The sequence below is a fragment of the Oncorhynchus clarkii genome, chromosome 18 (assembly GCF_045791955.1).
Source record: "Oncorhynchus clarkii lewisi isolate Uvic-CL-2024 chromosome 18, UVic_Ocla_1.0, whole genome shotgun sequence".
In the NCBI taxonomy this organism is placed as follows: domain Eukaryota; kingdom Metazoa; phylum Chordata; class Actinopteri; order Salmoniformes; family Salmonidae; genus Oncorhynchus; species Oncorhynchus clarkii.
The window spans coordinates 21298227-21430285 of NC_092164.1; the positions used below are offsets into that span (position 1 = coordinate 21298227).

Consider the following 132059-nt stretch of genomic DNA (forward strand, 5'->3'; position numbering starts at 1 on the left):
CATATTGAAATAAGCCTTACATGAATCCCTTTCGCTTTATTATAAATAATTACATCCTGGAACTTGTATTAGCTAAGTAGCCCAGACATCTTTGCTAAGAGCCTTCCTTCAGTTCCTATTATCCAACATCAGCAGGTTTAAAGATGAGCTTTGCCATTTGAAGAGGATAAGACATTATAGGGGTATTGGGGATGAAGGTGTAGTGATATGTTTCTGGGTTTTGTAGGGCTCTAGTATTTTTTTCTGTGTGTGTGTTTGTGCGCCAAGTGCATGCGTACAGTCGCGTACGTGTGTGTGTATGGTGTGTGTACACGTGTGTATGTTGCACCCTGTGCAGGTATCAAGAGAGGATGGCTTCAAGTCATTTCACAGGGCGTCTGTTAAGAACTCTGTTTTCGGGGCCCAGGAATACCATTAACCATGTATGTAACAAAAAAACCTCGCACATGGCTGTAGTTACCTGGCAACATGACAAGGTAACTGGACTTTAGATTTATTTGATTTAGTTGATTTATTTTTTCTGTCCAGCGGCTTGTACCTTGAGTGCATCCCAATTGGCACCCTATTGCCCTAAATAGCGCACCTATCGGTCCTGTTCAAAAGTAGTGCACTAGACAGGGAATAAGGTGCCATTTGAGATGTAATCCATGATTCTTGCAAGGTTGAAAGCGTTTTACTCTGAATAATAAAAGCCTCCAAATAAATATAATTACTGTGAGAGGAGAAGAGAGGAGATTGCTTAGAAAATGAATGGTGGGAACTCTGGCTGCATTACTGTACACACAAATATGTCAGCAGTTGTCTAGAGGCAGTGTACGAACCAATGAAACTCTTTCAAAAGCTTCCTAGGTCATCATGTCATGTATTTCAACTGCAGGTTTCACCCATCTGTTATTGCTATGAATCAAATATGTAATTATCACACAGCTGAATCTACTGAAATGTCCAAACATACACATAATGTTGCCTAATGAATTCAATGAGTTGGTATTCATTAGTAGATTATTTGTAATACTGTATTTAGCTAGATATAGTTAGAGAACATTTCATAATTACTGAGTATGGTTCTCTTTTAATTAAGCTCCTGATGGAATGAATATGGTGGACAGTTAGAAAGGAGGTAGGCAGGCAGGCACACACCACACATTTACCTTGAGTGTACAGCAGAGGGAGTGAGACTCCAGTTTGTTTACTGTTTCAGAGAATTGCATACAGTGTACAGGATGTACCAGCCTGGTCTCATAGACAAGACGTAACATAGTAAAAGTAAATCCGGGACTCTCAACAATGTATGACATGTTACATTTCGTATGGTTACGTAAGACAGATGGTTACGTAAGATAGAAATTAAATTAGGGTGGTTAGTCGGGGTGGATGGCTGGGCGTATAACTTGGACTTATAACAAACCAAAGGTTGTGAGTTTGAATCTCATCACAGACAACTTTAGCTAATTAGCAACTTTTCAGCTACTTAGTACTTTTTAGCTACTTTGCAACTATTTAGCATGTTAGCTAACCCTAACCCTTTAACCTAATTTCTAAACATAAACATAACCCTAACCTTAACCCTAACTCCTAACCCCCAGCCTAGCTAATGTTAGCCAGCTAGCTAACATTAGCCACCCGGCTAAAATTCGTAACATGTTTTGCAAATATGTAACACATTGTACATTTTGAAAATTTAAAACATATAATACAAATTGTAATGCGTAACATATCATACTAAATGGTCATGGACTTCCACAAATTAATAAATACCATATGAAACGTAAAATATCATACTAAATGCCGCATCGCGGATTTACGTACAGAATAATACAAAATGCTCTGAGACCAGGTTGGATATACAGAATGTCTTGCAAGAGCATCAAAATAACTCCTCTTTATTTGTCCGGCCTTGGAAAGCTAGAATACCTTTTAGAATGAATTGGTTTACTTGACTGCCAGTACATTGTGTTCCAGCTTTTGGCTGTGTGTCTTGGTTACCATTACATACATTTGGTAGTCAATACACGTTGTGTCCATATTAGGACAGTGTCAGTGTCTCATTGGGCCTATTCACTTCAGCTGAAACAAAGCTCTCTCCTGGTGGGTACAGAGATCAACTCAAAGACCCGGTGATACCAAGATAGAGCTATTCTCACTCCCCTACACTGTCTGTCACAGCGACTACAACCTCAGAGACACCCATAAATAAACCCACAATGGCTGATAGATGAGGCCAAGGTGCTATCAGGAAAGGGCTAACATTAAATCATCTTAAGGCATGTGCTGCAAGAAATGTCTTCCCCCCCCAATCCCTTTCCTCTACCCCTCTTCTCCCCTGAGCCCAGCTGCTACTCACTCTGTTCCCTGTCTTCTAATGAGTCTACAGGATAGATATTGCTTCTGTCACGGGGAAAACAAATGGAAGCCCGCTACAGTGTTCACTCTGAGCGCTGCTCGGTTCAGGATGAATGTACAGAATGAACGATTTTGGATGGAGCTGGTGGATAAATATGTATGCTTTCATTGAGGAAAGGCCTGGTGATTCAAGGTAAATGTTGAGCGGAATCTCTGAGAAATCTGTACTGCAAACTGTACTGGATACTGAAAACGCATGTATCACTTGCCTAAGAAATGACAGGGTAAGCTGGCATGGATCATTGTTTTCTAGTCTAGAACTTTAAAGAATTGTCAGTTTTCCGTTGTGTCAAGCTCCTCCGTTCACTTTTGATTGGCAGCAACTAAATCACAAACCTCTCCTTTGAATTCTGTCCGTGAACAAGCCAGATGTCTCTTTTAGCAGGTATCCATTAAAAAAGCCACCAAAGACTTCAACAGTGTGACTTTTACAAGTATCATACAGTAGGCACTATCCTATAATTACCTCTCGCAAATAACGCCTTACACTGAGTGAAAACGGATTTAAAGACATTTTCCTGGTACTTTAGATGACTTTTTAGCCAGTAGTTCAGAAAGTTGCACCCACGAGCCAAAAGTGGTCCCAGAAAATTGCGTACTACACCACATATTTGCAGACATGTGCACCACGTCATTGCTCTCTCTCTTTCTCTCTCTCTCTCTCTCTCTCTCTCTCTCTCTCGCTCTCTCTCTCTCTCTCTCTCTCTCTCTCTCTCTCTCTCTCTCTCTCTCTCTCGCTCTCTCTCTCTCTCTCTCTCTCTCTCTCTCTCTCTCTCTCTCTCTCGCTCTCTCTCTCTCTCTCTCTCTCTCTGCTGTGTGTGCATGATATGCCTCTTGCTGGCTGTCACTCACATGGCGAGGGGCTTAAGCTCAATTGTTGAACTAATTACGAGGGGGCTGACCCACGTGGGGGGAAATGTAGGGCAGCACAGCTTTCAGAAATACAGTGGCTTTCAAACTAGGGATTTGGTGGTAAGACAATAATTCTGCTCATAGATTATGCATGTATGAACTACACATTGACACATCCAGCCCAAAGCGGGAGATTTCAAAAATACTTCGTAGTCTCTAAAGTTCAGGCGCATGTCTTTAATCCTATATCCTTACTGGACAGCACAATGGATTAATCATTAACATGAGTTGAGAGAAGGCAGTATATCAAGGATAGTGATGGTTGGTTATATGGCAACCTTGGTTGAGACAAATGCAGAAACAGGAGGTAAAGCAGAAACCACAGTAATTTAAAGTTGCAATATTGAACTTTTTGGGTAACCTGACCAAATTCACATAGAAATGTGAATCTGTCATAGATCTGTCATTCTCATTGAAAGAAAGTCTAAGAAGCACTATATGTGTGCTATTTCTATGCTCCCTGTTCTGTATTTGTGTCTTTTACATTCAGTTTTGTACACTAGCTTCCATCAGCTGAAAATACAATATTTTTGGTTATGGAAAACAAAAAAATTAAAACATATACTTACTTCTCAAACGGAAATTAGGGGAACTATTATAATTTTTTCAACCAGGAAATGGTGGAGCAATTTCTGCATAGCGCAGCTTTAACTAATAAAACACTGAAGCATCCTCTTCCCATTGAAATTAAGACAGCCAAACCATATTGTATAATTCAGTAAAGGTCCACTCTTTGGCTGTTTTTTTAGTGTGGAATGGATTCTTGAATAAGCCAGCATTGTATTCCTAAAGAGTAAGTCCTTATTTTGATTATACAGTACATTTAGACCCAGGGACACATCCCTCTACCTTTAATCAGTCAAGTTGTGGCCATGCCTCCCACGTCACCCAGTATCCAAACACACAACCTCCACAATCTTGTCTTCTCCTCTCTCTGCCACAAAAATCATTTATTGAGTGGGTATCACTTGAAAACATTGGGCAACACTCTCCTTCTCCAAATCCCCCCCCCCCCCCCCCCATGACAAAGACAAGCCTATAATGTTGGTATCAAACTTAAATAGTCTATCACTTCTACTAACAATGTTCACTGGTTTCCGTTGCTTTGGTATCACATGGGACTACCCTTTTAAGTTAGATCAGTAAGCTATACTCCATTGGGTAGCTTCAGGCTTCGTTACGGCCCCTCTTCAAGATGATCTTATATAAGAGGATGTTATTTTGCAACAGAAGGCGCACCGTTAAGGTAGCATCTTTTGAAGTTTAAAGTCAACCTTAAAAGTTGTTCCAGTTATATTCAAGTATACTGATACGATGCATGAACTAGGACATAACTTCTGACATACTAGATAATATACATTATACAGTAAGAGGAAACATCCAGCAGCTTGTCTGTATGTCAAAGAGAACCAGACCTGGGTTCAAATACTTTTGAAAATGATTTCTTGATTGAGTTTACCTGGTGTAATGGAACCAATAGAATAGTTGCAAAAGTGCTGACGTTGCCCATCTGGCACTCCAGGCAGACTAAAACGAGCACTGCAAATATTTGAAAAAAAAACTCAAATAGTATTTGAACCCAGGTCTGAATAGAAGACAACACAGGAAAGATGAGTAAGTAGGCTAATACCCAGCTGAAGTGTGTCATTGAGTTCTTAAAACAGAAAGGCATCATCAAACACACACTGAAGAGAGGGATGTATTCCCCCAGTCACCGAGACAGTCCTTTGATGCAGAACCATCCCTCCTCCCTCTCACTCACTATGCTGTTGATGAATGAGCAGAAAGTGTGTCAGGAGGCCTGGAAAAAAAGATAAAGAGAAGAACATCAGATAGAATTTATTCAGAGGGGTTCTCTGTAGAACTAAATCTCAATTTCAGTGGCTGGAATTATACATTAGCATGAATGTTTTCCTGTGGATTTTGGGACTATGAGCAGGACTTGTGGGGTCAGTAATCTGGAACTATGGACCAAAGTTACCCCGACCATTTTAGATCGCATCCTTCTCCCAATTGTGACAATGATTCAGTCATAACGTAACAATGGTGATTCAGTCATTACCATAACACTGAAAGAGTGGCTTGGCCCATAATGGATTTAGTGCAGGGACTGACAAATTCAGAACGGCATGGTATAATATCTGCATTGGCATCCCACAAACAGAAACACCCCCAAATCAAATGAAATGGGAGAAACAAAGAAGACATACAGGAAGGATTATTTGAAGAAAAGCCTATCACAATAAAGCCAATGAGATGTATTAGGCTCTTCGGGGGACTCAGACACGTACCAAAACATACAACAGCCATATGAATGCACTCTTACCAATTTGGTTTAATTGGTGCAGCATGTTCAATGCCATCTCTTTGAAGTAGAAAAACACATGAGATGTGTCTCTGGTGTATTCTGTTTGTTTGACAATCAGGTGTTAGTGCAAGAGTCGTGCAGGTGGTTTGAATGTTAAATGCCTTACACAATTAATTTCTGATCCATTGGGGTCATGTCTACTATAAACATAAGAGTGTAGGTAGGATTTGGAATGGTGGTCTCTTTTTCAAGGAGAATATGGCGAAGGGCAAACTTTGGGGTAGATTCTGTAGATACAGAAGTAGATATTTTTCTCCCGCAACGTGGGGTTTACTGACCTCTAGAGTGGTTTTTGTGACTTTCCGGGGCCAAACATTTCAGCCATCTATCACAATATGTCTGTCATCCCTCCTAAGACCCCCTTGTGCCTATAAAAATGTACAAACTGGAAGGTCCCTTGATGAACGGAAACTGTAATGTTGCTATTAGTTGTGACATGTCCTGACAAGAACTAGGACTGCTATTTCATACACCACAAAACATATTGACCATATGGAGGTCGAAACCAGTGACATACACGAGCCGTCACATACGACATCGGAAATATAGGAAACCCTAAACTGTAACACCTCACGATAGAACAATTCAGTTCAGAGGCAACCCTGCATCAAATAACTGCACAGATGAAGCGTAGACATTCTAATTTGTATTCTAATTCATGGCAAATGTATGTAATCTCAAATTCAAAGTGTTTTCTGACACCAATGAATGGGTCTATGTGATAATGCAAGGACTTTGCGAACACAGCTTCCTCTCATACTCTCAACGCAAATATGGTCTAACTCCCTTGGTGACAAGCCATGTACTGTCTTGCCAGATGAGGACTTCTCTCAGGCCAACAACATGTTTTTAGCTTTTCAAGCTTTATTGGAGAGGGATCCCTGTGGTTCAAACCATCTTTGCTGTTATCTGGTGCCCTGCAAGCTACTGGCTTTTTGCTTTCACAAAGATCTGTGTTTGATGCACTTGGATATTGTCACATTGATTGATGTAGGGCCAGGTAAACTTTGGTGAGAGGCTGTGAATTAGATAACAGAATGCAGCATAAGGCAGGTTTTTGTCAATCTAGCAGATCACTGGATTAGAACAGGGTGTTCTGGTCAAGAGGAAAGGCTTTGAATGGTCAGGAAAAGTAAGCTGACTCTACACAAACATAGGAGCATTCTGGGAGGCGTTTCAACATCTTGCAAGGGATACTGTTACTGAGAACTGCACCATTTCCTCAAGCCCCAAAGACATGTTCGTAATTGAGTTCAGTTCATTTGGCAGGCTTTGGAAACAGCAACCCAGCTGGTAATGGAATTTGGGTTGGCTCTTCTCGTGTTGGTGGGGTTATTTGCAAGGTATTGAGGTGGTATCACAAGGTCAAAGAGAGGTGAAGTCCAAGAAAAATATCTGCAATTAAAATGTTAAAAGGCAACTCAGATTGGCAGAAATGATTAGTGTTCTCATGAGTGGCAACACCATTTTATTTTAGCATGGAAGTTGGAGAGAAGAGAAGGGAGGAGAGGAGAGTGTGCCGTATGGGGAGAATGTGGAAATTAAACAGAGTAGCCGTATCCCAGACTAAATGTGGGTGACTCAAAGAAAGTACACCTTATTTCAAAAATACAGGAATATCATCCAGGGTTGGATGTGTTGATAATTATTTCATGAAACAAGCTGTGTGGGGAAATTACCATACCTCTGTCTGCTCAAAGTGCTGAGTCCTGTTATTCTTAGATGATACTAATAATGGTATGTTACACAATGCAACTTTGGGATTGAGATCCATGGATCCCATTATGAAGTTTTAAGTAAGAAAGTATACAAATCTATCATCAGCAACCTTATTGAAGAGTGGGGGTGCCTGGGGATTGAACTGCCTACCGCAGCAGTTTCCCATGTAATTATTCATATACACTATTGTTTTCTACCTGAGAGAACTGATAGGCTGCGAATAAATTCATTTCCACCGTCTATATGTAGTCGCCAGATCCTCACGGTACCTTAGGGTGGATAAATATTGCATACTGTATATGATTAACTCTTGAAACCACTGCATATGAGGTATTACAGTGCCTTGCGAAAGTATTCGGCCCACTTGAACTCTGCGACCTTTTGCCACATTTCAGGCTTCAAACATAAAGATATAAAACTGTTTTTTTTTGTGAAGAATCAACAACAAGTGGGACACAATCATGAAGTGGAACGACATTTATTGGATATTTCAAACTTTTTTAACAAATCAAAAACTGAAAAATTGGGCAAGCAAAATTATTCAGCCCCTTTACTTTCAGTGCAGCAAACTCTCTCCAGAAGTTCAGTGAGGATCTCTGAATGATCCAATGTTGACCTAAATGACTAATGATGATAAATACAATCCACCTGTGTGTAATCAAGTCTCTATATAAATGCACCTGCACTGTGATAGTCTCAGAGGTCCGTTAAAAGCGCAGAGAGCATCATGAAGAACAAGGAACACACCAGGCAGGTCCGAGATACTGTTGTAAAGAAGTTTAAAGCCGGATTTGGATACAAAAAGATTTCCCAAGCTTTAAACATCCCAAGGAGCACTGTGCAAGCGATAATATACCAAACATGTGATTTCAAGGTTTTACTGCTAACCTACAAAGCATTACATGGGCTTGCTCCTACCTATCTCTCTGATTTGGTCCTGCCGTACATACCTACACGTACGCTACGGTCACAAGACGCAGGCCTCCTAATTGTCCCTAGAATTTTTAAGCAAACAGCTGGAGGCAGGGCTTTCTCCTATAGAGCTCCATTTTTATGGAACGGTCTGCCTACCCATGTCAGAGACGCAAACTCGGTCTCAACCTTTAAGTCTCTACTGAAGACTCATCTCTTCAGTGGGTCATATGATTGAGTGTAGTCTGGCCCAGGAGTGGGAGGGTGAACGGAAAGGCTCTGGAGCAACGAACCGCCCTTGCTGTCTCTGCCTGGCCGGTTCCCCTCTTTCCACTGGGATTCTCTGCCTCTAACCCTATTACAGGGGCTGAGTCACTGGCTTTACTGGGGCTCTCTCATGCCGTCCCTGGAGGGGGTGCGTCACCTGAGTGGGTTGAGTCACTGATGTGGTCATCCTGTCTGGGTTGGCGCCCCCCCCCCCCTTGGGTTGTGCCGTGGCGGAGGTCTTTGTGGGCTATACTCAGCCTTGTCTCAGGATGGTAAGTTGGTGGTTTAAGATATCCCTCTAGTGTTGTGGGGGCTGTGCTTTGGCAAAGTGGGTGGGGTTATATCCTTCCTGTTTGGCCCTGTCCGGGGGTGTCCTCGGATGGGGCCACAGTGTCTCCTGACCCCTCCTGTCTCAGCCTCCAGTATTTATGCTGCAGTAGTTTATGTGTCGGGGGGCTAGGGTCAGTTTGTTATATCTGGAGTACTTCTCCTGTCCTATTCGGTGTCCTGTGTGAATCTAAGTGTGCGTTCTCTAATTCTCTCCTTCTCTCTTTCTCTCTCTCGGAGGACCTGAGCCCTAGGACCATGCCCCAGGACTACCTGACATGATGACTCCTTGCTGTCCCCAGTCCACCTGGCTGTGCTGCTGCTCCAGTTTCAACTGACCTGAGCCATAGGACCATGCCCCAGGAATACCTGACATGATGACTCCTTGCTGTCCCCAGTCCACCTGACTGTGCTGCTGCTCCAGTTTCAACTATTCTGCCTTATTATAATTCGACCATGCTGGTCATTTATGAACATTTGAACATCTTGACCATGTTTTGTTATAATCTCCACCCGGCACAGCCAGAAGAGGACTGGCCACCCCACATAGCCTGGTTCCTCTCTAGGTTTCTTCCTAGGTTTTGGCCTTTCTAGGGAGTTTTTCCTAGCCACCGTGCTTCTACACCTGCATTGCTTGCTGTTTGGGGTTTTAGGCTGGGTTTCTGTACAGCACTTTGAGATATCAGCTGATGTATGAAGGGCTATATAAATAAATTTTATTTGATTTGATTTGATGTGGAAGAAGGTGCTCTGGTCAGATGAAACCAAAATTGAACTTTTTGGCAACAATGCAAAACGTTATGTTTGGCGTAAAAGCAACACAGCTGAACACACCATCCCCACTGTCAAACATGGTGGTGGCAGCATCATGGTTTGGGCCTGCTTTTCTTCAGCAGGGACAGGGAAGATGGTTAAAATTGATGGGAAGATGGATGGAGCCAAATACAGGACCATTCTGGAAGAAAACCTGATGGAGTCTGCAAAAGACCTGAGACTGGGACGGAGATTTGTCTTCCAACAAGACAATGATCCAAAACATAAAGCAAAATCTACAATGGAATGGTTCAAAAATAAACATATCCAGGTGTTAGAATGGCCAAGTCAAAGTCCAGACCTGAATCCAATCGAGAATCTGTGGAAAGAACTGAAAACTGCTGTTCACAAATGCTCTCCATCCAACCTCACTGAGCTCGAGCTGTTTTGCAAGGAGGAATGGGAAAAAATGTCAGTCTCTCGATGTGCAAAACTGATAGAGACATACCCCAAGCGACTTACAGCTGTAATCGCAGCAAAAGGTGGCGCTACAAAGTATTAACTTAAGTGGGCTGAATAATTTTGCACGCCCAATTTTTCAGTTTTTGATTTGTTAAAAAAGTTTGAAATATCCAATAAATGTCGTTCCACTTCATGATTGTGTCCCACTTGTTGTTGATTCTTCACAAAAAATACAGTTTTATATCTTTATGTTTGAAGCCTGAAATGTGGAAAAAGGTCGCAAAGTTCAAGGGGGCCGAATACTTTCGCAAGGCACTGTACATCGAATGTGTCGTCGAAAATGGAATGAGACGGAATTCACAACACAAGCGGTTCACAAAATGTTTCGTGTTAGGCTATAAAAATGGATTTTATCAAACAAAAGACCATTCATTGTGTAATAATGAGCATTGGGATTGCAAACAGAGGAAGATCGTCAAAGGTAAACAATTTATTTTATTGCAGTTTGTGATTTTGTTACGCCTGTGCTGGTTGAAATAGTTGGTTTTTATGGTGCTCTATCCTCAGATAATCACATCGTATTCTTTCGCAGTAAATCCTTTTTTAAATCTGACAACGCAGTTGGATTAGCAAGATTCTAGGCTTTCGAAACATGTGAGACACTTGTATTTTCATGAATGTTTAATATGACTATTTATGTAGCGATCACCGTATGTTGTCGAATGTCATCCCACTAACAGGTTCGATGCGCAAAGGTTAATCAAGCTAGATGGCTGGATGGTGGAGAGGCAGAGTGTGAAGCATTTTTTGGACATGTACTACAGTATGAATACCCAATTTGTAGGAGGCACAGACCTACAGTCCATGATTGCCGTCGAAGATCATAATTGTACATAGCAAATTAAACTGGGACAGTGTTAAATGTAACACTTTCAGTGTACACATGAATCCCACTAATCCAGTGTTAAATGTAACACTTTCAGTGTACACATGAATCCCACTAATCCAGTGTTAAATGAACCCTTTTGAGTATTGAAAAAGCAACACTACATTGAGAGTTAATATGTACACTGTGAGATTTAAAATGCAATTCTATTCAGTGTACATGGCTATGAACAAATATTTTGTGTATTTAAAGTTGCCAATGGCACATCAGAACATCCAACATCCAACACACACAAATTCATTGATAAATACGATTTTAATCACAATCCAGGAATACTGGTAATCATTTGTTAATCTTCACCGGACATATAAATCAAACTATTGGGATTTTTCTAGATTCAATCATTCAACAGAAATGCATTAGGAACAAGAAATGTTGTCTCTGACGTCTGTCCATTGTTCATCCTGTTGCTATAGCGTCTAACAGGTGTGCTACAGAAATCATTGATTTGAATGGATGCAAAAACCAGATATTACTGTCACACAATTGATATTATTTCATGAATAGAGCAACATTATAACCTAAATAAATAAGGGAGAAAAACAAACACAGATATCTATAGCTAAATACATTTATGGCAGAACAGAACATGTTGACATTCCATAATGGGCCAGACAACATTAGAAGCCAGCAACGATGAGTGCACTTAATGCATGAAACAGTGTCAGATTGAATGTGCCAATGTGACTGACCGGGATTCAAACCCAGGTCTCTTGCATACCACAAGACCGTGTTAGCCCTCTGAGCTAAAGACTAGGCATTAGCTCTGAAGGGCTAACTCAAGTCTATGCATCTCGGGAAAGATTACTCATCTTACACCAAGACCAAGATATTTTATTCATCTTTCACCAAGACCAAGATATTTTATTCATCTTGCACCAAGACCAAGAGAAATGACTCATCTTACACCAAGACCAAGAGATATTACCTATCTTACGCCAAGAACAAGGGATATTAGTCATCTTACACCAAGACCCAGCCAACACTGCCTCATCTACACAGTAGAAAAGGGACGGGAAACCACAGGGTCTGTAACTGTTTAAAGGCCAGCGTGTGTAACCACACACACTCTGCCATTATATCACTCAAACCCAAAACACACAACAAGCTTAATGATCAAGTAGCAAAGTGTATTTACATACCAGAGATACATGTCACTACTATAAGCAATTGGCTGCAAGTTGGTAATGGTAAAATACATGGGCGCACGATTTGTTCTTTATGCGTATATAAATGTGTTATATATTTGAAGACTGTCGTTGTGAATCCCAGCCATTGACCCCAGGATATGGTTGGTTGCTCTGTAACCAACCAGAGACTGGCAGTTTATCACAATCTCTTGAACTGTACTTGTAACCTGAGACACAGGTCTAAGATGATAGGGTTAAGGTTCTTTTTTTTTTTTTATCGCCACTACTCATGCGATATAACATGCATAGAGAAACAAGAGACAGTGCCATCTAGGCATGTTCTCTCGCCCAGAGCAGCATGATATGGACAACGGCAATGTTTCACCAAATGTTAGCTACTTCCATGCCGTTGATTACATTTCCTCATGGGATGTGTTCGATGTTTGGTTACAATCTAATGACTATGGCTCGTTGTCCTTGCCCTGTAGAACAGAATTCATGCATCAGTTGTATACTGAGAGACTAATACATCATATGTGCTTCTTTGATAGCTATGCAGAATAGATTATAGAAATATAGAAATGGATGACGATGATATGCCACTATCAGTGGTCGCAATGACCTTGATTTACAATGCGTTTTGTTGTATTATTTATATTGGCTGTGCATTTGATAGCTAGTCTCTCATGGCATTCATTGCTTATAAAAAAAAATATATATGATCAACCCCATATGTTAATTCAATAGATGTTCAAGCATTTAAAGAGGACAGAAATGTCATCGGTATTTCACATTGTCTTATAAAACAGACAACTAATTAGACAACTCCAAATAAAAATGTGCACACTTACATCACATCTGTTATATACATTATATTTACAGTTGGAGGTCATTTCAGCAGTAAAGATCAGTCAAATGGTCAAAACCAAACAAACCCTCAACCCTGCCACTTCCGTTGGGAATGCTGTGAACAGAGGGAATCTATGGTCTACAATGCTAGCGCGCAAGAGAGGGAGTTAACATACTGTAGTTATAGTCAACGTTACACCTTACAAAAATATCAGAATATTTCACAAAGACATGTGATACAGTATATAGCACAAGGCCATTGGCAGGAGAGTTCAACAGCTATCAAAGGTGGAGCTGATTCAAAGGAATGCAGTCAATTTACTGAGTGAAATCCTGTCATGCATTCACAATATCAGGTAGAAAAGATGTGAACCGGGACAGATTCATTGAGTGCAGTGGTGGGTATGTTTAGATTACCAATCAATATTCCAATTTCAAGACTGCTTGACAGGATTTTGAAAACTTAATGGACGCCAATTAGCAAAATCCAGAACCTGAGATATTATAACCCTCAACCCTAGACATTAATTTGCACCTGTGTTAAAATATTATAGTTCAGTATGTAATAATAATAATAATAATAGTAATAATAATGATAATAATAGCAATACTACTACTATTACTACTACTAATAATAACACTGTACATTGACATACAGAAACAGGACCACTTCACTGTAAAATATGCAAATACTGTATGTGCACTTAAATGATATTATCTGACCAAGACAAAAAATATATACGTGATAAAGATGGCAAGCATCACAAAACATGAGTATATATTTTTTGCATTGATCCGCATTCATAGCAAATAATATGTAAATAATGATAAAGTATACACTACAATTCATTGTGTATATGCATAATACATGACATAACATTTCTATTTTATTTGAGTTTGTTAAAATAAAAAAAATGCTAAGGTTACCTTTTCTTTCTTGCAGATTGCACAAATTGAAATGGGTATAAAGAACATTATCAAACTGCAGAGAGGGCAAAAAGACTGGGAAGTCCTACAGTATGGGTATTTATCTACATAGTTCTGTACAAAATTTGAAGAATTAGCAATCCCACCGCAATCCACAATTTGAGTACGACTGCAAATATAAAAACTTGAACAAAGGGGTCAAGTGTTACATAGAGGCAGTCCTTTGTTTTTCGATAGCAAAACATTTCCTATCACGTAAAAAAAAGACAAAATGATGACGAAGGAGAACAAAAAAAAATGACAACACCATCTAACCCTAAAATCAGTCAATCAGTTGACATAATACATCCAGTAGATTAGATTAAAGAGGGAGAAAACGGAGGGGAAGATAATCCGCGACCACCTGTCGATGGCGTTTACGTCCGTCAGGTCAGGGATTTTGATTTTGAGCTGCGACGAGCGCCGCCGCAGTTTGTGCCTCTTGAGCTGGGCGTGCCTGTCGAGGCTGTGGCGAGGACCCGAGGCCCGGCTCGCCTTCCTGCACTGGACGCCGGTACCTGTGCTGGTGTTGTCAAATCCCATGACGGAGGAGTTCCTGCTGTCCGCCAGGCTGGTGGTGACCTCATTTCCTGCCACCTCATTGTGGATCTCCAGGGTGGTCAGCAGGATATTACCGTGGGACTCCGCCTGGAGATAGAAGTAGATGATTGATGTATGATCTGGAGCTACAACAACATGATGGTCCTGCTCTGGACAGGTTCAAGGGTGAGATGAGAACCGGAACTATGTTCATTATAGACCCATTTAGACCTGTGGTTCTCAATCCTGGTCCTGGGGACCCAAAGGGGTACACATTTTTGTTTTTGCCCTAGCACTACACACCTGATTCAAATCATCAAAGCCTTTTGATGAGTTGATCATTTGAATCAGGTGTGTATTGCTAGGGCAAAACTAATCATGTGCACCCCTTTGGGTTCCCAGGACCAGGATTGAGAACAACTGATTTAGACCAATGACATACATTGGAGAATCGAGATATGAGACTATGTAGGAATGAGGTCACTTTGAATGAACGTTTGAATGGACAACACAGCACAATATCTGTTTTCTAGCAACACTACGGAACATAGGGCTTGCAGGTTGCGTTGGACATGCAAATGTCAAACCAGAAGTTGAAAAAAGGACAATGGCAACTTGGGTAACAAGTGAAACGTACAGACTCATTAAATTCTCATGCGGACATGAAAAAAAACAAAAATGTAATGTCAGTCAATTGTGACAAACAAGTCAGACAGATAGTGAAAAAATGTGTGTCCGCTGGTCAAGACTCACCGACTGTGAGACACGGAGCGTTTTTGCTCTATTAGGCTGCTTAGTCAGCTTAAGAGATGACGTTTTACCTCCTTCCTGAGGAGACTAACCACAAGAAACACAACACCATATTTATAGAGTTTCTGATCTGCCGTCGTAAGAGTGTGCGGACTGAAAAGATAACGCCCGACAACTTCTCAACCTGAAACCCAAGAAACTTGGAAGAACTTTGAAGAAGTTAGAGCGTCTCGACAGAGATCTTCATGACGACTTACCCGATTGGTGTCATATTTGGCCGCCCTCTCGTTGTTGGCCCTCTCGGCTTTCTCTGCCAGCTTCTTCTGCATCTGTGGCCCACGGCCGAAGAAGATGTAGTTGACGAAGGCGTACTCCAGCAGGGCCAGGAAGACCATGACGAAGCAGCCCATCAGGTACATGTCAATGGCCTTGACGTAGGGGATCTTGGGGAGCGTCTCTCTCAGATGGGTGTTGATGGTGGTCATGGTGAGCACAGTGGTGATCCCTGGATTACAATTGACAGTTTAAGGCAGGGTTCCCCAACTGGCCCCCACAAGTTTTCTGATAATGTTTTTACATTTTCATTGTTGGACATAAAGACTGTAAAAAAAAGTCAGGAAATCAGCTCCAAGTAGTTTTAATTAAATCAATCTGTTCCCAAGTATCCCCATGCTTAATGGAGAGACACGTGATCATATACAAATTTAAGCAAGGTTTGAAATAATTATGTTTTAGTCAAACATTATGTCTGTTTGAGATTCTTGTGGTCAATTTGCAGTCTACTAATTATTTGTATTTATATGTTCCAACCAAACCACTTCCCAGAACAGAGGGGAATATTATTTGATATAATTTTAGCCTCAGATTGCCTCGTTGTAGCCTGGTGCTCCAGTCTGTTTGTTTGTGCTTTTGCCAATTAACGCCTCCTCCAAAACATGCATGGCGTGACAATGGTAGAAGAGTTGGCTACAGTATATAACGAATGGGACTTGGTCGTCTTGTTGTGCTCTGAGCCAAAATCAGAGATAATAACCTCCCCGAATAGAAATTCAAAAGTTAGTCCTCTACTAGCCCCTCGGACACCACCAACCTCAAATAACTCGTTGAATAATTGTGTACATTCAGCCTCCAGCTGTGAGTGACATTTTAACCGTGGAAGGAGTTGAATTGAATGTCTCATGTTAAATATACTACACATTCTGTCCTAAAGAAAGGCCCCTAAATGGAAACAATGCATTCTTTGCACATGCTTTATCTGTTGTCCGTGCAGAAACACATATGTAGGAAAACTGACCTCAAATAAAATAGTAACATGTATTTTCTTTGACAAGAAATATAAACCATGTGTATCAGTAGCTAGTACTGTCATAAAGCAACACTGGAGGTAGTTAGAGTGTAGGATCAATCTGGCCCTTTCCTTGATTTATTGGAACATTAAAGGAGACAGTTAAGTATTACCGGTTTGCTGTGACAGTGTGTGTGTGTGTGTGTGTTTCTCTCTCTCTGAGGAACAGCAGCATTCTCCCCTTTTGCTTTTACTCATTGCAACGATCTCTGTGGTTTTGCTGAACGGCAGCCATGTTCTTTATCGGTGTTCCCTCTGTGGTTCTATTACTCTCTGTCCTTCACTGCACCCACCGACCTGACAATTTAATCACAGGGCCATGTGCCCGTGGGCCTCCCTTCTTTTTCATCAGGAGACCGGACTCTCTGGGGATAAATATATTTTTATGGAGCTTCTCTATATCTCTCTCTCTCTCTCTCTCTCTAGCCACTTTCAAAGGAAAAATGTCAGGCATTGTGCATTTAAATAGTACTTCCCAAAAGGTGTGTAGGTATTATGCATTTAAATAGTACTTCACAAAAGGTGTGTAGGTATTATGCATTTAAATAGTACTTCCCAAAAGGTGTGTAGGTATTATGCATTTAAATAGTACCTCCCAAAAGGTGTGTAGGTATTATGCATTTAAATAGTACCTCCCAAAAGGTGTGTAGGTATTATGCATTCAAATAGTACCTCCCAAAAGGTGTGTAGGTACTATGCATTTAATTAGTACTTCCCAAAAGGTGTGTAGGTATTATGCATTTAAATAGTACCTCCCAAAAGGTGTGTAGGTATTATGCATTTAAATAGTACCTCCCAAAAGGTGTGTAGGTATTATGCATTTAAATAGTCTGGCCCAGGAGTGGGAAGGTGAACGGAAAGGCTCTGGAGCAGCCCTTGCTGTCTCTGCCTGGCCGGTTCCCCTCTTTCCACTGGGATTCTCTGCCTCTAACCCTATTACAGGGGCTGAGTCACTGGCTTTACTGGGACTCTTTCATACCGTCCCTGGGAGGGGTGCGTCACTTGAGTGGGTTGAGTCACTGATGTGATCTTCCTGTCTGGGTTGGCGCCCCCCCAACCCAGACAGGCTATACTCGGCCTTGTCTCAGGATGGTCAATTGGTGGTTGAAGATATCCCTCTAGTGGTGTGGGGGCTGTGCTTTGGCAAAGTGGGTGGGGTCATATCCTTCCTGTTTGGCCCTGTCCGGGGGTGTCCTCGGATGGGGCCACAGTGTCTCCTGACCCCTTTTGTCTCAGCCTCCAGTATTTATGCTGCAGTAGTTTATGTGTCGGGGGGCTAGGGTCAGTTTGTTATATCTGGAGTACTTCTCCTGTCCTATTCGGTGTCCTGTGTGAATTTAAGTGTGCTCTCTCTAATTCTCCCTTTCTCTCTTTCTTTCTTTCTTTCTCTCTCTCTCTCGGAGGACTTGAGCCCTAGGACCATGCCTCAGGACTACCTGACATGATGACTCCTTGCTGTCCCCAGTCCACCTGGCCGTGCTGCTGCTCCAGTTTCAACTGTTCTGCCTTATTATTATTGGATCATGCTGGTCATTTATGAACATTTGAACATCTTGGCCATGTTCTGTAATAATCTCCACCCGGCACAGCCAGAAGAGGACTGGCCACCCCACATAGCCTGGTTCCTCTCTAGGTTTCTTCCTAGGTTTTGGCCTTTCTAGGGAGTTTTTCCTAGCCACCGTGCTTCTACACCTGCATTGCTTGCTGTTTGGGGGATTTAGGCTGGGTTTCCGTACAGCACTTTGAGATATCAGTTGATGTACGAAGGGCTATATAAATACATTTGATTTGAAATAGTACCTCCCAAAAATGAGAAAGTAGTAAGTACTCCACATCTGCTAACATACTGGTCTGCTACTGAACAATGAACTATTTGCATTAGTCTACTGGTAATTACTGTGGTATAGAGCCTATACTGTGCTATAGAGCCTACAGTATGTGATCCTGCATGGCTCAGTTGGTAGAGCATAGCGCTTGCACCGCCAGCGTTGTGGGTTAAATTCCCAAGGCCACCCATATGTAAAATGTATGCACGCATGACTGTAAGTCACTTTGGTGCTAAGGACTGACCATAGATGATACCAAAATGATAGTTGCAGCCATGTTTTTAGGCTATACAGTGTATGTTTACCATTCCATTGTTTACAAACTATGGCATAAAACAAGCTAATACATTGGTTTCTGATGGGTTATGACAGTTAAAACTAAGCTCATGAGGCATTTATAAGAATCAATGGGTATATATACATGTATATATATCACTCATTTAAAAGTTCAAAAAATGATCCACCAATCCCAGACTGCTCCTTTAATGTCTATCTAATTGTATGTTTCAGACAGACTCCCTACTCTATTTCTGCTGCATAATCATCAGGAAGGAGCCACTAAAGCATCGTGCAAATGACTTCAGATCCTGTAGCACTCTGCTTGCTAACGGCATTATCGATACATTATCCCTTATCGTCTGTTCTCTGAAATTGGGGGGTTACGAGGTTATCAAGAAATTAGATTTGGTCCACACTTAAGTGTCTCTAAGGTGTCAGAAGATACTCTAGTCTAAAAGTGAGGAAGTATGATCGCAGAGCCTTAGCAACTCTGGAGGACATTTAACCAGAGGAATACAGTACTTTAAACAGCGCCAGTACATGGAACAGCTCTGGTACTCTGAACAAACTTCCAGAGTGTTACATCGCTGAACACTGCATGTACAGGTCCAGGTTATTGTACCCTGCTTTCCCTGCACCTTGCATCCTGTACACCACTGAACGCATGCAGAAGGTGAGCTACACTGAACACACTGTAGGTCCTGTGTGGCTCAGCTGGTACAGCACCATGCTTGCACCATGCTTGCAACGCTCGGGGTTGTGGGTTCAATTCAATGAAAATGTATGCACTCATTACTTTAAAATTGCTCAGGATAAGAGAGGCTGCTAAAATGTACATACTGAACAGGGAGTTTTATTTATTTTGCTCAGAGTTATTGATTAAAGGTACTCCACGAGAGAGTGAAGAAAATGTGCTGGAACAAGATTAGGGCCAAGTGGGTCGTCTGGATTTGGAATTCACTGTAACACGGCTCCCTGATCAATTTTACCTTCAAACAATTCAATTGTTTTCCCACTGCATTGATATCTTGATTGCTGCTCTTACCGGCATGCAGCCGCCACAAAGCACCCTTCTGGGTGGCAAAGGAAATCCCATAACGATATATCACTGAGGGAGTTAATGTTTTTCTCTGGTGGACTCCTTATTAGCAAGCCACCGGATATTGCATGCCTTTGCAAAGACCTCCCAATTCTCTGCTTTATGTTCATGAGAGAGTGCAGGAGAATCTGTCCATTCAGTAATACAGAGTAGACCATCAAAATAGAATTAGAGTATAATTATCTCATGGACTAGACTGTATGTGTGTGTGTGTATGTGCGTTCTTCGGTTGTCCCCTTTTTGGTTCCAGGTAGAACCCTTTTGGGTTCATGTAGAACCATCTGTGGAAAGGGTTCTACATGGAATGCAAAAGGGTTCTATCTGGAACCAAAAAGGGTTATTCAAAGGGTTATCCTGTGGGGACAGCCGAATAACTCTTTTTAGTTCTAGATAGCCCCTTTTTTTCTAAGACTGTATAACTAGTGGGATGTTGGGATCAGTCACAATAATAGGGAAACGGTATTCAGATACTTGTTAATATTGTACAATGTGTAACATATGGTGCTTGTACACCTACCTAATGCCACTCTTGCAGCCGAGGCATCGTAATTGATCCAGAAGGAGACCCAGGACAAGATGGTGATCAGGATGGAGGGCATGTAGGTCTGCAGGATAAAGTAGCCAATGTTCCTCTTTAGCTTGAAGCTCAAAGACAGTCTTGGGTAGGCACCTATGAAAACAGGATGTTGAGAGGTTGAACAGAATGAACGACTTCTTGGTTCGAGGAGCATTATGGAACACCTCGTGTTTTTGTTTTTATGGCAATGGCAGCATGTGTTGGATTTATCACCATGGAAACAAGCATCCTTGAACCATACTTCACAACAATTTGACACACGTTGGCGATGAATGCGAGGCAAATAATAAAATATTTCAATACTAACTGTGATGAAAGAAAATGTTGCACTTTCAATCGGCATATATTATTTTATAATTTATGCATGTATAAAAGTCTAGGAGATTGATATGTTAGGCATTTGGTAATGTATGTATTTCTTCTCTGAACTGGCTCATGAAAAACACACTTTATGATTCATCACATATCTGTCGTCATAAATGACCATTTGAGTTGAATGTATAGTGCACATTCCTCTCTGTATAGCATTAAACCAGTGATGCATGACTCTGGTCCTCAAGGGTCTGCTGGTTTTTGTCCATGCCTTGCCTTGTTAATCAGAGACAAATTAACATCTGGGTATCCAAGTGTGTGGACTCCTCAGCCAATCAATGACACTTATTGATCCATTAAGAGCCAAGGACAAACGAGTACCAGAAGCAATGCAGAACTCAAGGGTGTCAGTTGTACACCTCTAAGCGAAAGGAGGAAGTCCTTCCACTGCTACTACGACAAGTTGACCTAAAAAATATCCTCCAGACCACACATTACCGTGGCTATTTATGTAAGCATGGGATTTAAATCACGCTGACATAGATCATAAAACTCTCATTGATTTGCAAAATTCCTAAACAAACTAATCAAAACTCTCGGATCAGAAACTATCTGGATCCATGGATTGCTGTCCATGTACTCTATACGTGAGACGAGGCACATTCGTGGGGGTGCCACAGGGTTCAATTCTTGGACCGACTCTCTTCTCTGTATACATCAATGATGTCGCTCTTGCTGCTGGTGAGTCTCTGATCCACCTCTACGCAGACGACACCATTCTGTATACTTCTGGCCCTTCTTTGGACATTGTGTTTAACAACCCTCCAGGCAAGCTTCAATGCCATTCAACTCTCCCTCCGTGGCCTCCAATTGCTCTTAAATACAAGTAAAACTAAATGCATGCTCTTCAACCGATCGCTGCCTGCACCTGCCCGCCTGTCCAACATCACTACTCTGGATGGCTCTGACTTAGAATATGTGGACAACTACAAATACCTAGGTGTCCGGTTAGACTGTAAACTCTCCTTCCAGACCCACCTCAAACATCTCCAATCCAAAGTTAAATCTAGAATTTTGCTTCCTATTTCGCAAACAAAGCATCCTTCACCAAAGCTGCCAAACATACCCTTGTAAAACTGACCATCCTACCAATCCTCGACTTCGGCGATGTCATTTACAAAATAGCCTCCAATACCCTACTCAACAAATTGGATGCAGTCTATCACAGTGCCATCCGTTTTGTCACCAAAGCCCCATATACTACCCACCATTGCGACCTGTACGCTCTCGTTGGCTGGCCCTCGCTTCATACTCGTCGCCAAACCCACTGCCTCCATGTCATCTACAAGACCCTGCTAGGAAAAGTCCCCCCTTATCTCAGCTCGCTGGTCACCATAGCATCACCCACCTGTAGCACGCGCTCCAGCAGGTTTATCTCTCTGGTCACCCCCAAAACCAATTCTTTCTTTGGCCGCCTCTCCTTCCAGTTCTCTGCTGCCAATGACTGGAACGAACTACAAAAATCTCTGAAACTGGAAACACTTATCTCCCTCACTAGCTTTAAGCACCAGCTGTCAGAGCAGCTCACAGATTACTGCACCTGTACATAGCCCACCTATAATTTAGCCCAAACAACTACCTCTTTCCCTACTGTTTTTATTTTATTTATTTATTTTGCTCCTTTGCACCCCATTATTTGTATTTCTACTTTGCACATTCTTCCACCGCAAATCTACCATTACAGTGTTTTACTTGCTATATTGTATTTACTTTGCCACCATGGCCTTTTTTTGCCTTTACCTCCCTTATCTCACCTCATTTGCTCACATTGTATATAGACTTATTTTTCTACTGTATTATTGACTGTATGTTTGTTTTACTCCATGTGTAACTCTGTGTTGTTGTATGTGTCGAGCTGCTTTGCTTTATCTTGGCCAGGTCGCAATTGTAAATAAGAACTTGTTCTCAACTTGCCTACCTGGTTAAAAAAAAGGGGAAATAAAAAAAATTGTCATGGAAGGGAACTGTCCCTTTAAGAATGGTAACATTATGCGAGAGATAGTGGGAGGCGAAAGTAGGTGTTGAAAGACGAATGGTGATACAGAGGATGTAGGTGTGCAACTAAGCGTTCACACTCGCTGTGTCTGGACGTTTGTCAGCGAGTGGGAGAGTACACCGTATGTTATGAGGAGGAGGAAGAGGGGGATGAGGAGGAGGAGAGGACAGAATAGAGGAGGATGTGATGGTGATATGGTAACCATGACAACACCCATGACGGCCACGACGTGAAAACTCTCATAATGTAAGGGTGTGATGTCCAACAACGTTCTGACAACGTTCACCAGTTCAACAGAGATCCCCTTTATCCACTGCTAAAGTGAGAGAGGGAAAAGCATGTGGAAACAACTCATCTGAAACAACCAATCTGAGTTGACCTTTGTATTTCATTTATTTACATTTTCGCACTTTCTCTATTCACACTCACGCACCCTGACACTCCAACACACAAACACTCAATTCATAATTTGCTCACACATTTACAATGACTCTACACACCCACACACCCACTCACATACACGCTGAAACTACTCCTGTTTATAATATTTGCCTTACCCCTATACATATCTACCTCTACTACTCCAGTATCACTGCACATTGTAAATATGGTACTGGAACTGACTGACCCTGTATAAAATATGCTTACTTACTTTCTTGTGTTTTTCTTATTTTTTATTTCCTGTGTTGGGTTCAAGATAGGCATTTCACATTTCACAAATAGGAATGATGATGGTGTCTAGGAATCGTTGACAGACATGTTCTCCACTTGGTTCTGGAGCTGTACATGACATTACACCTTGAAACTTGAAATCATTATGGCGATGTTTCCTTGTGAGCTTGGAGGGGAATAATTGATGCTCTGGGCCTTATTTTTCACATGAATTTCTGATGCCCTGTTTCCCAGGCTGCTTCTCCATGGCTTCTCTCTTTTAAAGAGCTGAAGAAAACAGCTGGGTAATTGCCATCCTACCATCCTTCACTGCTCCTGTGTGAGTCTGTGTGAGTGAAGCAAGCAACAGCAGCACATGGAGGAAAGTTGGTCTTTAGCCAGGCTCGGGGAGGGAGACAGGCCTTTGAAGTATGATGCAGGGGTACTCAGAGGAGCCAGGGAGAGGGGAGACAGAGGACCAGACTGGGGAGCCAGGGAGAGGGGAGACAGGGGGCCACACTGAGGAGCCAGGGAGAAGGGAGACAGGGGGCCACACTGTGGAGCCAGGGAGAGGGGAAAGAGTATAGAGGGGGCCAGACTGGACACTAAACTTTAATGGCTGCCATCAGGGACTCAAATAAAAAGGTAGGGATGGTGTGGAGTTCTCGCATACAAGCAAGTGCATATACATACAAACTCTCACAACCTGACATGCATGTGCCCGCATACACGAACATGCACGCACCCACGCACCAAATTATGTCAAGGATACCGATAACATTGAATCCGAACTGGAAGATACAGCCACTAGAGAACTGAAGTAGCAGTGAAGAGTTTCATAGTGGAGCACTGGTTGGGTAAAAAGCAAAATGGAAAATAACATGGTAAGGATGTGTATAAACATTTTACCTGTGGAAAAGACAACATTTCTGGACACCAGCTTGTAGTCCACTATGGAGAACTGTGGCAGCTCAATGCGTGTCACCCCCGTCACCGCATTGTCTCCTCCCTTCCAGTAGAACTCAATGTCATCTGTCGTGTATCCATCTGAACCACAGAAAGAAAGACAGGGTTAAAATGAACCTACTGGAGTTGGATACCATGTGAAGAAACTAAGTCACAGATCATTAAATCTCCACTCACTCAATTGAACTGCTAAAAAGGCCCAGTGCCATCAAAGACATGATTTTCCTGTGTTTTATATACACTGAGTATACAAAACAATAAGAACACCTGCTCTTTCCATGACATCACCTGGCGAATCCATGTGAAAGCTATGCTCCATTGTTAAAGTTACTTGTTAAATCCACTTCAATCATTGTAGACAAAGGGGAGGAGACAGGTTAAAGAAGGATTTAAACCTTGAGACAAATGAGACATGGATTGTGTATATGTGCCATTCAGAGGTTGAATGGGCAAGACAAAAAATGTAAGTGCCTTTGAACGGGGTATGCAAGTAGGTGCCAGGCACACCTTTTTTGTGTCAAGAACTGCAAAGCTGCTGTGTTTTTCACGCTCGACAGTTTCCAATGTGTATCAAGAATGGTCCACCACCCTAAGGACATCCAGCCAACTTGACACAACTGTAAATATGGGCCAGTGTGGATGCTGGATACTTTCAACACCTTGTAGAGTCCTTGCCCCAACGATTGAGGCTGTTATGATGGGGGGGGGGAGTGTAGGAGTTATTAGTGTAGGAGTTATTTGAAAAGACCGCCTGAAATTTCAGCCTGTTTTGGTGGGATGGAGTTTTGGCCTGCCTGGTGACATCACCATGTGGTAAATTAATATCATAGACAATTAAGAAAGAGAGTTCCAAACATCTCTGCCAATAACAGTTATCCGTTTTCCCCTCCCCACTCCGACCACGCCCAGGGAGTCAATTTTTGTTTCTTGTTTCAAATGTTTATTGAAAATAATCCAGTAAGGTGATTGTTACCCAGAAATGATTTGATATTGAGATAAAAACGGCTGCATTGGACCTTTAACACATCACAGTAATCTCCATTGTGATTGGATATCTTGTACTAAACTCAACAAAAAAAGAAACGTCCTCTCACTGTCAACTGCTTTTATTGTCAGCAAACTTAACATGTGTAAATATTTGTATGAACATATGATTCAACAACTGAGACATAAACTGAACAAGTTCCACAGACATGTGACAAACAGAAATGGAATAATGTGTCTCTGAACAAAGGGGGGGAGGGGTCAAAATCAAAAGTAACAGTCTGTATCTGGTGTGGCCACCAGCTGCAGTAAGTACTGCAGTGCATCTCCTCCTCATGCACCAAATTTGCCAGTTCTTACTGTGAGATATTACCTCACTCTTCCACCAAGGCACTTGAAAGTTCCCAGACATTTCTCGGGCCCTCACAGCCCTCACCCTCCGATCCAACAGGTCCCAGACATGCTCAATGGGATTGAGATCAGGGCTCTTCGCTGGCCATGGCAGAACACTGACATTCCTGTCTTGCAGAAAATCAAGCACAGAATGAGCAGTATGACTGGTGGCATTGTCATGCTGGAGGGTTATGTCAGGATGAGCCTGCAGGAAAGGTACCACATGAGGGAGGAGGATGTCTTCCCTGTAACGCACAGCGTTGAGATTGCCTGCAATGACAACAAGCTCAGTCCGATGATGCTGTGACACATCGCCCCAGACACTGACGGACCATCCACCTCCAAATCGATCCTGCTCCAGAGTACAGGCCTCGGTGTAACGCTCATTCCTTCGACGATAAACGCGAATCCGACCATCGCCCCTGGTGAGACAAAACCGCGACTCGTCAGTGAAGAGCACTTTTGCCAGTCCTGTCTGGTCCAGTGACGGTGGGTTTGTGCCCATAGGCGACGTTGTTGCCGGTGATGTCTGTTGAGGACCTGCCTTACAACAGGACTACAAGCCCTCAGTCCAGCCTCTCTCAGCCTATTGCGAACAGTCTGAGCACTGATAGAGGGATTGGGCCTTCCTGGTGTAACTCGGGCACTTGTTGTTGCCATCCTGTACCTGTCCCGTAGGTGTGGTGTTCGGAATGATCCTGTGCAGGTGTTGTTACATGTGGTCTGCCACTGTGAGGACGATCAGCTGTCCATCCTGTCTCCCTGTAGCGCTGTCTTAGGCATCTCACAGAACAGACATTACAATTTATTGCCCTGGCCCCATCTGCAGTCCTCATGCCTCCTTGCAACATGCCTAAGTCACGTTCACGCAGATGAGCAAGGACCCTGGGCATCTTTCTTTTGGTGGTTTTCAGAGTCAGTAGAAAGGCCTCTTCAGTGTCCTAAGTTTTCATAACTGTTTCCTATCGTCTGTAAGCTTTTAGTGTCTTAACGACCATTCCACAGGTGCAAGTTCATTAACTGTTTATGGTTCATTGAACAAGCATGGGAAACAGTGTTTAAACCCTTCACAATGAAGATCTGTGAAGTTATTTGAATTTTTACAAATTATCTTTGAAAGACAGGGTCCTGAAAAAGGGCCGTTTCTTTTTTTGCTGAGTTTATAAATAGTATTTATACTGAAATAGTCAAATGTTATTGTCACGACTTCCGCCGAAGTTGGTCCCTCTCCTTGTTCGGGCGGCGTTCGGCGGTCGAAGTCACCGACCTTCTAGCCATCGCTGATCCTCTTTTCATTTTCCTTTGGTTTTGTCTTGTCTTCCATCACACCTGGTTCCAATCCCATCAATTACATGTTGTGTATTTAACCCTTCGTTCCCCCTCATGTCCTTGTCGGTGATTGTTTGTTGTAAGTGCTTGTGCACGGCTGTCCTGGTGTGCGTCGGGTAATGTCCCCATTATTTGATTGTTCTGTTTTCCGGTGGGTTTTTTGTTGTTAAACTGGGCCGTTTGGAAACACAGTTTTTGCTCTCCTGCGTCTGACTTCTCTGCTGCCAGTACGCACCCCTTACAGTTATACTGAAATCTTACACTGGATTTAATTTTTTATACTGAAATATTGAAATACTGAAATGTAATGCTGAAATTGTAATTTCAGAGGTTGATGGTATTGGGGTCACTCACAGCTCTCGATCTCCAGAGTGCAGTTCTGCTCGTCCAGAGGGTACCTCCTCAGGTCCATCATACAGGCTGCCGTCGTTGTGATCCTGAGGTCAACAAACACACACACACACACAAGGGCGAAGAGGATCACATTAACTTAAGCTTTACCGGAGCCCACACACACATTCTCCATCCATACTGTCTGCTGTGGATCCACCTTAACGTCTCACCTGTGCATGAAACCATTTAATTACAGTATAATGTTATTCACCATGACGTTATGATCTCCTGAACAACCACAGTCAAGTCCACAGAGAGAAAGGCTATCTCTCTGGTCCCACTTGTAAGCAAGAAGAGCTGAAACTGAATACATACCAGTATAGACTATAATTGTTGAAGAGAAACTACAACTGTGCCTCGATCTTTACTCAGTGTTTCAGTTGGTATTAGGTTCAGCCCGGTAGACCAGATTACCTTAAGATATGACGACATTCAGAACCAGAACTCATCATTACTGTACACTCACGTCTCGGTTACTTTAGTGGACAGGTAATGTAACATCGGAACATTCCATATAGTCATGTCTGGAGATCCTACTCTGGCATTCCATTCCATACATTATCACTTACAGTTGGACCGTGGGTTTCAGGGTGAGTGATTGATTGAGTTGGGATAATAACAAGTGGACTGTGGTCCCGTATGGCTCAGTTGTTAGAGCAGGGTGTTGCAGCGCCAGGATAATAGGTTCGTTCCCCGGGCCACCCATAAGGAAAATGTACGCACGCATGACTGTAAGTCGCGTTGGATAAAAGCGTCTGCTAAATGGTATAGATATGAACACTAGGGGCTTTGTCCTTTTGGTCAGGTCATGAGGTTGAATATTTTCGGTACAACAGCGATTGATCTTCCTCACGTGCCCGAATCAGAATCGAACCATGTTTGCACAAGTTGCTGAATTCCTGGACTCCGTTAGTGAAGCTGTGACCACTAGACAGTTTAAGCTCCACAATCTAAAACATATACGTCATATATGTCTTTATGGATAAGAATGCCAGGTCACATAGCTATACTGTCATATCAGAAATGCATTACATCCAGACGAGTGTGTTCGTCAGAAGCTATTAGCTATTAGACAAGATGGATGATTCCACCTGCGCACCTGCAACCGTATGCGCACACACACACACACAAACACACACACAAAGTACAACCACGCACGTGCGCGCACACACACACACACACACACAACCGTGTGCGCACACACACACACGCACACACAAACACACACACTTATCCACACAAGCACACGCACCCACCCACACACAACTAATAACACAACTCTATATGAGCTGTACACAGGGTCAAGCTCATGCACCCACATACACACACACACACACACACGTGTTCTTTAGAGGGGGTACATGAAACAGATTTACAGTATGTTAAAAGAACAGAGTCGACGCATTGTATTAAATCCAATTGATATAAAACAACTACGTATAATTCAAAACTAGCCCACTGCGAGTGATTAAAATGCAAAAATCATTGAATTTCCATGCTGGATGGCTCAATTTGGAAGAAAACCATGCATTATACATATTCATTATCCTGATGAACAAGTCAGGACTTGTCAAACAACAAAGACCAATGGCTATGGATATTGAAACAGGGAATCATGACAAAGCAACAGCTGAGCTTGCGTCATCATCTATACATTTTCTTTTTTTCTTCATGTTTTCTTCTCACCAAATATTTGGAAAAATACACATTTCAACAAAGCATGACAATGTACACGCTACTGCACCAATATGTCGAGGGAAAAGCTAAACTGAGCCTATGGGAAGGGATTATATTTACTCGCCAAAAACATAGCAGCTGGTGGCCTAGAGGTGGTCCAGTGGTCTGAGCCACTGCCTCCGGAACACAAAGATCACTACAGCATGGTTAAAAATCTGGTCCACTGCTATTTTTGGACTCTCCGCTATTATTCCTCTCTGTCTATGCTATCCAATAAACAGACCAAAAAGAGAGGAGTGGGAATGCCCCACTTCTTTAAAAACACATAAAAAAAAACCTATCAGCTCATACATACCACACAGCATTTATTACTATAAAATAATCAAATAAACGATTGTGATATCCCTTCAAATGAATCAGTCTTGGATGCATTCATCTAGAACCCATTGATTCCACTGCTTTGGAACCCACCTCAGGCCGTAGAGCACTGTTCCATCCGGGTGGAGGCGGATCATGCGGTTCTTGACCGTCACACCGTGGACGAAGGACTTCTTGTCATTCAGGAAGTAGGTGTCAGGGACCCAGAGTGAATCTGCCACCCGGTTATCCAGGGTGAGGTTCAGTGGGATCCCTAAGTACGCCAGCCTCTTGTCCCTCCAGTACTGCTGGAAGTACATGGTTAAAGTGTAGTCCTAGAAGGAGATGAACATATGGTGATGTTAGTATACTGTAGTATATTCACTTCCTTATTTTTGATTGACATGTGTGTGTGTGTGTGTGTGTGTGTGTGTGTGTGTTTCTTGAGGCTGCACCCCATAGTTCTGAGAATGATTGTGGATAGGCCTATTTTGGGAGGAGAGATGAGGAGTTTACAGTTACAAGCTGTCGGAATGGTGACGGGTTAGGTTGCAACATGGTGGCACACAGTACTCTACTCTGACCCATCCCCATGCCAACCAAACTGGTGTTCCAAATTCTCTCCACCCACTCCGCCTCAATTACCGACCCTCTGTGTCAAAATGGCCGCCGCAGTAGAAGGCTTCCCACCAGGCAGCAGGAGGTGTGGCATGGCTGTGTGTGGCATGGCTGTGTGTGGCATGGCCATGTGATTCAGCCACAGTTCTAATGGTGATTACACAACAGCCATACTGTAGGCAGGGCCAGGCTGTACCAGGAGTCTGTCCAAGTGGCTCCGCCACACACTCCAAAATACCCGACAGCAATGTGTTTCTCTCTCTACGCCAGCAGCACTGTTATGAGTGGAGCCAACCACATGGTCTCTGACTAAAGCCAATTACATTGTGTGGTATTGGGTCCAATATTTCAGTGCACAGCCTACTCAGTCCTTGCATCTCGCTATGGAGGGGAGCCAGAGGCAGGACGTCATGCCAATTGAAACTGAGGGGGCACGTACTCCCTCCATTTGATCAGTTTTTAGGATAAAGAGATACAAAATGTACACTAAGTGTATGACTCTCTACACCTCCAACCAGCTGTTCAATGATGTCCCCGGAGATTATTTCAGGTATTTCAAGATGGGAGTGTTCCAGGGGTGAGAAGTGTGAACCAGTCAGGGATGTAGTTTTAGATAAGTCTTTACATGAAAGAGCATGAATGATTTAAATAACCACTGTAGCCGGGTCCTGCGTTCAAAGCCGCAGCTGCCTTGGAATTCTTATAAATCTTGCACGGGGACAATCACAGAGCATTTCAAAAAAAGGAGTAGTTGCTCACCTTGAATCAGACAGTTTATCACACTGATGCTGTCATGCTACAGTGGCAATTGTGGTGATCTCCTTGAAGGAGGAATCTGCAGTTTCAGTTCCGTTCAAAGTATCAACCTGGAAGGACTGAGGGGAAGGCTCTTTGCATGTTTACTGCACACTGTTTAGCTGTGTGTGTGTGTGTGTGTGTGTGTGTGTGTGTGCGTGTGTGCTTGTGAATAGGCTTTAATCTATTTTCATTCAATAACGCACCCTGTAAGGACTTATCAGTCATGGTTGTCCATATTACTGCGATTTTACTGATACTACATTCTCCAAGAAAGCTTTTTTTTTGTCATTCTGCAATTCATTTAGTGACCTAATGTTACTGATGACACTGGATGCGTCCCAAATGGCACCCTATTCCTCACATAGTGGGCCCTGGTCAAAAGTAGTGCACTGTATAGGGAATAGGGTGCCATTTGGGACACAGGCCCTGGTGGGAGGTGAACCTGCTCTTGTTTGGTGGCGTCGTTTATTCAGCCTACAGTGTGTGATGATCCCCTGCATACTGACCGACGCAGTAGCCTACTATTCTCATTTGTCATTGCATCTGCTCCCTGTCTCCAACAGACGCTCCTCATTATCAAACTAGCTTATCATGATCATGCTTTCACACAAAACCACTCTTTATGGAACCGGCTCCATCCCACCAACAACGTCCGTAATTCTATGGTCACACGCCTTGACGTAAATCTGTGTACTTTTAGTGCATTTACAAATGGGCTCCTTATGACATTGTGCATCCGTAGAAAGTTGAATGTGTGCGTAGACCCCAAGGTCATTAGCCAATACAATACCAACTGATATTGTGAGAAGCTATGTGAGGCTTATTTGCATGCGGTCCCCACATGCCGTCATGTACTGTACGCACAAACACAACCTCTGTACGGTCCTCAGCTATATATTATCATACAGATTGACGCAAATCAAAGGAGATATTTATAGCGCAGTGGCAATAGTCAGCTGGCAGTTTGTGACGGACTGATCGCAAACATTCTCTACGTTAACTACAGTATGTCGCTCATAGCTCATCTGAGGTCTCTTAGCTAAAACACCTCTGGATAGTGTGAGAAATAATAGCCACCTTGATAACCATAGTAACCATCAATGACAGCATACTAAGGCAAACAGCGATAACCTACACGAACAGTGATCCTCAAAATTGCAAGTGCAGTTATAAAAACAAATCAATGCAGCTAATTCGGGTTATACATGATCATCAATTATCAACCAAAACTCAGTAAAGAATCATTTGACGCAGTCGGTCATTTTCAAAGCAAATTCCACAGCCCCCCCCCCCCGCCCAGAGATTTCTTATTGGAAGCCCATTTTCCACTGCGGGAAATCACCCTCTCTCCCCACTTCTGTGGTGAACCTCAACAGCATGTTCAAAATAGCATGCATGGCCTCTGTTCTACTCTACATACGCTATGAGAGGGGAGACCCAGAGCCGTATATGGAGATGTAATGGATACTAATGGCTTCTAAACACACAGAGCTTTGGCTGCGATAACAATGGATCTCTCTGTACGTGCATTAGTGGGGTTTGATAGATAAATCAGGAATAAAATGGTGATAAAAGGCTTGATACAGGATTTACAAGTGATTCACAAGGGGCAGGAGGCAACCAAGAATTACACAGAAGACTGAAGGGATAAATAACTGCCTGTGTACACAGACACAAGCAACATGATAGGATTCTGGGCCAAAGCATTGCACCGGAAATGTGGGCACTTATCTTCAGCTTTTGCCATGCCCAAAAGAAAGCACTCGCACACACCCAAACACCCAAACACCCAAACACACACACACACACACACGCGCGCTCTATAGACTTTGTAGAGGGATCATGCTACTGCAGAGAGCTGGCTTCATGGATCGATAGAATCATGTCCGATAGCAATCATAAATGATAAAGTGGGGGTCAGCGTTGAAGCATAACCCCATTACTCCCCTTTTAACTCAACTACAGCACTCTGGGAAATACGGTCTTAACTTCAGGAGACCAATTGCCTCACAACCCCTAGCAGACCTGCCAATATTCATAGGGGTTATAATGGTGCACTTTGACATCTGGTTACACATAGTCCCTGATGGAACGTTAAAATGAACCTATATGTAAATTCCAGGGTCAGTATGGTCTATGGGCTGTAAATAGGGCAGGATTTCTTCAGATAGACACAGTGAAAAGCAAACAGTTATGACAGGAACAGTTGGAGAGAGGAAAAATCTCCACTTCACATGCCAGATTTTCTGCACCCACACACCCACACACACTCTGCAGAGGGACTTGTACTGACGGCTGGTTACTCGGGCTATCTCAGAGTGAATTCAAATCGTTATCTATTTCTGCAGTCCCTTGTGGGTTCGTATCTCCTCCATACAACACACAATAAGCGTGCCATACAACAACAACTTGACTGAAGCTACCCGACAACATTTCTTCTCCAGTTGCCTATGATTCAACTAACCTGAAATGGACAGTAATTTAAGTAAAAATCTATTGTTCAATTAACTGGGGAAATATAACAAAGGAAGTGCACAGTGGCCATTCAGATCGTTCATCAATTTTCTTTGGTCAATACTGTTTTTCAAGTTATAACATCACCTGGGTGCAGTCAACACACAGTCATATAGTTAGTGCTAGTAATTACCCCAGTTCCCATGGTAACTGATGGCTACGGCTATGACAGTCTCTCCCCTGCCTCTTCCATGCAGTGTTAAGAGTAGAGAGAAAACATCCCTTCGGAAGACAAACTGCAAATGTAGCCATCACTGAGGTTCTCACAGAGAGAGAGAGAACAGCTTATTAACCCAAGATCACTGACTATACACAAAGCAGTATTTACCTACACATGTAGGACCAGCCAGTGTTTTAGAGCTAATTCTGCCATTTCAAAGATATAGAGTCCCCACGGGACTACATATTATCTTCAAAGACATTCTTCTATCAAAGGGAAAAGAGGAGCATCTCATTTACACATTTCCTACAGGCTACTTCCATTGTCGCGGCGCAAAAGTGCCTCCTGTTCCAAGGTAAACAACTGTCCCTGGTTTCAGGAAGTTCAAAGCACATTAATGGTTTACTTGGTCGGGCTACAGTGCTTACTAGAACGACCGGAATCACTGCAAGACCAGGGTCCGTATGGGTCGAGTATCACAAAAGGAGGAGTGCTGATCTAGGTTTGGGTCCTCCGTGTCAACGTAACCTCATTTGTTATGATCTAAAGGGCAAAACAGATCCTCGATCAGCGTCCTGAGACGCTTGAACATCCTCCCGGGTGACGATTACATCATCCAAAACTTGTTGTCTTAATTGAACATCATCCAGAACATTCATTATGTAATCAGTGAATTCATTAGTTCATCTTTTTCTTCTATTTGTCTCTCTGTATTTTCCTTTTTGCGTCTTGTTCTTGAGAATGTCACGTGTATGAAAAACCAGAGGCATGGACTGTTCTCCGGGCTCCTGTGCTAAATTTAAATTTATTAGAGGTATTACTCCATTACACTGCAGTCCATTGATTATTTATTGCCATTACCATTTGTATGCATCTATTTATCCTGCTACCAGTCACTATTACACTATTACATTGTCAGAGGAAAAACCAAGCCATGAGGTTGAAGGAATTGTCCTTAAAGCTCAGAGACAGGATTGTGTTAAGGCACAGATCTGGGGAAGGGTACCCCAACATTTTTGCAGCATTGAAGGTCCCCAAGAACATGGTGGCCTCAATCATTCTTAAATGGAAGAAGTTTGGAACCACCAAGACTCTTCCTAGAGCTGGCCACCCGGCCGAACTGAGCAATCGCGGGAGAAGGGCCTTTGTCAGGGAGATGACCAACAACCCGATGGTCACTGACAGAGCTCTAGAGTTCCTCTGTGGAGATGCGACAACCTTCCAGAAGGACAACCATCTCTGCAGCACTCCACCAATCAAGCCTTTATGGTAAAGTGGCCAGACTGAAGCCACTCCTCAGTAAAAGGGACATGACAGCAAGCTTGGAGTTTTCCAAAAAGGTACCTAAAGACTCTCAGAACATGAGAAACACGATTCTCTGGTCTGATGAAACCAAGATGGAACTCTTTGGCCTGAATGCCAAGCGTCACGTCTGGAGGAAACCTGGAGCCATCCCTACAGTGAAGCATGGTGGTGGCAGCATTATGCTGTGGGGATGTTTTTCAGCGGCAGGTAGTGGGAGACTAGTGAGGATCGAGGCAAAGATGAACGGAGCAAAGTACAGAGAGATCCTTGATGAAAACCTGCTCCAGAGCGCTCAGGACCTCAGACTGGAGCAAAGGTTCAACTTCCAACAGGACAATCCTAAGCACACAACCAAGACAATGCAGGAGTGACGTTGGGACAAGTCTCTGAATGTCCTTGAGTGGCCCAGCTAGAGCCTGGACTTGAACACGATCGAACATGTCTGGAGAGACCTGAAAACAGCTGTGCTGCAACGCTCCCCATCGAACCTTACAGAGCTTGAGATGATCTGCAGAGAAGAATAGAAGAAACTCCCCATCTTTCCCAAAACATGTTTTTGCTTTGTCCTTCTGGGGTATTGTGTCTAGATTGATGAGGGGGGAAAACAATTTAATAAATTGTAGAATAAGGCTGTAACATAGCAAAATTTGGAAGTCAAGGGGTCTGAATACTTACATGTATATCCTAATACACTTTTTATGTATAAACCCACCTCAACCACTCCAGTACCTCTGCACATTTAATAAAGTACTGGATCTGACCTGTATATACAGTACTTGCATTCTATTATTTATTTAACTTACATCGTAGTTATTTTTTAAATATGTTTTTGTTATCTATATTATTATTATTATTATTATTATTATTATTATTATTAACACTGCATTCTCAAGATAAGAATTTCACTGTACTGTTTCACACTTGTTGTATCCTGTGCACATTGCGAATTAACGTTGAAACTTGAATTGTGTTGGGGCTGTCCTAAAGTGGCTTCTCACCTGAAGTGCCTGTCCCAGGTAGGGGAGCAGCCCAGAGATCATTATTTCTGATAGAGACGCGAACAGCTGCTGTGCACATGCTGCGCCACTTTCCAGTATACACACTGCACAGGCACAGTTGTAAGAAGTTGAGCCCAGGCATGTGTATTCACAAACAAGCCACAGATGCATGGGGTGGTAAAGGTGTGTCGGGGTGGGGGGTGTAGAGGTATGTGTGTGTGTGTGTGTGTGTGCGCACGTTCATGAGAGAGAGAGCTTGAGAGAGAGAGAGAGAGAGAGAGAGAGAGAGAGAGAGAGAGAGCTTGCGAGAGTAAGAGAGAGATAGCGAGCGAAAGAGAGAGAGATACAGAGAGAGAGAAAGAGAGCTTGAGAGAGTAAGAGAGAGAGATAGCGAGAGAAAGAGAAAGAGAGTGAGAACTTGAGAGACAAAGAGAGAGAGAGAGAGAGTGTGTGAGGGAGAGCTGGGGAGAGAAAAAATAAACTTATTTGAAACCCTTATTCAAGGTTTCAAAGACCTCTCTGATGAGAACAAACTACTGGCCCTGTAGGGGGAGGACACAGAGAGCTGTGTGTTGGCAGCTCACTACATTGCTGCCTGCCATAAGATGAGGTACATTGTCTGTCAGACCAACCATCCTTGCTCATGTCCTCTATGCCATTGTTATTGGTTATTTTGACCCTTGATTATCGTTGTTACTGTTGTCCCGTTGACAATAGATTATTACTTTTTTAATTATGTTAATATTGTAAATCTCCAAGGTAAGCTTTGGCAATATGTACATTGTTAAGTCAGGTCAATAAAGCAAATTGAATTGAACTGAGAGAGAGGGAGAGAATGCCCATGTCTATACTCCTCTTTGAAGTGCTGGAGTTGCTGAACATACTGTACTTTTCACTTTACCTTTCACTTTTCAATAACTCATTGTAGGACATTATTGCATGATTTTGAATGAAAATGTACGCATTACGTGAATCCCAGGAGAAACATATTCAAGTACTATATGAAAGTGAGCAAAGCAAAAAGCACAATTGTGTGAGTCCCAATGTTTACAGTAATCGGGTCGCGAGTTCACTCACCATGTTGACTTCGGATACCATGTCTATGCTCGCCACATCTATACTCATGCCAACTGCAACAGGGGCCCCTGTAATGCAAATGCAATGGTATCATTTACAATGACAGTGAATTCAAAAAATGGCTGCAATATGAGCCCAAGATGAGCGAATCGGCATAGTAAACATGGACACGCTGCAACATGGTTGCCCCACTTTTGAAAACGTACCTCCAAAGTCTGGTCGAAGACGAATATCATATCCCTTTAGTAGTTTGTCCACCGTCTCTTTCACAAACGACATGTTCCCTGGTTCATTCACGCTGAAACAACAACAAAAGGATAGCGTTTACTACAAAATTGCACGTTCGTTTTTCCGTCACACTTTTACTAGAGAAATCACTCACCTTTGTGCGCAACAAACGACAGCTACAATCACTGGTGCTGAAAGAACACTAAACAATTTTCCACTCAGAAAAGCCCACATTCCTTACTGTTTTGGTGAAAAACGTGCAACGCAAAAACGGTACAATGTGTTTACAAATCAGAATATTCCATTGGCAAGTTCTCGTGGAGGAAGTCGTTGGCTTTTCAGACCGTTCAGATCTGTTCGGTTTGACATCACTCGTATTTTGGATTTCTCTCCTCTCTCTCTATGCAACGGGGAGACATGAAGGAACTATACTCCTAACTGAAATGTATATTGGCTACTGGCAAAGACTCCACCGGTGGAGGCGGTAAAGGTACTTTCTTGGATTGGAGCCAACCCCGCTCACTCCAGATATTCATCTAATTGACCGTAAACCTGAATATGTTCTAATCCCAATAAGATTTCACATAATGTGCCAAATAGATGTAGGCCTAGACTGAATTGCTATACCTGATGCAATAAGAGGTCTATCTCCCTTCCTCCAAGTCCTATTCAATAATCAAAATCGACCACTCGAGCCCGTGGGGACTGTCAGTCTACCTGACTGACGTACTTACCTGGTATCATAGATTGCAAACAACTTCTTGTTTCCATCGACTGCATTCCTGAGGGGGAAAAACAAGAGGAAATATGACTCAGTAGAACACTTTCATTTTCACCTGCACAGTAACACATGGTGACTATGATTTATATATACGCTGATAACTCACACCTAGCAACATACAACGCAGTGTAAAGACTGTAATTGAGTCAATTTAGTTTTAGGCACACACTTGGCATACTCTCTTTCCCAAACACTGGAAGTGCTTTATATGATAAGCAGTGCACTTTAGGAATAAGTATTTTAACAGGCTCAAGTTTGTTTCAGCACCGTGGACAGCACCACCCGATGGAATTAATGTAGGGTCAGAACGCGCTATGTGAAACGGAGCTGTACAGTTCAAACGTGGGGCTGAAACACCTTAGCACCACTTAAATAACTCACATATACCTGGCAATTTACAAGACAGTGCGACATGTGTCTACTTGGTGCAAATAATTCACGTATTATAGATCTGTCAAACTGAACTGTCAACTATTGATTGTAATGTAAAAAGGTGTAGAAATTGAATACCGTGCTACAGGAGAGTGAAATATGATTAGTCAGTATAATGTTCTGTCAAAAAATATGGAGTTAGAGTACCCTCTTATGGCAATTGGTATAACGACTTTGTTTGATGTTGGCTAACTGTAAAAAAAAAAAAAAAAAAAACGTGTTTTTTCAGTAAGATTGTGTAATCACACCTTTTGATAGACATTGATTTATTGCGGTCCTTCTTTTCATATTTGAGTGCGGTTATTCTCGATTTCCTCTGATCATTACCGTAATAATTCTCATTGATGGACCTTAGGCTGGTGAGTCATCGTGGCATAATAGGTCGGGGTCGAAATCAAAGGCAGTACTCTGGAGGCAGCGGTACCATGTGCATTAGAACCATAATAAGCGGTACTTCTCTTTTCAACAAAGCTGACGCATTTCCCACTGAATGAGAGAAAAGGCTAGGTAAACAGAGGGGACCAAAATTGGACATGTAGGTGAATAGGTATACTATTTTATTGGGTCCTTGGGATATAGCCTTATTTTTTTCTCTTCAGGATGGATCAACCCACTGCCCCTCATTGATTAAATTGATTTCGACTAGACAGCTAATTAGCTTGCGGGAGAGGATGGCGTTTTATTAACTAACTACAGCAATATGCATAGGCTAGTGTAGCCTACAGTGGCAAGTAAGATAACAGGGGAAAGTTAAGTGACGCTTGGAGTTCCTGGAGGATCGTTTTCACTGTCGCACCTATGATAACGCACCGGTTAGCAAATCGTTGCAGTGTGTGCATGTGAGCAGCAACTGGAGGTGAGTGTGTTTTCTGACTAAGATGGGGCGCCGGGCCGCTAGTCCGCTCTGAGTGGACAAATACCTTGACACTAAGGGTATGTAACACGAAAAACGTTGTTGTCACAACCGAAGATGAGGACTCGGCATTAAAACCTCTCATCTCCAAAAGGCGCGAAGGAGGTGGCGGCACAAGACGCAAACATCCGCTTGATATGAGTAGGAAGTCAGTCAAGCAAATCAGGAGAGAACAATAATCAAAATCAAATCAAAATCAAAGGAGAGAACAATACACGATCGAGACTGACTGCGGTGGCAACTATAAACGGAGTATATCTATATCCCTCTGAAGGAGCAGCAGCATACCCTTGACTTTCATTGCTGCGGGTTTTGTATCGCTTTTCTAACCTGGATTTAGATCAAGATGATGGCTCTCTCTACGGGTAATTGATTTTCAACCCTCTTTTATGCATGAGGATGGCATCAGAAGCACCCCCACTCTCCTTCCCTCTTTTGTTAGGGGGGTATGAGTGGGGGGGGGGGGGGGGGGTCTGGGGAAAGGGAACAGTGAGGGTACATCATTAGCCTACATTGAAAACCTATTGCACTGCCTGCGAATTCATACGCAGTGAGGATCACCAATACAATGCAACTGCGAACACGAACAGTTGCCGCAAAGTGGGGAGATGTTATAATACTGCTGCAACAAGGTGTTTAGCATTGGGCAAAATGAATGCACACAAGGACGTGGGCCAGGAATGTAGAAAGACATGATTGGTATATTCACAGTTTCAAACAGTTATTGTATCAAGGTTAGCCTACTGATTACTCTTGTAGGTCCATTATAGGGCTGCTAGTTGAAAGTGTGCGTGGTCAGGTGTGCGTATTGGGGGAGGGTGGGGTACAGTACAACACCAAAGTACTTATCATTATGGTACTATAGTAATACTAGTACTGTAGTAATAATACTCTGGTAGGAGTATAGTGTAGAAGGTGAAGGAGAAGTAGAAGTATGATGACAATACATACTACTGAAAGTACTGATTGTGGATTATATGTTGTTATTCCAGACAAAGAGGACAAAATGCCCAGCTTTTCTACAATGAAACACGTGTGGATCTCTGTCTTGCTGGTGTGTATTACATGTCACGTGGGGTAAGTGAAACATCTACCATCCAATCTGACTATACACTGCATTACATCCTCATTTGAACAGTAGAGATACTGTACATGTCCAACGATGATGTGCTTTATTTACATCGACACTAGCCTCGTCAAGCAGTCTCCATGTTACAGTATGTGGAACTAACCAGCCTGATTGATGTTGTGTCTTTCCCAGTCGTGGCCAGACCACAGCAGAGGCATTGAAAGAGGCAGAGGCTAATGACAACATCACCATCTTCACCCGGATACTGGACGGACTGCTGGACGGCTACGACAACAGACTCAGACCAGGACTTGGAGGTAATGTATACCGACTTACAGACCACTCTGATCCAAACTCACATCACTAGAGGTTACAGTACAAAGCAATACAACACAATACAGTATTATATCCGTATTCATTTTCTTGGGGCAAATGTCATTCAGTAATACTCTTATTTGACATTATATTTCCTCAGAGTACACTCAAGCCAGGTGCAGCAAGACCATTGTAGCATGCTGATGTAAGAGATTTATAGAACCGAAATACAGTGTGAAATGTGGATGTTTCTGTTTCAACTTACAGTTTGTCTTGGTTTGAATTTATACTGAATGTATTTAGGTTCTTTTGCAACTTGAAGGGATTGGATGGGGGAAAGAGAAATACTAAGAGAGTGTGCCTGTGTGTGCACTGATTTAATGCAATTATATTACTGTAGCCTAAATGCTATGCAGGTTATGCCGCAGCAAATTAACCTGTCACAAGAAAAAAAGTTACCAGCTGATGAGACGATAAATGCATAGTGCGCTCCATACTGAGATGCGCTGTGTGACCCCACGTGGGACCAACTATATGTTTTGGAAACACCCCCTTACTTGCAGGGAGAGGGCTCTGGGGCGTTTTCTTTTTGGTTGGGGGCACCCTGGAGGCCACCCCCCTCTTCCCCAGAAAGCATATGAACACATCATACGCCATGGCAAAATGATTAGCAAATTAGCTTTAAAACTGCAACATTTTCTCTCAGTCTCATGGCAAAATGTTTAGAATAGCATGAGATAAGCTATTAAACTTGATCGGACCTTGCAGGGGGGAGGGGGGGTCGCAAAACTGCAGTATGCCAATGCTTAGCCTCATACATAATTTGTGATCCAGAATAGCATTTTCCCCCTCTATAAAATCACACTTGCTAGACTTCTTGGATTCAGTGAGAAAAATAAAGAGACTGTTCTAATATACAGAATTGCATTGACTGGAATATATTCCAAGAGCAAAGCAATCACAGTAATAGATCAATCCTAAGTGAGAAGGAACTGCACTGCCAACACGCCATATATCACACAGCCCCCCTCATGACCACCACCTCCATCTGCAAAAAGTAACCTTGAGATCCAGACCTCTATTCAGACGAGAGAGAGAGGGAGTCAAAGAGTGTTTTACCGGAAGATAGAAATATCTTGCATCTCTTAGAGGAAAGAAAATGCTCTACCTCCGATTTGGTCTTACAGTGATTTTTAAAATCCTTTCCCCCCTCGTTCTAAATATTTTTTCATAATGTCGCTAATGTAACACGGATACATCCAACATAGATTTGCCAACTGGGGTTGGAGAACAGAGCTGCACTCACTTCCTCAGAATGGTTTCTGTCATTGAAGGCTGTGAAGATTTCAAATGGAAATCTCGATGATGATTACTCATAAATTGAATTTGTCCCTGTCCCTTGTCTCTTCATGTTCACGGTCATATTCCAAATCCCATTCTATCCACAGAAAAGGTCACGGAGATCAAAACCAATATATTTGTCACAAGCTTTGGCCCAGTTTCAGATACTGAAATGGTGAGTCAATTTACAGCCCATTTCATTATGCACCATTTCAATGACGTCCAGTAACGTAATTCTTTGCGATCGGAGTAACACCACACCCTCATGTAAATGTTAAAATACACAGCAATGATCCTAGGCGCATATAGTGACATGTATTCATATTTTTTTGTTAAGTAATAAATCAATATATTATAAATAAATACATCATGGGCCAGATTCCAGGATGCAGATTAAGCACAGTCCTGGACTGAAATGTTATTTCAATGGAGAATCTCCTTTTAGTATTTATTTTTGTTGTCCAGGACTAGTTTTACAGTTTCATATTTTAATTTGACCAGGAAAAGAATCCTGCAGCAACAGGAAATGTGAATTATTACATGGATTACAATTAATGGACATTTTTGTGGGCGTTGATAAACTTTTTGTTAGGGGAAAATCAAGTCTGACATTTTTAAGGTGAAAATTGCTAACTTTAAACCTTATTATCCTCATAGTTTATACAGATTGTCAATTCAAGATTTTTTTTTGCAAAAAGTATTATTATATTATTGATCGATTGACTATGACTTTGTGTAACAGAACTCTTCTTGCGTTGTGTACAATCAGTCATCGACACGGAACTCCAACATGTAGCACTAGTCATGGAGATTTATTCTGATAGGAACAGCACAAAATTGCACGTCATGCAATGCACGGCTCACCATCCAACTCTGCACTCACGCACGCTGGTTTGGTGCTTGTTCACTGGGACGATTCTAACTGGAACATCCCCCCTCGTAAGCAAAGCTACGCAAACCAGCCAATAAGATGCCATGTTGAGTAGGTGAAGGCAAGACAAAACTCAAACCCATTGGCTTAACAATAAAGTGGCAAGGGGAATCACCAATATAACCCTGTTACACTTGCAAATCACCCATTCTGTAGAACCTATGAGAATAGAAAGGTTCAGAACTTTTGTGAAAAAGCACAGTTAAAATTATATGGCAAATAGAAATCAAACTGGATGGAAATAGACGGGAAGGGTTGAGGGTAGTGGAAGGATAGGAGTAAAAACAAACAAAAGATTGTAAAATATATTGTGTCTGTAAAATGTACAGTGCCTTCGGAAAGTATTCAGACCCCTAGACTTTTTCCACATTTTGTTACGTTACAGCCTTATTCTTAAATGTATTTAATTATTTCCCCCCCTCCTCAATCTACAATACAATACAACGACAAAGCAAAAACAGGTTTTCCACATTTTTTACTAATTTATAATAATAAAAAAACTACTGAAATGTCACTTTTACATCGGGTTCAAGTCCGGACTCTGGCTGGGCCACTCAAGGACATTCAGAGACTTGTCCCGAAGCCATTCCTGCATTGTCTTGGCTGTGTGCTTAGGGTCGTTGTCCTGTTGAAAGGTGAACCTTCAACCCAGTTTGAGGTCCTAAGCACTCTGGAGCAGTTTTTCATCAAGGATTTCTCTGTACTTTGCTCTGTTCATCTTTGCCTCGATCCTGACTAATCTCCCAGTGCTGCCACTACCATGCTTCACCGTAGGGATGGTTCCAGGTTTCCTCCAGACGTGATACTTGGCATTCAGGCCAAAGAGTTCAATCTTGGTTTCATCAGACCAGAGAATCTCGTTTCTCATGGTCTGAGAGTCTTTAGGTACCTTTTGGCAAACTCCAAGTGCGCTGTCATGTGTCCCTTTTACTGATGAGTGGCTTCCGTCTGGTCACTCTTCCACAAAGGTCTGACTGGTGGAGTGCTTTAAAGATGGTTGTCCTTCTGGAAGGTTCTCCTTTCTCCACAGAGGAACTCTAGACCTTTGTCAGAGTGACCATTGTGTTCTTGGTCACCTCCCTCGACCTATTGCTCAGTTTGGCCGGGCGGCCAGCTCTAGAAAGATTCTTGGTGGTTCCAAACTTCTTCCATTTAAGAATGATGGAGGCCACTGTGTTCTTGGGGACCTTCAATGCTGCAGAATTATTTTGGAACCCTTCCCCAGATCTGTGCCTCGACACAATCCTGTCTCGGATCTCTACGGACAATTCCTTCAACCTCATGGCTTGGTTTTTTTCTCTGACATGCACTGTCAACTGTGGGACTTTATATAGACAGTTGTGTGCCTTTCCAAATCATGTCCAATCAATTGAGTTTACCACAGGTGGACCCCAATCAAGTTGTAGAAACATCTCAAGGGTGATCAATGGAAACAGGATGCACCTGAGCTCAATTTTGAGTCTCATAGCATAGTGTCTGAATACTTATGTAAATACTTTTTTTTTTATATTTGTTTTTGCAAAAATGTCTAAAAAACTGTTTTTGCTTTGTCATTATGGGGTATTGTGTGTAGATTGGGAAGGATAATAATTTTTTAATCTGTTTAAAAGAAAAGAGTCTTTAACGTAACAAAATGTGGAAAAAGCCAATACTTTCCGAAGGCAGCATGTATAAGCTGGAAGTAGAAGCTTAAGTGTTGTTGTTCGTTAGTTTACTCCAATTAGGGGAGGGGTGGTAGGGTTCGTCAGAAATACTAAATCTAATGAAATAAAATAATACAAAATGAAATACTTTAAAACCTTTTTAAACCTTAGGTACACTACACATTGCATTTCCTCCTGCACAGGAACATTCTCTGAGTCAGAGGGATCAAATTAAAATAGCAGATCTGCATGTGTCCACGGGCTTTGACTCGGAGTGTTATCACCATATATCAACACCATGCCTTTCTCCACCTTAGGAGTACACCATCGATGTGTTTTTCCGACAAAGCTGGAAAGACGAGCGCCTGTGTTTCAAAGGACCCATGGAGATGCTGCCTCTGAACAACCTCCTGGCCAGTAACATCTGGACCCCAGACACATTCTTCCTCAATGGGAAAAAGTCTATCGCCCACAACATGACCACGCCCAACAAGCTACTGAGACTGAAGGATGACGGAACACTGCTCTACACCATGAGGTACCAACCACGGGCCTGTTCAGTACTATTTCAGATAGAAATGTATCACATATGAACAGATAGGAAGTGCCTGTAATGTAGTGTGGGGAATTGTGTCAGGTCTATTCAAATCAAATCACATTTTATTGGTCACATACACATGGTTAGCAGATGTTGATGCGAGTGTAACGAAATGCTTGTGCTTCTAGTTCCCGACAATGCAGTAATATCTAACAAGTAATCGAACAAATTCACAACAACTACCTTATACACACAAATGTAAAGGGATGAATGAGAACATGTACATATAAATACATGGATGAGCGATGGCCGTGCGGCATAGGCAAGATGCAGTAGATGGTATAGAATGCAGTATATATACAGTGGGGCAAAAAAGTATTTAGTCAGCCACCAATTGTGCAAGTTCTCCCACTTAAAAATATGAGAGAGGTCTGTAATTTTCATCATAGGTACACTTTAACTATGACAGACAAAATGAGAAAAAAAATCCAGAAAATCACATTGTAGGATTTTTAATGAATTTATTTGCAAATTATGGTGGAAAATAAGTATTTGGTCACCTACAAACAAGCAAGATTTCTGGCTCTCACAGACCTGTAACTTTTTCTTTAAGTGGCTCCTCTGTCCTCCACTCGTTACCTGTATTAATGGCACCTGTTTGAACTTGTTATCAGTATAAAAGACACCTGTCCACAACCTCAAACAGTCACACTCCAAACTCCACTATGGCCAAGACCAAATAGCTGTCAAAGGACACCAGAAACAAAATTGTAGACCTGCACCAGGCTGGGAAGACTGCATCTGCAATAGGTAAGCAGCTTGGTTTGAAGAAATCAACTGTGGGAGCAATTATTAGGAAATGGAAGACATACAAGACCACTGATAATCTCCCTCGATCTGGGGCTCTACGCAAGCTCTCACCCGTGGGGTCAAAATGATCACAAGAACGGTGAGCAAAAATCCCAGAACCACACGAGGGGACCTAGTGAATGACCTGCAGAGAGCTGGGACCAAAGTAACAAAGCCTACCATCAGCAAGGGCATTGAAAATGAAATGTGGCTGGGTATTTCAGCATGACAATGATCCCAAACACACCGCCCGGGCAACGAAGGAGTGGCTTCGTAAGAAGCATTTCAAGGTCCTGGAGTGGCCTAGCCAGTCTCCAGATCTCAACACCATAGAAAATCTTTGGAGGGAGTTGAAAGTCTGTGTGGCCCAGCAACAGCCCCAAAACATCACTGCTCTAGAGGAGATCTGCATGGAGGAATGGGCCAAAATACCAGCAACAGTGTGTGAAAACCTTCCAGAAAACTTTTGACCTCTGTCATTGCCAACAAAGGGTATATAACAAAGTATTGAGATAAACTTTTGTGATTGACCAAATACTTATTTTCCACCATCATTTGCAAATAAATTCATTAAAAATCCTACAATGTGATTTTCTGGATTTTCTTTTCTCATTTTGTCTGTCATAGTTGAAGTGTACCTATGATGAACATTACAGGCCTCTCTCATCTTTTTAAGTGGGAGAACTTGCACAATTGGTGGTTGACTAAATACTTTTTTGCCCCACTGTATATGAGATGAGTAATGTAGGATATGTATGCATTATTAAAGTGGCGTTATTTAAAGTGATTAGTGATACCTTTATTAAATCCATTTATTAAATGTATTAAAGTGGACAGAGATTTGAGTCTGTATGTTAGCAGCAGCCACTCTATGTTAGTGATGGCTGTTTAACAGTCTGATGGCCTTGAGATGTTTTTCAGTCTCTCGGTCCCAGCTTTGTTGCACTTGTACTGACCTCGCCTTCTGAATGATAGTAGGGTGAACAGGCAGTGGCTCGGATGGTGGTTGTCCTTGATGATCTTTTTGGCCTTCCTGTGACATCGGGTACTGTAGGTGTCCTGGAGGGCAGGTAGTTTGCCCCCGGTGATGCTTTGTGCAGACCGCACTACCCTCTGGAGAGCCTTACGTTTGTGGGCGGAGCAGTTGCCGTACCACGTGGTGATACAGCCTGACAGGATGCTCTCGATTGTGCATCTGTAAATGTTTTTGAGTGTTTTAGGTGACAAGCCAAATTTCTTCAGCCTCCTGAGGTTGAATATGCACTGTTGCGCCTTCTTCACCACGCTGTCTATGTGGGTGGACCATTTCAGTTTGTCCGTGATGTGTACACCGAAGAACTTAAAACTTTCCACCTTCTCCACTACTGTTCCGTCAAAGTGGAGATGCTGTTTCCTGAAGTCCACAATCATCTCCTTTGTTTTGTTGACGGAGTGAGAAGTTTTTTTCCTGACACCACACTCCGAGGGCCCTCACCTCCTCCCTGTAGGCCGTCTCATCATTGCTTACCACTGTAGTGACGTCTGCAAACTTGATGATTGAGTTGGAGGCATGCATGGCCACGCAGTCATGGGTGAACAGGGAGGACACGAGAGGGCTGAGAACGCACCCTTGTGGGGCCCCAGCGTTGAGTATCAGCACACACCACCTGGAGGCGGCCCGTCAGAAAGTATAGAAACCAGTTGCACAGGGCGGGGTCGAGACCCAGGGTCTCAAGCTTAATGACAAGTTTGGAGGGTACTATGGTGTTAAATGCTGAGCTGTAGTCAATGAACAGCATTCTTACATAGGTATTTATCTTGTCCAGATGGGATAGGGCAGTGTGATGGCGATTGCGTAGTCTGTGGACATATTGGGGCGGTAAGCAAATTGGAGTGGGTCTAGGGCACATATGTCAGAGTCAAGGCCCGCGGGCCACATCCGGCCCGCAAGAAGGTTTTTTACGGCCCCTGGGATGATCTTGATTTATTATTAGAACCGGCCCGCAGCAAGCCGGCAGCCCGCAGATCTTTTACACGCACCAATACTACATTTCCCACAATGCAAAGGTGACGCACCGAGCAGTAGGCTGCTTCATTTCAATATTTATTGGCACAGCAGTCGTCAGCATCACAGTAAAATTAACTTTCAGATACCCATCAAAAATGGCAAAACGGAAGGTGGATACTGAGAACCGGGGGTTTCAAACAAGGTGGGAGTCGGAGTATATGTTCACGAAGGTAGCTGGAAAACCTGTGTGTCTTCTGTGTGGAGAAAGTGTGGCGGTACTGAAAGAGTATAATCTGAGACGACATTATGAAACGAAACACGCGGACAAAAACAAGAATATGGACATGGAACAAAGGCTACAAAAGGCAGAGGAATTAAAACGAGGCCTCAAATCTCGACAGGCTCTGTTCAAAAAAGCCAAATCACAAGGCCAGGCTGCTGTCAAGGCCAGTTTTATTTTGGCAGAAGAGATCGCTAAATCAGCCCGGCCATTTACGGAGGGGGATTTCATCAAAAACTGCATGATTAAAGTTTGTGACGAAGTTTGCCCAGAAAAAAGGCAACTCTTTTTAAATGTGAGTCTGAGCAGAAACACCATTGCCGAGAGAGTAGACCAGTTGTCCATCAATCTAAAAGAGCAGCTTGTGAAAAAGGGAAAAGATTTTATTGCATATTCCTTGGCTGTGGATGAGAGCACCGACATTTCTGACATTGCCCAGTTGTCAATTTTCATCCGCGGAGTGGACTCCAACCTAAGCGTGACAGAGGAGTTTTTGGCTTTACGTCCTATGCATGGCACAACTACGGGGCATGATTTGTATGAAGAGGTGTCAAGATGTGTAAATGAGATGGAGCTGCCTTGGGAAAAACTCGTGGGTTTGACAACCGACGGAGCACCTGCGATGTGTGGACACAGGAGCGGACTGGTGGCGAAGATACGGGAAAAGATGCAAGAGGAAAACGCGACAGGTGAGCTGACAGCTTATCATTGTATCATACACCAGGAAGCGTTGTGCGGTAAAGCCTTGAAAATGGAGCATGTAATGAGCATCATCACGCGCACAGTTAACTTTATCAGAGCCAAAGGTTTGAATCACCGCCAGTTCAAGGCATTTCTGACGGAGTTAGAAACGGAGCATGGTGATTTGCCTTATCACACAGAGGTGCGATGGCTAAGCCAGGGAAAGGTGCTTCAAAGATGTTTCGAGCTTCGTGAGGAGATTTGTCTGTTCTTGGACAGCAAAGGGAAAGACACAACACAACTCCGAGACGAAATGTTTCTGTGTGAAATGGCTTTTCTGTGTGACATTACGAGTCATCTGAATGCAATAAACTTGCAGCTGCAGGGTCGGGATCGTGTCATCTCTGATATGTACAGTACAGTGAAGGCATTTAAAACCAAACTGACTCTGTGGGAGACGCAGATGCGGAAAGAAAATTTGAGCCACTTTCCCAGCTGCCAGACCATGAAAGAGAAGCTCTCTACCAGTGCGTTCCCGAGCACACAGTTGGCTGATAAAATAGGTATGCTTGCCGCTGACTTTCGACGCCGATTTGCTGACTTTGAAGCACAAAAAAGCAGGTTGGAACTGCTCGGTAACCCATTTGCTGTTGACGTGGAAAGCTCACCACCAAACCTCCAAATGGAGTTGATTGACCTCCAATGCAATGATGCACTGAGGGCAAAATATGCGGCAGTGGGTGCTGCGGAGTTCGCCCGTTTCCTCCCCGGCACAATGCCCCAGCTGCGCATCCAGGCTGCTCAAACGTTGTCTATGTTTGGCAGCACATACCTGTGTGAACAACTGTTTTCTTTGATGAACCTGAACAAAACATCACACAGAAGTCGACTTACTGCTGAACACCTCCACTCAATTCTGAGGATTTCTTCAGCTCAGAGCCTTACCCCGAACATTGATGAACTTGTGGAAAAGATGGGACACCACCAAGTATCACCCTCAACCTCAAACAAGTGAACATTACTGTGCAATCACATATTTAGAGTTTTTACTCAGTTCAAGTTTAAAAGTTAAAATGTAATATTTGTTTTCACTGCATGTTACTTCTCCTTAAACAAAGTGTTGTTTTTGATTAATAGATTTTTGCACTTTATTTTTTTGTATTTCAATCCAATTATATTTTAAAAATATTTCAGTTGAGTGGATGATAGAAAATTGCTATTATTGTTTTTTCTTTGAAGTAAATTTAGCCCACTTTTGCTAAAATAGAAAATATAGTCTACTGATGGTGCCTTGAATACCGGTTTCTTTCATTTAATGTTCATGTTATGGGGATATTTATATAAAGGAAATTTGTCTTTTGTGTCTGTTGAAAATTAAAGATTACTGACAGAGCCATAAGAAAATATTGCTTTATTTATCTGATCATATTGTAATATATTTGTTAGGTTTTCAGTAGGTTCAATTAGGTTCACTAGACTATATGCGTCATTTAAAAATTTTTCAATGAACATTCGAACAGTCCGGCCCTCGTCTTGTAGCTGATTTTTTTATTTGGCCCTCCGTCCATTTGACTTTGACACCCCTGGTCTAGGGTATCGGGTAGGGTGGAGGTGATATGATCTTTGACTAGTCTCTCAAAGCCGTTCATGATGACAGAATTGAGTGCTATGGGGCTATAGTCATTTAGTTCAGTTACCTTAGCTTTTTTGGGAACAGGAACAATGGTGGCCATCTTGAAGTATGTGGGCACAGGAGACTGGGATAGGGATTGATTGAATATGTCCGTAAACACACCAGCCACCTGGCCTGCACATGCTCTGAGGATGCGGCTAGGGATGCCGTCTAGGCCGGCAGCCTTGCGAAGGTTAACGCGTTTAAATGTTTTACTCACATTGGCCACGGTGAAGGAGAGCCCACAGGCTTCGGTTGTGGGCCGTGTCAGTGACACTGTATTGTCCTCAAAGCGAGCAAAGAAGTTGTTTAGTTTGTCTGGGAGCAAGACATCGATGTCTGCGACGGGGCTGGTTTTCTTTTTGTAATCCGTGATTGACTGTAGACCCTGCCATATACGTCTCGTGTTTGAGCCGTTGAATTGTGACTCTACTTTATCTCTGTACTGACGCTTTGCTTGTTTGATTGCCTTGAGAAGGGAATAGCTACACTCTTTGTATTCGGTCATGTTTCCAGTCGCCTTGCCATGATTAACAGCGGTGGTTCGCGCTTTCAGTTTTGCGCGAATGCTGCCATCAATCTACTGTTTCTGGTTAGGGAGGTTTTAATAGTAACAGTGGGTACAACATCACCGATGCACTTGCTAATAAACTTGCTCACCGAGTCAGCGTATAGGTCAATGCTGTTGTCTGAAGCTACCCGGAACATATCCCAGTCCACGTGATCGAAGCAGTCTTGAAGCACTCGTGCGTCAAACTAAGTAACATAATTTTTATTTTTTATTTTTTTATTTCACCTTTATTTAACCAGGTAGGCTAGTTGAGAACAAGTTCTCATTTGCAACTGCGACCTGGCCAGATATCCCCTTTAAGCTAGGTATATGTTTCTTTGAATGGGCTGCGTTTTTCAGACCATGTGACATCCCGAAAAATTGGTCTTCTCACGAGCGTCTGAACGATTTGGGCTACAAACTAATATGACCCCGCTATGGAAAGGAGATATTCTCACAAATACGATGGTGTTCTCCATTTTGGATTTACGATCTCCGCAAGTGTCACTCGTCTGAAGGTAACTGGTAAAAAAATAAATGAATGGAAGTATGGAGTTAGTTTTGTGCCAACAAAAAAAGGTGGTTAAATGCGTGTCCACAAAACAAAAGTATTTCCTTACTGTAGCTTTCTTATATCTCTTAGATAAAGTGTGTCAAAATCTTATTCCCCCTTTTATTTTTGGACTGTCTGTTTGGCCATTTATGATTGTGTTATTCAATGTGTTTCTATAGGCTATAGTAGTAAAGACCAAATAAAATGTTGGAGGGGAATACCTACAGGGGTCCTACAATTCCAAATCAAATAGCTAAATGATCCATGGTATGACCATCTTAAAATAATTCCATATGTTAGCTGAACCTCCCCCACCACACCCAAAGGCTTAGACTTATAGAGGATAATTTCTGAGCTTTGTGTCTGAAAAGCTAATGTTACCCTCACTGAAATACACCCAGCCACGATTCACAAATGGCCCTGAACTGGTTTGGTTATTGTTGTTGTCTGTGTGTAGGAGGTAACAAAAGCCTCTGCACAGCTATTCTACTCAGCCCAGCTCTTGGTAACGTAGGCTCAGACAATTTTCTGTTCTTTTGTTCTTTGTGATGCTGTATTTTGTGTGTTATCGGACACTGACCAATATGTGGCAGGTTAGATTAAATATTCACCATTGGATTCATAATAGACAGGAACCGAAAGTGATGACAACCAATAGCAATCATACGAATAGATCAGGACTTCCTGGTATCATTTTAGGAGGTATCAGTTAGTCCAGATCAATAACACCCACTAAAATCATCTTAATGCCAGATAAATAGATGCAAGAGGAATAGATGAACCATATTAACCCCTTATGGCCATGTGACCGGGCACTATTTGGCACGATCAGGCATCGCCGTCGCTGGAATCAAAGTCTGATGAGTGAAAGAAGAAGAAGAAGAAGAAGCAGATACCAGGCCCATCATTTTAAAAAGGTAATAGATTTCCCAACGACTCAGGAAATGAAACATCAGGACGTTTCTGCTTTTAATCGCTCCGGTTTTACTACTGTCTCCTAATGTATTTCCATTACCAGGAAAGAGATTAACGCGCTACCTAGATTTATTGCATGGTCCAGCCTTTCAGAATCCACCGACATCAGGGGAGGGCTCCTTCTCTCCAGTGGAGATAATGACTAAATGTGATTGCATTCTCACCCCCCCGATTCCCGAAACATTAGCCCGAGAGCAACAGAGTTTTCAGAAACCTTCAGAAGAGGTTGAAGCAAGTGAGCATCATGCAGTATTCTTATATCCAGAGCAAACTGTGCCTCTGATGCAGGAAATATGCATATTAAGAAACTAGTGCAGTCTTTTTGCCATGTTCATTCCTTTGAGGTGCACTGGTGACATCAACACGTAACAAGTAAATGTTATAATGTTAATCACACAAGAAATGCAGGTGCATAACTGTAAATGCAAAACAAAATGACTAATGGGGATGATTTAGAATAGATGGCACCGGTTACATGTAGGGGGCATTTGAGGGGGCATTTGTAGCACTAATTTTGAAAGGGAAAAAGGCAGCTCTCTATGCATGGACCTACATTAGGATATAGCTAATCAAACCTGTATACCAATATGCTTTCCTTGTGAGACAGAAAATCAGGTTCTTCAATTTCCAGTCCTGCAGTTTCTCTTGTAACCACATGATGGCAGCCTTCCCTGTTCACAATACAGACCAATGAGAATTAGAGTTGGTCCTCCTATGATCCAATAAGATCTTAAAACATGTCAGCTGTCTTTGACGCAACATACGCAAAGTAATAACATTGAATAAGGATGCAGTGAAGTGAACACAACCGGAGTCCATATGGTCCTCAAGGACGAGAGGTGTCCTCATTTCATTGTCATATCAACGTGTTTACATGTGTCACTATATGTGGTTACTTTGTGGACATGTTCTCTGTGAATACACTCTTGACGGACAGTACATGGGGGATTTGAAGTGAATGACAGCTGGGAATTCACAAATAATACAACCACCACAAGATGGCAGTATATTCAAATGTAATGCCATGTGATTGGCTCAGGGTGAATTCTTGGTGATTCTGTCTAGAAATACTACAAGGGAAAAAAACGTCCTGTGATGTAATCGTACAGGCATTGTGCTATCTATGCAACTAACATTAGCACTGGAGATGAAGATGTTGATGATGACGGCGGATTTGAAATGTGAAATAACAGGATTATTATATGTAGTATATCTGTAGGGGATTTGGGTTTATTGTCTTGATCTTTTGTGTCTCTCTCTAGGTTAACCATATCGGCGGAGTGTCCCATGCAGTTGGAGGACTTCCCAATGGATGCTCATGCTTGCCCTTTGAAGTTTGGAAGCTGTGAGTAAAATTCCATGTGTTGATATTTAGTGTATTACTCTTTGCCACACGAATAATACAACGGCACAGATCCCATACGTATAAACATTACTAGGCCCAGACTTCTTATGATCTGAGTATGAGTCAATGACAGCACTATTTATCAAACCTCCAACTCAGTAAACTACCAAATCAATTCCTCTAAAGTGACAATTGAGCTTGCACAGTATTCTGTAGGATGGTACCTATGGAACAAGGAAAGAACACAGAATCCAGCCACAACGACGGCGCTGCAATAAGGAATGACCTGAATCCTGAAACCGGAGGAGCTAAACCTGGTTCAGTTAAACTAGGTGGAGGGCCAAAAGGTCTATATCCTTTAATCAAATTGCTTGTCCTTAATGACCTTTCGTAACCTGGTCCTTAATTACCTCTGGTAACCAGGCCCTTAATTACCTTTGCTAACTTGGCACGTGGCCTGTGGCCTCAGCACCTGGGCTATCCTACTGTACCACCTCGCCAGGGCTCCCAGGGTTGTATTATCACTTACCAATTAGACCTAAAAGCAGACTATGGTCAGGCAGGGCCATCCCCTATACTTTTTGGGGGCCCTCTGCGAGATTTGGTTGGGGGGCCCCCATGCCTCGCTGGCAAAACATTTTGGTGGCCCCCCTCTTGACGGCAGAGAGAAAAAGTTAGAGTTAAAGTACAATTCCACACATTTTGCCATGGGGCATAGAATTTCTTTTGCAATTTTAAAGCACATTTTCTGCAATTCTACACATTTTGCTGTGGGGCGGAGAGAACATTTAGCAATTGTATAACTAATTATATGCAGTTCTACACATTTTGCTATGGGGCAGAGAGAAATTTTAGCAATTGTATAACTAATTATATGCAATTCTACACATTTGCTATGGGGCAGAGAGAACATTTAGCAATTGTATAACTAATTATATGCAGTTCTACACATTTTGCTATGGGGCAGAGAGAAATCTTAGCAATTGTATAACTAATTATATGCAATTCTACACATTTGCTATGGGGCAGAGAGAACATTTAGCAATTGTATAACTAATTATATGCAATTCTACACATTTTGCCATGGGGCGGAGAGAAAAAGTGGCAGTTTTACAGATAATTTCCTGTAATTCTACACATTTTGCCATGGGGTGGAGCAAATTAATTAGCAGTTTTAAAGATAATTTACAGAAATTTGACACATTTTGCAATGACTTATGCCATGTTAATATAATATTTGAGTGAGAGTGACTAACAAAGTCAATGGCCCTTCGTGCCTGGTCGGTAATTCAGCCATGATTACTACATTTACATTTGAGTCATTTAGCAGACGCTCTTATCCAGAGTGACTTTTAGCCGCAATTATGGTTCCTTGCTCAAGGGCACATCGACAGATTTCTCTCCTCGTCGGCTCAGGGATTCAAACCACAACTGTCCGGTCACTGGTCCAACACTCTTAACCTCTAGGCTACCTGCCGCCACCACAACAAGTTTAAATAGCTGGCTAGACTTATTTACCTTTTTTTTAATGCTGACATGGGCTAATTGAGAGACTGGCAGTGACTGGCATAACAAGAAAAATAAAAAATGCTTATGCACAACCAAGTTTCGAAATGGCGCCCCATGTATTCTGCTATTCTAATGGGTGTTTCCTGCCTGCCTGCCTGGTTTAAGTGCTGGCCTGAAATAGCTCAGCTGTACTTTGACCTTTCAGAAGCGGACAGCGCAGATGGATAGTCCCAGGGAAGCTAATAGGAATGCCCTGGGCAGGGTCACGCCATGCCACACTATAGTAAACCCTGGGCTTTGTCACACCATCGGCCGTATATAGCCAGATTAACTAGCTGATTGAACTGCCCCTACAGATGTAGGATCTTAAGTTGATCACTCTTTTGTTGCTGAGATATTTTTCTGCTCAGCAGGAAATGGAAACTTGTAGTGTATTTGAGTTTTAAAAAGCCTTCTAAAAGTTTAGAATTTCACTTTGAAATTACAGACTAGGTTTGTCCTAACAAAAAAAGGCCAGACACTCAGAAAACATTTGCATTTGAGTCATTTACATACAGAGCATACCGATACAGCCACTACAGTATAGCCAGTTGTCTGAGCACTGTGACCACAGGCTCTATTTCTCATTCCAACACCCACACATCCCACTTCACCACCAGATAAAACTGCTTTCCTGTGCAGCCGAGCTCACAGGGGATATGAAGGACGATGGAAAGTGCATCTTGCCTTTACTCTCTTGGCCCACAGTTGACCTTTTTTTCAAGCAGCACAGAAAAACTAAGTCTTATCAAATAATGTTCATGATAAGTAGGACGGATGTGGTAGGGTGTGGGGAGGAGGGAGTGTGTGTATGTTTGTACAGATGTAGGATTGTAATTTGATCACCCTGTTACAGGAGAACTGTTGCAGGATATTTAAAAGGTGTCTATTTGAGAGTTAAAAATGCTTATGAAGTTTGTCAATTCCAATTTGACATTTTTTGACTTGATTGCCCTAATGAAAAATGTATCAACCTCCACAAAAAAATCCATTAATTATAATCCACTTAATAATGTATATTTCCTGTTACTGCAGGATTATTTTCCTGCTATAGCAAACTGGAACAAATTAAGATCCTACGTTTGTATAGGTCTGTGGAGTAGCACGGAAAATGTCTGACCTGACCATGCTGCTGCTGCTAAGACGAAATGCGGGGGTCAATGCAACGTCATATTTGAGACGTGGGATCTCCTTCTTATGCTTTTTTGACTTACTACTGTATATTGCATTGATAGCAGGCACTCTTTTTAAGATGAACTCATAACTAGTGTGCTGTACTACAAGGAACAATAAAATATTGAAATCACCAGCAAATAAACATCACAGGTCAAAAATGTGCCCTTTTGACACTATTCCCCATCTAAATTCATAAAATGGTTAAATTGATGTTAAAACTATATTGTGATGCGTACATAATCTACAAGAGTGCTGTAATAAACAGTCATTGAAGTCTGTGGAATGATGACACTCATGACTCTCTCAGTCTTCAACCGATTAGAGCTGTGGTGAACTGAAGTGCTTTTAGGAGCTGGGTTCTCTATTGTCGTCCATGCATTACTAACACAAGGTTATCTGTATGAAGTGGAGAGATGGAGAGTACAGAGGGCCCATGCGTCCCAAATGGCACCCTATTCCCTATTTTCTGCACTACTTTTGACCCGGGTCAAAAGTAGTGCACTAAATAGGGAATAGGGTGCCATTTGGGACCTGCGCACAGCCTCTTTTGATAAACGAAGCTGATTTTAAAATGGGTTGTATACTACAGGCAAGGCTCAATCAGTGCATAGCTGTATACCCGGTGTAGCTCTTTTCTATTCCCATGGTCAAGTAGGGGTTTTAGACGCTGTAAAACCATCCTATTACTATTAGGTACTAGCACAGTCTCCTCACAGGTACAGTAGATGGCTCAGGTTTTCAGATTAAGATGTATTGGTGCGTGGACAGTATGTAAGCAAAGATTATATCAAATCTGTCCATCGTTTCATTTGTTCATTTGTTTGTTCTTTCGTTTATTCATTTGTTTCATTCATTCATGTATCGCAACTCCTAATGTTCATGTTATGTAATAGATGGGTGTGTACCGTGCAATCTTAAAGTCAGGAAGAGGTTGCCGTAAAGTTGGCATATGTGACAGTCCCCGTCTGCCAAATTCTTTAGCTCTACTACTAAATCATGGTATTCCCCGCATCATTATCCTTAAGGCTTCTAAACCCACCCAACTTTACATTTTGGCCCTGGCTTTCGGCTAAAGCCATCCAAGAAGTCTGACTGTAAATAGCAATCCACTAGGCATGGCCAGTAGTACCAGTACTACAGCAAAGTGCTATGACATGCTATTGAGCTTGGTTGCTTAGTTACTGCACTTTACATTGATCCATCACTTTCTTTTTCTTTGTTCTTCCCACCCAACACACACACACACACACACACACACACACACACACACACACACACACACACACACACACACACACACACACACACACACACACAGTCCTAACATGACAAATGCCTTTAATTTTCCTCCTACAGCTAGGGAGAAACGCTCGTTTAGTCCCTAGAAACATTCACAGTGGACCTCATTTGTATTATTTTCTTTAATCCAGAAAGACACTTTGTCATCCGGGGGATTAAACTACAGTCATTCTTTTCATCCATAATTAGAAAAATAAAATAAAAGATAGATTTTTTTTATTTTTACATGGAACATGGAAATGAAGTAGACTGGTGCAGTGTATAGCCTTGAAGTACCTGACTCGCCCTCACATTTTCTTTCTCTCTCTCCGTGTTCTCTCTCTCTCTCTCTGTTTCCTTTTCTTTCTTCCAGGCTCCTGCGGCTCATCCCTTTCTTAACCTGGTTCTCTAGGCCTTTGTGTTTTTCTATTTTTATATACAGACCATCTACAAAAGCTGAGGAATCTATAGAGATGTAGGATATTCATTTGATCAACCTGTTGCAGGAGGTTGACGTTTGTCATTTCCTACTTTGAAATTCATTTTAGACGGGATTTTAACTTGTGAAAAATGTCAGTCAATTTCAATCCAATTAACAATTCAAATGTCCTGTTGCTGTAGGATTATTTTCCTGCTATAGTAAATGAAGATCCTATATCTGTACCTCCACTCATTCCCCATGGTCCTGACTGGCCCATTAGTCCTCACGATCCACCTTCCTCTGCATCTCCCTGCCTGCTTATAGAGACCTAGGCCTCACATTGATAGCAGACAGGAAAGGTGCTGTTTCTGAGGTTTCTCGCCGAATGCTGGCCCTCTATTCTTAGGACAGGTGTGGTTTCACGTCAATATCCACACAGTGTTTCAACAGTGACAGTGTTCAGGAGAGGAACAGCTTGCTAGTTGTTTGAGTTTAAATTAGGCTAACACCTCTGATAAAGCGTAAATCCTTCATCTGCACTTGATTGAATTCTTTTGTTGGACTGCAGGTACTGTCCTAGCCAGCGCTGTCCCGACAGTAGGTTACTGACTACCCTAAAGGTTGCAATTATACTTTACATACAATATAAACGCAACAATTTCAAAGATTTTACTGAGTTACAGTTCAAATCATGAAATCAGTCAAATGCAATAACTTCATTAGGCCCTAATCTGTGCATTACCATGCTGAAACATGAGCTGATGGCAGCGAATGAATGGCATGACAATTGGCCTCAATTGGCCTTCACTGGATCTCTGTGCATTCAAATTTCCATCAATATAATGCAATTGTGTTCATTGTCCTTAGCTTATGCCTGCCCATACCATAACCCTATCGCCACCTTGGGGCACTCTGTTCCCAACATTGACATCAGCAAATTGCTCACTCACATGACGCCATACACAGGGTCTGCGTTTGTGAGGCCGATTGAACGTACTTCCAAATTCCCAAAACGACGTTGGAGGCGGCTTATGGTAGAGAAATTAACATTCAATTATATGACACCAGCTCTGGTGGACATTCCTGCAGTCAGCATGCCAAATGCACGCTCCCTCAAAACATGAGACATATGTGGCTGTCACACGGATCTGTTTCACCTGTCTTGTGCTTGTCTCCACCCCCCCACCAGGTATTTCCCATTTGTTCCCATTATCCCCTGTGTATTTATACCGGTGGTTCTGTTTGTCTGTTGCCAGTTCGTCTTGTCTCGTCAAGCCTACCAGCGGGTTTTTCTAGTCCCTGTTTTCTAGTCCTCCCGGTACCAACCTTTTCTGCCTGCCCTGACCCTGAGCCCGCCTGCCATACCATTCTGCCTGCCCTGACCTCGAGCCTGCCTGCCATCCTGTACCCATCTGACTCTGACCTAGTTTACGAACTTCTGCCTGTCCTCGACCTGCCTCTTGCCTGCCCCTTGTCTATTAATAAATATCAGAGACTCGAACCATCTGCCTCCTGTGTCTGCATTTGGGTCTCGTCCTGTGTCGTTATAGAATGAACTGGCCATGACTGACCCAGCAGAGTCGGACTAGCTCCTCAACACTGTCTCCCTGCATGGAGCCACCATTGGGAGAAATTAGGAGCTACTCCAGAAGCTTATGGAAGTACATACTTTGGCAGAATGCCATGACCAGGGTTTCAAATCATTACTGGAGCAATTCCGTGGACTATCTATCAGGCATCATGCCACAACGGAGACCTCCCGGACGCTCAGTAATCCCCCTACCAGTGGTGATTTTGTCCAGCCTACCCCGGCGATGGGCGCCTACAGGAACACAGGAGGGAGAGGAGGTCTGTTCTCGGCCACACTCGCTCGTCCATGGCTGCTTTCTCGCCTCGAAGAAATCAAATCAAATCAAATCAAATTTTATTTGTCACATACACATGGTTAGCAGATGTTAATGCGAGTGTAGCGAAATGCTTGTGCTTCTAGTTCCGACAATGCAGTAATAACCAACAAGTAATCTAACTAACAATTCCAAAACTACTGTCTTGTACACAGTGTGAGGGGATAAAGAATATGTACATAAGGATATATGAATGAGTGATGGTACAGAGCAGCATAGGCAGATACAGTAGATGGTATCGAGTACAGTATATACATATGAGATGAGTATGTAAACAAAGTGGCATAGTTAAAGTGGCTAGTGATACATGTATTACATAAGGATACAGTCGATGATATAGAGTACAGTATATACGTATGCATATGAGATGAATAATGTAGGGTAAGTAACATTATATAAGGTAGCATTGTTTAAAGTGGCTAGTGATATATTTACATCATTTCCCATCAATTCCCATTATTAAAGTGGCTGGAGTTGAGTCAGTGTCAGTGTGTTGGCAGCAGCCACTCAATGTTAGTGGTGGCTGTTTAACAGTCTGATAGCCTTGAGATAGAAGCTGTTTTTCAGTCTCTCGGTCCCAGCTTTGATGCACCTGTACTGACCTCGCCTTCTGGATGATAGCGGGGTGAACAGGCAGTGGCTCGGGTGGTTGATGTCCTTGATGATCTTTATGGCCTTCCTGTGACATCGGGTGGTGTAGGTGTCCTGGAGGGCAGGTAGTTTGCCCCCGGTGATGCGTTGTGCAGACCTCACTACCCTCTGGAGAGCCTTACGGTTGAGGGCGGAGCAGTTGCCGTACCAGGCGGTGATACAGCCCGCCAGGATGCTCTCGATTGTGCATCTGTAGAAGTTTGTGAGTGCTTTTGGTGACAAGCCGAATTTCTTCAGCCTCCTGAGGTTGAAGAGGCGCTGCTGCGCCTTCTTCACAATGCTGTCTGTGTGAGTGGACCAATTCAGTTTGTCTGTGATGTGTATGCCGAGGAACTTAAAACTTGCTACCCTCTCCACTACTGTTCCATCGATGTGGATAGGGGGGTGTTCCCTCTGCTGTTTCCTGAAGTCCACAATCATCTCCTTAGTTTTGTTGACGTTGAGTGTGAGGTTATTTTCCTGACACCACACTCCGAGGGCCCTCACCTCCTCCCTGTAGGCCGTCTCGTCGTTGTTGGTAATCAAGCCTACCACTGTTGTGTCGTCCGCAAACTTGATGATTGAGTTGGAGGCGTGCGTGGCCACGCACGAACCCCGGAAGTCCCCGACGCCTGCATTCCCGAGAGGATCCGAAGTCACCTGAGCCCCCTCGGGAAACATCGGGGACGGGCGAATCGTTTACTCCAGAGCCTATGCAACTGGGCAGGGCTAGATTGTCGCCTAAGGAACAATTACGTAGGCTGAGCTCCAACTGTTGTCTGTATTGTGGTTCTACAGGGCATTACATATCCACCTGTCCAGTAAAAGACCAGGCTCATCAGTAGGTACGCTGGTGAGTATGCTGGTGGGCCATACTGGGAGTCTTCTAACTCCTATTACTTGTACACCTTTCCATGTTATCCTGCTGTGGAGTGATTGGTCTAAATCTCTCCAGGTGATCATTGACTCTGGGACTGACGAGAACTTCATGGACGCTACTCTAGTATCTGAGCTGGGTATCTCCATACAAATCCTCTCCATTCCCATGGACGTCAGAGCACTGGACGGACGCTCCATTGGCAGGGTCACTCACAGTACGGTTCCCACTAACATGCGAGTGTCGGGCAATCACAGTGAGTCCATACAGCTTCTACATATTGAATCTCCCCATGTTCCTGTCGTTTTGGGATTTTCACGGCTCCAAAGGCACAACCCCCTGATTGACTGAACCACTGGATCTATCCTGGGTTGGAGCCTGTTTTGCCGCTCACATTGCCTTAAAGTGGCGCAGCCTGCCCCAGGACGTCCTCCTGCGGGCTCTGGAAAAGCATTGGATATCTCTGCCATTCCCGTGGAGTACCAGGACCTCCTGGAGGTTTTCAGCAAGGCTCGCACCAACTCCTTTCCTTCGCATCGCCCCTATGATTGCGCCATTGACTTTCTCCCGGGCACCACACCGCCTCGTGGGCGGCTGTATTCCCTCTCTGGCCCTGAGACCAAGGCCATGGAGGAGTGCACTAAGTACACTCTGCCTGCTTGGAGCATTTGACCTTCTGCCTCCCCTGCTGGCACAGGTTTCTTCTTTGTGGAAAAGAAGGACAAGACCCTCCGCCCATGTATCAACTACCAGGGCCTCAATGATATCACTTTGAAGAATCGTTACCCTCTACAACTCCTCTCCTCGGCTTTCAAACCTCTCCAGGGGGCAACCTTCTTTTCTAAGTTGGACCTTCGGAACGGCTACCACCTAGTTCGGAAAAGGGAAGGAGACGAGTGGAAGACCGCTTTCAACCCAGCTAACGGACACTATGAGTACCTGGTCATGCCGTTTGGACTCACCAACGCCCCTGCAGTTTTCCAGGCCCTGGTCAACGATGTGCTCTGTGACATGCTGAATCGGTTTGTGTTTATCTACCTCAATGACATCCTTGTTTGTTCCCGTTCTGCTCAAGAGCATGTCCGACAAGTCGTCCAGCGCCTCTTAAGTTGTTTGTGAAAACTGAAAAGCGTGAATTCCATTCACCCCACTATCTCTTTTCTGGGATACGTCATCGCTGAAGGGAACGTTCAGATGGATCCTGACAAGGTGAGAGTAGTGGTGGATTGGCCCCAACACACATTTAGAGTGCAGCCTCAACGTTTTCCCGGATTCACTCATTTCTGGGATTTCCCATCTCTAAAATCCTTAGTCCCACTGTTCTGTTGCTTCCCTTCGTATACATCCCACGGTTCATGTGTCTAAGATTTGTCTCACAGCCCTTTGTCTCCTGTTTCCAGGCCCCACTCCCCCTCCCCGTCTCCGTCTCATCGATGGCCATCCGGCATACATGGTGAGACGCCTGGTGAGTGTTCGACCTCGGGGCAGGAGTTTCCAGTACCTGGTTGACTGGGAGGGTTATGACCTGAAGGAGAGGTGCTGGGTCCCTACTAAGGACATCCTGGACCCGGCCCTCATCGTTGACTTTCACAGCCGGCATCCCGGTCAACCAGGTATGCGCCCAGGTAGGACGCCAGGTGGCGCCCCTAAAGGGGGTTACTGTCACATCCTGATCGGTTTCACCTGTCTTGTGCTTGTCTCCACCCCCCCCACCAGGTGTCTCCAATTTGTTCCCATTATCCCCTGTGTATTTATACCGGTGGTTCTGTCTGTTGCCAGTTCGTCTTGTCTCGTCAAGCCTACCAGCAGGTTTTTCTAGTTCCTGTTTTCTAGTCCTCCCGGTTCCGACCTTTTCTGCCTGCCCTGACCCTGAGCCCGCCTGCCATACCATTCTGCCTGCCCTGACCTCGAGCCTGCCTGCCATCCTGTACCCACCTGACTCTGACCTGGTTTACGAACTTCTGCCTGTCTTCGACCTGCCTCTTGCCTGCCCCTTGTCTATTAATAAATATCAGCAACTCGAACCAACTTCCTCCTTTGTCTGCATTTGGGTCTCGTCCTGTGTCGTTATAGTGGCATTGTGTTGTGCAACAAAACGGCAAATTTTAGAGTGCCCATTTATTTTCCCGAGCTCAAAGTGCACTTGTGTAATGATCGTGCTGTTTAATCGGCTTCTTGAAATGCCACACCTGTCAGGTGGATGGATTATCTTGGCAAAGGAGAAATGCTCACTAACAGGGATGTAAACAAATTTGTGAGAAAAAAAATGAGAGAAATAAGCTTTTTGTGTGTTTGGAAAAATTCTGGGTTCTTTCATTTCAGCACATGAAATATGGGACCTACACTTGACATGTTGCATTTATATTTTTGTTTAGTGTAGAATGTACATAGTAAATGTCTGATGATTGGAAATTTGATAGTAACAATGCTTTTGTTAATTCATTTCAAAAATAAAATTAGATACGTTTGTACTTCAAATGATAACTCTCTGTCATGAGTAGTGTAAAAAAAAAAGGGTTTCTGGCTGTAACAGATCGCCAAACTCTTCATCTTCATATTTTGGTTTATAGTTCATATTTGACATGCACCTACCTGATTACAATAAACTATAGCTGACCTGACCTGACCTTTGTATTACTGATCGAACCAGACTGTTCTATTGATACAGCCTATTAAGAGATCCTAATGGTTGGCAGGCCTTTGTGTTCTCTCTTGAGTCAGTGTTTCAGGAGAGGAGCCAATGCAACTCCTTGTGGATGTCATGAGTCTTTAGGGCTTAGCCCCAGCTTTAGCGTGAGCTCCACACTGGACCCTCCTGTAATCCTCTAGGTAAGAGGGATGATGTCCTAAAGGTGGAAAATCAACACAGAGAGCTGACACGAGAAATCGTTCCCTTTTAGATTAATTGGGAAATAATTTGATTACAGATCACCAATTTAAGCGAAAAAACGAGTAGGCTACAATCTGAAGCTGGTGTTGGTGTGTTTGTGTGTGTCTGCCTGCCTGCCTGTCTGTCTGTCTGCCTATCCGTCTGCCCATTTGACTGCGTATGCATCCTTGTCTTTCTGTATGTCACGATGCCTGATGACCCTCTGCTGTGGCAGAGGCGTAATTTGGACCAGACCTTGGGGGTCAGCGTTAGCCGACACCCTCAGCTTCAATCAGCCACTGTGGGTGGCTATGTGATTAACAAGCTGTGTTGCTTTGCAAACATGTGCTCAACCACAGCTCAATCTAAGCCTGAAGCCCCAGAGGGGCAAAGCTGGCAGAGTCCCTTACTCTGGTCTATACTGTACAGCTCCTGGGGTATTGTCCTACTATGGTAAAGGAAAAGAGATTGGGTATAGCCGTGTTGTCTCTTAAGCTCTGTTCTTAGAGAGAAAACCATTCACCACATAATCCACAAACGCAATGGGTGCCTAGCTGTACTTAACACAGCAGGATCAGAAGCAACTTTTTGGCACTGAGACTTTGCATTTGCTCAATAAATCAACTAGGACACCAAACCACGATGTAGTTTCACTTAGAGTAGGATATGAGGAACCTTGTGCCCTGGACATAAGTAACAAACTGTTCCGTTCCTTTTCCATCATGCATTTCATGCGTACACGACGTCGGCCTCCGATATGTGTTGCCAGAAGAACGTTTAGTCCTAGTAATAGCTTCATCCTAGTTTCGCTTGACTCAACATCTGAGCTTCAACTATGACTTTGGTCTGAGACTTGGTAGTTCCTGATATGTGCCCTGGCCTGTATAATATCTCATTAGCGCCCTCACGGTGTCCCGTTTCTCTCTTTCAGATGCCTATCCAGTCTCTGAGGTGGTGTACCTCTGGCAAACCGGTGCTGCCAAGTCTGTAGTGGTGGCAGAAGACGGATCCCGTCTCAACCAGTACCACCTGATCGGCCAGACCGCAGGCTCTGAGGACATCTACACTAGTCGAGGTGAGGTATATTCTCTATTTCCCAGCTTTTCTTCCAATATCCACACTAGCATACCCTAGAATTAAGCAATGTATTACGGTATGCATTCTAATTGGTATGCACATATGGATGTTGAAATGGAATGTAGCCTGAGACATTTTGATTTAGAATTGTACCCTTTAGGTATCAAATAATATATAGAAAATGTTTGATAAAATATTGTATTTTGACCTACTACTATAGCCCATAGAAACGCATTGAATAGCGCATTCATAAATGACTAAAAGGACAGTGCAAACATGAAGGTTTTGAAGTGTCTGTCCTATATCTAGGAGACATAAGAAAGCTCAGGAAATAATTGGGTTTTTATGGACATATATTGAACAACCCTTATATTTGTTGGCACAACTACCTCCATACTTCCATTCATTGTATGGGTTACCTTCAGACGAGTCCTGTGACACTTGTTGGGGTAGTAGGGCAAAACAGAGAGTCTCATCTTTCCATAGAGGGGTCATCTTAGTTGGTAGGCCAAACCCTTCAGACGCTACAGACGTTTTCGTGAGAAGACCGGAAAAAGAGGGTTCTCTCACGGTCTGACAAACACAGATGTAGCTCGGCCACCTTCCACCGCAGGTGCGGAAGGCTGTCATAGGCGGACACCATGGATTAAGACACAGCCCATGTAAATATCTCTATCTTAAGCTGACCGATTTTCATGGGGATTCTGTTATTATGTTACTTAGATTGAAGCACGGGTGGGTCAGTAGACTCTTGAATATTACATTGGGGAAATGAATATTTTGGGTGAAGGTATCCTATCCCTTTGAAATGTCATTCTCCAAACTCCACTGTACTTCGCTGTAGGCTAGCGGGGGGGGGGGGGGGGGGGGGGGGGGGGGGGGGGGGGTATTTTTGGTGAAGGAGCAAGAGCAGAAAGGGAAGGAGCCAGCTGTCACTTAGGCTACACATGGACTCACTTATTCCTGTCCTGAGCTCCCTGGGAGTCACGGGTTAATCCCGTGTTGACTGTCCCATCAGGCTTTTGCATAAGAGGACGACATCACAGCGCCCGCAGGGATTGGACATCCCAGGCTCCCGGGCAAAGACACGTGGGACTGAAAGGCTTAATTCCCTTTATGTAAAGCAGAACTGTAGTACACTTCGGCTGCTGTCTGCAGAATGGCTGTTAAAAGTGTGGATTTCCCTGGTGTGGTGGGTAGAATGGCAGAAACCATCCAGCACTGTGAGAGTCATCATCACAGCCGTTTAACTCCTTGGCCATGAAAGGAAAGGAGAGGCAGGACAGTCCCTCCATGGCAATCTCCCTTGATCATGGATAAGAACTAAAACCCTCCCTGCCTGTTAAGTAGACAGCGGGATCCTATAAGCTTCCCTGCAGGGCCACTGATAAGTGTAAACTATAGTCCATTTGTGGACTGACCCCGAACTTCAGTAGGCCCGCGAGCTAAAAGTGTGTTTCTGTGGATCTCCTTTCCTCCACCTGCTCCTCTCTGCTTGCCAGCAAGTGACAAATGGGAGCTGCGGAGGTCAGGCGGTGGCTGTAGGCCGTCTGTCTGGCCCAAGGCCAAGTCAGTAGAGTTCACTGTCCCCGATGGGAATCCAGTGGGTCAGTTCTGTTGCGGTTCTTGAATTAGCATGTGCCTAATCTTAGCTCTATGGCTAAATCAAGACGAGATTAGCAACAGCTCGGTTTAGGGACATGACATCCTATACCCCCTCACAGTACATTTACAGCAAACCACACTGAAAATAAATACCGTACACCCCTAAAATGAAATAGTACACTGTATGGTAAAAGAGGGAAATATAGTTTGTCCTGCAAAATGGAGTCCTTTAGTTGGGTTTAGAACCGTGTGCTTTTATGCAATGTCTCCTTTGGACAGATCCCAAAACCCAGCCTATTCCAGTTTCCTTTGTTTATATTTGCATATTTACATGTAAATGACATTTACTTAAGTATTTCAAGAACTTTCTGGGACCACCGTTGCCTTAGTACTCACCAGTTGACCAACATGGCTGCGTTATTGTCTGCAATGAATGGAAGTTCCCCATAAACGCTCCAGAATCCTTGCAGTAAAATCCACCAAAGGTACATGTTCATTCCTCTATGAGTCTCATCGGGCTCCATGCATCAACAGCAAACAGTCCGGATGGAGGATCGGATCCCCGGTTGGTCGGTCGGTCGCTCGGGGCGGAGAGAGGCTGGGAGTCATGGGTGTCTCCCCGGTGGGCCGAGAAGACGCCGGCTAGCTGGGGCTTCTGGGGCTGGAGACATGATGGTCCCTGCGTTGGCCCTACGTCCGTTTGGCTCACAGAATCACAAACTTCCCATGGGGCACCAGGTCAGCCCCCCTCCATCACACCCCTGGGAGAATTGTTATTAACTCTGAGCTTAGGTCTGTAGATATCTGTCCGTCGGTCGCTGGAGATTTGGTAGCGTCGCGTCCTTGTCGAGTGTGTGAGGCCAGAGCACAGCAGAGCAGAGCCGAGCTGAGTGAGTGGGCAGGACTGAGCTAGCGTTTTCCCTGATGGCAGGATGCAGATTGTGACAGGGGATTAGTGAGATACAAAAATCCGATTTTGCCTGGAGAACGCAGCAGTCATCAGTGGATTTTCTATAGTTTATCAGGCGCCGGCTGTGGGAAGCTAGAAAGGATTTTTTTAAAGCTTCAAATGCAATCTTCAGTTGGTTAACAGGATATGTTTGTTTTTTCCCTCTCCACTTTTTTACCACAACACATTTACCTCACACAGCAACTGTCACATTATTGAGTGTAACATACATATTTTAGCGAAGCCATTTTATATAATATTTTATTCATCTGATTAATTGTTTTCTTAGATAATTATATTTGTTGGCGATTGTTGCCATGGGCCATGTGTCATTGTCATGTGTTTTTTTTATATAACTTTTTTAAAATATATATTTATATTTTATATAACTTTTTTTTTTTACAAAAATGCATATTATTCTAAAGTTCGATAAAATTATGAAATATATAATACAATTAGACAAAAATGCAGGATGACTTTGCGATCCACTCTCTCTTTCCACTGTATATCTCTATCATTGTTGCCACTGCAATTATTCATTTATCTTTGTCCCACTGTCCTCTAAAACCAACAGGACAGTACACAGTCATGATGTGTCACTTCTACCTGAAGAGGAAGATTGGTTACTTTGTCATTCAGACCTACATGCCCTGCTTCATGACCGTGATCCTGTCCCAGGTGTCCTTCTGGCTCAACCGTGAATCTGTACCAGCCAGGACCGTCTTTGGTTAGTATAACCGCACCACAACCACTTGAATCAACTCTAACTAAAAGTGTACTTTCAACTCAAAATGGACAGTATGTTGCCCCGTCACCCAACACATACAATTATCACAATTTTCATGAATGAATGTTAGATTGTTTACATTTAAACCTTTAGTTAGCCAGATAAGTCATTGAGAACACATTGTCTTTCACAATAACGACCTGGTTAAACGACAATTATCTATATCATCCATGATCATGCCAATTTGAAATAGATTTTCAGGCAATTATAGACATTACAGGTGATTACCACCTTTTCTCTTGTCCCCAAAAAAAATAAACTGAATGTCTACAGTAGGGTTCCCCAACTGGCAGGGTGATTTTATTTGGCCCCCCAAGTTCTGAGCAAAAATAAATAAATCATTTTTTTTATACTTGTTTTATTTATTGTTGGACATAGAAGACTGTAAAAACACCAGCAAATCAGCTCTAAGTGAATTTAATTTTGACAATCTATTCCAAAATATTCCCACCCATAATAGAGAGATACGCTAAATGACAAAATAAAGTATGTGGACACCTGTTCATTGAACATCTCATTCCAAAATCATGGGCATTAATATGGAGTTGGTCCCTCTTTTGCTTCTATAACAGCCTCCACTTTTCTGGGAACATTGCTATAGGGACTTGATTCCATTCAGCCACCTGAGCATCATTGAGGCCGGGCACTGATGTTGGCCGATTAGGCCTGGCTCGCAGTCGGCGTTCCAATTCATCCCAAAGGTGTTCGATGGGGATGAGGTCAGGGCACTGTGTAGGCCACTCAATTTCTTCCACACCAATCTCGACAAATCATTTCTGTATGGACCTCGCTTTATGCACAGGGGCATTGAAACAGGACTGTTGCCACAAAGTTGGAAGCACAGAAACATCTATAATGTCATTGTATGCTGCAGCGTTAAGATTTCCCTTCACTGTAACTAAGGGGCTTAGCCCGAACCATGGAAAACAGCCCTAGACCATTATTCTTCATCCACCAAACTTTACAGTTGGCACTATTCATTCGGGCAGATAACGTTATCCGACAAACCTAGATTCGTCCGTCGGATTGCCAGATGTTGAATGCTTGATTCATCACTCCAGAGAACGCGTTTCCACTGCTCCAGAGTTGGCGTGAAGCTTTACACCAGTCCAACTGACGCTTGGCATTGCGCATGGTGATCTGAGGCTTGTGTGCGGCTGCTCGGCCATGGAAACCCATGTCATGAAGCTCCCGATGAACAGTTCTTGTGCTGACGTTGTTTCGAGAAGCAATTTGGAACTCGGTAGTGAGTGTTGCAACCTAGGACGCGCTACGTGCTTCGGTGGTCCCGTTCTGTGAGCTTGTGCGGCCTACTGTACCACTTCGCGGCTGAGCTGTTGTATGACGGTGCCACATTGAAAGTCACTGAGCTCTTCAGTGAGGCCATTCTATTGCCAATGTTTGTCTATGGAGATTGCATGGCTTTGCGCAAGATTTTATACTCCTGTCAGCAATGGGTGTGGCTGAAATAGCCAAATCCACTCATTTGAAGGGGTGTCCACATATAGTGTATATAGTGTATACTGTATGTTATCGAATACAAATGTAAGCAAGGTTTGAAATTATTGTTTTAATGAAGTATTATACTTGTTTGGTCTTCTTGTGATCAATTTGCAGTCTACAAATGATTTGTAATTATGTTCCGGCCCCCTGACCATCCGCTCAATAACAAATCGGCCCGTGGCTGAATCTAGTTGATGATCCCAAAATGTCTACAGCTACCACACGTCACTACAGATTATGTTAACGACTCTATTCCCATATACTAAAGAATATATTACAACCTGTTGCTCACTCATCATACAGGGGTAGTGTTCATAAGGCAGAGAATGGAATAAAATGGACTGAAACAGGGAGGGAATACTTGGCCTTGTCCAAGTAGAAACTATTATTTTATTTTTTCTGTTGCAAAACATTTAAAACCCTTTTCCAATGTGTGCCCTAATGAACATCACGTATCTGTTTTTCTACCAGGTGTCACTACAGTGCTGACTATGACTACTCTCAGTATCAGCGCTCGCAACTCGCTGCCTAAGGTGGCCTACGCCACAGCCATGGATTGGTTCATCGCTGTGTGCTATGCGTTCGTCTTCTCCGCGCTTATCGAGTTTGCCACCGTCAACTATTTCACCAAGAGGAGCTGGGCGTGGGATGGCAAGAAGGCCATGGAGGCTCAGCACCCAAAGGTGAGTCCAGGTATCCCACTCTCCTTTAAGAAAACTGTCTATGAAACACTATTGAAAAGTGATAGAGAGCTATGGTCGTGTTTTTGGGATGACGTAATGGAAACATTGATGCTGTACATGCATAATAATTACTGACCGTTTAGTCCCGGTTTGTGAGGGTCGACATGAAACACAGACTATTTGTATCCATCCAACACAAATAGTACCGTATTAAATATTAAATGATACATTTTAAATGTTTTATCTCAACAGAAAAGGGACCCTATGGTGCTTTCTAAGAAGCCCAACAATGTCTGTACAGCAGGAGTGAACTACACCCCCAACATCACTAAGGATATCTCTATCTCCACCATCTCCAACAGCACCTCCATACAACTAAGATCGTCTGAAACAGAAGTCCTGGACCCCAAGAAAACCTACAACAGCGTGAGCAAAATCGACAAAATGTCCCGGATAGTTTTCCCTGTCCTATTTGGAACCTTTAACCTAGTGTACTGGGCTACTTACCTCAACAGAGAACCGGTCATCAAAGGAGTCAACATATTGGCTCCAACATAGTGTCTTTGTCAAACACACCACCCTACCTTCAACCATATTGGCCTACAAGCTGCTGAAGAAAATGCTACTGTCTCACAAAGGATGGGAGATGTCATGGGTTCTGTCTTTCTCATACTGTCATTTGCATGAAGCTTTTAGAGAGATACTCTACCCATGTTTGCCTTGATATTCCCTCTTTATACCTACTGTACATTGCTTTAATTCAACAATGACATTTTGAAAGTGAAAATCAATGACATTTTGAAAGTGAAACCCGACAAGGACATTTTGAAATGCTGCAGTGTGGACATTTGCCCTGGCCTCAAATGAATTGAAAACTGTCATGGCATTTATGTTGTTGTTTATAACCCGGTCATCTTGAAGAATAAGAGACTGAGAAACACAAGCTGTGTTAGTAATATGAAGTAAGATATTGGAGGCTAGGAAAGTGAGGCTAGGAAAGTAAGGAAAGTGGTGAGTAATGATTTTCAGTGTCATTTCCAGTCAATTTGTAAAGTTTGTATAATACTGCAGACAAATCTCTCTTATCTCTATTGGATACATATGTTGTTATACTTTTGTCATTTTTGCCCATCTCACATGTACTGTTTGTACAATTTAAAATGTTACTATTTCTTACCTCTATCTATATAATGTACAGATTAATAATTTTTTGGACAAACGTGGGTCTAACTGTGGAGACAGAGGCCAAATAAGCTAGCAAGATACGCTGTGATGTAATTGATGATACAGTCTAATCAACCTAGGTGAAAGTGCACAGTGGGAACATTCTAAGCATTACCATGTTATAAATTGGTTGGTTGATAAGGTCTGACTTTTTCAATTGCAATGAAAGCGTTTTCACTAAGCTAGAGGGAGTGGATGCCTACTTAGAAGTTTTGAGCTGACCCTTTGTCGTGAAAGGTTGAACTCGTATACTGTAACAGGATCCGTTTTCAGGGTCGTGTTCCTTAGCAATCAAATGGGGAAAAAAACAGACTGAAACATGGATGCACTTCCTGGATTTGTTCAATAAGAAACACTTATTTCATTTACCGTTTCAAAACATTTTGGCACAGTTTGCCCTACTGAACACAGCCCTTCTACACTGCTGTCCTATCCTCATTGTGTCATGACCAGATTGGCCCCAGTCCCTGAAGTCTGCTAGGGTTGAATTAGCCTGGGATAATGAGCTTGTACCTGTTAAACACTCTATCTGATATGGCCCCTGGAGAGAGAACGAACCACATGGGACTGACCACCCACCCTCACCCCAGGCCCAGAGCGCTTTGTTCAGGGTACGGAAAGGAGAGCATGTGGGTAGGGCTCCGGGGCATGGTGCCTCTGTGGTAACACCTACTTTCTTGTTACAGACTCAAGAGATCGAGATATGGTATCTTTTTTTTTTTTTAAAGAGAAAGAAAGAAGAATAATGGATGAAACACGAAATAATACGTTTGTGCTTCAAGGCCACCGTACTGGAAAGAGAAAAAGAATCCCCACTTCAGTAAAAGATGGAGATACAGCCTATATGAAACAAGCTGTTCCTGAGAATCACATAAACTCGTCGACACAGCGTGTACAGAGAGAAAATAGATGGATAATTATGGATATGATGATGGATAATATTAGTGACGGATGGATAATTTAAATGTCACTGACGTTACAGTTCTCATTAAAGTATCATGTTGTAGATAACGCAATAACTGAACATGCATTATTATTAATGATTTTATATTCAAATCTCCTAGGCAACAAAGACATCCTTCATGTATATAGAGACAGTGACTAAAATACCTCTTTATTTGTATGTCTCTATGTGACATCTTGTGTTAAAGGAATAATCCACCAAAAAAACTTGTATGTAATCTTTTTCATTAGTCCACATTTGATACAGTCCCAAAATTGTTTTGCATGTCAGCAATCATGTTTTCAAGATAAAGGACTTTCACAAAGTAAATTGCCACATCATTAAATGATGTCATTCCATTGCAAATCAAACCTATTTAATTTAATGTCAGATATAATATATTAATTAGTTATGTGTACTATTCTCCTTGTACTCGTGTCAATGTGTACATACTTTGAGGCTGCAGCAAACATTTCTTTTTTTAAGCACTTGACAATGAAGCATCCCTCTGAAAAGAAATCCACCAATCAGACTTAAAGTACATCTTAATGGAACAAATGGAACATGACCCCATGGAGGTGTCATGTATGAGCTATCCCTTGTCACTAATAGCAACTAGCAAAGGATAGGAGAGGAGGGGACTGCGCTGATGACTCGATGGATTATAGAAATACTGGCCCATGAGGTTCTGTTGTGTAGGGAGAGAGAGGACTGATTCCATCCCATCAGTCACTGTGGCAGCCACATCTGCCATACATCTGTTTGTCAAGGATTTAGTTCCGCTTAAGTTGCTTTTCCATTCAGGAGCCCTGTGTGCTTCCCTCCAATTTAAGCCCTAACTGATGACAAATGGTGGTGCTCCTATGCAGTGGACAGCTGGGGTGCGTGTTAGCAGGCAGGGAGAAATGTACAATTGCAATGCTACGCTGAGACAAAGACACATGATAGCTCATCGCTATGAGGTTGTAGCTTAGCATAGTGCATACACTACCACCCATGTGTGTGTCTGATGCATCAATGGATTATGTGACTAAAAAGTGTCAATAAATGTATGTACATTATTTGATTAAATTAGTACACTGAAATCACGTTTTACCCTATTATTATATTCTGTTTTCAGGGGGGAGAAATTATCAAACAGAATGGATGGTTTTCAGTCACAGTAGCCTATACCCTCTGTGTATGCATGTTGCATGTCGATAGGCTATACAGTAGCCTATATCCTCTGTGTATGCCTGTTGCATGTAGATAGGTTATACAGTAGCCTATATCCTCTGTGTATGCATGTTGCATGTAGATAGGTTATACAGTAGCCTATATCCTCTGTGTATGCCTGTTGCATGTAGATAGGTTATACAGTAGCCTATATCCTCTGTGTATGCATGTTGCATGTAGATAGGTTATACAGTAGCCTATATCCTCTGTGTGTGCATGTTGCATGTAGATAGGTTATACAGTAGCCTATATCCTCTGTGTATGCCTGTTGCATGTAGATAGGTTATACAGTAGCCTATATCCTCTATGTATGCCTGTTGCATGTAGATAGGTTATACAGTAGCCTATATCCTCTGTGTATGCATGTTGCATGTAGATAGGTTATACAGTAGCCTATATCCTCTGTGTATGCCTGTTGCATGTAGATAGGTTATACAGTAGCCTATATCCTCTGTGTATGCATGTTGCATGTAGATAGGCTATACAGTAGCCTATATCCTCTGTGTATGCATGTTGCATGTAGATAGGCTATACAGTGGCCTATATCCTCTGTGTATGCATGTTGCATGTAGATAGGCTATACAGTGGCCTATATCAGGCAACTTGTATTACACAGTAAAGCCAAATAATCCATCGATTTGAATCAAACCTGGGAGAAAGCAGGGGTACTGGTTGGAGGATTTGGATGAATACATCCTAATTCAGATGTATTTATATGTCATGAACATCTTTCAAAATTCATGAGCTTGACATAATGGAAGAGATGGATGCTTGCTTTACCTTTATTTAACTAGGCAAGTCAGTTAAGAACAAAACCTTATTTTCAATGACAGCCTAGGAACAGTGAGTTATCTGCCTTGTTCAGGGGCAGAATGACAGATTTTTACCTTGTCAGCTCGGGGATTCGATCTTGGAGCCTTATCAGTTACTAGTCTAACGCTCTAACCACTAGGCTACCTGCTGCCACATTTCCAATTGGTGTGGGATTATAATGTGCATCCAGGGAACAATAAACCTCTCTCTCCCACTTCTGTGGCTGCTTCCTGCTCCACACTGGTTCCTGCTCCACACTGGAAGATGCTATTTCCTACTAGGGCAGATTATATTTTGGGACTGAGACATCAAAAGGTAAATCCTCTGTACAGTATTATTCCACTGGCATACAGACCAGCCTGGTCTCATAGACTAGATTTAAGATAGTAATTGTAAATCCTGAACTCTCAAATTAGTACGATATGTTGCGTTTGGTATAAAAACATGGTTACTTAAGGCAAAACCAAAAGTATGATGGTTGGTCGGGGGGGTTGAGTAGGTGTATAACGAGAATGTCTAGCAACCCAAAGGTTGTGAGTTTGAATCTCATTACGGACAATTTTAGCTGATTAGCAACTTTTCAACTACTTACTACTTTTTATCTACTTTGCAGCTACTTAGCATGTTAGCTAACCCTTACCCTTACCATACCCATTTTGGCTAATCCTTCCCCTAGCCCTAACCCTAATATTAACCCTTTAACCTAATCCCTAAATTTAAACCTAACCCCTAGCCTAGCTAACGTTAGCCAGCTAACTAACTAGCTACCTAGCAAGAATTCATAACATATTGTACGTTTTACAAATTTGTAAATTCGTAACATAAAATAAGAATTGTAATTTGTAACATAACATACGAAATGGGTGGTGGACATTCACTAATTAATACATACCGTACAAAACGTAAAATATTATACTAAAAATAGTATTTGAGATTTACGTACAGAATATTGTGAAATGCTCTGAGACCAGGTTGGACAGACATAGTAGCCCTAAATTGCAGTACCGCCGCCAGCCGCTGGGAGGTGGTCTGGCTTCTCAGTGCAAACTTCCTCACGTTTTGTTGATTATCTTTACAGGTTTAATCGAAAGCAGGCTACTTAAACGAACGCAACCAACACGAATGTGGCCAATAGCATTATGTGTCAGGGTTTAGCCTGCAATAGTTAATCTGTACATTTTTCGTGTATCCCAAAAACAGGGAGAGCACGACTTTGGTTGGGAAAGCAATGTAGGGAACCAGCCTTTTCTCAGAAAGGGAGCAACTTTGAGAGGATATGGTGCCATTTTCCAGTGGCTTTCTGCTTGAAATGTATCAAGTGATTATTTATCTTAAAGTTAAAGCGTGTTATAGCAATATAGCAATATGTGATCTAAGGAGCTACAATTTGTAATGAAAAACATTTGAAAGTGAATAGGCTAGTCAAAGTTAAGATTTTGCTTGCATACTTTAATGTTTTTTATGGCTTTTTACGAGTCTCGATCTGTAGGTAGACGCCCTACTGTATCGTGTGAACGATAACGTCATCATGTCGGTGCATAAACTGGTTACTGTAATTGAATGGAACGGAAGGAGGTGGGGTGCTGCTGTTTAAGACGTTGATCATTGACGTTGCAAAGAAGGACCGGAGCGGCTCAAACAATCTCGGCGACTTCCGAACGCGGATGAATTCAACCTAATCCATGGTCGATCATCAGGAGATTTGATGGATTTCCTATAGGAAACTATACACTGGGTGAATAGTTCCAGTTTATATATACCGCTCCTTCTCCTCCCTGGCTCCCTCTACTCACCGCTCTAACAACGCAGAAGTCTCCACCGTCTTCATCATAAGTCATTTTCATGAACAATGACAACCAAGTTGCTGGTGTCTTTCTTACTTCTGTCAGTCCAACGGGTGCGGTAAGTCTCGTGACTGTTATGATAATAGGTGTTGTTTTTACATAGTCGAAATGTGAATTGTAGTCAAATGAATTAAATCAATTAGAGCCTATTATGTGCTGTGTATGTCACGCGCGTCTTTGATACGCAACAACACCGACGCGCTTGCAGAGTATTAATTGAACTTCAGAATCATTGTTTGGCCAAATAGCTATTTATACTCTCCATTTGCATTATTAACTGTCGAACGTGTTTGCATATGAATAGTCTATTCTATCAAAAAATAAATAGGTAGTTAAATTCTGTAGGTAGCCTAGTTGAATTACTGTATGTAAAACCGGGAACGTCCGTAATAATTGGTTTTGTGTTGAGATGTGTTTGATTTTGGATTATATTTTTTTCTGTTAAATAAATTACTTCTTGTACGATTTCAGTTGAAAGTTTGGTTTCATCTGCACTTGTTATGCACTGAATTCAAAAATCTAGGCCTGTAAGACTAAGACTGATCGACTTTTAATGCATGAAATATAATCTAATGTCTGTGATATTGAGATTATTTTAAAATTAATAAAACTAACTTATTTTTTATATGATATTTAGTTCCGACCCAGACCCAAGGGACTACGATGGGGACTATGAGGACACTACTGTCAGTCAGATGCTGGCTCCCAAAAACCACCAGGCAGAGGCCACGCTCATATTAAATAACTTACTTAAGGACTACGACAAGACACTACGCCCTGATATTGGAGGTGAGTTACATTTCTGTATTTTTACTGCGGATATTACAAAAACTTTCAATGGCGTGTCTAAATTGCTTTGGTGATACGCGCACCTTCAATGGCTACGTCGGAAGCGCGCTGTCCATGGTGTTGAACTGGCCTCCTCGGGCGCGGTGCTCGCTCACTGGTGGTTTTGTGCGTGTTTGTTCCACCAACGCGCTCAGAGCTTCACCTGACAACCTTATCAACCAAGCAGGAGGAGGAAATCATTCCAGATAAACAGATACACATTTGGGCAGCCTATTTGTTTACCGGTCCATGGTAACAATGAGTGGGGCACTGTATTGTATAGTAGGCTTAGGTTAGTTTCCGTGAAACAACCATCTCCCCATCTGTCCCTTGTTGATTACAAATGGAATCTAGATGAAAGGAAGTTGTCAGAAACTCAATGCTGGTCATAAAATATTAACATTTGCACTTGACACAACCATCTCATGCAGCCAAAGACAGATTTTGGATATGTATGTTAATTATCTGGTAGGGAACTGAGTTCTTCCCACAAGACTGTCTTCATACAGTAGACACATACAGTTTATTTTAGCTCCCTGAGTCTGACAACTAAATGATAGAACATTACTGAACTATACTGTACAAAAATATAAACGCAACAATTTAATTGATTTTACTGAGTTACAGTTCATATGAGGAAATCAGTCAATTTAATGAAATTAATTAGGCCCTAATCTATGGATTTCACATGACTGGGAAGACAGATATGCATCTGTTGGTCAGACAATGGGCCTCAGGATCTCGTCACGGTATGTTTGTGCATTCAAATTGCCATCGCTAAAATACAATTATGTTCCCTTTATGCCTGCCCATACCATAACCCCACCGCCACCATGGGGCCCTCTGTTCACAACGTTGACATCAGCAAACTGCTCGCCCACACGCCATACACACGGTCTGCAGTTATGAGCCTGGTTGGACTTACTGTCAAATTCTCTAAAATGATGTAGGAGACCGTTTATGGTAGAGTCTATGGTAGAGAAATGAACATTCAATTCTCTGGCAACAGCTCTGGTGGACATTCCTGCAGTAAACATGCCAATTGCATGCTACCTCAACTGCACATTTTAGAGTGGCCTTTTAATGTCCCCAGCACAAGGTGCACCTGTGTAATGCTCATGCTTTTTAATTAGCTTCTTGATACGCCACACCTGTCAGGTGGATGGATTATCTTGGCAAAGGAGCAATGCTCACTAGCAGGGATGTAAACACATTTGTGTACAACATTTTTGAGAAATAAGCTTGTTGTGCGTATGGTAAAAAAAAAAAAAAAAAGCATGATATTCACTGTATTAGGTTGCACATCAAAACGTATTGAATCATACCTGATTGGATGCATTAAATGATGTGTTGGATGAAGCAACATATCACTTGATTACCTCAGCAGTCTATTTATAACACTTCTTAATAAATCACTATGAATGACTTCATTAGATGATTGCTCATGATTTGGGTCCGACCAAATCATGGGCTGGTGCCACCAACTGTAAAAGGTAGTGGCACCAGTTACACCATGGCATAATGCTAGTAATTAGTAATTGATACTTAGGGTATGTGTTGATTCAGGGGAACACACATGACAGGCTCTAATTTGCAATATATCCTAAGTCATTAGCTTGGATTTTATAACGTATAAAGCTTAAAGGAATAATCCGCTTAAAATTATATTTTGGTATTTATTTTATTAGTCCACTGTTGATACAGTCCCATAATGTTTTGCATGTCAGCAATCTCGTTTTCAAGATATAGAACTTTCAAAAAGCTAATTGTAATTTTCCACCATCATCATCATCATGATGATGTGGCAAGTGGCAATTTGCTTTGAGTTGGTAGTCCGCTCAGTGATGTGGGCTTGTGTGGATAAAATACCAGGACCAAATTTTTGTCCCATCCCGCCCCTTTTGCATGCAGGGGTTTTACAGTCATGTCTGAAGGTCAGATGTAATGTATTACAAATAGGGTCAAATGTACTCTTTATTCTAATTGTATTATGTATTATTGTCTCTTATTCACGTGGCCATGTAAACCACAGATTTACTGTAGACATATGCTCCTTTTGAATGCTGTACAATGCCATAATATGCATTGTATATTCATAAACATGTATGAATATATTACATGCCTGTTATACAAGCCGTATACTACAATGCTTTGCGCCTTGGGACATTGTATTGCCTGAGTTCTGAGCTCCAACATCACCTCACAGATTATGGATATTGATGCATCTCTCGGTTCAGCTCACATGAGGGAAGTGGCTGCTTTTGTGTCCTTATTATGTCAGCTTCCTTTTGGGTTGTCAGGGGATCCTAGACAAAGTGGGTCAGAATATTATTCCTCAGCATGCCAAGATGATGCGCCACCCAGTTTGGGAATCACACCACGGTACATCAGCATCAAACTCAGGAAGTACCAGTACCTCACGTGGCACTCCTCCGGTGCAGGCACGGGCACAGTGGAGGATTCAGAGGGATTCATTCACGGAGAACAGAGTTGAACCTTGGCTGCTTCTCTAGATGTCTATGGGGCTAGGCTGGATGTGTTGGGCTATGTTTGATGACTGTCAGGGCATGTCCACTTGAAAGATGTAAGTCACAGGTTTATTTCCAGGTTGAAGGGTGTGAGAGTGTGAGTAACACTTGATGTTGCTAATTGTCTGAGTGGCATGGCCACCCACTGCCAGCTGTTGTAGCACATGGGAAAGTGTCACGTTCGTCAGACATGTACCTACACCAGTCTGTGTTTGTATGTGTGTGAACTTGTTTTCCTATTTGTCCGGAACAGAATGTCCTGAAAAGACAGGAACTCAAAAACAATTCTGAAAAGTCATGACATTTTGCATGTCCTGAAAAGTTATAATGCTATTTTAGGTTTAAGGGTTTGGTTTGGGTTTGGGGTTAAGGTTAGGGTTAGGTTTAGGGTTTGGGGTTAAGGTTAGGGTTAGGTTTACAGTTAGGTTAAGAGTTAGGATTATGATTTTTAATGGGAATACATATTTACTTCCCAAAAAGTTCTGACAAGTAACTAAAACATGGCTTTATATGTGTGTGTGTGTGTGTGTTTGAGCATGGCATGTGAGGTGTGTGTGAGTGTGTTTGAGCACAGCATGTGAAGGTGTGTGTGAGTGTGTTTGCATAGAGTGGGTGGTTGGGTAAGAGGAGATCCTCACTCCAGTCTATCTTTTTGAAGTGTGAATTAACAACCCCGGCATTAGTCAGGCTGCTGTTGGAAATGATTGAAGAGGGACTTTGATTTCTGACAAAAACGCAGGTGCATCACTGTTAAATATAAATTGCCCTCAGACACGAATGGATTTAGAATGAATGCAGCTGCTCTTCTCTGAACATCCCTGTTCCTGGCGGCCGATTTGTTCAACGGAAATGCTTATCCCCTCCCAAAAGATGCATTTTAAACATTAGTTCTACATTTTCATCCATGACAATAACTCTGGAGGGGGTAGCATTGCTATAGTCCAGCACAATGCAAAGCTTGACCCCCACATTGAGTTTGAACCATTTTCAAAATCACACCATCCAGATTCACAATGAAGGCAATCCAAGGTCGACACTCATTTTTCCTTCTGAACGTTGGATGGCACTTATTCAGGGAGATGAACCTTGCTCACCCAGACACACTGCCAGACTGGCTATACAGCACACCTACTACCCATTTCCACTGGGTCAGATGTGACTGCACAGCCTCCACATTTGCCCTCAGCAAATGTCTTTAGACAGTCTCTTTAGGAATGGAGATTCCAGTGCTAAAGCTGCGTTGGCTGGATCACAATCCGATGGAATCGGTTTTAGATATTTCGGGCAAGGTTGGCCGCAGAAAGTGGTGCAGCTTTACCTGGATTGTATGGACGGTATTGCCATTGATTTTCTTGTGCTGTTTGCAGGGCCATCTGGCGTTAATATCCTTGACGATAGCTACGTATTCTTCCAGAGCCGTTATCCCCTGTTTTAAGTGATGTCATCAGAGACACAGCACCCAGTTTTCTATCTAAATGATTTTTGAACCGAGGGTCACAGAATTGGTCTGGACATTTCATCCACTCGGGTTTAGTAGATGGACAAGGGTCAGAGAGTGGTAAACTTGTAGAATCTTAAAGGCTTCGCTTGACTGCACTGGATAGTCTCAGTCCTCTCGCAAAATCCAGTTTTCTATTGAATTGATTTCAGAACAGGGGCCCACAAAATTGGGTCTAGTCATTGGATCTACTTCAGGTGTAGTATATGGATAATGGTCGTAGATTTAGTAGACTTTAGAATACTATAGGCTTAGCTACATTGGGAAAACTCAGTCCTCTCAAGCTTCTCCAGAGTGACACATTGACGCAACCTTCCAGCAGACAGGGAATGCCTGATACCCCTTTCTCTATTTTAAGCCCCCTGAAATGTCATTAGATTAGATCATCCACCAGAGAGGAGAGCCGAGATTCCCAGACAGACTCAATTAAATGGAACCCACATCTGATCAGGGGAGCACTCATCTCTGACTCCTCATTTAGTTCCACCACGGCCATCCCCACTTCCTGAATCTAGCAGGTGCCCAGAGAATCATGCAATACTTTGATTGGCTTGATACGGGCACTGCTGAGGTGCAAGGGTGTGAGTGGAGGTTATCCTTATGGATGTTCAACTTCTTAAGAGTGTCTTCCACCCTCCCATTGTTAAGGATTACTAGGGTGTTTAAGGGGGGAATACAAATGATTATTTCCACAGTTGAAATGCAAAGGGCTTTGTAACCAGCTCAGTGTAATCCCCAGACTTTGTCAGAATCTACTGTGAAATATACAGTATAATACAAATGGAAGCCGTCTGACGATTTTAATACACGACTAATCTTTATTTGGATTTTTTTTTAATGAAAGAGGGGATGTAATATGGAACTGAATATGCTTCAGGGTGGGTGGGTGGTGGTGGTGGTGGTGTGTGTGTGTGTGTTTACTTTTTACATTCCTCACCTGCCCTTTTAGAATGTGTAAGACGAAACATCTTTTAATACAGTACTTTCAAAGTGCTTGACATTTCCCGGATTGACCTGCCTTCATGTCTTCAAGTAATGATGGACTGTCGTTTGTCTTTGCTTATTTGAGCTGTTCTTGACTTTGTCTTTTACCAAATAGGGCTGTCTTCTGCATACCTCCCTACCGTGTCACAACACAACTGATTGGCTCAAATGCATTAATAAGAAGGAAATCAATTCCACAAATTAACTTTTAACAAGGCACACCTGTTAATTGAAATGCATTCCAGGTGACTACCTCATGAAGCTGGTTGAGAGAATCCTAAGCGTGTGCAAAGCTGTCATCAAGGCAAAGGGTGGCTACTTTGAAAAATATAAAATCTATTTAGATTTTTGGCTACTACATGAATTCCATATGTGTTATTTCATAGTTTTGATGTTTTCACTATTATTTTACAATGTAGAAAATAGTAAAAAAAAAAAAGAAAAACCATTGAATGAGTAGCTGTATCCAAACTTTTGACTGGTACTGTATATCAACCAACTTGTCCAACTTCTGGACCGTACAAGATTGATGCTATAAATTACCCACAGACACATCGAGGAAACTCCTCACTGGTCATATCAAGCAACTGAGCATCCATCTTAGATTCCCCTCCATCAGAAATTAACAGAGATCACTTGACCTAATGTCACCTGTTTCCCATCAGGTAAAGTTCAGCCAACTCTTCCGGCTCTACAGTGATCAGGTTAGCAGGAGCCACAATGTTTCAGGCAGGACCTGAAACAGAACCAGACATCCTAATGAAGATAGGATCGCCAGAGGTGCACAATACATGTTCAAAGCCTCTCTCATATAATGAGCTCTAGCCGTATGCCCCCTCCTATTCTGCTGAACTTAATACTGTTAGTGTGGGTCTCACAGGTCTCAACTCCAGTAAAGCAGGGCCTGGTGGATTGATAGGCTATTAACCCATTCCCTGTGCTATCATTAAAGGGACACTCGGCAATTTAGCCGGGGCATTCACAAACATTGGAACCCAGCAACAGATTAATTTGCTGTTGTTTTGTTCCGAAGCAGCCCCCATATCCTCATGCCATTTGGTGAGTAATTGGTGAGATTAGATCATGGTGTCCCCGGTCTATCTATGTCTACTTTTCAAGAAAATGGCCTAATAAGTCTTGTTAGGGACCCTAACAAGACATGGGGAAGCAGATGAAAATCAATTCAATGGTTAGAGGCAACAGGAAATTATGTGGACTTGGGTCCCTAATTCAATCAATTGCAGATAAAGGAGGAAACACATTGCAGGTTCACTCAAAATGTTTGTCAGAGGCTGCGTTTTGACAGGCAGCCAAAACAGACCAATCAGATCAGCTCTGAAAAAGAACTGATGTAAAAAGATCTGATGTGATTAGCCAAAATACCAATTAGTGGAAAAACAATGAGAATCGACCTGTCTGTGTAAATGCAGCCAGAAGGTGTTAATTGTGACAAAACCAACACACCACATATCAGGTCTTAGAGATCCTGTATGGATTCTGTGTGTATTTCTCTGCAAATTAACTACAAAAACTACACCTGCCCTTACTGTGTTTACATTATGTATATACACACATCATTTATTTTCCACTATGTATGATTGATTGGGTCTCATTAACATTTTCAAATGTACTTTTTGAAATTGTACAGCAATACTGTCACCAATACATGCTTTGTGGTTGTCAACTACAGCTCTCTCTGGCTGGTCTCTCTTTTGATAAGGACAAGTAGAGGATATTAGTTTCAGGTTGCAGCGGAGGCCAGGGACACAGCCACCTGAAATGTCTCACTTCCTATTTTAATATAGTCTGTCCCCAAACTCCCAGAACACACTAGGTCCTGTCTGTCTGCCACCTCGCTTTTAATGACCTCTGTCTGTCTGGCAGAGTGAAGTAGAAGACAGTTAGACAGAGTGCAGTAAGGCTTGATTCAACCCCGCCGCATCCCATGTTCCCTGTTCCCTTTGTAGTGCACTACTTTTAACCAGAGCCCTATTTAAGAGCCCTATTTAAGGAATAGGGTGTCATTTGGGATGCAGACACTGTTAACACGACTCCTAAGACGGATGACAGATATCACCCGGCGCCCATTGAACTCGTCTGAAGATGTTTGTGTTTGGATTGTTGTTGTGAAAGATGAAATTAGCTTGTCACGATTCTGGCTGACAGGAGGTAGAGGGGAAGAGAGCGACTGGAGGCTGACGAGAGTGGCTTTACTGAGGGTATTGTGCTCATTTACTGGGCTAGAGACGCAGACCCTGGACATCTGCTTTGCTAGCACACGTGACCACCCTCCCAAATGATCTCACCAGTCGGCACCACCGAACAGTTAATGATTCAGCAGCGCAAGTGGCGACACTTCAGGCTGAGGAGTACGTTTCACCCATCCCCATGTGCTACAAAGACACTGGAGAGCCTGTCACATAGCTTCTTACCATCTCAAAATAGGAGTGCCTGACCTAGGATCAGGATCCCACTGTCCATGTAATCATATTCAATGTAATCTAAGTCAAAACTGATCCTCAATCAGCACTCCTACCCTGAAACATGCCAGCTCAGAAAAGATCAGACCAGACAACAGCGATGCAAAAGGCCACAGAAAACATTTTGTTTTCTGTGAGGGGAATAAACTAGGTAAGGGGAATAATGTAATGTAATGTAAGGGGAATAAACTAGGAGAATAAACTAGGAGAATTGAGCGGTCGTGGTGAATGAGACCGGCGGGGCTGACGAGGGCAAGTGTATTTCTCATCATATTGACAGGTTAACTGTGTGTAAAAGATGCTCCTCCATTAAAACCCTCATGGGGGCATTTTACTCTGCAGATGGGGAGTTGTAATCATGCTTGCTTGATAAGGAAGGGGAGGCAGGGAGGGCGAAGTGTGTGTGTGGGTGGGGGTGGGGGGGTGGGGGGGGCTGGCCTTGGTGCAAATAAATCTCTGATAACAGTAACAGTAAGTGGACAAACTCTAGTCAAAGCAGCGTAGAACAAACATATGTGGAAACTCTACAGAGGATTCGTGTGGGCAGTGCATTCACCTTCCCATATGTCATGATTATATTGCTTTTGACAGTAAAACTACTGTACTACAACTTTGAATAACATTCCAATAGCGCCATTTTTCTTCAATTAAAGCAGGGTTTCCCAAACTCGGTCCTGGGGCCCCTCCTGGGGACACATTTAGTTTTTTCCCCCCCTAGCACTACACAATTAATTCAAAGCTTGATGATGAATTGGTTGTTTGAATCAGCTGTGTAGTGCTAGGGGGAAAAAATTAAATGTGCACCCAGAGGTACCCAGGCCTGAATTTGGGTAACCCTGAATTAAAGTACTTTACCAATGACTTCAAAAAGTTGCTGCCATAAATGTACAGTGCCTTGCGAAAGTATTCGGCCCCCTTGAACTTTGCGACCTTTTGCCACATTTCAGGCTTCAAACATAAAGATATAAAACTGTATTTTTTAGATAGATTAGATTTTGCTTTATGTTTTGGATCATTGTCTTGTTGGAAGACAAATCTCCGTCCCAGTCTCAGGTCTTTTGCAGACTCCATCAGGTTTTCTTCCAGAATGGTCCTGTATTTGGCTCCATCCATCTTCCCATCAATTTTAACCATCTTCCCTGTCCCTGCTGAAGAAAAGCAGGCCCAAACCATGATGCTGCCACCACCATGTTTGACAGTGGGGATGGTGTGTTCACGGTGATGAGCTGTGTTGCTTTTACGCCAAACATAACGTTTTGCATTGTTGCCAAAAAGTTCAATTTTGGTTTCATCTGACCAGAGCACCTTCTTCCACATGTTTGGTGTGTCTCCCAGGTGGCTTGTGGCAAACTTTAAATGACACTTTTTATGGATATCTTTAAGAAATGGCTTTCTTTGTGCCACTCTTCCATAAAGGCCAGATTTGTGCAATATACGATTGATTGTTGTCCTATGGACGGAGTCTCCCACCTCAACTGTAGATCTCTGCAGTTCATCCAGAGTGATCATGGGCCTCTTGGCTGCATCTCTGATCCGTCTTCTCCTTGAATGAGCAGAAAGTTTAGAGGGACGGCCAGGTCTTGGTAGATTTGCAGTGGTCTGATACTCCTTCCATTTCAATATTATCGCTTGCACAGTGCTCCTTGGGATGTTTAAAGCTTGGGAAATCTTTTTGTATCCAAATCCGGCTTTAAACTTCTTCACAACAGTATCTCGGACCTGCCTGGTGTGTTCCTTGTTCTTCATGATGCTTTCTGCGCTTTTAACGGACCTCTGAGACTATCACAGTGCAGGTGCATTTATACGGAGACTTGATTACACACAGGTGGATTGTATTTATCATCATTAGTCATTTAGGTCAACATTGGATCATTCAGAGATCCTCACTGAACTTCTGGAGAGAGTTTGCTGCACTGAAAGTAAAGGGGCTGAATAATTTTGCACGCCCAATTTTTCAGTTTTTGATTTGTTAAAAAAGTTTGAAATATCCAATAAATGTCGTTCCACTTCATGATTGTGTCCCACTTGTTGTTGATTCTTCACAAAAAAATACAGTTTTATATCTTTATGTTTGAAGCCTGAAATGTGGCAAAAGGTCGCAAAGTTCAAGGGGGCCGAATACTTTCGCAAGGCACTGTACATTGTGTTATTTGATGATAGTGGCTAAAGTGGAACTTAATAATGTCCTGTCAAATCAAATTGTATTTGTCACATGCGCCGAATACAACAGGTATAGTAGACCTTACAGTGAAATGTTTACGTACATGCACCTTAACCAACAATGCAGTTAAGAAGAAATAAGTGTTAAGAAAGTATTAACTAAATAAACTGAAGTAAACAATAATCAAATAACAATACACATTTTTTTTTTTTTAAGACAAGATGTACTCTGCTATTTTCTTGCGTCTGAATTCTACAAAACTGTCAAATATCTATTCGTCCATTACACCCTGTTGCAATTAAATACGTCTTTGTGCGGATCTTTCTGTCATAGTCTGATGTGAGTGTACTGCACCACCTCAACAGTTAATTGCCGGAGTTGCCAAAGCCTATGAAAGAGGCTAATGTGCAATGACAGAGGTGCACTTAGCCACACAAGCGTGAACTGCTAATTACAGCAACGCCTTGTAAGATTAGTTACAGAGAACAGGCTTTAAATTGTGAAATGTAGGGTTGGAATCGTGTATGGCATGTTATCCAATAGATTTGAGCCGTGTGGAAAACCAGTTTCCTACATCTCCAGTGAAAGGTGACTGCCTGGAATGAAACTGGTGAACCGGTGAACCACTTCATGTATAGGCATCACTTAAAGTGATAGTTCACCCCCAAAATCAATATGTGTCAGGTGTTTTCCTCCCTCAGACACGGTTGAAAGTCGACCAGAGTCAACAACAGATATGTAGGCATGTCCTTTTAAATACTTTTGACATGGCACCCTAGGTTTGGCAGTGTTACTACACTTTGTTGTGGTTAAAATGTGCTTTTACCGTGATTTTTCTTTCTGTCTTTTACAGTTAAACCAACGCTTATCGACGTTGACATATACGTCAATAGCATCGGACCTGTATCATCAATAGACATGGTAAGTGAATCTCTCTCTCTCTCTCTATCTATCTATCATCATCATCATCATCATCATCATCATCATAATTTGATTACTTTGCTTTTCTGTGCTGCTTGAATAAAGGTCAACTGTGGGCCAAGAGAGTTAAGGCAAGATACGTTCCATCATCTTTCATATCCCCAGTGAGCTGGGCTGCACAGACAGGAAAGCAGTTGTATCTGGTGGTGAAGTGGGATGTGTGGGTGTTGGAATGAGAAATAGAGCCTGTGGTCACAGTGCTCAGACAACTTGTTATACCGTAGTCACTGTATCGGTATGTAAATGGCTCAAATGTAAATGGCTCAAATGTACATGACTAAACTTTAAATGTTTTCTCAGAGTCGGGCCTTGCATTGTAATACTTAGTAGTGAGAGCATAATGAATATTGAATACATTTGATGGTGTAATACAACTCTGGCTTCCACTGTAGTAAGAACAACCCATAGTGTGTTATTCATGATATACATCGGGGTGCTTAAGCCTTGTTGCTTATTTACTTAAATCAATCTTATATGTGATATCCCTATGTTTTGTAATCAACTTCATGCTGGTCTTGGGTAGTATAGTGTGCTGTCACCTACTAGTGAGTCACCAGACCATCACATAACTGAATGATGTTCACCCCACCTTGGATTTTTACCTGACTTATTTCAGGCACACCGTGATTGGTGAGTCACACAGATCTCCACCACGATGTAAACTTTGGCCAGACTACGATAGCCTATAGGAGCATCCCACGGCCTCCCTTAGCCCCGCCCCTGTAACTGTTTGTCCTGGCAACATTACAAAAGCCAGGAAGAAAAGAAAAACAACAGATTTCTTCAGCTCGGCTTGGCTGCAAACCCCCGTCACACTTCAGTGCACCCGCAGCATCACCCTGTGAACTGTGGAGTGACCTCCCATGCCTTGAATGTCCATTTAACACATTTAGATCATCAGAACTCTGTTTCTGGAAGACAAAGTAGCAGGTCAAGTTGATGGGTTGTATGGAACAGGGCATCCATATTGATCATCTACTATAATTGTTACTTGTTCATATACAGTAGGGTTAGTAGTCAATGGACTCACCCAGGTATGATGTTCTATGGACATAGTTAGGGATCTAAGAGAATGATAATATACATGTAATAATTTGGAACTTTGTGTGATACCCAATAATAGAGTTGAAGTCGGAAGTTTACATACACTTAGGTTGGAGTCATTAAAACTCGTTTTTCAACCACTCCACAAATGTCTTGCTAACAAACTATAGTTTTGGCAAGTCGGTTAGGACATCTACTTTGTGCATGACACAAGTCATTTTTCCAACAATTGTTTACAGACAGATTATTTCACTTATAATTCACTGTATCAGGTGCCTTTAAACACCTTGGAAAATTCCAGAAAATGATGTCATGGCTTTAGAAGCTTCTGATAGGCTAATTGACATCATTTGAGTCAATTGGAGATGCACCTGTGGATGTATTTCAAGGCCTACCTTCAAACTCAGTGCCTCTTTGCTTGACATCATAGGAAAATCAAATGAAATCAGCCAAGACCTCAGAAAAATAATTGTAGACCTCCACAAGTCTGGCTCATCTTTGGGAGCAATTTCCAAGCGCCTGAAGGTACCACGTTCATCTGTACAAACAATAGTACGGAAGTATAAACACCATGGGACCACGCAGCCGTCCTACCGCTCAGTCTCCTAGAGATGAACATACTTTTGTGCGAAATGTGCAAATCAATACCAGAACAACAGCAAAGGACCTTGTGAAGATGCTGGAGGAAACAGTTACAAAAGTATCTATATCCACAGTAAAAATGAGTCCTATATCGACATAACCTGAAAGGCCGCTCAGCAAGGAAGAAGCCACTGCTCCAAAACCGCCATAAAAAAGCCAGACTACGGTTTGCAACTGCACATGGGGACAAAGATTGTACTTTTTGGAGAAATGTCCTCTGGTCTGATGAAACAAAAATAGAACTGTTTGGCCTAGAGGTCGACCGATTAATCGGAATGGCTGATTTCAAGTTTTCATAACAATTGGAAATAGGTATTTTTGGACACCGATTTTGCATATTTTTTATTTTTACACCTTTATTTAATCTTTATTTAACTAGGCAAGTCAGTTAAGAACACATTCTTATTTTCAATGACTTCCTAGGAACAGTGGGTTAACTGCCTTGTTCAGGTGCAGAACAACAGATTTTTACCTTGTCAGCTCTGGGATTCAATCTTGCAACTTTACGGTTAACTAGTCCAACGCTCTAAAAATCAAAACACAGAAGTATATATTTTTAAACCTGCATATTTAGCTAAAAGAAATCCAGGTTAGCAGGCAATATTAACCATGTGAAATTGTGTCACTTCTCTTGCGTTCAATGCACAGAGTCAGGGTATATGCAACCGTTTGGGCAGCCTGGCTCATTGCGAACTAATTTGCCAGAATTTTACGTAATTATGACATAACATTGACAGGTTGTACAATGTCACAAGAATATTTAGACTTAGGGATGCCACCTGTTAGATGAAATACCTAACGGTTCCGTATTTCACTGAAATAATAAACGTTTTGTTTTCAAAATGATAGTTTCTGAATTCGACCATATTAATGACCAAAGGCTCGTATTTCTGTGTGTTATTATGTTATAATTAAGTCTATGATTTGATATTTGATAGAGCAGTCCAACTGAACGATGATAGGCAGCAGCAGGCTCGTAAGCATTCATTCAAACAGCGCTTTCATGCGTTTTGCCAGCAGCTCTTCACAAGCACAGTGCTGTTTATGACTTCAAGCCTATCAACTCCCGAGATTAGGCTGGTGTAACTGATGCGAAATGGCTAGCTAGTTAGCGGGGTGCGCGCTAATAGCGTATCAAACGTCACTCGCTCTGAGTCTTGGAGTAGTTGTTCCCCTTGCTCTGCAAGGGCCGCGGCTTTTGTGGAGCGATGTGTAACGCTGCTTTGAGTGTGGCTGTTGTCGATGTGTTCCTGGTTCGAGCCCAGGTAGGGGCGAGGAGAGGGACGGATGCTATACTGTTACACTGGCAATACTAAAGTGCCTATAAGAACATCCAATAGTCAAAGGTATATGAAATGCAAATGGTATAGAGAAATAGTCCTATAAATACTATTTTAACTACAACCTAAAACCTCTTACCTTGGAATATTGAAGTATGAGCTTTTTTTGGTCCTCCAATAATCAGTATCGGTATCGGCGTTGAAAAATCATAATCGGTCGACCTCTAGTTTGGCCATAATGACTATCGTTATGTTTGGAGGAAAAAGGGGGAGGCTTGTAAGCCGAAGAACAATATCCCAACCGTGAAGCACGGGGGTGGCAGCATCATGTTGTGGCAGTGCTTTGCTGCAGGAGGGACTGGTGCACATCACAAAATAGATGGCATCATGAGTTAAGAAAATTATGTGGATATATTGAAGCAACATCTCAAGACACCAGTCAGGAAGTTAAAGCTTGGTTGCAAATGGGTCTTCCAAATGGACAATGACCCCAAGCATACTTCCAAAGTTGTGGCAAAATAGCTTAAGGACAACAAAGTCAAGGTATTGGAGTGGCCATCACAAAGCCCTGACCTCAATCCCATAGAACATTTGTGGGCACAACTGAAAATGCATGTGGGAGCGTTTGACCCAAGTTAAACAATTTAAAGGCAATGCTACCAAATACTAATTGAGTGTATGTAAACTTCTGACCCTCTGGGAATGAGATGAAAGAAATAAAAGCCTAAATAAATCATTCTCTATACTATTATTCTGACATTTCCCATTCTTAAAATAAAGTGGTGATCCCTAACTGACCTAAGACAGGGAATTTTTTCCTGGGATTAAATGTCAGAAATTGTGGAAAAACTGAGGTTAAATATATTTGGCTAAGGTGTATGTAAACTTCTGACCTTTGATTTCCGACAGCTGTATGTGTTGGGTTTATATAGTCAATGAAGGCTACTCACTCAGACATGATATTCTATGTTCCTGGCATGTATTCTATTGTAATGGTTTCTGTTTAAGCCATATATACAGTATAAGCCTAGTATGTAGTCACCCAGACCTGATGTTCCATCGGCATTGTTAGTGATCTAAAGAGAAGGAGAGTTTTTTTTGCCATCGGGGAATGGTTAGGGTTTATTTACACCGACGGGAATGAGTCCTCGGATGGTTCAACGTCCCTGAAGAAGATATTCATCTAGGACAGAGTGCGATGGGAGCATGTCTGATTAAGTACCATTATCTCAGAGCGCAGTGGTCATAGTTGCTGGTGCTATGCAGAAAAGATAGCGCGTCAAATTAGTTGACCAAAAGAGGACACTATGCCACAGTAATCTCGGCCTACAGTCCATCAGTCCATGTGGTGCCATTGAAAAAATGATGGATATATGATGTTATTTGGTGCATTTTCGCTGTGTGAAAACAGATTGTGTTAATATGAGGAATCAATATTCTTCCACAGGGCATGGTTATTTGTTATGTTCCACAGGATTAGTGCCAATAAAGACAGAAATAAGATCTTCAGAAGCTGTCTGATTTGTTTTCTCTCCTCAGAATGAAAATAGATTGATTGAGTCTGCCAAAATGTCTAGCCCAGATAACAACGGGTTACATAATGTTAACTAGTGAGGAGCCACCCAACAGAGAGGAAGAGAGATGTTTGACGATGCCATGTTTAAAAATGGAGTGCATCTAAGATGTGACACCAGGTCTCAGGGGAACAACAGTGGATCAGTGGGTAGTGTTTACTCGACCAACAGAGAACTCGTTCTATTAAGCAGTGTGTCTCACCTTCAGTTTCTGATAGATCTCTAAAGGATTGCATCATGACATCTGACATCTGTCTCAATATCCATATGATACCACTTATATTGACATTTTAGTAATTTAGCCAACGCTCTTATCCAGAGTGATTTACAGTAGCATGGGGGTTAAGTGCCTTGCTCAAGGGCATAGACAGAGTTTTCACCTAATCGGCTTCGGGATTCAAATCAGCGATCTTTCAATGACTGGCCCAATGGTTTTAACAAGTAATATTCATAATTTGGTGTGTATTCTATGCAGTGTGCTAGTAGTTACATTAGACTTTGTCTACCCTCCTCCAGATTCCAATAGATCGTTAATGGATTATATGGCGACTATAGGATTTATATGAAGGCTACAGGCCCAGATCGTATCTCTCCTTTCTAATAATTGGTGTCATCGTACCTCCGTCATCATAGAGCAATGAGCATAGGAAATATTTTGCGTGTTGGATTCCATTAGCTTTGGGTATCCAATATCCATACACATGCAACTTGACAGATGTCAACTAGGATTTACAGTCACAATTACTGTAACAAAACACAGGAACGCAATGGGTCCCTTGGACTAATCCAATACTGCAGTACATATCAGAAAATAAAAATGTGAGACATTTCAACATTTATTTTCATTGGCTTGTTTTCAACAATTGTTTTCACAGATTCTCCAAGTATCCACACATTCTGAGTTTCTGGATTGTAAGATTTCAGCCACAATGACACCTGTTTTAATGACACTGGTTTCCCGATGTACTCGTTGAATTATTGACACATTTTGTTTGAAGGGACATCTTCACAATTCTCTGCGAAAGGAAATGCTATTTTTAGGCTATATCTGGGAGGCTCACTCTGTGTCCAAGGCAACGGGGCTACCCGTAGCAGAAGCCACAGCCAGCCACACACAACATGCAAAAGTTCAAAGCTCTCTACAAGCAAGCTGCCCATTGTTGGCCAACCTTTTTTACACTGACCTTTTGGTCCCTTCTCACTGTAAAGCCTTTCTATAATAAATAAATAAATAATGCAACAAAAGAAGTTTGGCTTGACAATGACAGCAATGGAGTAGGCAAGGTCAAACAGATCTGGGACCAGGCTAAATAAACAATGTAGAATAGAAATATGTGTGGAAGCAAGTGTAATGAATCATACACAAGTCTGTGAGTACTTCTAATGGGTTGATATTGTGGATTTGCAGATCGTGGCATTGTACTGTAATGCTGTCAGTCCTTGGAGCATCTTTTTCCCCTCACTTGACCTTTCATAATGTGGCATTTGATATGCTCATTTTAGTGCCTGCTGTTGGACTCTAAATTCACGAGGGGCGCTTAGTGTTTGCCTGGAAGTTGCGCTGTGGGAGTAATTCTTAGCCTTGTAACGACGGACAGAGAGGCCAAGGCACGTTCGTAAGTTACCTCTTTTTAACATGTTTCATTTAAACTCGCGTTCATCGCGGTAAGACTGTTGCGTTGCCTTTTTTCTCGTCTTGTAGCATCAGTCATTAAAAGCGTGGGTGTGAGCTTTCGTAACGATTTCCATAATAGTTAATGACACAGAACGAGGAAAGAAGATGTGTTTTTTTCCATCCCTACATTGATAAGCTGTTTGAGCACAGCGTGTCTTTTATAACCAAATATGAATCGCCAGAGTGATGATTTGAACAGTAGTAATCATATCCCATTCATATCCCGCTGTTTATGGTCCTCATCTGAGGTAGATAATAAGGCTTTTTCTAAAATCTTTACATTTAGTGTAGAGATGGAATAGACTCCAGGGTAGACTTAATTTGGAAAACGGTAGTCCCCTACAGTCGTGTTAAGACCTTAATTAGAGACCTAGGCTACTCATATGCCTGGATTGATTAGCTCTTCCCTAATGTGTGGATTTTAGTACTGGGATCCTAGGGACTTCCAACTCTGACATCACCACTTTGATGTTGACATTTAAAATGGTTAAAGGTAAGGGTTAAAGTTAGTGTAGGGACGTCCCAAGGATTCCGGATAGCACTAACCCTTGTAAAAGAGACTTGGATCTCAGTGCGACTTCGCTGTGTACACAAAGGTTAAATAAATAAAACATACCCTGAATTCCTGTCTGATGACATAGTAGTCTACTGTACACACCCTCATGATGTAAGGAAGCCAGGTCTAACAATAGGAATCAAGTCATTTGTGTGTTAACTATTTTTTTCAAGACTATGAAATGTCATTGCAGTCTTAAGGTTGCAATGAATTTACTGAAGTGAAACTAATTGTGATGCTTCTGAGGGAAATATCTATTCATATTTATACAGTTTATTGACCTTCATCTTACATTTAAAGGGTATTACAGGACTACACAGAGGCTGTTAGAGGGGGAGAGAGCGGAATAAATGCATACTTGGTATTTTTTTTACTTTTTAGATTTCCTTAGCGATTAATCACTGATTTCATATCACATTCATCTTCATAACTTAGCTAGTGAGAAACTCATGGGTGAAATAACATAGTTAAAATGTTAGATCAGCATTATTAATTCAAATCTAGTCATCAGTAGGTAAATGATCTATCTTATCGGTGATACTAGTTTGTCTGATCAAGCCCGTTTCACTTCATTTCTCATACATTAATGTATGCCTTTTAACAGATGCTGTTATCCAAAGCAACTTGCAAGTCATGCGTGCCTACATTTTTCTTAGGGTTGCCCCAGCGGGAATCAAACACATAAACCTGTGCTATGCTCTACCAACTGAGCCGAACAGGACCTTATATATTACAGTGGCTATTGCCTGGGAGGCTTGAGGAATAGACTCTTTAGACTGACGTGTTGTGTGATTGACTGTTCTTTTACTCCTTAAGGTCATGGTAACAGCTACAGTCGTGCTGCTCCCATCACACTCTAATTAGTGCTGTATTAAAGTCAGGTCCCATGTGCCTGTAAAAGTTTCCAAAAGGTCACCCGTCAGAATCAAGATGCGGTTTCTGGGGGACGTCAACATAAGGGATTAGGAAAAGAGAAATGCTTCTATTTTTTAGCACTTTTAAATGTTAAGGCAATTTATAATTTATGCTTGTCTTATCATATAATCATTTATGGTATGTTTTGTCTAAGAGAACAAAGGTCTTGTCTCGTCCTGTCTCTATGTTCGGGTAGACCATCGACACAGCCGATCTGCAGCTTCTCTCAATTTAAAAAAAATATGAACATCTTAAAGTTAAATATATAGCATGACTGTGGATTGTAGATTATCCCCCCCCCCCCCCAGAGTTGGAACCAACATGTATCATAAAAGATGTAATAATATATGAAATATGTATAATATATGTAGGTTAAAGGTCAGTTTCTTCTGTTTTGTTACAGGAATACGAAATTGACATCATTTTTGCACAGACGTGGATCGACAGCCGTCTGCAATACAACAGCACTATGAAGATCCTGACTCTCAACAGCAACATGGTGGGAATGATCTGGGTCCCCGACACCATCTTCAGAAACTCCAAGAACGCAGACTCTCATTGGATTACGATGCCCAATCAGCTTCTGCGTATCTGGAACGATGGGAAGATATTATACACGCTGAGGTAAAATAAGTGGCTTTTCTTTATCGGATGTCACAGACATTGTTGTTTTGAACAGCCAACTATCGTCCCATCTTTGTTCTGAATTTACAGCTTAGCAAACATTGGGTTTTCCCTTTCAAGGAAAGAAAAATAGACAATATAAATGAAAATAGTGTCATTACTACCCATCTTTGTACTGAAGATCACATCTAGAATATTCTAACTTCCTCAGAACTCAGGTAGAGTTCAACACAGTGTAAGAAGGTGGCACAAACACACTGACATCTGTGCCACATACTGATGCTACACCAATAACCCCAAATAAAAATCTGTCTACTCTACGATAAGAATAACATTGTTTTGGATCTTTCATCACTGCTCTGCTAAGTGGGTTAGCACACTTGGTACATTCGCTTTGCACACTCTAGTACACTGTCTTCGGGAGATCATGCTTTTTAGGGCGTAAATGTCATCCTTTCAGTCCTTTTTTTTGCTAAGTTTTCAACCGTGGATTCACCTCTGCTGAGAAAAAGAGAGACATCACCTGCTGTTTGCATAACTGACTGAGGTATTCCCTTGGCAACAGGCAAAGCACAGGACAAAGGAAAATAATGTGTGGGCAGGTTAATTATTGTCAGGACTGACCTGGCTGGCTCCCCAAGGCGGAATCATACAAGATCCGACATTATCAGCCATTCTCAGTGAGCTTTATCGGTTAGTGTATTATCTTTGAGCATTATTGTTTAGCATTATACAGTAAATGGGCATTATCACTGAACATTATTGTTGAGCATTATCACTGAGCATTGTTAGTTAACATCATATAATGCCCATAATGTTTATACACACACCATCATATACATACATATTTATATTCCGGACTCCGACATTGCTCAATCTAATATTTCTCTATTTCTTAATTCCTTTCTTTCAATTTATTTTTATTTTTAGATATGTGTATTGTTTTGTATTGTTAGGTATTACTACACTGTTGGAGTTAGGAACATAAGCATTTTGCTTCACCCACAACATCTGCCAAATATGTGTACGTGACCAAGAAAATGTGATTTGATTTATCGGTGATGCCCATTGTTGAGCATTATAATTGAGCATTGTCAGTGAGCAACATCAGTTTGCATTACCAATGAGCATTTTCAGTCAGCATTCAGTTGGCATTATTCATCAGCGTTATCATTGAGCAGATCTATAAATCTTCTCGAGTGGCATCCTGGTCTGATTAAAACAATGGAGTGAATCTAAGCTCCCATTAATTCCTCTTCACTGTGACCTTCAGTCAAGCCAACGTAAACAAGAGTGACATTTTATCAGGGAGACAGAGGAAGAGGACGAGGAGAAGAAGAGAAAGAAAAGAGGAGACGAATAGGGGGAAATTCAGTCCGATGACCTACATAACTTTGGGACGAGAGCATTTCTAAATGCGTTCATTTTTCTTAACTAGTCTGTCGGAGTTTGTTACTCAAGGAAAATACCAATTTGCAAGGCTCACCAGACTCGGTGGCGACCAGCCGGCCGGCCGACCCTCAATCTCCAGCTCCCTGGCACTGGCAGTCATGTCAGGATAATAGGTGGCCCATTAGGTCTCTCACAGGCATGCAACAAGGTGCCAGTTTGTTAACCCCGCAATCGCTCATTCTTTTCACACCAACAGAAAAATGGAAACAGCATTATGGCTCTCTGTCTCTGTCTCTTTCGCAGCATGTGCAGTATGTGAGAACAACACCAAGAGCCAGCCTTCCCTTATTTCACACCCTATGCTGTCTTCATCAATAAATGACACGTTCGCATCACCAGTGGTGTATGTGTTCAGCGCAGTGGTGGTGGTTGTTGTTGTTGTTGTTGTAGTAGCACTGCTCTCTCAGAGCAGAGGTGAACTATATGTGAGAAACGATGGCAATGCTCACTCACGGCCTCTCTCTGACTCGTGCTGTAGGTTGACCATCAATGCAGAGTGCCAGCTGCAGCTCCACAACTTCCCTATGGATGAGCACTCCTGTCCCCTGGTCTTCTCTAGCTGTGAGTATTGTACGGCCAGGCAATCATGTCACCCATTCATATGTCATATATTTTGTATAAACATATAAAAAATATATATATTTAGTATATGAACAATACATCAGGACGCATCATATTTCATGTAGATGTATGAAAAATACATGAGAAGAAGTAATATTTCATATGGATTGAATAATTGACGCCGCCACATACAATTGAAGAAAATAATCCAGGGTAACACAATAAAGCTTGAAAGATGACTTCTGTTGCGATCCTTTTGAAGAGGGAAGGGGGGCGTACGGGTGCAGCAAGGTTAGGTAGCAATGGTAGTGGCAACAAACAATGACGGACAAAATTGTTGTTTCATACATTGAGCAAATTAGTACAGTTCCATTTCCTACTAAACATCTTCGGACAGGTATATCTCCCTTGTCTCACATACTCCTAATATATACAGAACAATCAATGTCTTATGCACAAGACAATCACAGTATGATACACAATAGACACCAAAAGCCAGACCATAATATCCCGGGCATTTTCTTCTCACCCACGTACTGTAGTTTTACAACTCACTTTTATATAAACGATGGAGGTACCTGAAATGAACGCCATTGGTCACTACAAGGTCCATTGTACTAGATCCAAATGATACCGTGTGTATTCTGTCACAGTATGAGGTCGATGCACATACAACTGTTTTGAGTTGGAGGCTTGTTGGGCAGATTCTCTGAAAGCCTGAAAGAGAAGGATTGTCTGCAGCTTTTCATGAGAATGCGTGAGTCACCAATGTGAAAGCTTGATGCAAAGCTACTCTGTACCTCTATACCGTTCTTTAAAGCCACATTGAAAAACCAGGCTTTCTGGCCAGTCCATTAACAACACGACAACAGCACGTCACCTGCAATAAAATGGGACAAAATTCAGTTCAGGCAGAATGGCAAGTGAACGTAGAGCATTATTGTTAAGTGAAATAAGAACACTGAATTTCTACCCTTATTAAGGATTGGTGGGAACAGGATGTGAAAGCCATGCATGCTGGACCTAATGGATTTCCAGCTGTTTCCCAGATAAAGACCTTGATCCTACTTCTATTCAGTCTACAATAAATCCCCCCCCCCCCCCGTGTACGTATGCCCCCCTCCATTTCCCGACCCTTCCAATGCAACACAATTGCTTCTCCATCTACAGCCTATGTACATCCATACAGTAAGTCATCCTCAAAAATGTTGCCTTCAGAAAATAGTCCTTTCATATTATTATGGTTTGAATGTTTTTTGTTGTTGGAAGTAAACATCTTGGTCTGATTGCCCAGACACAAATTGAGCGTAGTCTTGGTTTAAAAAGCATGCTCAATAGAGAATAGGCTTAATCTCCGTCCTGGAAACAGGGGGTCTGAAGAGTTAACTTAAGCAAAACGGGAAAACTCAATCCAGTCCTCCACACCACCCACCCACTGGCTTGACAGAGCCAACAGACACATCCTCGCTGTTTGATATTTTCACTTACCCCAGGGAAAAGAACATTGGACATGTGGCGTGCTGTGTTCCCATGGCGATAATGACTGCAGGTAGCCTAGCGGTTAGAGCGTTGGGCCAGCAATCGAAAGTTGCTGGTTTGAATACCCGTGCCGACAAAGTGTACGATCTGCCGATGTGTCCTTGAGCAAAGCACATAATTTGTTCTAAGGGCACTGTACTGCTATGCCTGACCCTGTAAAACAACACATTTCACTCATAGGAGTTTGGTGGCATCTTAATTGGGGAGGACAGGCTCGTGGTAATGGCTGGAGCCGGAATGAGTGGAATGATATCAAAACACATGGTTTCTATGTATTTGATGCCATTCCATTCATGCTGTTCCAGCCATTTTATGAGCAGTCCTCCCCTCAGTAGCCTCCACTGATTTCACTGCACCTTTTATTAGTTCATCACTGTGGACTTTCTCACCTTTCAGATCTTTAAACGGATAGTTACGAAATTACATATTTGTTTCCTTACCCTGTAAGCAGCCTAGAAATGACAGCAATCCATGCTTTGGTTTACCTTTCCTGGCACTGTTTCCAAATGTTCATGTTTTAACATTTGTGGCACAAATCCCATTCAAGTCACGAGACCGATTATTACACATTTTTGTACATCGTCCAAATCATCCCAAAGTATCTTAAATGTATTGTGAAGCTCAACAAAGTCACTTATAGATGATTTGAACATGAGTCGCGGAAAATGCTAATATCAGTCCCATGACTTGAAAGGGATTTGCGCCACAAATGCTAAAACGTTAGCATTTGGAAACAGTGCCAGGGAAACTAAACCAAAGCATGGATTGATATCATACCTTGTCCATAGCATGGATCATACCTTGTCCCATATACTGCTTACAGGGTAAGGAAACCAATGTAATTTTGTAATTTGGGAGGAAGCGCATCGTTCCTCAATCTAACGTGAAAAAGAGAATTCCAGATAAGAGATGAGTCATTGCTGTCCATTGAAGTGTTTATATACGACCAAACCTAGAGCTCAGTGGATATACGCTGCTATACAAGGATTCATAGACATATGGCCCTTTTACATTCTCTTTGCTTTGACCCAAGCTATTATCTGTGCAGAGGAGGAGAGAGGAGTTTGGCTGGGCTGTCTACCATGGCTCGTTTCTATGTAACCTACAGTACAGAGTGGGATATGACAATAACTGACAATAACAGACATTTACCAGTGAAGAGTCAGTCCTACAGTCCTACCTACAGTCCTACTGACTGTACTCCTACCATCTTAATGGAGATGGGAGAGTATGTGGTTTCAGTTGTGTATTGGGAAAAGTTCATGTGGGCACGTTAAGTCGCCTAGACGCTCCCATATATGGCGTGCCCGCCCCATAGGTGTAAAAGTTCAGTCACCTGCCAACATGGCGTTCATGTTTATTGCCTGCACCATGGAGTAAATAGCCTAAACTTGCCTTTCCGCCTCCTCGTTATTGGATCCGAACTAGAATGTTTGAAGAGGATTCAAGAGTAAACAAAATGGGCTCCCGAGTGGTGCAGCGGTCTAAGGCACTGCATGTCAGTGCTAGAGGCGTCACTACAGACTCTGGTTTGATTCCAGGCTGTATCACAACCGGCCGTGATTGGGAGTCTCATAGGGGGGTGCACAATTGGCCCAGCGTCGTCCGGGTTAGAGTTTGGCCGGGGTAGGCCGTCATTGTAAATAATAATTTGTTTTTAACTGACTTGCCTAGCTGAATAAAGGATAAATAAAATTGGATTTTCCTTTTCTGACATGATCATGGCTTTTTATGGGAAGATTAAGGAGTTTGTTGAGGAAAAGCATAGCTCTTGGGAGGAGTGTGTTGAAAGGCTGGAAGGTTTTTTTGTTGCTAATGACATTGAAAATGACTAAAATAATTGCACTGTGCTGCTCTGTGTGTGCGGAGCAGTGACGTATTCTACACTGAACAAAAATGCATCATATATACAAAAGTATATATTTGAGCCACACCCGTTGCTGACCGGTGCATAAAATCGAGCACACAGCCATGCAATCTCCATAGAAAAACATTGGCAATAGAATGGCCTTACTGAAGAGCTCAGTGACTTTCAACATGGCAATGTCAGTTCGTCAAATTTCTGCCCTGCTAGAGCTGCCCCGGTCAACTGTAAGAGCTGTTATTGTGAAGTGGAATAGTCTAGGATCAACAATGGCTCAGCCGCAAAAGAGTAGGCCACACAAGCTCCCAGAACGGGACTGGCGAGTGCTGAAGCACGTAGTGCATAAAAATCTTCAGTTGCAACACTCACTACTGAGTTCCAAACTGCCTCTGGAAGCAACCTCAGCACCAGAACTGTTTGTCAGGAGCTTCATGAAATGGGTTTCCATGTCCGAGCAGCTGCACACAAGCCCAAGATCAACATGCACAATGCCAAGCGACGGCTGGAGTGGTGTAAAGCTCGTCGCCATTGGACTCTGTAGTGATTAATCACACTTCACCATCTGGCATTCCGACAGATGAATCTGGGTTTGGTAGATGCCAAGAGAACAGTTTAGGGAAGGCCCTTTCCTGTTTCAGAATGACAATGCCCCCATGCACAAAGTGAGGTCCATACAGAAATGGTTTGTCGAAATCGTTGTGGAAGAACTTGACTGGCCTGCACAGAGCACTGACCTCAACCCCATTGAACACCTTTGGGACCAATTCGAACGCCGACTGTGATCCAGGCCTAATCGCCCAACATCAGTGTTCGACTTCACTAATGCTCTTGTGGCTGAATTGAGGCAATTCCCCTCAGCAATATTCCAACATCTTGTGGAAAGCCTTTCCAGAAGAGTGTTGACGAGCAGGTGTCCACATACTTTTGGTCATGTACTGTATAAACTCAGCATTGGTTTCATGTTTCATGAGCTGAAATAAAAGATCTCAGAAATGTTCCATATGCACAAACAACTCATTTCTCCCAAACAAATGTTCACACATTTCTTTATATCCCTGTTAGTGAGCATTTCCCCTTTGCCATGCCAATCCATCCACCTGACATTTGTGGCATATCAAGAATCTGATTAAACAACATTATTACAAAGGTGCACCTTGTACTGGAGACAATATAAGGCCACTCTAAAATGTGCAGTTTTGTCACACAACACAATGCCACAGATGTCATGTTTTGAGGGAGTGTGCAATTGGCATGCTGACTGCAGGAATGTCCACCAGAGCTGTTGCCAGAGAATGTAATGTTCATTTCTCTACCATAAGCCACCTCCAACATCGTTTCGGCAGTACGTCCAACCGGCCTCACAACCGCAGATCACGTGTAACCACGTTGTTGTGGGAGCGAGCAGTTTGCTGATGTCAACGTTGTGAACAGAGTGCCCCATGGTGGCAGTGGGGTTATAGTATGGGAAGTACAACAAACTGAATTGCATTTTATCGATGGCAATTTGAATGCACAAAGGTACTGTGAAGAGATCCTGAGGCCCATTGCCGTACCATTCATCCACCACCATCACCTCTTGTTTCAGCATGAAGATGCACGGCCCCATGTTGCAATGATATGTACACAATTCCTGGAAGCTGAACATGTCCCAGTTCTTCCATGGCCTGCATACTCTTCAGACATTTCACTCATTGAGCATGTTTGGGATGCTCTGGATTGAACTGTACGACAGCGTGTTCCAGTTCCTGCCAATATCCAGCAACTTCGCACAGACATTGAATAGGTGTGGGACACCATTCCACAGGACACAATCAACAGCCTGATCAGTTCTATGCGAAGGCGATGTGTTGCGCTGCATGAGGCTAGTGGTAGTCACACCAGATACTGACTGGTTTTCTGACCCACGCCCCTACATGTTTTTTAAAGTATCTGTATCTGTATTCCCAGTCATGGGAAATCCATGATTAGGGCCTAATGAATTTATTTAATTTGACAAATTCCCTTATTTGAACTGTAACTCAGTAAAATCTTTGAAATTGTTGCATGTTGCGTTTATATTTTTGTTTAGTGTACATTAGGTTCTCTACTCGCTCCGGCCCTGCCCACTGCTAAGAGTTATGAAAACAGTGTCATGTTTGAAGCGGCCTTTCAGCCCAGATCCGTCAGATATTGTGCAGAGATTCTATTTTTCATAATTGTAAACAAAATGCAAATCAGAATATCTCCAGTTTCACTGCTGGTCTGCGCAGGCTTTCGGTGCACCATAATTGGGAGCTTTATCTTGGCCAGGTCGCAATTGTAAATGAGAACTTGTTCTCAACTTGCCTACCTGGTTAAATAAAGGTGAAATAAAAATAAATAAATACATTTTGGAGATCAGCTGGAGCCGATGCTGCTTGACAGAATTGTTAGATGAGTCTATTTGCTGAGCCCAATCTGATATTTAGAGTGGCCTAGGTAAAAGCCTTGGCAGCTGAGACTGCTGCAAATCATGCCTGCCTGCTTCACCATGAAAGACCAGGGGCCTCATTTATGAACGTTTATAAACGTTGCGTAGGCGCAAAAGAAGGTGTACGCCATTTTCTAAGCAAACGTTGAGATTTATAAAAAAAAAAAACTTGACATGAGAATGTGCGGTCCTCCACGGACATTTTGACCCATGCGTGCGCACATAACTTGGAGAAACTGCGACCCCGATGGCAGAAATTGATACCATTGTGTAAAATAAATCAAAAATATTACACCTCATGTATTATATATGAAGAGTTCCCTGGAGTGCACAAAAAAAAAAAAACATGATTTAGGATAATAAATACAAACGGAGATATCTGTTTTTGCAAAAGAACCCCTCAAATATGTTGTACAGTTTAATCGGGAATCATATTTCATTGGATCTGTAATTATTAAACAATAGTTGCATGTTGTGACATTTGTTTTCATAAATAAATGTGCACAGTTTGTGTACAGTTTCATATTTCATATATGTTCGTTGCGCAGAACTGTCAATGTGATTTTGGCCCAGTCATTGTCAGTTACAACCAGGGTATTTACCACACCTGAAGGTGTTACGCAATTGGGTATCTTTGACAATCAAATGGGTGGGTATAAAAAGGCATGCAATTACAATGCATAATGACGCACAATGGCTGCTGTTGGAAGATGTGGCGAATGGAAGAATTCAGAGAGAGCTAATTTTCAGAGACCTGCAAGATTTACTGGCCAATGATGATGATGAGTGGCGTATGAGCCGGTTCCGATTGCCAAGAGCTGTTCTCTTGGATCTCTGTGCTGTAGTGGGCCCAGCTTTACAGAGAAGCACCCGCAGAAACCAAGCCGTGCCTGTCCCACTTCAACTCCTTGGCAACCTCGTTAATAGCGTCGATGGTGTCCCTTTGCGTTTGCAGGACTGCATCTGTGAGGACACGGCCGCCGGAGGGTTGTGACGCACGAGGTGCGGTGGAGACGCCGGGGGGTGGGCGCACTCAGCTCCTGCTCAGCTGCAGAACCACCGACCCCGCTGGAACACGCAGCGACTAAAAATAGATGTCAATTGTTTGTAAATAAATGTGTAAACACAACGACAATCCATTTGGTTTACTCTTTTCAAACGAGGGAATACGAATTAATACCTGGGTCATCCGGTGCGACTTGCATGTCCGTGTCCACCTCCGTCACTACTCCACTCTGGAGGGACTCCCCTATAATACTGGCAATCGCTCATCAAGGGGCTTGAGCTCCGGTGGCACAAACACTTTGTCTGTGTAAGGCTATGCGCCTTTTTGGCTTCCACTTTAATGTTGGATAACGTCTTATTTCTGAGAGAGTCTGACGTTCTGAGCCAGCGGCATTCACAGCGTCCGCCATTTGCTGACACTGAAGCCCCGGGGCAGCAGGGTAGCCTAGTGGTTAGAGTGTTGGAGGTTCAAATTCCCGAGCTGACAAGGTACAAATCTGTCGTTCTGCCCCTAAACAGGCAGTTAAATCCACTGTTCCTAGGCAGTCATTGAAAATAAGAATTTGTTCTTAACTGACTTGCCTAGTTAAATAAAGGAAAAATAAATACAAATTGTAATTCCCACACTTTTCCACCAAACAATGTATTTTTTCTTGCTTCAACCTCCCCTACAAGATCTTCCGTTTCACACTGGGTGAAATGTCTTTTTTTTAACCTTTCTGTCGGGATTTGTTGTCATGCAGTCAGTATGGATGAATATTAATTAGGAGTGTTTCACTATCTATGGGCAACTATGGGCGTTAAAAGGGTAGGACAAGACGTGCGCTCACGCGGGGCAAATTTCGAGTTGACTGTGATTTATAAAGGGAAACTGGCGTGGGAAGTGCGTGCACACTGTTATAAATCAGAATATTTTTGTGCATAAGCACTTTCTGTCACTACCTCTAAATGGAGCGGACATATACAGTAGCTCGACTTTGTTTGACAAAGGTCCCTGTCCCAGGCAGCTCAGTCATGCCCACTAGGACCACACAACAGACACACTTGGTAAACTGTCACCCAGACCCTGAGAAGTATGTTGTCTATAGTATCCATGGAAGGCCACAGCCTGAGAGGGAGAAGTCAAATTTTGCTGCACCCAGTGTTGAGTTCCAGAGGTTCCACATTGACAAGGATGGTGTGCGACCAACCCAGAATAAGGTAAAGGCCATAAAGGCCTTCTTCCCAGAACAAGTCTGAGCTCCAGTCGTTTCTGAAGCTTCTCAACTTTTACAACTACTTCCGGCTTAATAAAGCTACAACCCTGGCATCGCCTACTGGACCCGGCCGCTCCCTGGAGTGGGAACGACACTCATGAAGAAGTCTATAAAGAGGCTAAGCAGCTGCTGCAAGCAGATGGGCTGCTAGCCCACTGATGATAGAAAACCCCTGTTACTGGTCTGTGAGGCGTCTCCATATGGGCTCGGTGCCTTGTTTAGTCATGTGGAATCTGATGGTCGGGAGGCACCTGTGTGCTACGCATCTAGGACCCGAACTGTCACTGAACAGTACTCTGCACAGCCGGATAAATAGGCCCCATGCGAACATTTTTGCTGTCAAGAAGTTCCATCAGTATTTGTGAGGTCGCCATTTTGTGGTCTACACCAACCACAAGCCCTTGCTGGGCGTGCTTCATCATATGAAGCCCATGCCCCAAAAATATTTTCACTTGCATGGTCAGATGGAGCCTGATACTGGGACCCCATAGTTATGAGCTCAGCTATCATCCAGGGAAGCAGTTGGCTAATGCAGATTCCCTGAGTTGCCTGCCACTCACTACCTCTTTGTCGAGGCACCATCTCCAACAGCATCACTTCCCAGTGAGGTGGTGCCTCGACAAAGAGGTAGTGAGTGGCAGGCAACTCAGGGAATCTGCATTAGCCAACTGTAGTTGTAGCATTAGCCGGAAGTAGTTGTAAAAGTTGAGAAGCTTCAGAAACGACTGGAGCTCAGACTTGTTCTGGGAAGAAGGCCTTTATGGCCTTTACCTGAAGCCCTTCTCTATGCTTCTAGGATAGCCGCACTGACCTTCAAGGACCCTGTCCTGTCCCGAGTTCTTCGCTGGGTGCTGCATGGATGGGCCTCTGAAGTTCCTGGCAGAGAGTTTGGGCTTTAATGGTATCGTCGGAACGTGCTGTCGGTTCACAAGAATTGTGTGTTGTGGGGCAGTCGGGTTGTGGTACCTGGCCTGGCGAGGGATGGGGTCCTTTCCATGCTGCATGATATGCATCCTGGAATAGTGAGGATGGCCTAGGATGAACATTTAGGCTGTGGTGCGCAGCTGTGTCACCTGTCCGGAGTCACACCATGCTCATCCAAGGCTGCCTTGCACCCATGGGAGTGGACAACAAAGAAATTGTTGTCTTCATATATACTTTTCTGGGCTATTCAAAGGAAGGACTTTTCTCATTATGGTAGATTCCCATTCAAAGTGCATGGAAGTAGCCATGGTCATCTTGATGCCCTCTGGTGCTGTAATAAGTACCCTCCATTTGCTGTTTGCCATTCATGGGTTGTGTGACGTCCTGGTGTCAGATAATGGAGCTGCCTTCACTTCTGCGGAGTTTAACGAGTTCGCTGGGCGGAACTGAATCGGACATGTCACCACAGCCCCATAACATCCGTCCTCCAATGGCCAAGCTGAACACATGGATCAGACAACCAGGGAGGCTCTGTCTATGATCTCGGTGGGTGACTGGCAGACCTGATTGTCAAGAGTCCTGCAGTCTCAACATGTTATGATGGCCTCTACTGGGAAGAGTCCAGCCGAGCTGTTAACGAACAAACGGTTGACAACTGCTTTAGATCGGCTGCACCCGGACATGACAAGTGACATGCGTCTAAGGCAGGAGGGTGATGCAGACAGGGGGGCCGTGATCATTTAAGGCATTTTCTGCCTGACGAGTCTGTGTACATGAGGAACTGCTCTGGAGGCCCTATGTAGGTCCTTGCAGTTGTGGAAGAAGCCACTGGACCGGTCTCTTACAGGACTCGGATGCCTGACGATCAAGTGTACCGCCGCCGTGTGGATCAGCTGCAGGGCCACGAAGCTGCAGCCCCCTTTGCTGCCCCCTCTATCATTGGCCTGGTTGCCCTGGACACCACGCCTTTAGGAGGAAGTGCCAACTCCAGAGCCAAACCCTGATACCCAACTTGCAGCTGAGCCCTAGCCTAAACATAGCTTTCTGCCTCCTCGTTATTGTACTTTCAAGGCATAATAGTTTCTAAGATATTGACACACACTCAGCACACTCCACATCATCTCACCAGCGTTCCTTTGTTGTAGCTTTTGCTAGTGTGAATAACATTGTCGCTTTGTGTGTGCGTGAGAGACACACCTCATAATAACATGTTAATGGGATACAGTTCACCTGCTTGAAATCATCAGAGCACAATGAGGTGGTTCATTTCCGTTGCACGGCTTTCAAATTAGATTTCACAGGCACACACACACTTCTGTGAAAAGTGAAGGTCAACTCCAGCATCAACACAATGCTCTCTCACAGTAACTCAAAGTATCCTATTACACCCTGTTGTGCTCCTTTTCATCTGCTCTTACAGCACTTTACTATGGCCATGTTTTTTACTTTTCTAACGGTCTAATGGTGCTCTACTCTATACTGTGTGTCCGTGTGTTTATGTGTGTGTGCTGTTCCCATATTTAGGTATATTTAACAGTATGCAATTAGGGGGTTTTACAATACATACATAGGAATTTGTCCAGTAAGACCCATCAAACAATAAAACATGTATTGGTCAGATTGAAGCATAAATCTTATTTTATTAGAATGAAATGCTACCATAGGGTCACTGTGTGTTTACTTGACTTACAGATGGTTACCCCAAGGATGAAATGATTTACAGATGGAAAAGGAACTCCATCGAAACCTCAGACCAGAAGTACTGGCGCCTCTACCAGTTTGACTTCATGGGCCTGCGGAATTCCACAGACGTCCTAAAAACAACAGCAGGTACAGCAAATGAGTTACCGTACATTTAATACCCAAACAGCTGACCTTCTATTTTTCACAATCAATCAAATAAATCCTCATCACAGCCCTTTGTTGGCTCCTGTGTTCGCCATCCAATTTCTCTCTGAATTATTAGATACTGACTCATAAAAATTCCAAGGAAAAAGGACAAAGTGTTATTTTTAGCTGTTTTTTAATCAAATGGTCTACATTTACTGTAAATTATCTGTCATATTCTCCTGTCTATTAGCAGGGGGAGACAGCAGGAATTACCAGCTGGTGTCTTGAGGTCTGGTGCCACCACTCTGGCTTAAGTCAATTGCTTTTCCAGTCTTTGTAAGCTATTGCATTGCAAAGACAATTGCTTTGCCAGTTTTGCAAGATATTGCCAGAGAGCAAAGACAATGCCTTCTCTTGGAAGATAGTCAAGATATGTAGTATTATTGTACCATGGAAATGACAAAGACAGCATTTGGCAGGGCAGAAAACAGGTTGAAATTGCAATTAGGAGTAGTACTCTGGTAGTAGACTAAGAAGTAGTAATTTGGTAGTGGATTTAGGAGTCGTACTTTGGTAGTAGACATAAGAGTAGTACTGTGGTCGTAGACTTAGGAGTAGTACTGTGGTAGTAGACTTAGGGGTAGTACTGTGGTAGTAGACTTAGGGGTAGTACTGTGGTAGTAGACTTAGGAGTAGTACTGTGGTAGTAGACTTAGGAGTAGTACTGTGGTAGTAGACTTAGGGGTAGTACTGTGGTAGTAGACTTAAGAGTAGTGCTCAGGGAGTAGACGTTGTCTTTATCATTCACTGTGTAATGAAAAAGGGCACAATGAAAGTGCATTTACCTGTCTTCATAATTCATTGTGACATTTAACATATTGTTTCTCTGTAGATTGCTTGAAGCTCATCAGTAGTCCCCTCTGGTATAAAGGCAAACATATTTTTACACAAACCATCTGGATTAAAGATTCAAAATATTTAATTATTCACTTAAATGATTTTCAGAGTCCTAGGATGTGGTTTGGTTTTAATACTGAATTCTACATCTATTTATTTGCAACAATCATTCCTTGCGACGAAGGTCGTGTTTTACAAACAGGTATCTAATTATACTCATGAGTGGTGCTTGCTGGAATGACTTTGTAATACATTTGTAATGCATTCATGACAGCATTGACGACTCATGTAGCAGCGTTTCAAGGGGCTGATGAATTGATCTCATGTATGAATCCTCAAGCTGTAATTAACCCACATTGACCCTATTCTCAAATTTCATAGGTGACATTGTTCATGCTGTACTTTATTCGTCTTGAAAACTCATGTGATCCAATAAATGATGTGTTCTACGTATGGTGCACTGTGATACAAGTCCACGTTCTGAGTGGAGAACTCATGTGAAAGCCAGAGTTCTTCCACAGATCTTCCTTCAGTTCTATTCAAGGAAATTAGACATTTCTCATCTTGTTTTCCCTTTTTCTTGACTCCCAGCTTGCATCATGCTGCATGATGATTAGCTAGCTTGCTCCTGCAGCTAAAAATAGCATGTCATTAATTTACATCTCAACAAACTCTGAAAACAAAGCGCTAAATGTCTTCTTCTTGTTTCTCATCCAGCATGAAATGAATAGGTATTGTGCTGTAGCGTGGTAATGAGGACAGCGAGTGGACAGTTCCCATGCCACCGTGCCATCGGGGACTTCTGGTTCTACCGCTGTTATATCTGCCTCCTTTCTTTCTATTGTTACAGCATCCCCTCTTCAAAACCCACCAAAGTAGACTCCCTGAAGCATTGTGTATGGTGCCTTGTTCTGTGGTTCCCCCTGATGCTAGCTCTCATGATTATCTCTCTCTCTCTGTCTTTCTCTCCCCCCCCACGCTGGCTTGTTCTTGTTCCACCTGACGCTCTGATTGTCCCTCAATCTCTTCTCTTTCTCCCTCCCTCCCTCTCTTCCTCCTTACCTCGCTCCCTCCCCCTCCTCGCCCCTCACTCCATACACATCCCTCCTCTTTATTCCCCTCCTCTCCCAGGTGATTATGTGGTCATGACAGTGTACTTTGACCTGAGCAGGAGAATGGGTTATTTCACCATCCAGACCTACATCCCCTGTATCCTCACCGTGGTGCTCTCCTGGGTCTCCTTCTGGATCAATAGCGATGCCGCCCCCGCCAGAACAGCGCTAGGTACCTGATCTGAAGAATACCATTTGACAGGATACATACTGATATTATAATAAGTAGATGAAAAAACCCAAGGGTTCAATCAAACCTGTTCCACCAGTGTTTATGTAGTGTACTGTATGTGTTCAGCAATGACTACCTCTGCATGTGTTATTCTGAAAGGAAAAAAATACATCTGAGTCTAGCTGGTTTGTTGAAAAGATGGTTACCAACTCTTGGTACCACAATGGAAGATTGCATAAAAAAATCTATATTTTATTGTTTAGACTAGAGAGCAATCTGCATGTGTTTATGCAATGTTATGCTTTCAAGATTCTTGTACCGTCTTATTGTTTATGCGACGTGCTTGTAATTTATCAAGGCTTAACAATTACCTTTTTGTTTACGTTTGCAATTCATTCATGATTTTTTTCCCCCCCCGATGCATGCTTTCCATTAGTGCATGTACATTCGTCTGGATTATGTTGTTGAAGGTGATTGGGAGTTTGAGTTGAACTTTGCGGTAAGTACGATTCAATTCCTCCAGGCAGCTCTTGTAGCGGACCTTGATCAGGTCATTTTTTTTTGTCTTCAAGATCAAATATATCACATTTAGTCCAAATTACAGTATTCACATTATACTTGGCTTTTAACTAAGTGACAACACAAGCACATTTGCAATGGTGGTTAAACAAGTCAAAGCCTGAAGTGTATTAACGAGTCCGATTCATCACCAAACCATCCTTGAACCACCACAATCACATCGAATAGTCTCGCTCGACCCTCTTGCCACCTGTTACGGCACAGTACAAAGATAAGCCCGGAAACATGTTTGTCTTTCCCCTTGCTAACACGCAAGAATGCTGTCTGTAGGAGTAAAAATAAATATCCCATTCTCGTTGATAAAATAAATGATTTAGTATCTATTCTGGGGCATGAAAGCGCAGCGATGATTTTTCCGGGCCTTCCCGCTGATCGATCAGCGGGTTGAAAAGAAAGAGGAGTGATAAGGAAAATGGGCTCTGACTGCAAAGAGCAGGAGATGTGTCAGAGTGGCTGGTGGTGGTGGTAGGGGGCTAAGGAGGAGGCAGGTGCTGACATGCAGGTGTCCCCTGAGGGTGTAGTGTGGTTGGGGGGGCAGTGACGGGGTGTAGTGGGTGACATTCCCAAAGAGCCAGGTTCACAAGGGCCACCACAGATGGTAATGACTATCAGGCTATACCTGACAGGGAGTAAGGGCCACCACAGATGGTAATGACTATCAGGCTATACCTGACAGGGAGTAAGGGACAGGGGATGCTCAGTTCAGTGACTTTCTTTCTCTCTCTCTCTTTCTCTGTCTCTGAGTCACGACAGCACTGTAGACTAATATCTTTGTACAATGTTCTTTGTATCTGTATTATTTTCTATGTGTTGTATCTGTTCATGTGACATCTATGGGTATTTTTTAGTTTTTTACCACGATACCTTTTTCTCATTCATTACATTTTTGCCATTTTATTTGGAGGAACCAGTTGAAGGTGCTCTGACACCTTTGCCTGTTTGAAAGTTATGAAGAACCTCTGCTGACTAAGTGCCAAAAGTATGTATAGAAGGTAAGGGAAATAGGTGAAGGTAATCACCGTGGCCAGTAGAGTCTGAAGGAAGGAAGGGGGGATTGAGTATGAAATATCAGCTCAAAATAGATGGGGCCTTCTGGTCTCCATGGTAACTGCTTGAAAACAGCACAACATTCAGTCATCAAATGAGAGGTTCCTGGTGATGTGCATAAAAGAGTGAGAGAGAGAATGTGTGTGTGCGTGCGTGCGCATATGAGTGTGCGCGCATATGAGTGTGTGCGGGTCACACCCAGCATTTTATATCAAAGGCTCTATACATGCAAAATCTCAGCTGGCACATTCAGCTCACTTTTCAATATACACACTGAGCAAAAATATAAATGCAAAATGTAAAGTCTTGGTCCCATGTTTCATGAGCTGAAATAAAAGATCCCAGAAATGTTCCATAGGCTCAAAAAGCTTATTTCTCTCAAATTTGGTGCACAAATGGGTTTTACATCCCTGTTAGTGAGCATTTCTCCTTTGCCAAAATAATTCATCCACCTGACAGGTATGGCATATCAAGAAACTGATTAAACTGATTAAACAGCATGCTCATTACACAGGTGCACCTTGTGCTGGGGAGAACAAAATGTGCACTTATGTCTCAAGTTTTGAGGGAGAGTGCAATTAGCATGCTGACTGCAGGCATGTCCAGCAGAGCTTTTGCCAGATAATTTAATGTTAATTTCTCTACCATAATCTGCCTCAAACGTCATTTTAGAGAATTTGGCAGTACATCCAACCGGCCTCACAACCGCAGACCATGTATAACCACGCTAGTCTAGAACCTCCACATCCGACTTCTTCACCTACGGGATCCTCTGAGGGGTGGTGCTGAGGAGTATTTCTCTCTGTAATAAAACCCTTCTGTGGGGAAAAGCTCATTCTGATTGGCTGTGCCTGTCTCCCCAGTGGGTGGGCCTGGCTGCCAAATGTGTGGGCCTACGCTCTCCCAGGCCCACCTATGAAAAATCCATAGATTAGGGCCTAATGAATTTATTTAAATTGACTGATTTCCTCATATGATCTGTAACTCAGTAAAATCTTTGAAATTGTTGCATGTTGCGTTCATATTTTTGTTCAGTATATTTAAGCGCTGACAATGTATTAATGTAAACGTCCATTTATTTCTAAAGTTAAAACTACATAGAGACACAAACTACCCTCATTAATTGATAAAAATATCTTAACATATTTGCAAAATATATTCAGACTACTGCCAGAGAAAACTATTGCCACCGTTTTGCCAAGACAGATATCAAATAGTTAGTACCGGGTGGCAGGTAGCATTCAGTTTTGGAGGTTAAGAGTGTTGGGCCAGTAACCGAAAGGTTGCTGGTTTGATTCCCTGAGCCGACTAGGTGAAAAATCTGTGTAATGACGCCGACTTTGTCCTTTCAGGTATCACCACTGTGTTGACAATGACCACCCTTAGTACAGTGGCCAGGACGTCCCTACCCAGAGTCTCCTATGTGACGGCCATGGATCTCTTCGTCACTGTGTGCTTCTTGTTCGTCTTTGCGGCCATGATGGAGTACGCCATCCAAAACTACTACGCCTACAGGGCACAGAAGCCCCGCTACAACAAGACAAACAAGACGCAGAGACTGGTGAGCTTTTCTCCATACAATGTAATGGTGTACCTTTCCTCCGTACAATGTAATGGTGTACCTTTCCTCCGTACAATGTAATGGTGTACCTTTCCTCCGTACCATGTAATGGTGTAATGGTGTACCTTTCCTCCGTACAATGTAATGGTGTACCTTTCCTCCGTACCATGTAATGATGTAATGGTGTACCTTTCCTCCATACGATGTAATGGTGTACCTTTCCTCCGTACCATGTAATGATGTAATGGTGTACCTTTCCTCCATACGATGTAATGGTGTACCTTTCCTCCGTATGACGAAATGGTGTAACTTTTCTCAATGCAGTGTAATGCTGTTATAGACATGGACCGAGGTTGTTTGTGTTGTCACAGTCAATAGCTCTAGCCATGGTAGCGATTATGGTCTCAGTGGGTGGAGGTCTAGTCCATCCTTCATATCTCCATCCTCTTGCATCAGTCACACTGTGCATGGGCTGTGATAGTATTACAGTCAGTGGCTCTGACCTGCATGGTAGCAAATCGGGAGGTTGCCCCCCGGTGAGGGTTGAGGTATGGTCCATCCACCATCCTTCATATATCCATCCACTTGCACTGCCGACCGGTCACACAGTGTACTTGGTAAATGGCGTGTCATAGCCTGTCATGTCATGTCGTGTAATGCTGTCGAGCCAATGAGTGAGTCCCAGCTTCGGTAGAGCACTAAGCCGAGGGGTTCTATCTCATTGCCTGCCTGGGCTATGACAGCGTCCTGCTGGGTGTGGGAGGACACGGCCCGCTGCGGAGCTTTAATGCATGACAGCACAGCTCCACTCACAACGTATCAGATCTTTTTCTCTCTTCATCTCTTTCTCTCTGTCTCTTTTCATCTTTCCATCTGTCTTTCTCCCTTGTTTGCCCACATGTATTTCTTGTCTCCTGTCTGGCTTTAGTTGTCCCCCAGCCCCCTCCCTGTTGCCTCACTCTCTCCCTCTCAGTATCTAATTATGAGGCCTTCCTTCCTCTTTCCCCTCATCACGTTTCTTGCCCCCCCCCCCCCCCCACCCCACCCCCACCTTCACTCTCTCACCCTCTCTTTTTCTCCCTTTATCGCTTACGCATCTAAGGAGATGGCCTTCCTCTGTCCCCTCCCACAGACCTACTCGATGCTAGACACGGGGCCCAGGTCCCCCACGACTGTGGTTCCATTGAACAACAACTACTCATACTGGCAGGACTATGAGGACGTGTACGAGTGTCTGGACGGGAAGGACTGCCAGAGCTTCTTCTGCTGTTACGAGGAGTGCAAGGGGGGAGGGTGGAAGAAAGGACGCATCCATGTCGACATTAAGGAGCTGGACGCTTACTCGAGAGTCTTCTTCCCTACGTCGTTTCTCCTGTTCAACATCGTCTACTGGGTCTCTTATCTCTACCTTTAGCAGTTTCAGTTGGATTTGATAGAATTCGATTGGACAAATATGGAAAGACTCAAATGGGAAGAGGAGATGTCACAAGACATAAGATGTCACACAGTGGCAGCTTTGTGCACGTTGACACTTGATTGGTTGGTGGGTTAGTGTAACCAGCCAATAGACAGCTGTGAGACACTAACGCCAGGATGCTAGCCAGATAAGAGATAATGAAGCATCCACAGTGCCTTCTTCAGGAAGGGGCCATCACCTATACAGAGGTGCAATAAGGGCACTAGAAGCTTTGAAGTTTTTTCTACATAGGTTATCCCACATACGCCATTTCAACGCATGCTATACTGTTCATTAAAAACAATGAAAAGCTAGGGGGGACTGCACTATGAAATTATTCTATTGTTGCTTTGTATTAATTAGTCAGTTGCATAGTCATTGCAAGCCATTTGACATATATAGAACCTCAATATGATTTATTTTAGGCACCAACGGGGTCTTAAATATTAGGTCATTGATAACATTGATTTGGTTTAGATTAATATACATTTATATCATAAACATTTGAATGATGTTTTCTACCAAGGGTGATGTACAACAAGAACATGCATAGTATACCTTACAACAACACTATAACATAATAATTTAAAGATGAAAATAGTTATTTTGTAAAATAATGTATCTAATAAACTTTTCTTTTGTAACATAGTTTTCCAGACTATTTGATAATTAAATCAATTGTCTGAGGACAAGGTATGGTAAGGTTTCAAACTATAGTGGTATGGAGATAGATGATGTTGTTGAATTAATTTACAGAATCTGGACATACATTTATCTCCATACAGCAGGCCGACAACACATCATAGGCTAAGGGCCAGGGTAGCATTTGGGTCAGTACAGTACTGTATATATTGTGCTCGTATTCAGTACAGTACTAATAAAAAATGTATGGTTTCACTCCAACAACACTACTGCTATTTTCTTGAGCAAGAACATGTGTAATTCATGTTATATCATACAGTAGCTGTTGTACCAAAACAGACAACAACATCACAAATAATTGTAAAAGGTGTGTTTATGGAGTTAAAAATAGTTTGATTTACTGTACTGTAAGTAACACTGTTGTTTCTGCGGTGGTTTGACTTAGAAGTATGGTAGAACCCTGTATTCTATGTTTTAAGAGAACGTATATGTGAGAGATGTTTTCATGCTATTTTCATAGTTGAATGTAGATCATACTTTAGACCAACAACAAATAGTGGTTTTCAACTCTGTATAACAACACAAATATTGCACTTCATAAGTGTCTTAGTTTGATATAATGTATTTACAATAAATCAAAGACTATTTTCTAAGTCTGATGGAACGCACCCTTTTGTTACAGCAGATCTGAGAGAACCACTGTCTAGGTACAGCTATGCTTTTTAGAGAATTCAGTCTGTGGTATTGCTTAAATTAATAAAACTATCTTTGCTTAAGGTCTGGAGTGTGTGTGAGTGTGCTTAAGGTCTGGAGTGTGTGTGAGTGTGTGTGCATGTGTGTATGTAGGTCATTTGGATCATTAGCAAACTGATCTTTCTTACACACTTTAGAGTTATTTAAGATGGAAATATATTTCAACGTGTAGGAATGGTTTTTGTCTCTGACGTGGTTTTTATAGCCCACTTCAAACCTCACACTGTGCATCCTGTTGTTTCGAAGTAAGGAGGCAAGTCAATGAAAAGTCATTATGTACAATAATCACTTATTAGGAAGTAGGCTAAGGAAATCCAAAACAGACCCTTTTATTCCCACAGAAGGAAATTAATTCTACACACGATTCATGTCTATTGCAGAGTAGATCATTATACAATTAGCATCCCCATATAGAAATAACCGGAAGTTATTGTTCAGGGCCTGCATTCACAAAATGTCAGAGTAGCAGTGTAGATCACATGAGATCATATACACAAGGGACACCTACTCTGAGATACTTTTTGAATGCGGTCCTGGAGCTCACCACAGAATATTGATACCCCTGGTACATTGATACCCCTGGTACGTTGATACCCCTGGTACGTTGATACCCCTGGTACGTGTTGGGGAATAATCAGAATTGGTTGGTAACATAGGTAAGATGTTTTATATTCATCATATGTTTGTAAGTTACTTCTCATCAGAATGTGTTTGTATAATACTGTGGCGGGGTTGCAGTATCTGTTCTATGTCAAGACTAAGTTGCTTGGGCCGGAGAGAGGGGAGAGGTCAAGCGTGTATCTCTTGGCTCCACAATGTCTGTGTGCCAGTCAGTGTGTCTCTGTGATCTTGTCAAGATAGGATGGATTTGATATATGCCTGTTGATATGGAGGATTGGTTTATGGTTCTGAGTTTGAGAAAATAACATAGTTTAGGAGACAAAGCTGAACGATAAATTATGCCTATGCTGTCTGGCTATGTGTGTCTTTGTTATAAAGGATCTCAGTAACAATGTGTGAGGGACTCTCAGAGAATTCATTGATAGACACTGAATTGATCTGAGAGTCACAGGGTTGTGATAGAGCTCATATAATTAAAGATGGACTTTGTGATAACTAACTGACTTGTGTGTGGTTTGCTCTCATGATTTGGTAAATAGAGGAAATTTCCACGACATATGTTGATACCCCTGGGTGAGATCTGCAAAAGTGCGTCACTGTTAGACTGACTGTATATTTGCTGACCTAGATTGAGACAACACTGAGTATGATACTACAAAGAGAAGGAAATCAGTGGAACGCTATCAAAAAGTGGATGCAGTGCTGAGAGGGAACTCAATCAAAAATAGTAGTCTAGAATAGAGAGATCCCATTCAACTGAAGGGGGTGGGCTAAATATGCTCACATACAGTACTTAACAAATTAACTTAGTCATGCATACAATTTTCTGAGAGATAGGACACCTGGACAGGAAATCCCAGGGGTGTTTGTGTGAGTAGGGATATGAGATGATGGGGGTTGTTTGTGTGAGTAGGGATATGAGATGATGGAGGTTGTTTGTGTGTTAAAGGCCCAGTGCAGTTAAAAATGTGATTTTCTAATGTTTTATATATATTTCCACGCTGTGAGATTGGAATAATACTGGGAAATTATGAAAAGTACGAGAATTCCCTTTTAGTGTTGAAGCTGTTTGAAACGACTACCTGAAATTTAAGCCTGTTTTAGTGGGATGGAGTTTTGGCCTTCAATGGTGACATCACTATGCGGTAAATTAGACCAATAAGAAAGAGAGTTTGAAACCTCTCTGCCCATAACAGCTAATTTCAGTTTCCCCTCCACACTCACAGTCCTAGCAAAATTTCCCTTTGATAAGAAGCTATTTTTCTTTCTTTTTGACCATTTTAATTGAAAGAATCACAGTAAGGTACTTAATTGTCACCCAGAAATGATTTGATATTAAGATAAAAATGGCTGCGTTGGACATTTAAAGCTGGATCTGGAGACTGGGGACGTCCTCCTCCACTTAGGGAGATTCTCCTGGAACAGCAGGCTCTCACAGATGCTACTGCTGACCTACTTTATGACATACAGCTATATACACTACCATTCAAAAGTTTGGGGTCACTTAGAAATGTCCTTGTTTTTGAAAGAAAAGTACTTTTTTTTTAGTCCATTAAAATAACATCAAATTGATCAGAAATACAGTGTAGACATTGTAATGTTGTAAATGACTAATAGCTGATTTTTTATGGAATATCTACATAGGCATTATCAGCAACCATCCCTCCTGTGTTCCAATGGCACGTTGTGTTAGAGTTCCTCTGCCCAGTATCTGTGTTCGTTTGCCCTTCTTAATCTTTTCCAGTCTGAGATATGGCTTTTTCTTTGCAACTTTGCCTAGAAGGCCAGCATCCCAGAGTCGTCTCTTCACTGTTGACATTAAGACTGGTGTTTGCGGGTACTATTTAATGAAGCTGCCAGTTGAGGACTTGTGAGGCATCTGTTTCTCAAACTAGACACTTTGATGTACTTGTCCTCTTGTGCCCCGGGGCCTCCCACTCCTCTTTCTATTCTGGTTAGAACCAGTTTGCTCTGTTCTTTGAAGGGAGTACATAATTTTCATAAGTATTAAGACACTTTGCTATACAGACTCGAAATTGAGCTCAGATGCATCCTGTTTCCATTGATAATCCTTGAGATGTTTCTACAACTTGAATCCACTTGTGGTAATTTCGATTGGACATGATTTGAAAAAACACACACCTATCTATATAAGGTCCCAAAATTGACAGTGCATGTCAGAGCAAAAACAAACTCAGAGACAGGATTGTGTTGAAGCACAGATCTGGGGAAGGGTACCAAGAAATGTCTGAAGCATTGAAGGTCCCCAAGAACATAGTGGCCTCCATCATTCTTAAATTAAAGAAATTTGGAACCCCCAAACTTCCTAGAGCTGGCCGCCCGCCCAAACTGAGCAATCGGGGGAGAAGGGCCTTGGTTAGGGAGGTGAACAAGAGCCCAATGGTCACTCTGACAGAGTTCTAGAGTTCCTCTGTGAAGATGGGAGAACCTTCCAGAAGGACAACCATCTCTGCAGCACTCCACCAATCAGGCAATTATGGTAGAGTGGCCAGACGGAAGCCACTGCTCAGTAAAAGGCACATGACAGCCCGCTTGGAGTTTGGCACCTAAAGACTGTCAGACCATGAGAAACAAGATTCTCTGGTCTGTTGAAACCAAGATTGAATTCTTTGGCCTGAATGTCAAGCGTTACGTCTGGAGGAAACCTGGCACCATCCCTACGGTGAAGCATGGTGGTACCAGCATCATGCTGTACCACCAGGATCGAGGGAAAGATGAACGGAGCAAAGTACAGACAGATCCTTGAGGAAAACCTGCTCCAGAGCGCTCAGGACCTCAGACTGGGGCAAAGGTCCACCTTCCAACAGGACAATGACCCTAAGCACACAGCCAAGACAACGCAGGAGTGGCTTCAGGACAAGTCTCTGAATTTCCTTAAGTGGCCCTGCCAGAGCCCAGACTTGAACCCAATCGAACATCTCTGGAGAGACTTGAAAATAGCTGTGCAGCAACGTTCCCTATCCAACCTGACAGAGCTTGAAAGGATCTGCAGAGAAGAATGCGTGAAACTCCCCAAATACAGGTGTGCCAAGCCTGTAGCGTCATAACCAAGAGGACTTGAGGCTGTAATCGCTGCCAATTGAGCTTCAACAAAGTACTGAGTAAAGGATCTGAATACTTATGTAAATGTGATATTTCAGATGTTTATTTTCTATAAATATTCAAACATTTCTAAAAACCTGTTTTTGTTTTGTCATCATGGGGTATTGTGAGTAGATTGATGAGGAACAAAACGATTTAATCAATTTCAGAATAAGGCTGTAATGCAACAAAATGTTGAAAGGGCTCTGAACACTTTCCAAATGCACTGTACATATGAATCATTGTTTATACATTATTGCATACAGATTTTGTTCCAGTCCATTGTGACTTTAATAAATTCAGTAGAAACTACCCGTATGGATCACAAACATGTATTGTTCCCAAACACTGAATCATAACCAATGGAAAGCAAGAAAAACATGAATAATTTACATCCTGGAACACCAGAAACAGGGCTGAGGGCACACTCACTAAAAAAAGAAAACATTGGTCTATCGTGTTTTGCTCATATAACTGATTTGTAATTACAATTAGCAGTAAATTAAGGGCACACAAAAGACTGTGCATATGCCTGGCTGCTCTCCCAAAAGGATTACGAGAATCCATGACCATGTTAGACGGGACAAAGTGGCCCTTAGTCATACTTAATTACACCATAAGTGAATTTGTCCAAATACCTATGACTTCTTCACATGGGGGCGACTAGACACATTAAGTCAGTGGTAGCCAACCCTGTTCCTGGAGTACCGCAGGTACTGCAGGATTTCGTTCCAACTCGGCACCACACCTGACCAACTGAGCTAATTGATCAGTTCAATGACTGCCTATATTCAACACACCTGGTATTCCAGGTCAGTTAAGTCAAAAACAAAAAGGGGCCCGTGACACTCCAGTATCCAGGAATGCCTACCCCGGCATTAAGTTCTTTTCATGAAACATATATGTATGAAAATAAAAGGGGACATTCTGTACTGTTGCCTCATATGAAACATTTGAGCTCAAATCCAAAATGCTGGAGTATAGAGCCAATCCCAACTTTTACTGTGTCGCCTACAGCAGGGGATCCCAAACTTTTTCACTCCAGCATTGGGGAACATCTCGAGCCGCCCCCTGCACGCGTGTGCAGGGGCCAGGTCTATTTCTATGGCCACAAGCACTGTTCATGATACAAACCTCACATCCCTCTTGCTGGTGGAGAGAATGTTGCAGGTTTAATGCTTATTTCCTGCAATTCTACACATTTTGTCACGGAGTGCAAAGAACATTTTGCACTTTTAATGCACATTTTCTTGCAATTCTATACATTTTGCCATGTCTGATGTGTATTCATGTGATATTTGAGTGACACAAAAATAACAACAATATATATGGGCAAAATAAAACTAGAAAAAAAACATCAGCTGACATGGGCTGGTTGATCTGGACAATTCTGACAAGTTATAAATAACTCTCTAAGGTCTGCAATGTCTAACATGACAAGAGGAACTGATGATGCACTACCCAATTTCCTAATTGCACCTTGTGCATTCTACTTGTACAACTTTCAAGAGTAAGTTTCACTGTGAGTGTGTTATTGAGTGGCCCTTTGCCTGTTGGGGGAAAAAAAGAGGCTGTGTATAATCTAACTTTGACATGGCATAGGCAAGGTTTAATACATAACAGCCCCAAAACAAAAATAAACTGAACGAATGGCTGTAATTTCACAATGTTACACACTGTACCAATTCCACACTTTAAGTTAGATGTCTTTGAGCTAAAAAAAAATGTGAATTCAAGCAACAAGTGTAACGCCAAGGCTGTCTACAACATAACATTAAGCTGCCAAAATGAGATGCTGCACACCTGTCAGTCCACTACAACCTGCCCCATAACTCTGCTACTGTAGCTCTTTGCTAGCGAAGGCATATCTATAATAATGCCCTGCCAGTCAGGCCATTTTGCGTCCACAAGTTGAGTAGAAGCACAGTGAGAACAACAAGCTGAAACAAACCCAGACTTGGAATCCTCTCTCCTTTGTCCTCTCAAGGGACACAAGTGTAAACGTGGCGCCGTTCTCACCTCCAATCAAATAGTTTTCCTCCTCACTTGTCGGAGTTGCTGCCTTTTGCAAATTGCTCTCCTGTTTGGCCACCTAATGTCTACTTGTGTACATGTCACAAAAAAACGTGCAGGCTGAGACTCGTCATTTGTCAAAGTGTCATTGACTTTGTGTGTTCGTCAACCTCCCACAGGCCTTTCTGGCTTCTCTCAAATGTGTCTTTTTCGTGATGAACATTGTGACTAATTGTTTCTTGACAAATGTGAAATCAGAAAAATGTGAGAAGAAGAAAAAAATGTAACTTGCTCCAATGTGAGTATCTGTCAATAAAGGCAATATTGTGGGTAGCACTTCAATTTACATGACTGTTTTCAGCGTTATCTGCCTGATATCTACTACAAAAGTATGTGGTATCAATGCTCACATCAACCCACAGTATGTCCATATACATAAACTGTGCATCAGTGCAAACATTCAGATGTCCCTCTCTCAACACCAAACTAGAGAGAACCACGCCAAACGGAATATGTTGATATCTCTAAGGACAGTAGGTGCCCACAATGATTATCATCTCTAAATTGTATATGCCAATAATGGGGAGTGTTGATGAAGAATGAACCATTAGCCCTGCATCTGTTATCACCCTGTTAGTTTTCTGGAATCTGTTGGGAGACCCGAGGCTATATCGTCGCATGGACCAGCTGTTTCCTCAAAGGCCTTCCCTGGTATTGGAGATTCTAAGTGTGTGTGTGTGTGTGTGTGTGTGTGTTCGGTTTTTACTATCCTTGTGGGGACCAGAAGTCTTCACAAGAATAGTAAAACAAGGAGAAGTTGGAACATTTCGCCAGTCCCAACAAGGAAAAAGGCTTTATTTTACTTAGGGGTTAGGTGTAGGATTTAGAGTTATTGGTTTGGAGTTAAGGTTAGTGTTAGGGGAAAAAATATTTGGAACGGGAATTAATTGTTTGATAGTAAAACAAATGTGTGTGTGTTGTGTGCATACGGGTTCCTAGAGAGGACAGGGGAAGAAGAACAGGCGACACCTATAAAACCAGACAAAATGGCTAAACCACAAAAAGGTGACACTTTCTTTTGCACTGAAACATGCACAAAAAAGAAATCCTGCTAGGGGGAAATGCAGGTTTTAACTATTTTATTATATTATCTTCATGAACAGTCTCTGTGTGTAAAATACAAAGTGGTCAATGTGAACCTAACTCACAGCTACAAAATAAATTAAGAAAGCAATCCAATGTTATATGTTTCCTAGACTTTACTGCAAATGACACTCAAGTCTTGAGAAAAAGCAATACACTAATATTGTCACACCCTGATCTGTTTCACCTGTCTTTGTGCTGGTCTCCACTCCCTCCATGTGTCGCCCAATTATCCCCTGTGTATTTATACCTGTGGTCTCTGTCTGTTGCCAGTTTGTTTTGTTTGTGAGACCTACCAGCGTTTGTTCCCCTGCCCCTGTCTGTTTCTTGCTCCTGTTTCCCAGTCCTTCCCCGTTTTGACCCTTCTGCCTGCCTTGATCCTGAGCCTTCCTGTCGTTCTATACCTTGCCCCACCTCACTGGATTACTGACCCCTGCCTGCCTTTGACCTGTCGTTTGCCTGCCCCTGTATTAGAAATAAACGTTTGTTCCTTCGACACTGTCTGCATCTGGGTCATACCTGAAACGTGATAAATATTGCAGTTAGCCATGACAGCCTTTGTAATAGAACGCTTGTGACGACACATCTAAATATTGCACATGGGGGAAAAAAACATCTTAAAGTAGAAATAGAATGAAACAAACAGGCATTATATTTTTGCTCTATTTTAGTGGATTGATCAAGTGCACAAGGCTACATGTGTGCAAAAATAATGTTTACTGAGTAAAACATTTATAATCCCCGCTCACTCACACACGAGTGTTACTGTCAAGTTCAACACAACAAAAGCATTATCTTTGGGCTACACTGCACATTATTACATTGTACACTTTCTGCCTGTGGACATCTGTTCTACAATGTGCCAGCAGAGCATGATACTGTTTGTTGGCATAATTGATCTTTTTCAGGCTGGCATACCGGCATACCTCTTTTTATCCACTGTATTGAAAGAGGGAAAGTGTGTGGTGTTCCTTTCACCTCTATAGTGGCATCCAGCTTAAGTCAGGCCCAGCCCATCTGATGTTGTAATGTTAGCTAGCTAACGTTAGCAGTCTGACTTCATTAGCCAGCTAATTTTCACATCATAAACTCAATTAGTTGATCAGTTAAGATGGCTAATGTTGCTCAACATTTATCTGGCTAGCTAATGAAGAATTCGATCCACCTAGCAAGATACTTAACAATGCTAACAATAATTGTTCCAACAGACTTTCTCCCTCACCTCAAACTTTCCAAATGCCAGTTGTTTTTCGGTTAAAGCTCATGAAGTACGCTTCATCACCTTCTCACCCACGTCTCCATGGTCAAGCTTCTCACCTACCTCTTCGTTATTGTTCAGGGGACGTAACTGTAACTGCTGTAACTGGCAAACTGCCTCTCCACTCTCTGCTGTCTTCCCAGAGCGCGCACTGATGCTGTAAGTAGCAAATTGGTTGTCTCTTCTCTCTTCAGTCGCGTGCAGCATTCTGTTGTTATGTGAACAATTGGCTGAACTTGATACAGCCAGGATTTCTCCAAACACGCATCACTTTTTGCTTACAGCCAGTAGTGATCCAAAGCCCCCCCCCCCCCCACAAAAAAAACACAAAATTATCATCGGAAATACACGAATCACCTAGTTTGGATTCAAAACAGCGAATTTTGCCAAAAGATGGCTAGTTTGCATCCCTGTAAACACACATAGCTTATGTATCATAACTAAACACCTACAGCTTATGTATCATACTGTATGTGTGTCACATCATATCACGTGTCTTTGAACCACAGGTTTATAATATGGTCACGTCTCTCAGTTTGCAAATGAGATATCTAAAATGGGTAAGTTAATAGACACACTGTGCTAGCATTACCCCAGAACACAGTCATACTCAAAATAAAATGAATGCATTCATGGATTGTTGCTTCTCACGCTTGATCTCACTTAGAAGTGAGATCACTTCGGGCCTCCCAAGTGGCACAGAGGTCTAAGGCACTCCATTGCATTACTAGAGGCGTCACTACAGATCTGGGTTTGATCCCGGGTCTGTGTGGCTGGGTTCGGGGTTAAGCAGGTGGGTGTTAAGAAGCTCGGTTAGGCGGGTCATGTTTCGGAGGCTGCATGACTCGACCTTTGCCTCCCGAGCCCGTTGGGTAGTCGTAGCGATGAGACAAGATCGAAAATACTCTACTGTATTCTTACTCAAAAGACTGTTATGGCGTATCTGGTAGGTAGAATAAGACATTTCTGTGTGACTCTGAATGCATACTGCTTTTACTCTGCTTTTCTCTGTGCTTCAAAGGCGCTTCATGAGGCAGAGACCCCCGTCAAGACTATCTTTAACTCAATCAGCCATGTATTTGTTCCTCTAACTCTTTTTCTAGTGGCACTGCTGATGCTACCAAAGCTGTGAAACCACAAGAGATGTGCCTCCGACGCCTGCGTGAAAACAACAGCCGCAGGTGTCGGGGCTCAAAGGAGAATCAGCAGCGAAAATAGATATTTAGCTATACACATAAAGGACCAACTTGTCTGCTTGTCACTGCCCTGTAAAATCCTTTGTCTCGTGGCAATCATCAACGTTTTTCAAATCAAGCTGCCTTGAGTGTCACCTGTGTAAAATCTCATTCGACAAAAGACAAGCTTGGCTGGCTCTACAGTATGTTGAATGGATCGGATTGATTTTCAGCTGCAAGCAATTTATATCAGTGATGCAGTAGTCACTAAACCTCGAGGCCGAGTCGAGTCCCAGGTCCCCTGTGTTCGAGTCCAAGTCCGAATCCTTTATACTCGAGTCACGAGTCGAGTCCCAAGTTCCCAGTGTTCGAGTCCAAGTCCGAGTCCTTTATACTCAAGTCACGAGTCGAGTCCCAAGTCACCAGTTTTCACTACAACACTGATTTATACTGTAGTTTACAGCGCCAGAATTATGTAAAAAAAAAAAGATACACAGGAGATGTTCACTGCATAAATTAGAGTGCAGTTATTTTTTACAAAATATCTGTTCCATAGCCTGGTCCCAGATCTGTGTGTGCCCTATTGCCAACTCCTTCTCATTGTCATGCCAAACATTTGTTAAGCAATTGTCATAGGAGTACAATACAAAACAAATCAGGGACCGGGCTATTTGTTCCCCACTTTATGGTACAAATACCGACTTTGCACCTTCCGCAATATCCCTCCAGTGTAGAAATGTGACATGCCCTTTAGATATACCTGTGTAAACGTTTGGTTGGTGAGATTCCAGAGCGACACTATAATAAGACTAAAATACGATGGGAACCCGTACCAGTCGCCGACAGCAAGGCAAGATGGTGCGGTCACACAAAGGGTCGATTGCTACGGATTCCAGGCCTAAATTGGGATGGATTTCAGATGTCTTAAACCTCAGTCTGTAGCCCGAGGGTATTGATGGCATGTGGACCAAACCATGCACAGACAGAAGTCATTTGTTGTTTTGCCGCCTATACAATAAAGTGAGCTTCTGTTGAGTTTCCTGCTACCTGGTATTGTGATTTGCGGTGGCAATTTTCCGATAGCATGGCCTTGGGTTACAGTGGCATATTGATTGGTTTGAGAGAAGATAAATGCATACAGCCCCGCATCTCTTCGCAGTAGAGCTCCTTTACGGTGTCCATTTTAGGATACCCTCTGCCTCACTCGGCTTGAGGCTGAGGGTGTCTTAAAATGGACACCGTACTAAATATCTCAGGAAAAGAGTCAAACGGAAAAGCAACAGCAAAATTGCAATTCATTGCATTTTACTGAGCGATGCTCTATAACACTGATGGGGATTACAATTTATGCACTGACTGACAGCTGCATCTTCCTCTGTGATTGGGACGAGTAAATCAAGAGATTAAGAGAAAAACTGGCGGTTTTGAAAATATGTGTGGAATTAACTTGGTAGATTGGATAGGAGAACAGTTCCAAGACAGTTCTTTGTATTGTAGATTGAGGGACCATCTGAAGGTCCAGACTTGGAGGGCTGTCTAGGGAGATCAGAACTATGAGTGATGGATCGATTATAAAGAAAAGTCACAGAATGCTCTTATGGTCACTATACTTTTGACACCCTCAATTCTCAAAGACATCCCCATACACAGTATAATACTCTCTACTTCACTCCTACAGATAAAACTCTTGAATTATATTGCTGAGTGATATCTGGAATGAAAATATGACCTCCTGTTCATAAACTCCATAATAATTCAAGGCTGTGTGGTGGAGGCAGCGGTGAGAAAGTCGTAAAGCAGAGACTCTGGGACGGTTTCAGTTACAGACAAACAGCATAAATCAGCGGATGGGAAATGACATTGAAATGAAAGGATGACACGGGGGGGGGGGGAAATTGCTCCAAATGTTTACACTCTCCCTGTAAATGCATACAGCATTCAATCAACATTGACCAGGACAGGACACTCAAAATATATCCGTTTTTCTCTCCAATGGCCTATTTACACTATGAGTCCATAAGGTAATGAATCGAAGTGGGCACATAGGAAGATGGTCAAACTTGCTTAGTGGAGAGATACCAGATTTTTGCCATTTGAAAAGTCAATAATATGCTTTTTCATTTATTTCTGTTTATCTCCAACTCCTTAAAACTTTTTTGATGACAAGAATATTGCATAAGGAAAATGATCCCTGACATATCCCCAAAACCTTGATAGATTTCATTTGGAACACTGAGATATGCCGTTATAACCTATGACACCAGTTGGTAGCAGACTCCAGGCATTAAAGGAGAAGGATATATGATGAGCTTCCTGTTCCTGTACGGCTGACAATAATGAATATTAATGACAAATGAAAAATGCATTAGTCTGGGAGATGTTGGGTCTGCTATGTAATGTTTTTCCATGGGAGCTGAGAGGAGCCAAAGATGCCCTGTGGTGGTGGGGCAGAGAATAGAACATAAACCAAGAGGTGTCTTGTCTCCATCACTGTGTGGCTAGTCTGCTAGCAGGACAGGGTTTTAGATAATAATGTAAAACAGTCACAATGACCTAACACAACACTATCAGAATATTTCAGGATTATTCTTTTTTTCTCCCTTTATCATTTTACCAGTGTGTCCCACTGAGATAAAAAAAAAGGGATTGTTTTAAGGACAAAAAGTGAATGTTTGAGACTAAACTGCTTTGAAACTGTAATGACGTGCGCTGAGAGTCAGGAAGCAAGTTCAGGGAGTGAGTGTTTTAATAAATGAAACATAATACAAAACAAGAAACACGAGCAACGCACAGACAGGAAACAGAAACAATGACGCCTGGGGAAGGAACCAAAGGGAGTGACAAACTCAGCAAAAAAAGAAACGTCCCTTTTTCAGGATGCTGTCTTGCTAAGATAATTCGTAAAAATCCAAATAACTTCATAGATCTTCATTGTAAAGGGTTTAATTACTGTTTCACATGCTTGTTCAATGAACCATAAACAATTAATGAACATGAACCTGTAGAACAGTCGTTAAGACACTAACAGCTTACAGACGGAAGGCAATTAAGGTCACAGTTCTGAAAATTTAGGACACTAAAGAGGCCTTTCTACTGACTCTGAAAAACACCAAAAGAAAGATGCCCAGGGTTCCTGCTCATCTGTGTGAACGTGCCTTAATTGCAATGTCCGTACTGTGAGATGCCTAAGACAGCACTACAGGGAAACAGGACGGACAGCTGATCGTCCTCACAGTGGCAGACCCCGTGTAACAACACCTGCACAGGATTGGTACACCCAAACATCACACCTGCGGGACAGGTACAGGATGGCAACAACAACTGCCCGAGTTACACCCGGAATGCACAATCCCTCCATCCGTGCTCATACTGCTCGTTCTGTGTGTGATTTCCTGCAAGACAGGAATGTCAGTGTTCTACCATGGCCAGCGAAGAGCCCGGATCTCAATCCCATTGAGCACGTCTGAGACCTGTTGGATCGGAGAGTGAGAGCTAGGGCCATTCCCCCGAGAAATGTCCGGGAACTTGGAGGTGCCTTGGTGGAAGAGTGGGGTAACATCTCACAGCAAGAACTGGTGTAGTCCATGAGGAGGAGACGCACTGCAGTACTTAATGCAGCTGGTGCCCATACCAGATACCGACTGTCACTTTTGATGTTGACCCCCCTTTGTTCAGGGACACATTATTCCATTTCTGTAAGTCACATGTCTGTGGAACTTGTTCAGTTTATGCCTCAGTTGTTGAATCTTGTTATGTTCATATAAATATTTACACGTTAAGTTTGCTGAAAATAAACGCAGTTGACAGTGAGAGGACGTTTATTTTTTGCTGAGTTTATATAGGGCAGGTAATGGAGTCCAGGTGAGTGATGACGCGCAGGCGCGTGTAACGATGGTAACAGGTGTGCGCCATAACGAGCAGCGTGGTGACCAAGAGGCCGGAGAGGGAGCACAACGTGACAGAAACGATCAGCAGTGTGGTGCTGCAGATTTGAATCACCAGTTAACCATCCACATAGCTTACATAGAGGTATTGTTCACCTATAGTAGTAATTCATGCATGCTTGTGTGAAGTGATTATTTAGCAGAGAGCATAGATCATTAGTGGTCTTTGAAAACTGAAAAACTCAGGGACTTAAAAGTGCCAATTAGCGGAATCAGATTATTAAATTGATACACCACTGACTAAGTGACTTATTTGTCATGTAAACAAAGCCACAGCCAATGCAATGTACTTTCTTCAAACCAAGTGTTTGATCTAAAATGCCACCAGCTCTGCTTCGGAAGGTGACGATTGAATCATCCAACACCCGTGGCGAGTGGAGCGAAGACTAGCCAATCGCCAAGCGGCACTGACAATTACAGACACCACCTGCGGATTTGGAGAGATGGGGGGGGGGTCGGCACGGAGAACAGAAGGTTACAGAGACTG

General features: G+C 42.6%; 3 protein-coding genes across 7 annotated transcripts; 2 read left to right on the forward strand and 1 right to left on the reverse strand.

Annotated features, from left to right (window-relative positions):
- Nucleotides 1-11305: 11305 nt before the first annotated feature.
- LOC139373185 (gamma-aminobutyric acid receptor subunit beta-3-like) lies at nucleotides 11306-68368 on the reverse strand. 4 transcript variants are annotated; one of them, XM_071113360.1, is made up of 11 exons: nucleotides 67883-68353; nucleotides 37981-38028; nucleotides 37225-37316; nucleotides 37019-37086; nucleotides 29663-29883; nucleotides 27476-27558; nucleotides 24359-24496; nucleotides 20371-20523; nucleotides 15562-15809; nucleotides 15308-15391; nucleotides 11309-14662 (listed from the first exon to the last, which is right to left on the reverse strand). In XM_071113360.1, the coding sequence occupies exons 1-11, from the start codon at nucleotides 68008-68010 to the stop codon at nucleotides 14306-14308; spliced, it is 1620 nt and encodes a 539-aa protein (XP_070969461.1). In that variant the 5' UTR covers nucleotides 68011-68353; the 3' UTR covers nucleotides 11309-14305. The 4 variants fall into 4 exon arrangements, with proteins under 4 accessions (XP_070969464.1, XP_070969461.1, XP_070969462.1 ...); XM_071113363.1 differs by lacking the exon at nucleotides 15308-15391 and having other exon boundaries at nucleotides 11306-14662; nucleotides 67883-68368; XM_071113361.1 differs by lacking the exons at nucleotides 37981-38028; nucleotides 67883-68353 and adding an exon at nucleotides 37401-37598.
- LOC139373186 (gamma-aminobutyric acid receptor subunit alpha-5-like) lies at nucleotides 38862-74663 on the forward strand. The gene is made up of 10 exons (XM_071113364.1): nucleotides 38862-39737; nucleotides 40365-40449; nucleotides 40634-40758; nucleotides 42205-42272; nucleotides 44989-45209; nucleotides 54019-54101; nucleotides 65736-65879; nucleotides 69010-69162; nucleotides 71197-71408; nucleotides 71661-74663. Exons 1-10 carry the CDS (start codon nucleotides 39719-39721, stop codon nucleotides 71964-71966), a joined length of 1416 nt encoding a protein of 471 aa, XP_070969465.1. The 5' UTR covers nucleotides 38862-39718; the 3' UTR covers nucleotides 71967-74663.
- A 2489-nt stretch (nucleotides 74664-77152) lies between these two features.
- On the forward strand, nucleotides 77153-119436 carry LOC139373187 (gamma-aminobutyric acid receptor subunit gamma-3-like). 2 transcript variants are annotated; one of them, XM_071113366.1, is made up of 9 exons: nucleotides 77153-77505; nucleotides 78085-78236; nucleotides 88780-88847; nucleotides 96997-97217; nucleotides 99148-99230; nucleotides 109960-110097; nucleotides 112126-112278; nucleotides 115257-115465; nucleotides 116598-119436. In XM_071113366.1, the coding sequence occupies exons 1-9, from the start codon at nucleotides 77453-77455 to the stop codon at nucleotides 116877-116879; spliced, it is 1359 nt and encodes a 452-aa protein (XP_070969467.1). In that variant the 5' UTR covers nucleotides 77153-77452; the 3' UTR covers nucleotides 116880-119436. The 2 variants fall into 2 exon arrangements, with proteins under 2 accessions (XP_070969467.1, XP_070969466.1); XM_071113365.1 differs by having other exon boundaries at nucleotides 116568-118339.
- The last annotated feature ends 12623 nt before the right edge of the window (nucleotides 119437-132059 follow it).

Bases quoted from the DNA above. Each gene is read 5' to 3' on its own strand.
- LOC139373186 (XM_071113364.1), top strand. The intron at 54,102-65,735 runs GTGAGTAAAATT...TCTCTCTTTCAG, and splicing joins CCCTTTGAAGTTTGGAAGCT to ATGCCTATCCAGTCTCTGAG. The intron at 65,880-69,009 runs GTGAGGTATATT...TAAAACCAACAG, and splicing joins GGACATCTACACTAGTCGAG to GACAGTACACAGTCATGATG.
- LOC139373185 (XM_071113360.1), bottom strand. From the start codon at position 68,010: ATGGAGCCCGATGAGACTCATAGAGGAATGAACATGTACCTTTGGTGG. The intron at 20,524-24,358 runs GTAAAATGTTTA...CTGTTTTCATAG, and splicing joins AAATGTTGTCTTTTCCACAG to GTGCCTACCCAAGACTGTCT. The intron at 14,663-15,307 runs GTGAGTCTTGAC...TTCTATCTCCAG, and splicing joins CGCTCCGTGTCTCACAGTCG to GCGGAGTCCCACGGTAATAT.
- LOC139373187 (XM_071113365.1), top strand. From the start codon at position 77,453: ATGACAACCAAGTTGCTGGTGTCTTTCTTACTTCTGTCAGTCCAACGG. The intron at 97,218-99,147 runs GTAAAATAAGTG...CTCGTGCTGTAG, and splicing joins AAGATATTATACACGCTGAG to GTTGACCATCAATGCAGAGT. The intron at 112,279-115,256 runs GTACCTGATCTG...TTGTCCTTTCAG, and splicing joins CCCCGCCAGAACAGCGCTAG to GTATCACCACTGTGTTGACA.